Source organism: Podarcis erhardii, assembly GCF_964252035.2.
Source record: "Podarcis erhardii genome assembly, chromosome: 18".
Taxonomy (NCBI): domain Eukaryota; kingdom Metazoa; phylum Chordata; class Lepidosauria; order Squamata; family Lacertidae; genus Podarcis; species Podarcis erhardii.
The window spans coordinates 1,482,640-1,607,040 of NC_138516.1; the positions used below are offsets into that span (position 1 = coordinate 1,482,640).

General features: G+C 48.6%; 5 protein-coding genes across 7 annotated transcripts; 1 reads left to right on the top strand and 4 right to left on the bottom strand.

The window, feature by feature from the left end:
* Positions 1 to 41,824: 41,824 nt before the first annotated feature.
* Positions 41,825 to 83,338, bottom strand: WDR18 (WD repeat domain 18). The gene is made up of 10 exons (XM_081846314.1): positions 83,088 to 83,338; positions 78,396 to 78,506; positions 68,079 to 68,212; positions 65,554 to 65,695; positions 63,226 to 63,369; positions 61,853 to 61,917; positions 61,364 to 61,488; positions 52,854 to 53,020; positions 43,534 to 43,602; positions 41,825 to 42,093 (listed from the first exon to the last, which is right to left on the bottom strand). The coding sequence occupies exons 1-10, from the start codon at positions 83,313 to 83,315 to the stop codon at positions 41,962 to 41,964; spliced, it is 1,317 nt and encodes a 438-aa protein (XP_081702440.1). The 5' UTR covers positions 83,316 to 83,338; the 3' UTR covers positions 41,825 to 41,961.
* A 1,098-nt stretch (positions 83,339 to 84,436) lies between these two features.
* Positions 84,437 to 92,508, bottom strand: KXD1 (KxDL motif containing 1). Its single transcript, XM_081846489.1, has 5 exons — positions 92,491 to 92,508; positions 91,264 to 91,377; positions 88,996 to 89,148; positions 87,909 to 87,955; positions 84,437 to 86,834 (listed from the first exon to the last, which is right to left on the bottom strand). The coding sequence occupies exons 2-5, from the start codon at positions 91,356 to 91,358 to the stop codon at positions 86,608 to 86,610; spliced, it is 522 nt and encodes a 173-aa protein (XP_081702615.1). The 5' UTR covers positions 91,359 to 91,377; positions 92,491 to 92,508; the 3' UTR covers positions 84,437 to 86,607.
* A 324-nt stretch (positions 92,509 to 92,832) lies between these two features.
* Positions 92,833 to 114,740, top strand: FKBP8 (FKBP prolyl isomerase 8). 3 transcript variants are annotated; one of them, XM_081846322.1, is made up of 10 exons: positions 92,833 to 92,887; positions 96,864 to 96,938; positions 102,570 to 102,882; positions 103,629 to 103,798; positions 106,167 to 106,255; positions 106,973 to 107,190; positions 108,608 to 108,780; positions 109,879 to 109,956; positions 111,769 to 111,900; positions 113,489 to 114,740. In XM_081846322.1, the coding sequence occupies exons 3-10, from the start codon at positions 102,591 to 102,593 to the stop codon at positions 113,573 to 113,575; spliced, it is 1,239 nt and encodes a 412-aa protein (XP_081702448.1). In that variant the 5' UTR covers positions 92,833 to 92,887; positions 96,864 to 96,938; positions 102,570 to 102,590; the 3' UTR covers positions 113,576 to 114,740. The 3 variants fall into 3 exon arrangements, with proteins under 3 accessions (XP_081702448.1, XP_081702447.1, XP_081702449.1); XM_081846321.1 differs by lacking the exon at positions 92,833 to 92,887 and adding an exon at positions 96,537 to 96,619; XM_081846323.1 differs by lacking the exons at positions 92,833 to 92,887; positions 111,769 to 111,900; positions 113,489 to 114,740 and adding an exon at positions 96,537 to 96,619 and having other exon boundaries at positions 109,879 to 110,058.
* Positions 114,741 to 116,422: 1,682 nt separating this feature from the next.
* Positions 116,423 to 117,875, bottom strand: LOC309333029 (heat shock protein Hsp-16.1/Hsp-16.11-like). The gene has a single exon (XM_081846473.1). The coding sequence runs from the start codon at positions 117,321 to 117,323 to the stop codon at positions 116,700 to 116,702; it is 624 nt and encodes a 207-aa protein (XP_081702599.1). The 5' UTR covers positions 117,324 to 117,875; the 3' UTR covers positions 116,423 to 116,699.
* A 2,000-nt stretch (positions 117,876 to 119,875) lies between these two features.
* On the bottom strand, positions 119,876 to 121,018 carry LOC309333121 (heat shock protein beta-11-like). Its single transcript, XM_081846543.1, has one exon. It carries the CDS (start codon positions 120,711 to 120,713, stop codon positions 120,204 to 120,206), a length of 510 nt encoding a protein of 169 aa, XP_081702669.1. The 5' UTR covers positions 120,714 to 121,018; the 3' UTR covers positions 119,876 to 120,203.
* Positions 121,019 to 124,401: the final 3,383 nt, after the last annotated feature.

The following is a 124,401-nucleotide window of genomic DNA, read 5'->3' on the forward strand; positions in this document are numbered from 1 at the left end:
TGATTTAACCACACCTTTGAGACTCCTGAGAGTCCCATGGACTGCAAGAAGATGAAACCTCTCTATTCTGAAGGAAATGGAGCCCTGAGTGGTCACTGGAAGGACAGATCCTGAAGCTGAGGCTCCAATACTTTGGCCACCTCATGAGAAGAGAAGACTCCCTGGAAAAGACCCTGATGCTGGGAAAGATGGAGGGCGCAAGGAGAAGGGGATGACAGAGGACAAGATGGTTGGACAATGCTCTCGAAGCTACCAGCATGAGTCTGACCAAACTGCGGGAGGCAGTGGAAGACAGGAGTGCCTGGCGTGCTCTGGTCCAGGGGGTCACGAAGAGTCGGACATGACTAAACAACTAAACAACAATTGTGTCTTACACAGAGGGAAAGCAAATCCCACAACAAACAGGTCAAGACCCAAACAGTCTATCTCTGAATTCCAGGCCCAGGGGACGTATGAAGTGGGGAGGGCTGTGCCTTAACTGGGACCCCGGAGAAGGCCAGCCGGTCAAACGGCCAGGGATGAGAAGCGCAGACACGCGTGCGGAGCGCCAGCCACAAAAGGCTTTTACTGCTCTCCTCCTTTTCAGCGGCCTATTGATGAATGCCGTCCCCATTCACTTCTCTCCTGTTTTATTTGGAGATCAATTCGCTTACGGCGGTAATTGTGTTTTCAACCTGCGTTACCCTTCGCTGTCACGGAAGCCCTTCATGGACCACTAGGGGATTTTGGCAAGGTGGCGAAATATTAAAATGCCGTTAGAGTCCGGGAGCTGTGCGAAAGCACCACCTCCTCACCCGGCCTTCCCCATCTCAGTTCTCTGTCTCCCTTTTTTCTCTCACCTTACTGAATCTTTCAGCCTCCTTGCCTGTGGACTCCCTTAGCCGCCCTACCAGATTATGGTGATGATGATGATATTTATACCCTGCCAATCTGACTGGGTTTCCCAAGCCACTCTTACAACACATATAAAAACATACAAATATTTCTGTTTGGCCGCACCCACAAATCCTGTCCTCCTTCGTGTGGCTCTCCGTGAGGTTTTAATCCCAGCCAAACTGACGCCATCCCCTTCCCTCACAGAAACCGGACAGCCTACGTTTGTGAGGTCACAGCCACTGGGCTGATTGGTGCTAGAAGCTTCCCCGCCACCTAAGGAAAATACAACATATTCATAATAATTAATATCCATTGGATATTAATCATGTTTAGCCTAGAAAAGAGGAAACTGAGAGGAGCTATGAGAGCCATCTTATCTCAAGCAAGGGCTGTCACAGGGAAGAGGGAGCAAGCTTGTTTTCTCCTGCTCTGGAGGGTAGGACTCGAACCCATGGCTTTAAGATTCCAACTAAACCTCAGGAAGAACTTTCTGACATGAACGGCTGTTCTACAGCGGAAGGACTCCCTCAGGAGAAGGTGGACTCCTTCCTTGGAGATCTTTAAGCAGAGGTTGGGTGTCCATCTGTCCTGGGTGCTTTAGTTGAGATTCGTGCATTACGGGGGGGGGGTTGGACTAGATGGCCATTGGTGGTCCCTTTCAACTCTACAATTCTATGATTCCACTGTTCAGAGAGGGGGAAACAGAAACAGACTCTGAGTGCCATAAATAGCTTGACTGTATTAATAATATTTTATATATATATATAATATATATGATAACACTTCCAATGTTCCGTGTACTAGTTGACGGTTACAACAGGCCTGCAAGGTAGGCTAATGTTCCCATATTTCAGATGGCAAAACTGTGGAGGCAAAGCAGAGTCACCAGGGTTAGAAAAACCCTGGACCAACGTGAATTGCCAAAGTGAAATATAAACTGGGGGAATTCCTCACCAACACACTCCACCGTCCCTCCTTTCTCAGCTTCAGGTCCACACCCTCCAACATTTCTCTGATAAAAAAGGGACACCCTATTCAATAATAATACGTAATAATAATACCCTTCCCATCTTGTTGGGTTGCCCCAGCCACTCTGGGCAGCTTCCAACGTATATAAAAACACAACAAAACATTAAACTTTGTAAAGCTTCCCTCTACAGGGCTGCCTTCAGGTATCTTCTAAAGGTTGTCCAGTTCCTTACTGGAGGGTTGCAGAATTTCCTGGACATACCCAGAATACTGCCGTCAGAAGCAGTGTTCGGGCGGAAATTAGCAAAATGTCTGAAATTATGGCAACCCATGTCAGCAGTGCCGTTTTTGGCAATTTTACTTTTTTGAAAAGCTCAAAACATCCTATTTATCTCCTTGTTTTGGTGGTCACATAACTCTATATCCTCTGATGAAAAGTGGGACATTCTGAGATCAAATCACTTCTGTAAATCCAGAACTGTCCCTGGACAATAGGGACGATTAGAGGGTCTGCAAGTTTCTAGATCTCGGGGCAACGAAGGCGATAGGTGAGAGCCGTGGGAGATGGAAAAGTGCGCAAGACCTCCTTGCAAAGAAATTTGTGCCATATTCCGCAGAATAAGACAGGTTTTGTGGATGCTCTTAAGATGCTCCGGTTTGTTTGCAGGGCTGCGAAACTCTGGGGTTTTTGTGATGCAGAATTATTGCGGGTTTCCCTCCCTCTTGTTTTCGGTTGATGCTGTCCTCCTTGTTGGAGCATTGTACGTAACAGCCCCGGAACGTGCTCTGCATGGCTAAAAGTCATAAGCCCCAATTGAGAACCTTGAATAGCCTGACTCCATTTAGCTTTATCAGTAATGGAAGAAAGAGAGAGAGAGAAAGAGAAGCCGCCTCTTGCTAATTTTACAATTTCCTTGTAGCGCTTTGGAAAAGCCGGGCAACTCGGATTTCCTCACCGCTCCTCCAAAGCAGACGTCAAAACACACGGAAGGTTTTTTTGCACAGTGCAATTCAGTGTCAGTCGCGGCTGCCCCTTGCTCTTTTCCGAGCCAGATTCCTGCAAGTACGTTGAATCATTGACTCCACCTCAAGGAATAACCTAGGACTGGTCCGGTTTCTTTCTTTCTTTTTAAATGAATAATAGAATCAAAGAATTATAGAGTTGGAAGGGACCCCGAGGGTCATCTAGTCCAACCCCCGCAATGCAGGAAACTCAGCTAAAGCATCCATGACAGAGGGCCGTCCAACCTCTGCTTAAAAGCCTCCAAGGAGGGAGAGTCCACAGCCGCCCACTGTGGAACAGCTCTTACTGTCAGAAAGTTTTTCCAAATGTTTAGTCAGAATCTCCTTTCTTGTAACTTGAAGCTATGGGTTCGAGTCCTACCCTCCAGAGCAGGAGAAAACAAGCTTGCTCCCTCTTCCATGTGACAGCCCTTGAGATATTTGAAGATGGCTATCATATACTGTGGGACGCGGGTGGCGCTGTGGGTTAAACCACAGAGCCTAGAGCTTGCCGATCAGAAGGTTGGCGGTTCGAATCCCCGTGATGGGGTGAGCTCCCGTTGCTCCGGTCCCTGCTCCTGCCAACCTAGCAGTTCGAAAGCACTCCTAAGTGCAAGTAGATAAATAGGTACCGCTCCGGCGGGAAGGTAAACAGTGTTTCTGTGCGCTGCTCTGGTTTGCCAGAAGCAGCTTGGTCATGTTGGCCACATGACCCGGAAGCTGTACGCCGGCTCCCTCGGCCAGTAAAGCGGGACGAGCGCAGCAGCCCCAGAGTCGTTCACGACTGGACCTAATGGTCCTTTACCTTTTCCTTTACCTTTATCATATACTGTAAATAATATTCTTTGGTCTCGTCTTCCTTCTGACAATCTCTGCTTCTGCCCACACAACAACCCTGCGGGCTAGGATAGGCTGGTGAACGAGTGCTTGCCCAAGCGGCAAGTGGGCAGAATTGCTCCTCTTGTGGTCCAGTCCCACTGGGAGGCTTCTTTTGGGGGGCATCCAGTCAGCCATTGTGAGAGCAGGACGCTGGATTAGATGGCCCCCCCTTCAGCCTGCCCGACTTTGAAAAGGCGTTAGACAAATCCTTGGTTTTTTGCCCAATTTTTAAAATCTTTACCTATAAATTCCAGATTCTGAATTTGTTATGCGTTTCTCTTTAAGACTTGACTTCCCATATTTCCCTCCATGCTGTTCTTAATCCCATCCTATTTGCATACTTCATTCTAAGACAAATTGCCTTTCAGATATTATCAATCTTCTAGCGCTGCTCATATTTCAAATTCTGCTCGCAAATCCACCTGGTTATGATATTTTTTCAGATATTCCAAAAAGGACTTCCGTCCCTCCATGAACAGTCTGTCATGCTGATTTCTTATTTTTGCTGTTCATTTTGCCAGCTCCACAGAGTCCATTAGCTTTAAAATCCATTCGTCTGGCATTAGGCAAATCTGTGGAGGGGAGGGGTCTGTCGCTAGCTACTAGTCCTGATGGCTGCCTTAGAATCTGAGGCACCGACTCTGAGTTCCTGCTGTTGGGGAGAGTTTTCAGTTGCACTCAGGTCCTGTTTAGATGGGTCTGGTTGTCCAACAAGAAAACAGGATGCTGGACTTAGATCAGGGGCGAAACTAGGCTTTATTTCACCCAGGTCAAAGACCCAGTATGGCACCCCCTACTCACAGTTGCACACACCCACACCCAGGCAGGGTGGCCCCACCAGCTACAGTCCTGGTTTGGAGAAACCCTCTTTGGTGTTATCAATTTAGCAGCCAGACGCTTCCCTGCTTCTTATCCGATTACTGAATGGAGCCTCCATGGAGAGAGCCAGTCTATCTTAAAACGCAGCAGAACCAGAACTGGAGAAGGCTGTTGCCCTCAGATCGTGGTGTGGGGTTTCCCATTTTGGGCAACTGCTGGGAGGACAGGATGCTGGGCCCCCTTCGGCCTGACCCAGCTGCGGGGTCCTCTTAGGTCAAAAGAGGCCTCGTTCTCCTGCCCCCAATCCTGGGCATGCCAAGCGATGCTCCCGGGACATTGTGCATGCAAACTGAGTGCTGAGCCTCAGAAAAGACAGTTGCACAGGGGTTAACCCCCCCCCAAAAAAAACCTAGGACTTTTTTCAATTGAAAAATGCCCACGCCCACACAGATACCCCCTCCCTCTCCGCCATCAGACCCACGTCCCTACCTATGCGCACTGGGCGTGTGACAACAGGTGGCGCCCAGCAGCAGCGCTGGCACGGAGCGATGGGCTGTGCCAATGCGCCAAACGTCCGTCACCCACCCACCCACTCACCCGGGATATTGCAGCCTGCATGCCCACAGCCAGCCAGCCAGCCAAATCTCTTCGGCAGATTCAGGGGGGTTAATGCGGCAGGATTGTGGGGGCACCGGCTCCCTGCCCGCCCTGGCTCCATTACGGATTCCAGAGATCTCTATTGTCGTGGCATTAATGCTGGCAGCGAAAAAGCCTTTTGGTTTCTATAGGTATTGAATGGGACTTGCGAAAGCTAGACCGTTTGGAGAGCTCTCTTTTTAGTAACCAGAGCTAAGCCCTCCTGTTATTATCACTCTCCGCCGCTTTCCCTCAGTCATGCATCGATGTGCGTGTGACCAGAATTCAAAAATCTAAGCCCCAGACTTCATTTCAGGGAGCTGGGGGAGAGGGGGGGATGTTTTCAAGAGAGTGCTTGCAGAAAGTCTTAAGGAGATCACTGTTCCCGGGAAGATGGGACTTTCAGAGAGGCTCAAACAAGCATCTTGGAATGCGTTTCTTAAAACAAACAAAAAAACCAAGCCCAGAAAGGATAAAACCAGCTTCTTTTTTCCAGCGCGGGGAGCTTCTGAAATGTCTCCTTGGATTTTGCAGCGCTGATCTGCAGAGCCTTGGGGTCTAGGTGGCATCAAGCAGGGCCGGATTTAGATGAAGAGTGGCCCTCGGCTACTCCACTTGTGAGGCCCCTCCCCCACCCTCACAACTAGAAGAAAATGGACGAGTGTTATAAACAAAATTGAGTGAAACCAAGGATGGTGACGTGTATTTAAAATTCTACAATTCACAATTTCTCCTCTAAAGGACATAAGATGATACAGTCATACCTCGGGTTAAATGTGCTTCAGGTTGAGTGTTTTCAGGTTACACTCTGCGGCGACCTGGAAGTAATGGAGTACGTTAACTTCCGGGTTTCGACACTCGCGCAGACGCTCAAAATGACGTCACGCGCATGCGCGGAAGCGGCAAAACATGACCCGCTCGTGCGCAGGCGCGCTGTCACGTCTTGGGTCCTGTTTGGGATGCGAACGGGGCTCCGGAATGGATCCTGAGGTACCACTGTATTGTTAAATACCATGGTGATTTTAAAAAATGCATAAAATTAACAATGAAAAACTTTTGCAATAACTGAACTTTGTAAACCTTTTGTGGCCTAGGCACAGGGCCGTCTTAAGCATATCCGGCACCACGGTGCAAAGATCTCTCTGCTCCCGCCCCGTTTCCCAGAGTTGTTGACCTTTCCCCAAGCCTCTGCGGGGTTCACTCTTCTCCCGCAGAGGCCCACCCGCCAGCCATATGGTTGACAGGGCACAGCTGGCAGGCGTGCAGGGAAAGGGGAGGCCGCTGGCAAAACCACGCAGCTCCCCCACTCGCTGGGGTGCCCCTGAGAGGCCAGCGCCCTGGTGCAATGTGCCAGTAAGCCCAATAGGAAAGACAGCTCTGCCCAGGGAGGCCTGGAACTAGTTCCCATGTCTTGTTCCTCTCTAAGGAATCAGGTTCAGCCTTCATGGCATTTAACCATGGCTCAGCATCCTCCGAGGTTAAACTCTGGACCTCTTCGAAGCTTGAAGGTTCCCAAAACTTCTCTGAGTTACTAACAACAGCTGTATCTGCTTTGACTGTTTTAGCAAACTCTTCAGCATACCTTTTGGGTGGATTACCCTGTGTGGCCCTTTCAGATCTGCGTACTATACGCATGTCTTCCATGCTGGGCAAGCCAGGTCACCCTCTTATATACCTGCTGGGATTGACAAGGCATCTGACCCTCACCTGAATCTCATACCTCTCCTGTAGCTGCCTCTGATTAGTCATCATTTAACTCTTGGGGAAAATAATTAGCATCACACGTCATGTGCATGGAAGTTGCCAAACCAATTAACCAACGAGAAGGATTACTGTTAATAGGACCAGTTTGGTATTGCTAGATAGTTTTGATGAACTGCAAAAGCCTTTTTAGTTTGCTTTCTGTTGCCATCCTGGAACCTTTCTTTATTAGTGCCACTTTGTTTTGTACGATTCCTTGCAAATGAAGGAAAACAACTTTTCTGCTTGTATATGTTGATAACATAATTTTGGTTACTGAGGAAAAACAAGATTATATGAAAACAAGATTGGGTGCAGGTCTGGCCAGGACATCGGCATCCTGACTGTGACAAAGGTGACCTGTGTGCGTGCTTGCTTAACAGCTGTTGGGAACTTCAAGGTCCCTGCTCTCCCTTCTTATGGTTTTTGTACTGGACCTGGAGACTCCAATAGAGAGCATTCCATGTCAAGAAGGAGGGCAAGTGGGCACTCTATCAAATGACAGGGCAGGAGTTACATGGAGCAAGGCCTTTTCACTGGTGGTGCCTATTGTATGCTTTGCTCTTCCCAGACCTGCTCTCTTTTGGCCTGTATTTTGGAGCTTTATAAATTAGGAATACTTTGGAAGAACTGGTTGATAAATCTTATCAGTTGCTGACGTATGAGCGGATTTTATTTGCTGCTATTCTGTGCTTCTGGTGCACCAGGGTTTACACCAGTGTACGTAATAGAGTTGGCCAGGATGCCAGAAGGGATAAAATGTATGAGCTTTCTCCATTATCTGCACAGCAGTGGGTGTTCAGTCAACAGTGCAAAGGCTGAGCTGAAGCATTCCCTGCTGGTTACCTGCTTTCAGCAATAGGGGTCGCTGTTTGGTAGTACCCAATTCGTTAGCTATCAGATTCTAGAACTCCCTACTGGTGGCTCTTAGGTAATTCACAAAATACAGAGTCCATTCATAAAACACAGTGTTCATTCATAAAGCAGTAACATAAATCTCCATTGCTACATATTGGGTGTATATTTCAGCGGTTGAACATACAAGTTTATGGCCACGCTGTGGTGTAGTGCCTATGCAACTGTGAATAAAAGGTGGCTGGGCTCATTGTCTCGAGGTTTGGGAGGGAAGAGGTGACAAACTGATTTCCAATAAGTGCCCCCTCTTTATTTCCATAACAAGTCATTGAGTCTGTACTCTGAATGGTGACACCAGGGACCTAGAAGCTGCAGGGCTTGTCAGTCCAACTCCTGCACAGTCTTATCAGGGCAGACCTTAAGGCAGTTGGAACAATTGAGCCAAATTGGGCCCTGTGGGCCACTCCTAAGGGGGTCCCTGCACCAGGGCAATCTAGATGGATTTTATTTATATCTATAAGATTTTGCAGACCTTGGCTGTGAACTGGGGCCCTACAAAAAAAAATTAAAAAAAATTCAAGTTGCACCCCACTGCTTCAAATTGTGCCCCACTGGCTAGACCTAATAGTTGCTCGGCCTGAGTTGCCCTGCCCTTGCATGAAGTATTGGGTTTACAATTTTGGGAGAGGGGAGACTGCAGCACTGGGGAGCAGTAGGGCTGGCAAGGCCCCCTAGATTTAGGGAGCTAGGCTTCAGCCTACTTAGCCTATATATAAATCTGGCACTGGGATCAACACTCTGTGTGGTGTAGTGGTTAGGAGCGGTAGACCCGTAATCTGGTGAACCGGGTTCGATTCCCCGTTCCTCCACATGCAGCTGCTGGGTGACCTTGGGCCAGTCACACTTCTCTGAAGTCTCACAGAGTGTTTGTTGTGGGGGAGGAAGGGAAAGGAGGTTGTGAGCCGCTTTGAGGCTCCTTAGGGTAGTGATAAAGCGGGAAATCAAATCCAAACTCTTCTTCTTCTGGGTTCTTGGCATCTCTCCTGTGGTTTTTTAGCTTTGTACAGGCTCGTGAGCTGTCGGACGCCGATTTCCTCCAGTTAAGGACTTCAGAAGAGGCTGCTGCATCAGGCTGAAGGAGCCTGCTGTGGCAACCATAACCCAGGCTTAAGGTTCCATTTGGCAATTAGCTCATATATCTGAGTTTCTAACACTGTGAGCTAGATAGGCCATTGGTCTGAGTTATCAAAATTAGCCAGGCTCTAGGTACATTTTGAAGAAGAAGAAGAGTTTGGATTTGATATCCCGCTTTATCACTACCCGAAGGAGTCTCAAAGTGGCTAGCATTCTCCTTTCCCTTCCTCCCCCACAACAAGCACTCTGTGAGGTGAGTGGGGCTGAGAGAATTCAGAGAAGTGTGACTGGCCCAAGGTCACCCAGCAGCTGCAGGTGGAGGAGCGGGGACGCGAACCCGGTTCCCCAGATTACGAGACTACTGCTCTTAACCACTACACCACACTGGCTCTCAGCACCTGGCTATCAGCGTCTGGCGACCAAGCGAAGATTCCTGGGTGCCAGGGTGGTGCCTGACATCTCCACCATATGGAGGTGCATGCCTGGGGATCCTTGGACCTGGACTGTTTTCACACACTAACACCACATCCTGTAGAATTCTATCCGTTATATTTTATCTGTACAATGAGAGCGAATTTCAGAACCAAAATGCTTTTTCTGTGCAGCCTTAGCAGGAGCAGTGAACAAGGTTATAGCGAATTGTTGTCACTTGTCTACACTTACCCCAATTGACTGCCCTGCTAACAGTTGGGAAGAATATTCCTACGTTATGAATGGTCCATATATTGTCACCATTAAGAAAAGCAGGTCAAATAGCCCAATATATATGTGGACTGTCCCTGGATCAAGTGACTTTCCTTATTTTAAGTTCTCAAAGCTCTTAACCCAGCTCAAGGTTGTCCTCTAAACTAGCCAGATGTTTAACTGAGAATCAACCAGAGTCAGTCGATCATTTGGAAAATAAGACATTAGAGCCATCTTGCCCCAGAATGGCAACGAGACATTCTGCTTTGGCAACTGCAACCTTGGCTTAAGGAGCCATTTGGCACCTAGCTTGTATATCTGAGTTTCTAACACTGGTTTGACTGGGCATATGGCAGCTTCTTCTGTTCCTATACTGGAAATGAGCGAGGTGCTGGCCCAATATCACTCAGTGAACCTCAAGGCTAAAGGGTGGTGGGTGGACCCTCCAAGTGTTTGCAATTTTCCAGGGACAGTCCCTGATATACAGAAGCTGTCCTGGTTTATGATTTGATCCCAGAATTTCCCACTTTTCCTTAGGACGTGCCTATGTTCATTGGATAAATGTTGGAGAGTATGGAGTTTTGTTGAAGGAGGTGAGGACAGGTGACCCCACCTAGGCCCGAAGTCACCCCCCCCCAACCAGGCCTCAAAACTGTCCAAAATTCCCTTTCTCTCTTCTAAAAACCCAAAACAGCTTTTCTCTGCTCTTCTCTGCTTTTCTCACAAGATGCGTAGGAAAAATGTTATTCTTTTATCAGTACAAGAAGGCTTCAAAAGGCCAATGAATAGGCTCTGTTCAGAGCAAGCCTGAGAACTGACTTTTATCTCATTCAGTTGCAACATCTTGGACATGCTGAACCGTGAGACTCCTCGACCCCCTTGGCTTCTCACACCCCCCCCCCTTTCCAAGACAGAAGCTTTCTGTTCATGCTCATAGGAACTCATGGGGCAGGACTCCTGAGGGAGGAGAAAGGGGAGGGAACTGGAAGGGGAATATATACTCTGTGCAAATGACTGTGAACCCGTGCTTGTTTGTGAATCTATCACACTTGCTCCTTCTACCAGTTCATGGATGGTAGAGATAAAGCTTTTTCTCCAAAACTATTCCTTGAGTGTCTGTTGACTCCCACTCCCTTTCCCGGACGCAATATTTTTTCCCACCCGAGGATAAAGCCTCATAAGACTACAATGTGACCCCTGAACCAAGGAGCTACATATAGGGAAGTTTATTACAGTAATGTTTTGTTATGTTGTTATATATGTTGGAAGCTGCCCAGAGTGACTGGGGCAACCCAGTCAGATGGGCAGGGTATAATAATAATAATAATGGACATCTCTATTTTTATTGGAGAAATATTGGAGGGTATGGATTTGAATCCTGGTCTCCCAGGTCTCAGTCTAACCACTTTGCTATTCAAGGACCAGGTACAGAATGAGACCTGCTTCCCTTTTTATCTTATCAGTTCCAAAACTCCATCTCCACCTGGACTTCCGGAGGCGGCGCCACCGGCAATGGCGGATTCCCTCTAACTTAGAGGGAGAAAGCCCCGCAGAAATCGGGTCCTACCGCTACAGCGAAGCGGGGACCCTTTCGAAAACCGCAGGCGGGTGAAGCCTGCGACCGTGGGACTCGGCGGGCACCTTTTGCGCCCCCCCCCCGATTGGCAAAGGAACCCTGCAAAGGGCTTCGGAACGGGACGGGGTCTTGGCGCGGTGCTGAGAGTCAATCGCTACTTCTGCGGAGCGAAGCTGCACAGCTGATGCCGGAGAGCGCTGTCCTCTTTCCTGTGACAATTCGACCTTTAAACAACAACCCGTGAGTAGGACAATTGAAAGATTGGGAGATCAAAGGAATCGCTCCTTTGATCAAAGGAACAAATTTGAATTTGGCACTGAAGCGGGAAGATGTAAGCAGGAAGTCCGCCTTCCGCTTTTTGTAAATAGACTGAAGCAAAGATCTTGAAAGCTAAATAGCCTGGAAAATTGATTCTAAGATTGAAATTTCCTGCATCTATAACCACCAAACCCCCCCTTGACAGCAGGAGAAAAGGGGGGAAGAATTTTTGACCTCTTAATCCTGCAGAGAGAGCGAAAGAATATAAGCTTCCATTGTCCCAAACCTGGGGACGGGACGTCAGGACAGAAATTATTGGAGATGTCCATTAATTGAAAACGGAAACACCTTTGACAGATAGAAACAAAAGAGAAACAAAATAATTCTAATGCTGCCTTCTGCTTGCTTGTTTTTATTGTATTGTAAGCAGAGGTTTGACAACCATATGTCAGGAGTGCTCTGATGATGTTTCCTGCTTGGCAGGGGGTTGGACTCGATGGCCCTTGTGGTCTCTTCCAACTCTATGATTCTATGATTCTATGTAAGGAAACAAAGTATTTGAAAATCGAAAGTAAATTTTCCTTTGTTGGATACATTTTAAAGATGGACGTTAAATAGATACTGTGTCCCCTAGAGGGAGCTTGCCAGCGTGTTTGCTGTAACTCACAGGGAAGATATAACAGCTGTGAAAATTAGACTGTGGGACCAGCTATTTGACCTTGAACAGAAATGAATAGGGAGGAAGTTTTACTTTCTGCCCTTGGCAAAATAAATGCTGTGCTGCAGCAGTTGGATGAGAAAGTGACTTTGATGAATGAAAAGTTGGATTTTATATCTGCTGCAGCACCAGCAGGAAACGAAGTTAAAGAAATCATGCAACAGCCAATCCAGGAAACTGGTTTAATGGGGCAAGTCTAAGGGCAGATGAAGATGGAAGAGGTTGCGATTGCACCTCAAAAGATACAGAGACTTAAAATCCCACATGACCAAAAGTTGCAACATTGGAAGATTGAACTTGGAGAATATTTGCAAGACTCTGGAGTTAAGGAAGTTCTTAGCTCTGGTGGGACTGTGAAACAAGCTGATGATTATTTCTGGAACAACTACCTTTTGGATTATAAATCAAACATAGGGGAGTGGATCAGAGGGGAATGGGACAACCTGATGAAAGAAAATGGAGAATACTACTATATGGAATTCCCCAGAGACTCACTCCCCAAGGAGAAAGGGAAGAAATTACGCAAGAACCCAACAAGGGACAAGGATGTGTGCAAGTACAAACAGGAACTAGAAAACTCGCAGAGGGGGCATAGAAGGGACTTGAGAGCCTCAGATATTAGAACACCAGATTGATGGACAGGATATAATGGTGAAAGGACTGACATTACCCGAAACCAGGAAGAAGGGACGTTGGATAAAATCAGAATGAGAATTTCTTCTTATATATTTTTTTTAATTTTTGGAATTAGTGCAACACTAATGAAATACTAGAATGTGCTGGAAAGGAATTAATTGGCTTTAGCAGAAAAGTTTAAAGGAGTTAATTTTAAATATGGTTTAAATGTAAAATTTTTGAATGTTAATGATGTTGAAATGAAATGAAGTGGTTTTAGTAACAAGGTAAAATAAGAATTTGCAAGAATGGATTGATATTAGACGAAAATTTGAAGATATAATATGTATGAATTTGCTGAACCAATTTTTAAATGGAATACAAAAAAGGGAGGTGTGAGGAAGTCAGGAAAATAAGTAAATGAATGTTAAGAAATTAAAAAGAGGGATTTTTATTTTTTATTTTTCTTCTTTTTTTTCTAGTTATATTAAATTTTGGTTTTTGCATTTTTATTGTGCTTTTTGTGTTTATCGTTTTGTAACTCTTTTTTCTTGTTAAAAATCTAATAAAATATCATTTAAAAAAAAACTCCATCTCCACCTGGTCCTCAGGCCACACCCTTTCTCTAGCCACACCCAATCCTCCCAGGCCACGCCCACTCTTCACAGGCCACGCCCCACCAGCCCTGCCTCACAGCTTCTTGAGGGTTTTGGTCTGGCTGGTATTGTGTCTTTGGACCCTTGCAATGCCTCTTCCTTGCCTGGCTAGAGGGGGGCTCAGCCTACCATCCAAAAGCAAACAATTTGCATTTGTGGCTCCTCCCACTCTCACTTCTGGCCCCGCCCCCCAAGTTGCCTGGAACGGATTGTAGACCTTGGAATGGATAATGTTTGCCAGTCCGATTTACAATGAACAAGAGTGCGTTGAAACTCTCCCTTTAACAGTTGACGGCTTAATAAAAACTCGTTAAGGATTAATTAAGTTTTCTACGTTAATTTGCTCAGTTTGCCAGCAGTGGTTGGGACTTTGCAGAGTCTCCCCAAACCAATTACTAGGGACAATTAGTACTGCGAGATCAAGTGTGACCTTCCCAAACAGGTAGTTTCTAATTACAGTGATATCTAATTACAGCAACTCTCATTCTCCATCAAACCCTCCTGGATCCCTGTTCTCTTCTTGTTCACTCCACACCGACCCTTCAAAAACATGAGACTTATGGTTTTGTTACATATGATTTTATTTTGAAGTTGTCTGTTTATTTTGGAGTTGTTTGTTGTAAAGAATGTATATTATGTGAATAAAACAATAAAGGATTAAAAAAAAGAAGCATTTCCTTTCCCTCGGCAGATCCACACACCTAACGCTGAAGGTGTGCGCCTTCCTGCAAAGAATCCTGGGAACGATAGTTTCCCCCACCCACTCCTGCAGCGCCCAGAAGCCTTTGCAAACTACGCTTCCCAGGATTCTTCAGATGTGCCTTAAGTGTATGGTGCAAATCTCAGAAGGCAATGGATGACCAGCAACCCCAAATCAGGGAAGATAGCCATCTTCAGATATCTCAAGGGCTGTCACAGGGAAGATGGAGCAAGCTGTTTCCTCCTGCTCTGGAGGGTAGGACTCGAACCCGTGACTTTCAAGTTACAAGAAAGGAAATTCTGACTAAACATCAGGAATAACTTTCTGACAGAGCTTTTCAATGGTGAACGGTCTCCCTTGGGAGGCTGTGAACTCTCCTTCCTTGAAGATTTTTAAGCAGAGGTTGGGTGGCCATCTGTCATGGATGCTTTAGCTGAGATTCCTGCATTGCAGCGGGTTGGACTAGATGACCCTTGGGGACCCCTTTCAGCATGACAATTCAATGATTCTATGATTCTTCCCAGAACTACAACAGACTGATCCCCCATTTTCCTCTTTAAAAAAATATTTTCCTTTTTAAGGGGGGCACTGCTGTTGCAGCCACCTTTTGCTCATATTTTTACTTTTTAAATCCCAATTCCCTCCACCCCTTTCTTAAAATAATAATAATAATAAAATAAATCTTTTCTTCTCCTCCTTAAAAACACGTCCCCCCCCATTTCCCCCTCCTTTCTCCTTTTTAAATATTTTGTTTTCTAAGGGGGGTACTGCCACTACAGCCACCTCTTACTCGTATTTTTGCTTTCTAAACCTTAATTCCCTCCCACCCTTAAAAAAAAAATCTCTTAAAAACCGGCTGATGACCGTGTAAGCCCCAGCCGAACGGATGGCTGCCCTTTCCCTCAAGGAAACGGGTCTGCTGAAGAACAATAGTTCATGTATTAACTATTGGGTCACTGAAGAACAATAGTTCATGTATTAAATCTATAACCAACTCTCCCTCCCAAAGGGGCCCAGGGCAGCATTTTTTAACAACCATGTGAGGTTTTCTGTTAGCATTATTCATAAAGGTTTTTATTTTATCTCTTTAATAACCCGCCCCCTTCCTGTTTTTTGTCACATTTACAAATGAAATAAGAGCCACAGGTTTGCTACTCAGCCCCGAGGGACCCGCGAAAAAGTGAGCAGCGTGTTGTAATAGAAATAAAAGTAGAATTTAATAAAAATGTAGGAAAAGAAATGGCCCAGTCCGAGCCAATGGGAGGTGAGAGCTTTTAAAGAAAAACTTCCCCTAGAAATTAGATGCATGGAACTAAGACAGCGAAGGCTATCGCTAGCCTGCCAGGAGGCCTAGAGAGGATGAAGGCCAAATTGGTGTTAGAATTCCTGCTCCATGATTGCAGTCATGGGATGGTTCTCTATCACATGACGGTGTATGTTTTGACTCCACAGAGTGGGAAGTGATGGAGACAGGATGTTTGTGTTCCTGTGTTCCGTGAAGTGGGACTGTTGTCTTTTGTTCTTTTTCTCTTTGCTGTCTGATGCTAGAGAGAGAGGGAGCCATGTTGCAGTGCTCCGTGTGTGTTTATATGTAAATAAAGTAAAGGTAAAGGTACCCCTGCCCGTACGGGCCAGTCTTGACAGACTCTAGGGTTGTGCGCTCATCTCACTCTAGAGGCCGGGAGCCAGCGATGTCCGCAGACACTTCCGGGTCACGTGGCCAGCGTGACGAAGCTGCTCTGGCGAACTGGCACCAGAGCAGCACACGGAAACGCCGTTTACCTTCCCGCTATAAAGCGGTACCTATTTATCTACTTGCACTTAAGGGTGCTTTCAAACTGCTAGGTGGGCAGGAGCTGGGACCGAACGACAGGAGCTCACCCCGCTGCAGGGATTCGAACCACCGACCATGCAATCAGCAAGTCCTAGGCGCTGAGGTTTTACCCACAGCGCCACCCGCGTCCCACATGTAAAGTAGATTAGCCAAAATGCTGAGTTGCTGAGGTGTGTCACGCAAGCTGCGAAGAATCTGCAGATTCCCTAAGTGTGCCAGTGTCTGTTGGCATCGGTCGCTGTGATGTTCGGGCTGAAGAAAGCTTTTGAAGCTCCCGAACGATCGACCAGGAGGGAGGGAACATGCCAGTCGGGCATGTGTCTCTGCCAGGGTCCTACTTGAGTGTAGGCTGAACTCTGACAATTGGCCCCACCCACTTTTCCTTCCAGTCCCACCAACCACTGCCACGCGGCCCCCGGAAACTCGCCAAGAAAAGACTGCGGTCCCCAGGCTTGGGATAAAAATCATTTCGTTTGAAACAAGGACCCAAATTGACCTTTCCCCCTAAGCTTGTGGCATGTTCTAATTTTTGCAAATTCAGTTGACTGAGGAAAAAGTTTATACCAAACCAGTGGTGTAGCGTGGGTTGCAGGTGCCCAGGGCAGGCAAGCCAGCCACCAATGCTTGGTGACCCACCAACCCCACAGCCAAGCAGGGCTGTGTTGTGCCACCCGCCTGCTTGCACAGGGGGGAGCCCTTGGCAGGTAAATGCCCCCAATGCCCACAGAGAGGAACATGGGGCTGGATCAGCCAGGGTCGCCCCTTGCCCACCTCCCTCAATCCGTGCCCACTCACCATGGGCCGGGGCTTCTCCTGCTGCCATCTGGGAGCACAGTTCCCTCAGCAAAGAGGGAACAATTCCCCTGTTCCCTGTCCCTAACAGTGCCAGGGCGGCGAGGCCAGGCTGGGCTCCGGGGAGCAGAGACCCTTGGCGGCAGGTAGGCAGGGACAGGTCCCGCCAGGGCGCACCTGGACAGTGGTGGCAGCCCCTGACAAACTGCTCTGCTCAGCTGCCTTTGCCGTGGTGAGGATCCCCGCATGGGGCGCCTGGTTGTTTCCCCCTCTGAATATTGTGCCCAAGGCCTCGGCCCCCCTACCCCACCACGCTATGCCACTGTATCAAACCGAAAGCCCTATTTAGCAAAACAAAACCAGACAGTTTGCCTTCCAATAAATAATAGAGGTGCCACTTGAAGGATGAGGCTTCCGAGACAAGCGCATTCCTCGTTCGTCTCGTATTAGCTCATTTATCCACATCTCTCATTTTGAAAACCTTCGTACGCTGTGCTTTATGAGACAGCAGAGTCGCGCTTTCTCCATAACTGGCCATGACAATTGCTTGGCGGCTAATAAATGGATAATTAACTATCTTTCATAGAAGGTGGTGTTATTGGGTTTTTTTTGCTGTTGTTCTTGTTTTCTTATCTATTTTGTGCTTTTATCTTGCATGGGGAGGGGTAGCACCTCTCATGGGCGTCATGTGTGCTCCTTCTGGGGTTGTTTGTCCACAACACTACAGCCAGTGTGGTGTAGCGGTTAAGAGCCGTAGACTCGTAATCTGGTGATCTGGATTCATGTCTCCGCTCCTCCACATTCAGCTGCTGGGTGACCTTGGGCCAGTCACACTTCTCTGAAGTCTCTCAGCCCCACTCACCTCACAGAGTGTTTGTTGTGGGGGAGGAAGGGAAAGGAGAATGTTAGCCGCTTTGAGACTCCTTTGGGTAGTGATAAAGCGGGATATCAAATCCAAACTACTACTACTCCTACTCCTACTCTTCTTCTTCCTCTTCCTCTTCCTCTTCCTCTTCCTCCTCCTCCTCCTCCTCCTCCTCCTCCTCTTCCTCTTCCTCTTCTTTGGTCCCCACCTGCACTCCACTCTCACCTGCGGCTCCTAGAAGCTGCCAGCAGATGACAGCGGCCACAATCCTGGGAACGGTTTTGACTGGCCGGCTAAACCAGCTGAGGGGAGCCGATGGGTCTCAACCCCTCTGCGAGTTAGGGGCTTTCTCTGCATGCGAAGACAGGCTGCATGCAAAGATGAAGTGGGCGGGACAGGTCCAACAGTCAAGAAAGCGATTTCTGCCTGAGCTGTAGAGGAGCTGGTCCACCTGGGAAGGAAGCCCATCCAGGAGAAGGAAACTCTGACCCTAAACCTCCGCTGCCTTGCAGGATATCTTCAGGAGGAAAAAAGGCTCAGGAATAAGCCCTACGCAAATCCAGAGTGGAGTCCCTAAGGCGGTTGGATGGCGCCTTGCAAGCCTCCTTCCGGCAACTCCTGCAGCCAAGCTGGTGCCAAATGTTTTTTTCTGCTTTTCTTTGGACCCCGTCAGTGAGGCCGAGAGGGGGGTCTTGTCACCTGGGCAGCCCAGGACCCCCAGACACACTGCCCAGGCTTGGGTCCCGGGGAGGTCACTTCTATTGTCTCTCGAGACAGATGGATGCCAACAAATGGCCATGTAATCTCACTGTATACAAGTTGTACAAGTGACAATAAAGTATTTCAATTCAATTCAATGTTGTCTGGGGTCTTATGGGAGTTTATGGAGGAGAGCCAATGGCATCACTGTCGGCAGAGCCATTTCTCTCTCCCTAACTAAACTCCCAGCAACTTTGCAAGAGGCAGAAATCCAACTGGTGCAGCTGTGGGAACTGCCTTCCAGGCAGTTTTAAACAGTGCAGTTTTTAAAGGTGGTGGAAGAGAAGGTGAAATCCCTGCATGAGAGTCAACTAGCACTTTATATAAAGGATAATTGTCTCCCCTTTGGAAGAAAGATTGTCTCTTTCCCCTCAACAAGGGATCGATAAAACATCTCACAAACTGTTATCTATTTAAGTCCGGACTCCTATAAAAGAAAAAGGAATCGGAGAGTTTAAAAAGCTTTATTCCTATGACAATAATAAAATAGTACATTCCCAAAATAACATCTACTGGCCTCTTTGGTGCTTATTGATTTGGTATGGAAACATCTTAATTTGAAGACTCACCACCCCATGCAGACCCAGAATCTATTCTGAGCGCAGCCTCTGGCCTGCAGCGGGTGATATGGCGAGGAGGGAACCTCTGAGCATGTGCAAAGGGTCTTTCCCATTGCAAGACCCTGCAGTCAAGATGTCCCATCTCCCCACATAGATGAGGTTATAAAATGGGCACTCTGGTTGCTCAGCTGTTGCAAATGACAGCCATTTTCAGGTACCTAAAGTGTCTGGACCTCAAATCAAGACACTGTGGCAGGACCCCCCCCCCCCATCATTCAGTTTGTACAAACTTCACACACACTCACACACAACATACACTACGCTTCTGTTATAAATTCATAGAAAATCAACCATACATCGGATTTGCACTGTTCCACTTTTATTTTACTCCATGAAGGAAGGACTACAAAATGGGGAAGGTTTGATACAGGGCACCCATAATCCCTTCACCATCCCAGCACATCCACAGGAGCCCTGCCCAGTTGCTATGCCAACCCTGATGGTCCTAGACAGAAGACCATCAAGATCACAAAGAACTTGCATATGGGAGTGGATTCAGCACGGACTGGAACAAAGGACAATGATCAGCTCTTCCTTCTGGGGGCAGGAAACTGTAAACTCCCCTCTGTCACCTGGAAAGTACTCATGGGGAGGGGGAAAGGGGGAACCAGCCAGGTGACAGGACACTCAGGTTACCACCACAACTCCTCCCTCAACCCCTCCTTTCTGTGATGTATGTATGATGTTTCTGGGGGTGGTCTTGATCTACAGGATGGGAATTTCAAAAGTCTTTATAACACCTGGCACACCATTTTTGTGGGTCCCTCCTCTCTCCTGCAAGTGAGGGGAGCACCCTGTTGCAACAGTTCAATAAAGGCCAAGCCTACAGGCTGCTGTTTTGCTCCAAGTTATCCTGGTTGGTGTCTTTGTTTTTGTCCAAGGGAGCCCTCTGATTTTTCCATTAACACTCATACAACAAAAAAATAATATTTAGAACTTACTGGACTCCATTATGCTTGTTTATGAAAGGAGTATTCTAAGACATCAAGCTGCTGGAGATATGACAGAGATAACACTACTCTAAAGCAGACATTTGTGCAATCTCCCACATCCAGTGACGTAGCGTGGGGGGTGCAGGGGGGGCCGGCCGCACCGGCCGCAACATCTGGAGGGGGCGCGCTCGCCGCCTCCGGAGTCGCCGAAGAGCCTTGGGCGCAGGCTGTAGCAGAGCCCCATGTCTCGCGGAACCGACGAGCTGTGCGCACGTCCGGGCTGAAGGCGTCCGGCAGGCAGCGGCTCTCAGCGCTCACCGTGGTCCCCGCGCGTCAGGGCCGCGGAGGGCGCGCCAGGCAACCCCTCCTGCTTGGCAGGGGGTTGGACTCGATGGCCCTTGTGGTCTCTTCCAACTCTATGATTCTATGATTCTATGATCCTCACAGCCCCGCCGCCGCCGCTGCTGCTACAGCTGCTGGGCCATGTTGCATTTTCCTCGCCTCTCTGCCCTCCTCCTCCCTCCGGGCAAGCGGCGTCATTTGGGCGGCAGCGCCAGCGGCAACTCGCCTCAGATCACCTGACATGGACCCACCGCCGCCGCCGTGGCTACCTTACCGTAAATACCCCAGCCCAGGCAGCAGCAAGAAGAAGCTGGCAGCAGCGGCAGATTAGGGGTTAGGGGCGCAAATTACTTGCCTTGCCCCAGGTTAGGGGGCACAAATTACTTGCCTTGCCCCGGGTGCTGACAACCCACGCTACGCCGCTGCCCACATCGAAAAATTTCTGGCAGATGGTAAGGGAGACGATCAACACAGCTCTACGGAACAATCTTACATTTGCAAAGGAAAAGATGTGAATTATATACCCAATATATGAAACCTAAGAAGGGGACAATACTCTCCACACTCTTATTACAGCAAAAAGACAGGTATTGATGAACTGGAAAAATTAAAACGCATCTCCCTTCAACGGTTAGATTGAAGATATGTACAAGCTTGCTTCGCATGAACAAGTTGCACAGAAACGTAGGCTTGCCAGGGACAAGTTCAGCAATATTTGGAATTCATTTTTATAAATTCTGTATTAGGTTACGGTCTGGTTAACTACAATAACATTTTTATTTTTATTTGGTAATGTCTATAGTTTTTTCACAGAATCACTGACTTGTAGAGTTGGGAGGGAGAACGGGGGTCATGTAGTCCAGCCCCTGCAATGCAGAAATCTCCCACCCAATGTGGGAGCCTGATGTAAAAACTGGGGCTGCCCAGCTCCCCATGGGACTCTGAGTCCCCTAAGTCCATGATCAGTCAGAGAAGAATGGGTGGAGGCATTTAGTTAGTTAGTTAGTTAGTTTTATTGCGGCAAAAGCCAGGATGGAGGCAGGATCCAGTGGAAGGCAAGGAGGGAGAGACCCTGAACAAAAGTGTGCAAGAACCTTTAAAGACTTTTGACGTTGCCCAACCCCCTTAGCCAAAGCCCATCACACATACATCATCGGAGGCGATCTACAGCAGAAATCTTGTCTGCCAGGATACCTGATAATGGTCACTGATTGCATTACCTGGGCAACCTGGCCATTCTTTTGCGATAGTTTGTGATGGTTCCTGAGTCCAGGTAACAGCCTCACCCTATTCATACACAAATACACCCCTTAAAACAGGATTTGTAAGCGAAAAGACCATGGGGAGGCTTTCCCCATTCGCCTCCCTTACCACGAAGGAATATTTGAGGTCACTGGGAGAGTCACAATGGCTTCAGGATTGCTCTCCTGTACTATTTCAGACACATGGTTTATATACAGGTGTTTAGATATGTGTGCATTTATGAATATTTATTCTATATTGGAGACCTTAAAATTCTTATAACAACGTGAACCTACAAGCCTGAGAAGCCTAAGTGACATTTTGTTGTTGTTCTGTTTAATTTTCTACCCGGGTACTATTTCCTTACATTTTCCCCTTCCTTTTTTGTGTCTTATCTTACTCTGTGCACTTGTAATCATGTGCTTTTCATCTTTCAATAAAGAATTAATAATAATAATAATAATAATAATAATAATAATAATAATAATAATAATTTTTATTTATACCCCGCCCTCCTGTGCCAGAGCCGGGCTCAGGGCGGCTCACAACAGTAAAAAACCAATTTAAAATACAGGTTAAAATGCAATTTATATATTTAAAAAGTACAGCTGGAGGCATGGTCCCTCCAGAGGAGAGGGCCTGGACTAATGGATCCAAATGGCAAGAAAGGAAGGAGTTTGGGGTTTCGGGAAGAACTTTCCCGAAGAGCTGGTCCCTCAGTTAGATGTCTGTCTGTATGTCAGGGATTCCCTAGGGGCGTGGCCTAAGGAGAGGGGCGTGGCCAAAGAGAGAGCCAGACAGAGAAATTGGGAGGGACACACCTGGCCTGGTTCTGCGGTTTATTCCCACATCATTTGACCAACCATTGCTGCTGTCTTCTTCTCACGTTATCTCTCCCTGTGTAAGTTTGAGCAGTTTTTAAAACATAGGGGCAAGAATCGCAGGGGGTTGGACTAGATGACCATCGGGGTCCCTTCCAACTCAACAATTCTGTGAATTCCCCCTCCCTTTTCCTTTAATCAGTTTTTTTCCATTTTGAAAGAACTGCAAGAGAAAGATAGCAGGTCTTCCAGAAACTCTGCAACAGCTGTGCAGAGGTAATCAGGTAATCTATTTCCCCCGCTTTTAGATTTACAGAGGCTTTAAAAAAAATGGCGTGGGAAATCGGAAGGGGTGAAGAGACGGTCTCTGCCAGCTGTGCGGAATAAGTCAAAACCTTGCCAGCAAAATAAAGAAATTTAATCACATTTGTTCTTTTTGTTTTTTGGCATTTTCACACTGTCCTCTCCCCCCCCCCCCCCGTTCAAATCAGATCCAAGCCAGGGTTGGTATTCGATGCTAATCCTACTCAGAGTAGACTCTATGGAAGTTAATAGGCATGACTTAGCTTGGGTTCATTCATTTCACCGGGTCTAACTCTGAGTAGGGTTTGGGCACAGTGATTGCAACAAGGTCACCCAGGATTTGAACCCGGTCTCCCATGTCCTCGTCTGGCACTGTGACCACTATACCAGCTTGCCTTGAGGTCACGGGGACAAGCAGCAACTACTGCTGCCATCTTTGTGACATTCCTGTCCGTCAATGACTGTGGGTTGCATCCAAATCTTAGTCCTACCCAGAGTAGACCCCTTGAAATTGGGGGGCAGCGTGGTTTGAGTGTCTGACTAAGATCTGGGAGACGAGGGTTCAAATCCCCACTTGGCCATGAAGCTCACTATTCCTGCATTGCAAGGGGTCAGACTAGATGGCCCTCGGGGGTCCCTTCCAACTCTACAATTCTATGGTTCTACCTCAGTCCAACCTACCTCAGAGTGTTGTGGGGATGAAACAAGGAGGGAGGAAACTCTGTGAGCCCCCTTGATCTCTAAGGAAGGCAGGATATAAATACGGTAAACGGATTGACGTTAATAACTTAGGTGCAGTCTTTGAAATAGGTCTACTCTAACTGAGCTGCATATGCCCCTCCAATGGATCTATTTGAAGGAATCTGCGCTCCTTTTACAGGGGTTGTTGAAATTGCAAAATCTTGTTTTAATCTCAGCTGGCCCCAAACAGCAGCTCCCTCCATAAAACCAAAAACCAATTATGATAATAACCACCACTTTAAAAAGTGGTGGTTTTTTATAAAATGAATCATAATTGCCAAATGTCCCTGGCCCAAAAATATCGATCACCCCGCAGGCAAATGTAATGAGCTGCAATGAGCTGGTGGATTCCGAACCTTCTCCTTGCAGCCCAGTTCTGCCCACGTCTTCAGCTTTGGATACATGGGAAAAAATGCTCTCCCATTTTTTAAAACCAGGAAGGGGGAGAAGTCAGGCGACGACCAATACCCCCCCTCCCAAATCGAAGGCTTGTTAAGGGAACAGACTGGAGAAGGGAACCAAAGCAAACAAAATTAATTTTTTATAGTGGCAAACATAAGGTTCTGCACTTAGGCGGGAATAATCGGGCGCAAAAATATTGGACAGAGAACACCTGGCTTGCCAGTTATACATATGAAAAGGACCTGGGGGTCTTGGTGGACCACAAGATGAACAGTGTGTCAACCGTGTGATGCAGGAGCAAAAAAAGAGCGAACGCTATTCTAGGCGGCATCCACAGAAGTCTAGCGTCCAGGTCAAGGGAAATAAGAGTCGCACTCTCTTCTGCCTTGGTCAGACCACACCTAGAATCATAGAATCATAGAATCATAGAGTTGGAAGAGACCATCATCCAAGTCGTTGATAAAGATGTTGAATAAGACCGGGCCCAAGACAGAACCCTGTGGCACCCCACTAGTCACTCTTCTCCAGGATGAAGAGGAACCATTGATGAGCACCCTTTGGGTTCGGTGCCGTGTCCAATTCTGGGCACTGCAATTTAAGAAGGATGTTGACAAGCTGGAAGATGTGGAATCACAGAATCGTAGAATTGTAGAGTTGGAAGGGACCCCCCGAAGGTCATCTAGTTCAACCCCCTACAATGCAGGGATCTCAGCTAAAACATCCAGGACAGATGGCCACCCAACCTCTGCTTAAAAACCTCCAAGGAAGGAGAGTCCACTACTTCTCAAGGGAGTTCATTCCACTGTTGAACAGCTCTTGGCAACAGAAAGTTCTTCCTGATGTTTATTTGGAATCTTTTTTCATGTAACTGGAAGCTATCGGTTCGAGGTCTACCCTCCAGAGCAGAAGAAAACAAGTTTTCTTGATCCTCTATGTGATAGCCCTTGAGATATTTGAAGATGGCTCTCATATCTCCTCTCAGTCTCCTCTTTTCCAGGCCAAACAGTTGGCTAAGCAGTTGGCTCCTGACCTCTCTTGCCCTGACCTAGCCACTGTGATCCACGCAACAGTCACCTCCAGACTTGATTACTGTAACTCACTCTACGTGGGGCTGCCCTTGCGACTGATCCAGAAACTCCAGCGGGTGCAGAATGTCGCGGCGAGACTCCTTACGGGGTCCTCGCCGCGGGATCACATTCACCTGGTGCTGTACCAGCTGCACTGGCTCCCGGTGGAGTACAGGATCAGGTTCAAGGTGCTGGTTTTAACCTTTAAAGCCCTATACAGCCTAGGACCCTCGTACCTACGGGACCACCTCTCCTGGTATGTCCCACAGAGGACCTTACAGTCTTCCAAACAAAAACATCTTGGAGGTCCCAGGCCACAGGGAGGTTAGGCTGGCCTCAACCAGAGCCCGGGCTTTTTCGGCTGTGGCCCCAATCTGGTGGAATGCTCTGTCACAAGAGACTAGGGCCATGCGGGACTTGACATCTTTCCACAGGGCCTGCAAGACAGCTGTTCCACCAGGTCTTTGGCCAAGGCACAATCCTTTGGTAATCCTCACAGAACTCTAGCCCCAATGGTTGCCATTAATTTGATTTTGAATTGATTTTAGAATGAATTTTAACTAATTGATTGTGCTAATGCAATTCTTGGTTGCATCAACAGAAGTCTAGTGTCCAGATCATGGGAAATCATAGTCCCACTCTGTTCTGCCTTGGTCAGACCACACCTGGAAGACTGTGACCAATTCTGGGGACCACAATTTAATAAGAATGTTGACTAGCTGGAAGGTGTACAGAGGAGGGAGACCAAGATGATTAAGGGTCTGGAAACCAAGCCTGATGAGGAACAGTTGAAGGAGCTGGGGGCATTTAGCCTGGAAAAGAAGAGACTGAGAGGAGATAGGATAACTATCTTCAACTTCCTTAGAAAGGTGGTGGACTCTCCTCCACTGGAGGATTTTAAGCAGATGGCATCAAGAATTTTTCAGATGTGATTCCTGCATTGCAGCGGGCTGGACTAGATGACCCCCAGGGTCCCTTCCAACATCACAGTTCTATGATTCTTATTTTCTTCCCTGCAGGCTAAACACTAGATTTCCTGAGACAGAAGGAGGTGGTGTGATATGAGTTAACTGTTTTGCAGGAGGAGGAGGTTTGCGGGGGTGGGGAACCCTGAACATCTTTCATCTCTGCTTTGTACAGATGCAGATAGACGAGTTGTACAGCACCCTGCAAAGTCACCAGAGTGAAAGATGGGCTGACTCAACAGGTCATTTTTCTCCATCTCTCTCTCTCTCTCTCTCTCTCTCTCTCTCTCTCTCCTTCTGCTGAACTATTAGCCTTTTAAATCATCTTGATTGCTTGCCATTTCTGAGATGGTCATTGCTTTTCCCCCTGCCGAACGGGAGGCTGAATTTCGATGGAATATCTTCCTCTTGCTTTCTCTCAAGGAATCAGGAGATGGAGAATCTGTTCCACTGTTGAACAGTTCTGAGAGACAATGGAGTGTGCCTCCGGGGGTGAAGCCCAACTGCTGCATTTGCAGCACCAAAGTCACCTCCTTGGGGTGCAAGCCTGGGCAGTGTGCCTGGAGGTCCTGGGCTGCCCAGATGACAAGACCCCCCTCTTGGCCTCTCTGAGGGGGTCCAAAGGAAATCAGAGCAAGATGGTGGACACCAGCTGGGCTGCAGGAGTTGCTGGAAGGAGGCAGACAAGACGCCATCCAACTGCCTTAGGGACTCCACTCCAGATTTGTGTAGGTTTTACTCCAGAGGTCAGCAAACCTTTTCAGCAGGGGGCCGGTCCAATGTCCCTCAGACATTGTGGGGGCCAGACTATATTTATTGGGGGGGGGGGTTGAACAAATTCCTATGCCCCACAAATAACCCAGAGATGCATTTTAAATAAAAGGACACATTGTACTCCTGCAAAAACACGCTGATTCCCGGACCGTCCATGGGCCAGATTGAGAAGGCGATTGGGCCAGATCCAGCCCCCGGGCTTTAGTTGGCCTACCCATGCTTTACTTCTTAGCCTTTTCTTCTCCCAAAGATGTCCTGCAAGGCAGCAGAAGTTTAGGGTCAGAGTTTTCCTTCTAAATAATAATAATAATAATAATAATAATAATAATAATAATAATAATAATTTATTTATACCCCGCCCATCTGGCTGGGTTTCCCCAGCCACTCTGGGCAGCTTCCAACCGAATATTAAAATACAATAATCTAGTAAACATTAAAAGCTTCCCTAAACAGGGCTGCCTTCAGATGTCTTCTAAAAGATAGGAGATTAGTCCCATCTGCCCCTCACTTCCCTCTACAGCTCACACAGAAATCACCTTCTTGACCGTTGGACCCTGTCTTGGTCTCGTCTGCTCTGTCCACCAGAGCCTGTCTTCACATGCAGGAGAAGCCCCTAACTCACTGAGGATTTGAGACCTATCAGCTCCCCTCACCTGGTTCAGCCGGCCAGTCAAAGCCATGCCCCGGGATTGTGGCCGCTGTCGCCTGCTGGCAGCTTCTAGGAGCCACAGGTGAGAGTTGAGTGCAGGTGGGGACCAAAGGTGGACAAACGACCCCAAAAGGAGCCTGCCGACAGTCCCATAATTGTATGAAATATAGAATCCTAGATTCAGGTCGAAGTGTATATGTGAAGCTTGACACCCCGTGTCACCCCGTCTCTGACTGTGGCCCCCCAGGGGCTGGTCTGTGTTTGAATGAGTGACCTCTGCCAGCCCCCACTTGCCTGCTTTCTGGCTTACAGACAGGGAGAAGGGAGGTGCCCTTCCTGTCATTGGGGCTGGGCGAGATCTGGTTTTCAACATTGTGATGTATCAGCAGTTAAACGTCACAATATACGGTGGTACCTTGGGTTACAGACGCTTCAGGTTACAGACTCCACTAACCCAGAAATAGTACCTCAGGTTAAGAACTTTGTTTCAGGATGAGAACAGAAATCGCGCAGTAGCGGCAGCAGGAGACCCCATTAACTAAAGTGGTGCCTCAGGTTAAGAACAGTTTCAGGTTAAGAACGGACCTCCAAAATGAATTAGGTTCTTAACCCAAGGTACCACTGTATTGCTCTGGGAGCCAGTGTGGTGTAGTGGTTAAGAGCGGTAGTCTCGTAATCTGGGGAACCGGGTTCGAGTCTTTGCTCCTCCACATGCAGCTGCTGGGTGACCTTGGGCCAGTCACACTTCTCTGAAGTCTCTCAGCCCCACTCACCTCACAGAGTGTTTGTTGGGGGGGAGGAAGGGAGAGGAGAATGTTAGCTGCTTTGAGACTCCTTAAAGGGAGTGAAAAGCGGGATATCAAATCCAAACTCTTCTTCTTCTTCACTTTGATGTGCTTTTGAACTGCTAGGTGGGCAGGAGCAGGGACCGAGCAACGAGAGCTCACCCCGTCACGGGGATTCAAACCGGCGACCTTCCAATCAGCAAGCCCTAGGCTCTGTGGTTTAGACCACAGCGCCACCCGCATCCCCTTGAGACTCCTTAGGGTAGTGATAAAGTGGGATATCAAATCCAAACTACTCTTCTTCTTCTTCTTCTTCTTCTTCTTCTTCTTCTTCTTCTTCTTCTTCTTCACGATGTCTGAAATAAGGATGGAGTCAGGTAGAGGCATTGGCTGGCTCCACGGTTTCTCCTGCTCCATCGTGATTTTGCACAACACACACACACACACATCGTGATATATTGCCAGGTCAAAAATTGTGAACCTGATATCATGATAAGGACTTCAAACCGGTTTTTGCATGATGTATTGATATATTGCCCAGTCCTGTCATCTTCCTCCTCCTCCTCAGTCTCAAGTCTTCCCCCTTGTAGAAGTCAGCAGGGAGGAGAAGGAACAGAAGGAGGAGGTTGGAGCCCAAGTGGTTTGGCTCTGCCCATCACTTCCTCTGGCTCTGCCCAATTCTGGGTCTCCTCTGCCTTCTGCCCCACCGGTCTCATTTGGCAGCAGAAATGGTTGGGAACCTGTGACCTGTGTTCAGAGTGCATCTATTTTGACTGCCTCTCAAATTATTCTTTTACTCAGAGTAGACCCTTTGATATCAGTGGGCCTAAATTAACCATGCCCCCTTTTATTTCAATTAGTCTCCTCTGAGTATGACTAATAATGGATACAGTCCGCTCTAACCAGGCTGTCCTGGACAGATCGATCTGCTCACATCGATTTTGTCTAATCCCACCTCCTTCTAATAAGATCATTTTTAACAAGATCAAGTCTTTCTCAGTGGAGAGGAGATATATATAAAATATCAATTGGTATCTGGATGAATTCAAAATTGTTTCTAATATGTGCGATTCTTACATTCTACTGCAGAATACTTGGAGATGTAGGAAGAGTTTCGTAAATGAAATGGATAAAAATAAATAATGGTAATAAGCAATAATAATTGACAATTATACCTAGCTGAGCTAGGGCTTGTTTTCCACAACGAATCATTGAATTGTAGGCTCATCTAGTCCTACCCCCTTCAAGGCAGGAATCTCAAGGGAACCACCCACGACAGACTCCGTCTTTGGCGGGTCAATCCTCTTGCATCCATCTTGTCTCATCCCACCTCTTAAGATTTGAGGATTCTTCCCAAGCGAAAGAAAACAGCAGCATCTTCGGATGAACGGAGTGACCATCTCTCCTCCGTCAGCAAAACTTAGCCAAGCATCTTCACTTTGCACTTTTGGGTCAGCAGCGGATGATTGACGGGGCAGAAGGAGAATAAATAGGACAGGGGAAGGAAGCTAAGGTTCTCCCCCAACATTTAATTCCTGCCCAGGGACAGCATGACTGACAGTATGAGATCTGCCAGGGAGATCTCCCGCCAGGCGTGCAAACCGGAGAGGAGGTGGCGTCTCTGCTTGGTGCGCCGCAGAGATGGAAGTGCCCCTCCCTGCCGTGTGGTCAAGGGCACAGAAATGCGGGATGCTGCTGTTCTCCAATCTTTCCAGAAGAGCTACTCGCCTGTGGTGAGTGGGTGAACAGCTAAAGGCGCACTATTGCGTTATGAGAAAGAACACTGTTCCTTTTCCCTTATGGGGCACCCAAGAGCCCATATTGTAGATTCTCTTTCGGTAGGAGAAAATAATAGAGACCATTAGGTCCAGTCGTGGCCGACTCTGAGGTTGCTCATCTTGCTTTATTGGCCGATGGAGCCGGTGTACAGCTTCCGGGTCATGTGGCCACCATGACTAAGTCGCTGCTGGCAAACCAGAGCAGCTCACGGAAACGCTGTTTACCTTCCCGCCAGAGCTGTACCTATTTATCTACTTGCACTTTGACGTGCTTTCAAACTGCTAGGTTGGCAGAAGCAGGGACTGAAGAACAGGAGCTCACCCCGTCGCAGGGATTCGAACCGCCGACCTTCTGATCAGCAAGTCCTGGGCTCTGTGGTTTAACCCACAGCGCTACCCATTTCCCTAAGCAGCCAGTAAGCCTGATTAAAGCTGTTGCAACGGGGGACGACGACCCCGAGACATGCGTGCAAACCCTTATATAGACATTTTTAATTGCCCACCCTGGAGTCCAAGACCATACAATACATCACAGAAGGGGTGTGGCCCAAGACCACCCCGTTAATACATCAGAAAAGGGGCAGAAATTGGGGTCTGTTGTTTCTTCCTGTCTGCCAGGTTACCTATTTGGATTACCTGGCCACTCTCTTGTTATGATAACTACTCAATTCCTGAATCCAGGTCACAGGTCACAGGCTCACACCCTATGCATATCTTAAATGTGCCCTTAAAACAGGATTTGTGAAAGAGACAATGGGGAGAGTTCCCATTTCCTTCAACCTTGCAGAGAAATATTTGAGGGCATTTTGGGAGAGAGAAAATGGTTTCAGGACTTTTCTGTGGGTTTCAGACATGTGGTTTACATACTTGTATGTGTTTGCTTGGTACATTTATGAACATCTATTTTATATCTGGGATGCAGGTGGTGCTGTGGGTTAAACCACAGAGCCTAGGACTTGCCGATCAGAAGGTCGGCGGTTCGAATCCCCGCAACAGGGTGAGCTCCCGTTGCTCAGTCCCTGCTCCTGCCAACCTAGCAGTTCAAAAGCACAAAGTACAAGTAGATAAATAGGTACCGCTCCGGCGGGAAGGTAAACGGCGTTTCTGTGTGCTGCTCTGGTTCTCCAGAAGTGGCTTAGTCATGCTGGCCACATGACCCGGAAGCTGTACGCCGGCTCCCTTGGCCAATAAAGCGAGATGAGCGCCGCAACCCCAGAGTCGTCCGCGACTGGACCTAATGGTCAGGGGTCCCTTTACCTTTACCTATTATATATATATATATATATATATATATATATATATATATATATATAAGACCTTTATAAAACTCTTATAGCAACCCAAGGGGTGCCCTCCTGTTCTCAGTGTGGCCCCCAAATGCCCCCAAAGAGCAGCTGGCAAGCAGGACCTCGTTGCAGATATTAAATACTGCGAAGCTTGAAGCAACTGGAAGCATAAGAACTGGCTCCTTTGGAAATGAAGCCTTGTCCAGACCCCTGAAAATATTATTCAGACTTTTACGGGCAGAACTTTCTTCAAAACATCGGAAATATCCATACAATATCTTGTGCTGTGCAGCACAGGCTGAGCATCTTACAAAATATGAAATAATCCAAACAGACCTATAAGCAAAGGCCTCTCTTTCTCTCTCCAGGCTGTTTTCCTTCCAGAGAGCCATTTCCATGCCTTGTTTTCCCTATGGCTTTCAGAGAGACATCTCCCCTTGCATCTTCAACCCATTCATTTTGGGAGGCCAAGAGGACTCAAAAGCAACTCCTTTCAAAATGGAGATGGCGACCCAATACCTCTTGAGTGATCCCAGCTTTGCAAACCCTCACATGTTAGCTACCTGTTAGTTAATCATTAATAATAATAATAAATTTTTATTTATATCCTGCCCTTCCTGGTTCAGAAAACCGGACTCAGGGCGGCTAACAACAAATTCAAAACACTTACCGTATTTTTCACTCTATAAGACGCACCAGACCACAAGACGCACCTAGTTTTTGGAGGAGGGAAACAAGAAAAAAAATATTCTGAATCTCAGAAGCCAGAACAGCAAGAGGGATCGCTGTGCAGTGAAAGCAGAAATCCCTCTTGCTGTTCTGGCTTCTGGGATAGCTGCGCAGCCTGCATTCACTCCATAAGACGCACACACATTTCCCCTTACTTTTTAGGAGGGAAAAAGTGAGTCTTATAGAGCAAAAAAATACGGTAATTGATGCAACAGAAAAGAGCATAAAATGCAGTATAAAATGTGAATAACAATAAATTCAGAATTCAAAAATCAATTTAGGGGGAAAATCCATCCAATAAACATTAGATGATCACCAGGGCTAGTTGGCTGAATTGGTCCTACTTGGGGCAGCGAGGAGACCAGGGGAGAATTAGCTGTGGGATCCCAGAGCAGGTGATCTTCTTAAAAAGGGGAGAGGGAGGGAAGGAAGGGGAATAAAAGATCAGGCTAAGTTCAAATTGAAAGCCAGGTGGAATAGCTCTGTCTTACAGGTTTAAGTTAATTTAAGTTAATCTTTGTTGCTGACCTTTAAAGCCCTAAACGGCCTCTGTCCTGTATACCTGAAGGAGCGTCTCCACCCCCATCATTCAGCCTGGACGCTGAGGTCCAGCTCCGAGGGCCTTCTGGTGGTTCCCTCATTGCGAGAAGCAAAGCTACAGGGAACCAGGCAGAGGGCCTTCTCGGTAGTGGCGCCCGCCCTGTGGAACGCCCTCCCACCAGATGTCAAGGCAATAAACTTTTACTTTTAAAAGACACCTGAAGGCGGCCCTATTTAGGGAAGTTTTTAATGTCTGGCGCTGCATTGTTTTTGATATTTGGTTGGAAGCTGCCAAGAGTGGCTGGGGAGATCCCGTCAGATGGGCGGGGTATAAATAATATATTATTATTATTATTATTATTATTATTATTATTATTATTATTACAGTTAACTTAAGTTACATCTTAGAGTTAACTCAGCAAGAGCTCAGAGTCCTTTAGGAAAACTCTTGTGGTCCCCTCCCCCCCCCCCCCCCCCGGTGTGAGCAGCACACATGGAGCCATTTTCCATTTTGAACCTTTGTTAATACATTCCTCATTTCTGTGCAAATTAAACCATTATGCTGAACAGACCTGAGCACACCAGTCTGTGCTGATCCTGAACTTGTACGGAAGGAAGTGTACTGGATAGCTCAGTGGGTTAGAGCCGGGTGCAGGTAACGCCAAGGTTACGGGTTGGATCCCCCAGTGGAACGGCGGCATATTCCTGCTTTGCAGCGGGTTGGACTAGATGGTCCTCAGGCTCCCTTCCAAGTCTATGATTCTATGAGTCCAGGTCAAGTAGGGTTGCCATATTTGACAAAGGAAAAGCCAGGATCCCACAAAAATTGCTGAGCTTTTTTTAGAACACCAAAAAAGTGATTTTTTGATTTTTTGATTGCCTAAGATCTAGGACAAAGTGATACCTTTTATAAATCCCCCCTGGACGTCAATTCCACCTTTGAAATCCCAGTAAAGTCAGGGAAAATCCAGAAGTATGGCAGCCCTAAAGTCAAGGGAAGTCTAATCCCACTCCCTTCTGCCTTGGTCAGACCACATCTGGAGTCCTGTTTCCAATTCTGGGCACCACAATTTAAGAAGGACATTGACAAGCTGGAAGGTGTGCAGAGGAGGGAAACCAAGATGATCAAGGGTCTGGAAACCAAGCCTGATGAGGAACGGTTGAAGGAGCTGGGGAAGTGTAGCCTGGAAAAGAGGAGATATGAGAGCCATCTTGAAATAGCTCAAGGGCTGCCACATAAAAGAGGGAGCCAGCTTGTTTTCTCCTGCTCCGGAGGGCAGGACTCGAACCCATGACTTCAAGTTACAGGAAAGGAGATTCCGACTAAACATCAGGAAGAGCTTTCTGACAGTGAGAGCTGTCCAGCAGTGGAATGGTCTCCTTCGGGAGGTGGTAGCCTCTCCCTCCATGGAGATTTTAAAGCAGAAGTTGAATGCACATGCACATGGATGCTTGAGTTGCAGTTCCTGCTTGGCAGTGGGTTGGACTAGATGACCCTTGGGGTCCCCTCCAACTCTACTATTATACTGTGATAAGAATTTTAAAGTCTTAAATATATTATAAATGTTCATAAATGTACCAACTAAGCATGTACATAGATCAGCACAGGAAAACCGGCCTGAAAAAGATTCCACCTAAACATTAGGAAGAACTTCCTGACAGTAAGAGCTGTTTGACAGTGGAATTTGCTGCCAAGGAGTGTGGTGGAGTCTCCTTCTTTGGAGGTCTTTAAGCAGAGGCTTGACAACCATATGTCAGGAGTGCTCTGATGGTGTTTCCTGCTTGGCAGGGGGTTGGACTCCATGGCCCTTGTGGTCTCTTCCACCTCTATGATTCTATGATTCTATGATTCTATGAAACCATTTTTGATTCCCAAACTGACCAAATGTTTTCTCTGCAAAGGAAAATGGAAAAGCCTCCCCATTGTCTTTTCCTTCACAAATCCTGTATTAAGGGTATGTCTGTGTTTGAATAGGGCGAGCCTATGACCTGGCTCAGGAAATAAGTATTTGTCATTACAAAAGACTGGCCAGGCTTCCCAGGGTATCCAGTCAAGTGAGCATTGATAGGTAACCTGTCAGACAGGAGATAAAGAATGCACTCAGATTTCTGTTGTAGACCGCCTTTTCTGTGATGTACATATGATGTATGGGGTGGTGGTCTTGGGTTACACCCCTTCTGTGATGTATGTATGATATATGGAGGGGTGGTCTGGAGCTCCAGGGCAGGGAATTTAAAATTTCTATATTTTGTTCTGGATTCCTCCTCCTTTCCTGCGTGTGAGGAGAGCACCCTGTTGCAATAGATCCACAAAGATCAGGCTTCCTAGCTGCTTTGCTTCTCAATATTCACTGCTTGGCCTCTGTTATTTTCTCCTACCAATAGGGAACCTACGTAAGGACTCTATATGGGCTCTTGGATACCCCATAAGGGGAAAAAAGGGAGATTTTTGTTTACAAAAGTGCAGGTTGATCCAGACGGCCTACCCAAAAGGTATCTGCAGAATTTGCACATTGGCAGCAAGTCAGCCTTGGTGAGATCCCTCCAAGCTCTTAGGATTCTATGAGCACATACAACCTTGGCTGTGGGATCCTCTCACCCCGCCGCTCCCCACATCCAAGAGAATTGCCGAAAGGTCTTCTGCTTATGTAAACAAATCAATGCAAGGAGCAGAAATCGACTGCCGTTTGGAGAATTAACGTGCCCAGCGAGACGATGAGCTTCTTTCAATTTAGCCTTTTATCTGTAAAGTGCTCCCCAGACACCAAGGTGGGAATGGATGTGTCTTAGCTGGAAAGAGAGATGTGGGAGCCAGTGGCCCTCTCTGGATGTTCTCAGACTCCACTTCCAGCAGCCCTGGCCAGCCAGCAGGACCAATGGTTAGGGTTGGGAGATGGAATCTAGCAGCATCTTTAAGAGGGCTTGTTCCTCATCCCTGATCAGAGGAGAAACTTTCCAGAGGTGGAGTCATGCCTCTGTTCAGAAAAGGCTTCCCTCCTGAAAGCAAAAAAGGCCTCTTCTCAGATCAGGGGAGCTAGAATCATAGAACGGTAAGAGTTGGAATGGGGCACCCAAGGGTCATCCAGTCCAACCCCCTGCAATGGAGGGATCTCAGCTAAAGCATCCAGGACAGATGGCCACCCAGCCTCTGCTTAAAAGCCTCCAGGAAAGGAGAGTCTGTCACCTGCCAAGGGAGCCTGCTTCAACGGCTCTTACTGCCAGAAAGTTTTTTTCCTGAAGTTTAGCTGGAATCTCCTTTCTTGTAACTTGAAGCCATGGGTTCGAGTCCTGCCCTTCACGGCAGGAGAAAACAAGCTGGCTCCCTCTTCTGTGTGACAGCCCTTGAGATATTTGAAGATGGCAATTGGTCTCTTCTATTCCAGGCTAAACATCCCCAGTTTCTTCAAGCGTTCCTCATCAGGCTTGGTTTCCAGACCCTTGGTCATCTTGGGCCCACATCCCAGCTTGTCAACCTCCTTCTTAAAGGATTGAACCTGCAGCCTTTGGCACGATCAGCACCATGCTGTAACCAACTGAGCTATTCAAGAAGGACGAAGAACAGCTTCTTTGCAAGGCTGAGAAGGCAGCAGTTTTGGCGACCGAATCCAGTGGGAGGGGAAAGGAGGAAGATCGTCTTCTTGGAAGAATAGCAGAGAGGGAGAGTTTTCCTTAACACACACACAAAAAAACCATATATTAGCAACAAGGCCAAATAAGCAATTAAGCAAATTCCCAGGATGGATAGTTTATCTGCTCAACGGCCGACAGTTAATTAACTAGATCGATGGCCAAGGCAGGTGCACGAGATACAAAGCAGGCAGGCCTGTTCCCCAAACCCCTATTTGAAAGGCCGTTGGGGGTTGGGGGGAGATGGTGTCCCAGAGGCCAGGTTTCATCTAGAATCAGAGGGGAGATGGAAGACCCACAAGTGACCTGGCAGGACACCCCCACCGTTGGCAAGGACCATTCCAACCCCACGGCTGGCAAGCCAATTTTTCATTTCTGGTGCCCTGACAGGCTAAAGTGAGATAGATGAGGCACCTTATTCCCGAGAAGAGAAAAGGATGGAGATTGCCATTTTGGGGTGTGGGCGGCAGCACATGGCCAGCCACCCTGATCTAATAGTGCTGTTGCCTCCTGCCCCCCAAAATGCGCAGAGGCTTGGGAGACAGCGTGGCACAGTGGTTAGAGTATTTGGCTCGGGGGAGAGACCAGGGTTCAAATCCTTCCACTTGGGCCAGTCACCACCTCTTGGCATAACCGACCTCACAGGGTTGTTGTGGGGATCAAAAGAAGGAGGGAAAAGCATGTACATCACCTTGAGCTCCCTGGATAAAAAGGGGGTATATGAACGCAATAAATGAACTGTAGGAGATATTCAAATATTCATAATAATAATAATAATAATAATAAAATTTTATTTACGTATATCCTGCTCTTCCCAGCCAAAGCTGGGCTGAGTGGCTAAAACAGTAAAAATAGCAGTTTACATAAAATCACAGTCAATTACAGTGGTACCTCGGGATCGAACAGGATCCGTTCCAGAGCCCCATTCACATCCTGAATAGAATGTAAGACGCGACTGCGCATCTGCGCATGCGCAGGTCGCATTTCGCCACTTCCGCACATGCGTATAACGTCATTTTGACCGTCTGTGCATGTGCAAGCGGTGAAACCCGGAGGTAACGCACTCCGTTACTTCCGGGTCGCTGCGAAGCGCAACCCGAAAATACTTACCCTGAAGCGTATTTATCCCGAGGTATGACTGTAATTGAAATACATTCTAAAATCAGTTCAGATTCAAATTAATGGCAACCATTGGGCTAGAGTTCTGTGAGGATTACCAAAGGAGGGGGTCAGACTGTGCCCTGTCTTGCAGGCCCTGTGGAAAGATGTCAAGTCCTGCAGGGCCCTAGTCTCTTGTGACAGAGCGTTCCACCAAGTCGGGGCCAGTACTGAAAAGGCCCTGGCTTTAGTTGAGGCCAGCCTAACCTCCCTGTGGCCCGGGACTTCCAAGATGTTTTTGTTTGAAGACCGTAAGGTCCTCTGTGGGACATACCAGGAGAGGCGGTCCCATAGGTACCTACCGTACATCAGCTGCAGCTGCAGGGCTCAGGAGTCAGTATCTGAGACCCTCCAAGTGTCCCTATTTTCCAGGTACTGATCCGGATTTACAGAAGCCGTCCCGGTTTCTGATTTGACTCCAGTAATGTCCCGCTTTCCCTTAGGACGTTCCTATTTTCATTGGAGAAATGTTGGAGGGTGTGGCATCGCTGCCTCCGACCGTGGAGGCAAAAGCATCGCCGTCATGGCTAGTGGCCAATAATAGTCTTACTAGACACAAATTTGTCCATCAGGATGTCAGAAGTGGCTGGATCAGACCCCCAAGGGGGCCCACCCTGCACCTTGTCTTCGCAGTGGCCAAGCAACAGCATTATCTCCTTTCCTGCAATTTCCAGCAACTGCTATTTGAAAGCATCACTGCCTCCGTAGCTTGAATAGTTCGCTTGTTTTTTTTTTTAATAAAAAAAAGATCAGTCCGGGGTGCTCTGGGGACAGTGGAAGAAACCCATCTGGCTGACGGGCCCCGTTAAAAACTCTTTAATTTGCGAGGTCGGGAACAGATCAAAATATGCATTCCTCCTGAAAACATAAAACAACCCTCAGCTCCTTGTTGGAATGAGGGGAGCAGGCATTGATTAAGCTAAAAGCACTATTATCTAAGCCTACTGGCATGTGAGATGGGCAGTCGGTCCAGACACTCTGGGTTATTAAGCCACACTTTAAATCAAAATGGGTTCCCCCCACATTTGGGAATAGCCTGCTGGGTCTCCCGCTCCTGCTTCAAGAGGGAAAATACTTTAAAAAGAGAAGAAAGAACTTAAGGAGAGCCAACAGCCTATCCTGTTCCTACATTGGCAAAATACCAGGAAGAAGGTAGGAATCCAGATAGACTGCCTCTGACCTGGAGGTTCCACAAGGACAGAAGAAGAACCTGATAGCTGAATCAGGCTAACAGCCCATCTAGTCCAGCATCGTCTTCTCACACTGGCCAACCAGGGGCCCCAGAGATATTCCCGCAAGCAGGATTCAAGCCCTCTCCCCTTTTCTGGTTTCCAGAAACTGGTATTCAGAAGCTCTGTGTGTGGATTGACTGATGAATTCAGACTCTTGCAAAAGATGCTCTTAATCTCAGGGTCGTGGGTTCGAGCCCCAAGTTGGGCAAAAGATTCTTGCATTGCAGGGGGTTGGACTAGATGACCCCCATGGCCCCTTCCGACATTACAGTTCTATAAAAAGGTAAAGGGACCCCTGACCGTTACGTCCAGTCGTGGCCGACTCTGGGGTTGCGGCGCTCATCTCGCTTTATTGGCCGAGGGAGCCAACGTACAGCTTCCAGGTCATGTGGCCAGCAGGACTAAGCCACTTCTGGCGAACCAGAGCAGCGCACGGAAACGCCGTTTACCTTCCCGCTGGAGCAGTACCTATTTATCTACTTGCACTTTGACGTGCTTTCGAACTGCTAGGTTGGCAGGAGCTGGGACTGAGCAACGGGAACTCACCCCGTCGCGGGGATTTGAACTGCCAACCTTCTGATCGGCAAGTCCTAGGCTCTGTGGTTTAACCCACAGTGTCACCCGTGTCCCTACAGTTCTATAATTCTATTTTAAACCCATCCACATTAGTGGCCACCCCTGCCCCTTGTAATGGCTGGTTCTCCTTCTGGGGTAGACTGTGTTGGGACATGGAGGCTCCATTAAAAACACAATCATGGGTTATAGCAGGCAATATTATCATTATTGCTTAAATTTGTATACCACCCTATAACCATAGACCTGAGGGTGGTTCACAACATAAAATCATGATATAAAAAACAGAAAATACACACACACACACACAAAATAAGAGCAGAAAGGAACAAGCAATCTCCCCTTCCATAACACATTTAAATCAATCAAAGGCCTGGCTAAAAAGGAACATTTTTGCCTGGCGCCTAAAGGTGCATAATGAAGGCTCCAGGTGAACCTCCCTGGGGAGAACATTCCCTAGACAGGGAGCCACTGCAGAGAAGGCCCTGCTTGCCACCCTCCGGACCTCTCACGGAAGCAGCACACGGAAAAGGGCCTCAGAGGATGATAAACTGTTTCTCCCTCCTCCCATAGAATCGTTGGAAGGGATTTCAGGGTCATCTAGTCCAACCCACTGCAATGCAAATCTTTTACCCCATGAACCCATGATTAAGAGCATATTTTGCTCTTAATGTGTATCCCCCATGTTAAAGTTGCCTTAAGCAAGTAGCAATCCCACCTCCTGGCAGCGAGTTCCACAGAGTAACGGTTTGTGAATAGGTCTTTTGCCTTCACCCCCCACCCCCCACCATTTCCTCTAGGGGTGCACTGGAGTTGCAAATGACTGGGCCACCACTGAATCAATTTCGTCCCTTCCATAGAATTAGCTTCAACTGGATTTTGTATTATGTGTGCCATTAATCGCTGGCGCTTTGAATTTCATTGCGCCGTTCTCTTAGTGTGCCATGCAAACTGCGGTTGCATTTTCCAGGGCAGCGGGCACTGGGGATGAGCTTATGGAACCAAGGGGGATGGCGGCCACCCGGAGAAAAGTCCAGGAACAGCTGGCTTAGAGGCTGAACAGCCGGATATAAAAATGGCAGCCTCTGCCTGGCGCTGCTGCAGAAACAACGGGGTCTTCAGGGAGGGATGACAACCAGAAAGTGATCTCTGCATCCCAAGGCGCCTATTTGCTTGAGGAGGAAGCTGCTGGTCCCACCCTGCACTCAGAGAAGCAAAGGCCCCTCCAGGAAGCCAGGATGAGAGCACTCAGCTCCAGGGGCCGAGAGACGAGATCGAATGGGACGTGCACAAGCTGCTCCCGTTGTGCAGCAGGGAAAGAGGCACCCAAGATCTGCAGATCAGCTTGCGAAGCCACATCTTCCTTGGAGGTTTCCAAGCAAAGGTTGGGTGGCCCTCTGTCATGGAGGCCTTAGCTGAGATTCCTGCATTGCAGATGAGACTGCTGGGGGCCCTTTCAATCTACAATTCTAGGATTCTGTGTACGCCCCCTGCAAAGACCCGGAGGCAAGCAGGGAATTCTCTCTGCAGAGAAGTGCCAACGGCCACCAACCATGGCTGTTTGCCCTCTGCCGAAGGAGGAAGCAAATGCCTCTAAAGGCCAGTTGGGTCTGCTGGTGGGCTCCACAGAAGAGGTATCAGGGCAACAGATGCATTCAGGGATAGGCTGCCCCTGAATCTGGAGGTTCCATTTAGCTGTGATGACTAAGGGCAAAGGGAGCCTTCAGCATTCGGCTTCTTTGAATGTCCTCGAGTTCTAGTGTTGTGAGGGGGAAAAACCCTTTCTCTAGTCAACTTTCTCCATGCGTAATTTTATATGCTACAATCCCATTGCCTCTTAAGTCGCTTTCTCTCTAAACACTCCACCAAAATGCAATTTCAGTAAACAGTCCTTTATTTTAAAAAAGTACAAAATGAAAAAACAAAACAAGAAATAAAAGGAAAAGGATTTGTCAGAGGTATTTCTTTTAAAGGAAGTAAAATTAAGAAAGGCAAGGGTTGTAGGGGGAGAGAGAGGACAGGAAGGAGAAGCAGATTCGCCAGAGTACAAAAAAAAGCAGCTTGGGATATGGAGCTGCGTGTCCTGACCAACAAGAGGGTTAAGGATACGATCTGGCGCACCGTGCATGACGGAGCTGCGTGAATTTTAGTGGTTCAGTTCAGTGGCAGGAAGGTCTAATTTGCGCAGGCTCAATAGAATGTCAATAAATAAATCTCTCCCTACATGGAAAAAAGGCATGGGGGGGGTGCATAACCCCTGAATGGCTAGCTTTCATAAAGCAGGGAGCGCTTGGGAGATTTGTGCACGTTTTTAATGAGGGGAGAGAACCGTTGAGAAGCACAACTCACCCGGAGAGGTTTACCCAGCCCAGAATCCAATGCCTCATTTCTGCAGCCTGCGGAACGATGAAACACAAGACTCTCCCCTCTCCCCCACTCTGTCGCTCTCAAAAACACCGTGTTAAAAGGAATTGAGGCCTCTTTGCTGATAACGGCTTTGGACCGTTCTCCTCCTGGACTGACAGCGACCAGGAGATCTGCCTGCCGGTTAGGGAGTGCCAGAACGGCTGGTGAACCCCCAAAAGCCGCCTGCATGCCCCCTCCCCAAAGGCAGCAGGCGTACTACTGATCATCAATCCCTGGTGGCAAAGGCAGCGGCGGAGCAGCAACAGGTCATATGGCGCGGCCCATTATCCTTTGCAAAACGAGAGGGATGTGGAACGGGCCCGTTGGTTTGTTTGAGGAAGAGGAGCAGGAAGGGGGAACGGCCATGTCTCCTTGCAACGTCCTGTTGGAACCATCCTGACTTACACCATATCTGCCCCCCCTCCAATTTCTGGATGTGTGAAGTCCGGTCCTGCCAGTGGGCAAAGCTATGAACAGCGTTCCTGCCCCTCTGACCAGGGAAGACGTTTTGGCACCCAGGTGCTGTGTGTGGCTGCCGCCAGATTCTTGTCCCAAGGGGGGGGCAGCACTCTGCTGCCACCAGGCTGGGCTCGGAGGAGCAGGTCTCTCCCCCCCGCCCCCGCTATTTGCTCTGCTTCATGATGAGGCGGCTGGAGAAGTCGAAGAGGCCTTTGTTGATCTTGCGCAAGGTGCCCACCTCTTCCTCCAGTTGAGTCACTTGGATTTTCAGCTGTTCCTGGTTGCCCATCAAGTTCTGCAAGGGAAAAAGAGGGTTAAAAACTAAATGGGGAGTGGAACCAGGGCGGGGGGAGAAGCGGAGGAAGGATCAGAGTACAGTGGTACCTTGCAAGACGAAATTAATTCGTTCTGCGAGTTTTTTCGTCTTGCGATTTTTTTCGTCTTGCGAAGCACGGATTTTGGAAAAGCTTCAAAAATCACCAAGGTCTTCAAAAACCTCAAAAAAGGCTACCACACCGCGTGCTATGAGTTGCTCCTCGAAGTCAAGTCGCAACTGCACCCCCTGAATGCACGGTTTTAAGAAAAAGGAAACAAACTTGCAAGACAAAGGAAACAAACTTGCAAGACGTTTTCGTCTTGCGAAGCAAGCCCATAGGGAAATCCGTCTTGCGAAGCAACTCAAAAAACGAAAAACTCTTTCGTCTTGCGAGTTTTTCGTCTTACAAGGCATTCGTCTTGCGAGGTACCACTGTATTGGCTCAGGGCACTGCCTTTGCCCGTCCTGGGACCCTGAACTCAGTGGCAAAGGCGGCGGATGGTGTGAGGGCCACAGTGACCTCCATCCCTGGTAAAAGGTGGAGAAAACCTGTCTCCCACCAGGCAGAATTTGAGGAATGGTTCTATTCAGAAGAGGCACTCCATCCTGGGACGGCGAAACCCACATTCATCCAGAGGGCATTGCAATTCCACGAGCTTCTGCCAACACAGCTTTTGCCCATGCAAACCCTTAAGATAGCTGCATCCAATATGGAAGTGGTGACTCTCTTCCCCTGCCAGAGGTTTGCCTGACCCTTTCCCCCCCCCCCCCCGGTTTTTAAGATGAGAGAGATGAAGTCGCTTTGGAGAGTTGCTTTGGGGTCGACACAACCAGTCTGACAGTGGAACCGTCTCCCTCGGGAGGCTGTGGCCTCTCCTTCCTTGGAGGTTTAAAGCAGAGGTTGGGTGGCCATCTATCAGGGATGCTTTAGCTGAGGTTCCAGCATTGCAGGGGGTTGGACTAGATGACCCTTGGGGGTCCCTTCCAACGCTTAAGATTCGATGGTTCCCCTCACTGCTTCCACCAGAGGCCCAATCTGATTTTTCACGGTTCTTTTTTCAAAAAGCACGTCTTGCCGCCTGGCATTAGGCTTTTATTTCTCAAGGTTTTTATTTTTCAATTTCAGCTTTTCAAGGGGAGCAAAGTGAAGGATTACCTGCCGCAGTGCACAGTGTAGGAATCGCTGGCCTACTGTTAAAAAACAATACCAAAACTTTACTGCAAAGCAAAATGTTAATGGTATTTTAGTGCGCCTTATACACCTGCTTTGTTTTTATTGTCTGTGTACGCAAATGGCACGATGGTTGACTTAGCTAGCAATAAATCTGATTTGGTCAAGAGAAAATAAAGTCTGCAATGTGTCAAGATCAAGCCTCTCAAAACTCAAAATTTGCCTGTTGTAGGGATAGAGAGCCTCACCTTTTCTCTTGTCGCACACATCTGCGAGTACAGCCGCTCTTTTTTCTCCAGGTTGCTCTCTCCGGATCCCTGTGGGAGACAGAAGAACAGAGGGCTCAAGATACAAGCCAAGGATATTTTTGAAAATGCCATTGTGTAGACATATTGTCAAAAGAACCAGTCTTATAGATGGTCTGAGCAGCTCAAACAGTAATTGCAACCCAATTGGAAACAGCTGACAAATCATACATAGGGCGTTGGGTACCCACCGCTCTGGAAAATGGGAGGAAATTGTGCGTAATTTGAGATTTTGACCAGAACTCCCACACACTTTTTGTATGATTTGGCATTCCTTTATTACATACACAGAGAGAAGGACCATCATTTTCGAGACCCAAGCCTGGCAAATCTGGCACGGAATTGCAGAGTTGGAAGGGACCCTGAGGATCATCTAGTCCCACCCCCTGCAATGCAGGAATTTGCAGCTGTCCCTTGCGGGGATTGAACCTGCAACCCTGGCCTTGTCAGCACCATGCTCCAACCAACAGAGCTACCCAGGCTGTCCCCACTAGACTTGATAACCAGGTAATGCCTATATCCTATACGGTGGATGCTCGGGTTGCAAACGTGATCCGTGCGGGAGGCATGTTTGCAACCAGCAGCGTTTGCAACCCGCAGTGCCGTGTCTGTGCACGCGCAGGTTGTGATTCACACTTCTGCGCATGTGGCAAAACCCAGAAGTAACCCGTTCCGGTACTTCTGAGTTCGGCGCGGTGCGCAACCCAAAAACACACAACGTGAAGCGTCTGTAACACGAGGTATGACTGTACTCATAGACTTCTGTTATTTCAACCAATGTGCAACTGTACCCGTTCTATAGCTTTGTTTTCCATGTTTAATTTTTTATCTGTTGTTATGTTCTTATTGCTATATCAAACACACACACACACACACACACACACACACACACACACACACTACAGCATGAAATAAAAAAATCCTTAACCCCCACCCAGAGGATACAAGAAACTGCTTTACACAAAACTAAGCATATAGCCCTCATGGTTCCTACACAGCTATTTTAAATACATACGAGTCAGACTGTTGGGGCCACCTAGCTCAATATTCCCAGCACGGGCTGGCAGTAGCTCTCCAGGGAGATGCTGGGGATTGAGCCTAGAACTGAGGTATGTCCCAGGTTTCTGCTTCGGTTGAGCCAAAGGCAAACTGTCGGCTTAAGAGCCACACCCTAGGAGCATAAGCTGTATTCCAGCATAATGGCGGGGAGGGAAGCCAAAGAATTTCAAGTGCTCCCCGATAAAGAGTTTCCGCAGCGCTTAAGGAAGAAGCTAAAGGGATAATCTCTCACAAAGAGATCTGGAGAAGCTCTGCCAGCCTTGGAATTCTTTTAAAGGAAGAGGATCACACTGCACCAACAGTGATAACAGGGGACAAAACGATTGCTTGAGAGGCTTTTTTTTTTGAGAAGGCATCCATCAGAGAGAGAGAGAGGACTGATACGATCAGGGGGCCGGCCATGAGAGAGGAGTGACAAGGCAGGCCGCTGGAGGGAGCAAGGTTTGAACATGCCTTTCGACAGGAGGGAGCAGCAGTAAATCACACCGAGCGACTTGCAGTCAAGTCTTTATTAGCAAAAACAGGATCTGCACAGGCGTGCCAGGTCCAATGAACACAGCAAAGAATCCCTGGTAGGTCTTGCCCCCATGATGCAGTTGATGAGATTGAAAGTCCCTGCCTCCCCACAGCTGTCTAAGTCCCCCTCCTCTCCAGGGTTTTCCCCAAGCAATCGGAGACTGGGCCTGCATGCAGCCAATCTCTCCTCTGCCCTTTTCATGCCTCTCCTGGTTCTGGGAGACCAGCAGGGAGGGGAGCTTTTTGCAGCAGGAGGGGGAGACAACTGTGACTCTTTACCAGCCAGACTTCCCCTCTGCCTCCTGGCTTCCCTCTTCTCCTGCTTCAGTTTCTGCCTCCAATTCTTGACTTCCCTCTGTCACAGACTCTCCCTGCATGCTAAGCCCTGTTACCTCTCCAGCTTCTGACATCTCCTCCCCCCTCTGACCACTCACTCTTGTCCCACCACCACTGCCTGGGCTCTGAGCCTTCCTTCCTTGGGGTTCCCCCAGTTGGGACCCCCTCATTCCTCTGCCCCCAACCAGTCCCAGACACCTTTGCGCTTCGAGGCAGCTTTGCCATTTGGCATGCCAGAGCTGAGCACTCTGTGCCCAGAAAGCCATTTTGGGACTCTGTGCTGCTGCACGTTGAAAGAGAAGCATCGGAGTTGGGGGGCAGGGACCCCTGGGGGCAGGGACCAAGGAGCGTCGCCCTCTGGCTCACAGGAGCATCCCCAAGCAACAAACAGAAGAAGAAATTACTAGCTACGCAAGGCCTTTCACTACCCAGCCTGACCACACAGGGCTCCTTTCCTGACCACACCTCAACAACCTCAGTATTGTCCACACAGGCTGGCAGCGGCTCACCAAGGTTTCAGGCCCCACCTGGCCATGACATTAGTGGGGAACTGGACCAGGGACCTTCTGAAGGCCAAGCAGGTGGTCTGTCAGCGAGCCGTGGTCCTTTCCTTCCAAATACAGTGGTGCCCCGCAAGACGAACGCCTCGCAAGACGGAAAACCCGCTAGACAAAAGGGTTTTCCGTTTTGGAGGCGCTTCGCAAAACGAATTTCCCTATGGGCTTGCTTCGCAAGACGAAAATGTATTGCGAGTTCCTGCGGGGTTTTTTCCCTCCCCCCCCCTTTTCCTAAGCCCTAAGCCGCTTATCAGCTGATCCGCTGATAAGCCGCTTATCAGCTGATCTGCTAAAAGCCGCTAAACCGCTAATAGTGCTAATCTGCTAAGCTGTCAATGGGCTTGCTTCGCAAGACGAAAAAACCACTAGACGAAGAGCCTCACGGAACGGATTAATTTCGTCTTGCGAGGCACCACTGTAATGCAAGATTCTGGTCCTCATGATTCCAAGCAAAGAGCTGATCTAACTAGGAAGGTGCCTTATACGGAGCTAAACCATCAAGCTGTCTAGCTCAGCCGTCTCTGGAGATTCAAACTTGGGACCTTCAGCGTGCAAGGCAGCTGCTCTGCTGCTCTGCCGCCTTGCAGAAGTGCCTGAAAACCTGCCTCCCGTCAAAAGTGGGAAAGGGAAAACCTCCCCCCCCACCACCACCTCGAGCCTCAGCAGCAGCTCATCGTGAACTCCAGACACGCAGCCCGAGACTCTCTGTTCTAATTTCGGAGCAGACACGCAGCCGATAATGGGAGATAGAGGAGATCTTTATCCTGCGCGCAGGACGGAGGGGATCCGCAGAGCCCAGCTCTGGCACTCTCATTCCAGCCTCCCCCCTATCATCTCTAGATTATTACTGTCTGCAAAAGGAAGACATTATGTTATTGGGGTTTCTCTCCCTCTCTCAACGCACACAAAACACACAGCGAGAGGACCTTCACAGCAATCTCTCTATTTTATTTTATAGCAAGGGACCAGCGTCCTTTTTCAAAGGTTACAGAAACTCTTGCTTCTCTCTCTCTGCCCCTCTAGGTCCTTCTTCACCTTCAAGGACATAATAAAGGTCAGGCCAGTGGCCCATCTAGTCACAGAATCATAGAGTTGTAGAGTTGTAAGGGACTGTGAGGGTCATCCAGCCCAACCCCCTGAAAGGTTTTTTTCTGCTGCTCCAGAGAAGCAGACACGGAGCAATGGTTCCAAACTACAAGAAAGAAGATTCCACCTAAACATTAGGAAGAACTTCCTGACAGTAAGAGCTGTTCGACAGTGGAATTTGCTGCCAAGGAGTGTGGTGGAGTCTCCTTCTTTGGAGGTCTTTAAGCAGAGGCTTGACAACCATATGTCAGGAGTGCTCTGATGGTGTTTCCTGCTTGGCAGGGGGTTGGACTCGATGGCCCTTGTGGTCTCTTCCAACTCGATGATTCTATGATTCTAATGCAGGAATCTCTGCTCAAGCGTCCATGACAGAGGACCATCCAACCTCTGCTTAAAAACCTCCAAGGAAGGAGAGTCCACCATCTCCCAAGGGAGACCCTTCCACTGCTGAACAGCTCTTCCATGTGCCAGTCCTTTAGATATGTGAAGCTGGCTCTCATATCTCCTCTGTCTCCTCTTTTCCAGACTAAACATACCTACCTCCTTCAACCATTCCTCACAAAGTTTGCTTCAGCAGCCTGTTCTCACAGCGGCCGACCAGATGACCCAATGGGAAGCCCAGTGAAAGATCCTCCTGGGGCCTGGGGGTTGGCAACTTCAGCCCCAGACCTCAAGATGATGTGGCTATCAGTCACTCCCCCCCCCACTTGCCCCAGACACCTGCCCATGTTGTCTTGAGATTTTCATTAAAGCTTTCCATACTGCAACAAGATAGGCGCTTCAAAAAATACAAGTGGAATCCATAGAATGTGGAGTCCTTTCTTAAGTCCACCTGCCCAGGCTGCCTTGGGTGAGGTGGGTGGCAAACATGGGAGGGTCTTTTCAGCTGTTCCCCCTACTTGTGGGGGACATGATCTCTCTCTCTCTCTCTCTCTCTCTCTCTCTCTCTCTCTCTCGCCTGGTCTGACACCAAATGGTAATAGTGATTTCATTAATTATACCCCACCCATCTGGCTGGGTTGCCCCAACCACTCTGAGCGGCTCTCAACAAAATATTAAAAACACAACAAAACATCATCCGTTTAAAACTTCCCTGCCTTCGTGTCTTTCTGATGCCAAGCAGATACGTTTCTCATTTTCCCAGCTTTTCAACCTCTGATTTATTTATTTTCTGTCAACGCTGGGTTCTGCTTTTTATTGAACTGCCCTGCTTTTTTTATTGCTGTTTTACGGTCTGTGGTAAAACCGCCCTGGAAAATGTTTCCGTCAGAGGGTGGTATTAAAAAAAAAGCAGCTATGTTTTAAAACAAACCGGGGACAAAAACACAGCCTCAAAAACGAGCGAAAGAACCCTCAATTCAGGAGCGACAAGCGAGATGGTTCTGCACAACTATGCCATTGGCTTTTCAGAATGCAACCAACGGCTCAAAAAATGCTGCATCAGAAGCAGTTAGCCCCACGAGCAGAAGCAGTGATGCTTCTGAACTCCAGGAGCTTGTGTCCTGCTTTCTGGTTTCCCATAAGCACCTGGTCGGCCACTGTGAGAAAAGGATGCTGGAATTAAGGGCTCTCCTTTCATGGGTTCTTACGGATGGCTCTGAAAAGAGAACTGACCAAAATTAATCCTACTAGCTACAATGGCTATGTTCTCCCTCCACTATCACACTCAGGTCCTCTTCCCAGAAGAAGGATATGGTCTGCAGGGTTAGAAACTCAGATACACAAGCCAGGCACTAAATGGCTCCTTGAACCAAGGTTGCAGTTGCCAAAACAGAATGTCTAGATGCCATTTGGGGGCAAGGCGCGGTTCTTAAGTCTTATTTTTCAAATGAGGGACTGACTCTGATTGATTCTCAGCAAAACATCTGGCTAGTTCAGGGGCAACCTTGGGTTCAGTGGCAGAGCTAGCCATTCCGGCACATGTCGTGCACCTGGGGGAGGCATGATCCTTCGGCGGGGGGCCCATCGCGGCGCGGTGGCGCAATCCACCCAGGGGGGATTTTGTCATCTGCCTCTGGGATCACACCCGGGGCAGACCACCCCCACCACACACCCCTTCCTATGCCCCTGGCTGGGTTAAGAGCTTTGAGAAAGCAAAGAAGAAAAGTCACTTGATCCAGGGACAGTCTACATATGTATCGGCCCATTCTGACCTCTTTTTCTTCCTAGTGACACAGACCATTCATAACATAGGCATTCACAACCAGGGCAGTGGGGGGAGCGAAGACAAGTGACAACAATCCACTATAACGTTGCTCACTGCTCCTGCTCAGGCTGCACTGAAAAAGCATTTTGGCTGCTGAAATTCATCCTGATTATGCAGATAAAATACAACAGACAGAATTCTACAGGATGGCGTATTAGTGTGTGAAAACAGTCGAGGTCCAAGGATGCCCAGGCACGCACCTCCAGATGGTGGAGATGTCAGGCGACACCCAGGAATCTTCACTTGGTCACAAGTGGCTGATAGCCAGGTGCAAAATGCACCTGGAGCCGGACTAATTTCAAAGACTGCTGGTTGGATACTGTGAGAAACAGAATGCTGGACTAGATGGGCCCTGACTGGCCTGACCCTGCAGGACTCTTCTTATGTGTTCTCACAGGTTTTCAGTCTCCCACCCTCCCCCAAGCAGTCATGAGGGCTAGAATCTTGTTCTGCTGTCAGGATTCTGCCAGACTCCTCAAGGGAGCTGAAGTTTCCCAAACCAACCCAACCTGAACAACCCCCTTTCCTGGTTCGGAAACATCCTTCCTTTTGCTGGGTGAACAAGAGACATCGCGCCTTGGAGGTTTGGGGCCGCTGTCAACGTTGCAGAGGAAAGGAGTAGGGCTGACAGCAGACGCTCCTGGGAATCTGTTACAGGAACGCTAGATGTGATACCTGGCGAGAGCCTTGGGGTGGGCGGCCGGACACTTTGCCCGCCGCAGCTCAAGGAAACTCAGAAGAAGAAAAGGACAAGCCGTGTGGTGCCAGGGGAGAGGAGCAGGCATGAGGCCTCCCTTTGCAAGGAGCTAATCCATCAAAGAAGACGGCCCCATCAGTCTCGCAGGTGGAGAGAGGAAAATGACAGGCAGGAGAGATAACACATCAAAGCACCCTTTGTGTTTTGGGGGGAGAGGAGACAGGCAGGAGAGGAGAAAATGCCTCCGCAGTGAGCGATGGTTAACAGGCAAGGCGGATGAAACGCCGGCTTCCCTCCTTCTCCCTCTCCTTGGAGCGGCTGCGAGAGGGCATCGGACGCAACCCCTTGCTGGGAAAACGAAATGCATTCCTGGCAAAGGGGCGTTGGCGGGTTTGAGTGGGGAGGCTGAGATTTTATGACGTTGTGGGGGACATGAGAGCAAAGCTACCTCCCGTTTCTCTGCAGTCAGGCAGACAGGTGTCCCCGGAAAGCTCGCCAGCAGGTAGCGGGACCCTCTCCCTGCCCCCTCTCCACCTCTAGTGTCCCTGAAGTCATGTGGTCTCCACTCAAAGCCACCTGCATGAACCCAAGAGAAGAGTCCCAGGCAGAAAGGAGAAGCTCCTGGATCGGAGCAGAGGCCCAGCTATTGTGAAATCCAAGTCTCAAAGAGGGAAGGAGGGATGCTCAGTTGACTCTGCTGCCCTTTGCTTATCCTCAGCTGTCATTCTACCGGACGGCAGTCAAGGGAGAGAAAGGAGGCAGGGCCTGTCCGGCAGCACCAAGAGGGCCCCACTGGAAGGTCTCTGTCATCAAGGCAGGGCAGAAGGAATCGGGCAGTCCTTGAGGCACTTCAGATCTAAGCTGCTGACACAAGGAAGGCCCGGTTGGAAGATTCCAAGACAGATAAAACAAAACCCTTCGTTAAACTGCAGAGGTCCTTCCCACAGGAAGCGGTGATGGCCAGCAAGCCAGATGGCTTAAAAGTGAATTGGACAAATGCATGGTGGAGGAATGGGCTACCAAGGGGTACGAGCCAGGATGGTTACGCTCAGCCTCCACGGTCAGAGGCAGCAATGCTTCTGAATCTCAGATGCTGGAAACGACAGGAAGGAAGAGGGCTCTTGTGCTCGGATCTTGCTGGTGGGCTTCCCTTTGGCGCAACTGTCTGGCCACTGTGGGGACAGGAGGCTGAGCTGGCCGGGATCTTGCTGACCTCCCCAGCACTGGAAGTTAATTTATGCGTTACGGCCGACCTCATCCCTCGAGATGCCAAGGTGCGGTGGAGACGTTCCAGCCTATTACTGCCTCAGTGCCCAACAACAGGATTATAATACACTCCCTCTCTCTCTCCTGCCAACCTGTTCCTTTCCCTGAGGGATAATTGTACCAGAACATTCAGCCCTGCCTCTCTCAGATCTGCATCGCCTCCTCCAGCAGGGAACAGCCACCTGCTCCCGCTTGCATCAGAAGGGGAAGGAGGCTTGGCACACAGGCATGCAGAGCTCAGAGGTGTGTTCCCTTCGCCCACCACGCCTGGGTCCCACTTCCGTCCCTTCTCTCTCCCCCTCTCCTGCTATAAAACATGTCTTTATTTGGTCTGCTGTGTAATCAGAGAAAGCAATTACAAACTGCAAGAGAAAGACAAACTCAGCCCTGTAGACCCCCATCGTTCAGCCCAGACACAGAGGTCCAGCTCTGAGGGTGGTTCCCTTACTGCGAGAAGTGAGGTGAGAGGGAACCAGGCAGAGGGCCTTCTCAGTGGTGGCGCCCTCCCTGTGTTACGACCTCCCAGCAGCTGTCAAGGAGACAAATAACTATAGTGGTACCTCGGGTTAAGAACTTAATTCGTTCTGGATGTCCATTCTTAACCTGAAACTGTTCTTAACCTGAGGTACCACTTTAGCTAATGGGGCCTCTCATCCTGAAGCAAAGTTCTTAACCAGAGGTACTATTTCTGGGTTAGCGGAGTCTGTAACCTGAAGCGTCTGTAACCTGAAGCGTATGTAACCCGAGGTACCACTGTATACAACTTTTAGAAGACATCTGAAGGCAACCCTATATGTGGAAGTTTTTTGTGTTTTTTATGTTTTTATATGTGTTGGAAGCCACTGAGAGTGGCTGGGGCAACCCAGCCAGATGGGCTGCATATTATTATTATTATTATTATCATCATCATCATCATCATCATGATCATTACTACCACTATTATTACGATTACTATTATTATTAAATGCAAGCAAGACAGAAGTCCTTTTGAGCCCCCTGCCTTGCTGGGGGTGAGGGACAAGGCCCCCTCCACGTGCCAGTTCTGGCATGGGCTTGCGAGATCTCCCAGGACTGTCCGAGTTCCTGCAAGATCTCCCGCGAGCATCTCTAGCCAAGAATCATGGGCAATCGCCCTCTCTGAAGATTGAGCTGTGAGAGTGGAAGAGCAATGAATCTTCTTTTTGTTTCATTTCCCCCCCTTCGTACATTCTTCTAGTTCAGACACGTCCCGCTCTCTATTCTCCACCTGGGCAGCCAAGAGACCTTATTCATAACTTTGACCCGTGCATCGCAGGACTAGACGATCCCTTGGGTCCCTTCCAACTCTACGATTCTGCGACTGTGCCTTTCCGACCGAGGATCGAACACTGGGAAATAGCCTCAAATCTATCGGTCTTAGTGAGACCTTTATACCAGTGGACCTGGGGCGTTAAGCATTCTGCCATCCTTTTGCCCACCATCCTCAAGAGCGAAGGGGGATTTCTAGCTTGGTGGTCACTTGGTCCATGTTTGCTGGGGAAGCAGCCGAAGACCCCCCTACCTTCTGATGCATTCCCAGGCACAGCATCATCCCCTCGCTGGCAGGGCTCCCCGCGTTCTCCATGGTGTAGAGGTGGCGGCTGAACTTGGGCAGGGGGACGCGGGGCTTGCTCTCCGGGTTTAGCATGTTGGCTGGAGCCAGGGTGATGAAGGCGTTGGTGATGGGACCTGCAGGAGCAAATTGGAGGGAGAGATTGAGCGGCAAGGTATGCTTATGGCAGGGCTAAGAAGCATGTGGGATGCCGTTTGAGGGGCTAATCATAGAAATTGGAGAGTTTGGAAGAGGCCCCCAAGGGCCTCTCGAGCACGGAGCTTGTGGACCCTCCCCTGAAAACGAAGCAAGACGCTAGTCCTCATGGTTCTTGATAAGTCAAAAGCAGCCTTATGCTGAGTCAGGACACCAAGCCATCCATCTCAGGACTGTGACTGCCAGCAGCTCTTTGGACTTTCCAGTCCCAGCCTTTCTGCACACAGAGCATGCACCTTTCTATTTAGGAGACAGGCCCCACAGACCAGTAAGGTTTCTAGTCCTCAGTGATTTAAAGGGGTAATTCAACAGAGGCACAGGAAGACTGCCTTAGACGAAGCTAGACTTTGGGTTCATTTCGCCCAAGATTGTCTGCCACAGTGGTTCTCAAGCCTTTTCCAGCTTGGCTCATCAACTCGCCCCGTGTACTCACTACTCTGCACCACAAAAAGCATTATTCAGAGCAGCGGCTTGCCAGGCGCACTAAGGGAGATGATGACACGATAAAATTCAAAACAACGGCAATTAATTGCCCGTTCACTCAAAGCCCAATTAAAAATTGTTCAATTAATTCAACAAAGCTGACAAACTTGATCCAGGGAGATGCCAGCTTTCCAGAGCCTGTCATTTACAGGGGGCCCCTGCTGCCCCCTAGCAGCCCCCACTTAGGTATTCGCCCCACCCAGGGGGCAGTACTATTCTCTTTGGGAACCACTGGTCTACACTGGCTGTCAGAAGCTCTCAAGGGCCTCAGGCAGGGTGTATTTTCCAAGCCCTGCCTGGGGGAATAATGGACGGGACCCCTGGGGGTCCTCTAGTCCAACCCCTTGCAGTGAAAGCATCACAGCTGAAGCATCCATGATGGGTGGCCATCCAACCTCTGCTTAAAAACCTCTGAGGAATCACATCTCCTCTCCACCATCTTTTGGTGGTTCTGCTCTACAGAATCCAAGGCATGTGTGTGTCTGCGTTCCTCCTCGCTGTCGGCTCCCCCGCCACCTCTCCAAGCTTCTCCTCCAATTAGCTAGGAAGGCATCTGGAGGCGATCGGAGGGAACTGTTTGGAGACCTCCCCGGGGGCGACCAGGCGCAGCCCCAAGCATCGCGGCCTCTCCGTCCTCTGCCGAGCGAGCCATCCATCACCCAGGCCCCGGTGCGCTCACAAGTTGTCTCGCGGTAATGATCTATCGCACACATCCACTCAGCAGAGTTAATGAGCGCTTTAATTACCGCATTTACCCACACGGGCTGCCGTCAGGCTCCCGACGCCTCCTTGCCACAACCTCAGCTCACCCCTCTGCACTCACAAATTGTTGCATCCATCGCCCTGGCAAACTAAGTGGAGGAAGAAGACTTCGGAAGCAAGAGGAGAGGGCCAGGAATGGCCTGCTGGGTGGGTCAGACAGGGTCCTCAGCTCATTGCTCACCAAGCCAGGCGTTACTCAGTATATATACACACAGTACATCCAGCAAGTTCTTCCTCCTTCCCAACCCATTTGAGAGCAACACCCGTTGGAAACAGCAGCCGGAATAACAAAATTTGAATCCCTTGCTTGCAGCTGCCAAAGGCTCAAGGCTGGTCTTTTGACTCTTCAGATCTATTTCCAGCAGTGTCCCTGTGAGCTTTCTCTGCATCCACCCCCCCGCCCACCAAACCTGGTTTTGCCTTTAGAGTTTGCATGCAAAACCAGTCGGACCTCCGCAACTGGAGCTCTCAGGAGCTTTTGGTTAAGTGTGCCCCCCGCCGCCACCCCCATTTGCAAGGCGCTGGGGCAGAACAGGGTGCCACGCCCATCCATTTCCCAGTGGCAGGGAGGCAGGTCAAAGAGGATTCGTCCATAAATAACTTCTTAAGAGCTCAGATGAGCCTCTGGTTCTATTTATTGATTGCATTTCTGCCCTGTGCGTGGTTCTCCTCCCCCCCCCATTTTATCCTCGCAACAGCCCTGTGAGGTAGGTTGGCCTGAGAGAGGCTAGCTTCCAAGGCCACCCAAGCAAGCTTCATGGCTCAGTGGGGGGAATCGAACCCTGGCCTTTCTCCCAGGTCTTAGTCCTGATGCTCTAACCACAATGGCTCCCCCAACTGAGTGTCAGAAAGATAGTAAGTTCTGCCTCGGACTGGCCTGCGGCCCACTGGTACTGATGGAGGAGAAGGCATCGAATCACGCATTTCTTAGAGAAAGCAGAGAGCAGCTTTCCTCCTGCTGCCATAACATTATAGCTTGTAGAAATCAAATGAAGCCAGAAGATTCAGTGCAGGTAAAAGAAAATCCTTCTTCATCAAGGGAAGTTATGGTACCACTCTTTTCTGCCTTGGTCAGACCACACCTGGAGTACTGTGTCTGATTCTGGGCACCACAATTTAAGAAGGATGTTGACAAGCTGGAAGGTGTGCAGAGGAGGGAAACCAAGATGATGAAGGGTATGGAAACCAAGCCTTATGAAGAACAGTTGAAGGAGTTAGGTATGTTTCGTCTGGAGAAGAGGAGACTGAGAGAAGATAGGAGAACTATTTTTAAATATCTCAAGGGCTGTCCCATGGAAGAGGGAGCCAGCTTGTTTTCTCTTGCTCTGGAGGGCAGGACTCGAACCCATGGCTTCAAGTTACAAGAAAGGAGATTCCAACTAAACACCAGGAAGAACTTTCTGACAGTGAGAGCTGTTCGACAGTGGAATGAAATCCCTCAGGAGGTTGGTGGTCTGGATGGCCGAAGGGTCTGATCTGAAACAAGGCATGTGCTGATGGGAAATCTCTCTCTGCGGAGAGAGGACGGGTTGTTGTGAAGTGTGAAAAGCATATTTCACCCTGTCCGCTTCTGGCACTCCTGTTGAATCTCTGCATGAGTCACTGCCTTGGGCTTGCATCCTAGGGAGTGGAACGGCACCTCGCACAGGAAACGGATTGTGGGTTCATTCTCTGCCCATGTTCCCTGTGCAAATGACTACTGCACTCCCAAGGCAGCAAACCCAGGGCAACAACTCATGCAGAGGGGCAACAGGAGCCCCCTGCTTCACTACTACTACTACTACATTCGCGTGACCAAAGAATCCTGCAGCAACCCGTGCCATTATGTGGCGGGATTAACTGGGTCCTGCCAAGGTGAGGCTGGAGCAGAGACTCACGCAGAGAAGCGGCAGGCATGCTCACAGGAGACTGTCGCTATTTCACTTGCTCATTTCTCGTGGCACAGCTCCCGGCTCAGCCATTATTGACCCAAGTGCTGCTCCTAAAGCCGGCGAGTGCTTAAAACCAGCTGCAGCTCGTTACAAAACGAAGGATGGCCTCTCCTCCCGCCACCCTGGAGCTCAGTGGAAGTGCCGGACACGGAATGTTATTAAATTACCCAAGTTTGAGCGGCGCTCCAAAGCCTCGTTATTAGGGCTGTCTCGCCGCTTGCACCACACAGAGGATTTACTGGCTTCTGAGCCCTGAAAAGAGATCAGTTTTGAAGGGATGGAGCAGATGCGAAGAGAGGCAGGCGGCGCTGTGAAGCAGAGCAGGCACCCTGGCTCAGGGTTTAGCGGGTGGGGAGGAGGGAAGCTCCGAGGCCGATGTTGAAAGGGGAGGGTTTAGAAGAAAGGAGAGACGTGTCGGGAACTGAGCTGCCAGCGGCAGCGCCTTATCAAGTGTTCTGCGCAGCCGAGATAAAGGATGTTAATGCCTCCCCCGGGGCACCGATAACGGCAGAGAGAGTTGCCAGCGTCTGGACAGGATTCTTTTCGGAGAAGGGAGAAAAGTAATTAGATATCTGGAGGGGAGGAGGGAGGGACGAACAACGCCGTTATATAAAGGACACGGAGAAAGGGGCTCTTTGCCCTGTTGCGAAGGGGGGAGCAGTTCAAAACTAGTTTGGGGACATTCTCTGTCCTACCTGGAGACTGGACCTGGGACCTCGTGCATGCAGAGCAGGGCTAGGGCCCTTCCGCTAAAAGTAAGATTCTAGTCCTCATGTTTCTGAATAATGGGCTGGCTGAATAACAACGGAAGAAGCTGCCTTATGCAGAGCCAGGCCGTTGGGCCTATTCAACCTCAGCATTCATAGAACTGTAGAGTTGGAAGGGACCCTGAGTGTCATCTAGTCCAACCCCCTGCAATGCAGGAATTTCAGGCCAAGGATCCATGGGCAGATAGATGGCTATCCAACCTCTGCTTAAAAACCGCCCAGGAAGGAGACTCCACCACCTTCCGAGGGAGACTGTCAAGCAGCTCTCACCGTTATAAAGTTTTTCCTGATGTTTAGACAGAATCTCATTTCTTGTAACTTGAAGCCTTTGGTTCAAGTCCTACCCTCTGGAGCAGGAGAAAACCAGCTTGTTCCCTCTTCCATGGGACAGCCCTTGAGATATTTGAACATGATTACAATGGTACCTTGGGTTACATATGCTTCAGGTTGCATATGCTTCAGGTTACAGACTCCGCAAACCCAGAAATAGTGCTTTAGGTTAAGAACTTTGCTTCAGGATGAGAACAGAAATCGTGCTACGGCGGCACGGCAGCAGCAGGAGGCCCCATTAGCTAAAGTGGTGCTTCAGGTTAAGAACAGTTTCAGGTTAAGAACGGACCTCTGGAATGAATTAAGTACTTAACCCGAGGTACCACTGTATCACTGTATTACCCACGGGACGCGGGTGGCGCTGTGGGTAAAACCTCAGCGCCTAGGACTTGCCGATCGCATGGTCGGCGGTTCGAATCCCCGTGGCGGGGTGCGCTCCCGTCGTTCGGTCCCAGCTCCTGCCCACCTAGCAGTTCGAAAGCACCCCCGGGTGAAAGTAGATAAATAGGGACCGCTTACCAGCGGGAAGGTAAACGGCGTTTCCGTGTGCTGCGCTGGCTCGCCAGAGCAGCGATGTCACGCTGGCCACGTGACCCGGAAGTGTCTCCGGACAGCGCTGGCCCCTGGCCTCTTAAGTGAGATGGGCGCACAACCCTAGAGTCTGGCAAGACTGGCCCGTACGGGCAGGGGTACCTTTACCTTTACCTTACCACTGTATCATATCTTCTCTCAGCTCCTTCAAGCGCTCCTCCTAAGGCTTAGTTTCCAGACCCTTCATCAGTCTACACACAGACTGGATAGCAGTGGCTCTCCAGGGGTTCAGGCAGAGGATGCTACCAGTCCTGCCTGCAAACTGGACCTGGGACCTTCTGCGTGCCCAGCAGAGGCTCTGCCACAGAGCCATGGCCCTGGGTGGCACCCAACTGCATCATGCCAGGCACAATCAGTAGCAGGTCTCTGGGCTCCAGTCCACTGCACTGCTCCTGAAGGAGCATCTCCACCTCCATCATTCTATCCGGACACTGAGGTCCAGCGCCAAGGGTCTTGCGGCAGTTCCCTCACTGCGAGAAGCCAAGTTACAGGGAACCAGGCAGGGCCTTTTTGGAAGTGGCACCTGCCCTGTGGAACGCCCTCCCACCAGATGTCAAAGAGAACAACTACCAGACTTTTAGACGATATCTGAAGGCAGCCCTTTTTAAGGAACTTTTAATGTTTGATGCATTACTTTATTTTAATATTGTGTTGGAAGCCGCCCAGAGTGGCTGGGGAAACCCAACCAGATGGGCGGGGTATGAATGAATGAATGAATGAATGAATGAATATTATCATCATCATCATCATTACTTCTTTGCCCAGGGAGAGACCTGGGTGGCTGAGTAAGTTTTCTGGGGCATCAGGCATGTTCAGCCTGGAGAAGAGAAGGCCGAGGGATGGCATTAAGTGAGTGTTCCGGTTTTCAAGCTGTTCAACAGCGGAACGGTCTCCTCGGAAGGTGTTTGGCTCTCCTTCCTCAGAGGTTTTAAAACAGGTTGGACTGGTTCCCTGCCAGGGATTCTTGTGAATCCTGTGGCGACGGGATGCTGGACTCCATGTGCCACTGGGCTGATCCTGTGAGGTCCTTATGTTCCTTCCAGCTCTACAATTCTATGATTCCATAACTGGGACCCCAAGGGCACCCACTGGCACACAACACTTGCTTAGAGGGTCAAGGGGACAGGCAGCCACAGCATGGAGGAGCAGCCCTGGAGTCAGGACACACAGAGTGGCCAGATGGGTGGGGTATAAATAACAAATTATTTATTTATTTATTTATTTATTTATTTATTTATTTTTATTATTATTATTATTATTATTATTATTATTATTATTATTACCACCACCACCACCACCTGCCCACACTGGCTGACACATGGCCATCGGCCGGTGCCTGGAATACTAACCACCCATGCCAGTTTTCCAAATGTTGCTGCACCACAAAAGGTCTGCAAAACCCGGCAGTTTTATCTCCCAATCCCCTTTCCTAATAAAACTTGTGTGAAAATGATTTGCCTCTCCTCTCCAGGAAGGAGTGGGTGGACAAGGGCTGCCTCCCCATTGGCCGACGCCAAACCAACACTCCCCATGCCAGCTGCATTGTTATAGCCTGGCACTTTTTTCTACCCAGGATTAGGGGGAAGAGGGCGCAGGCACCAAGCGCGGCTCAGCACATTGAGAAATTTACGATCCTCAAGTCAGATCGTGAGGTTTTTAAGATTCAGCCATGCAGGCTTTATGGCTCCTTTTCTCTTTGCCAACGCAAGGCTTTGAGCATCGCTTCAAAACAAAGCAGGGCACATGCCAAACACACGCACACAACCAGCCAGGGCTAAGAGGATTTTGCAAATTGTGCTGTGTTCTTGGGGGTGGGGAAGAGAAGAGTTTTGCCCCTAGACAAAGAGAAATAGCTAAAATTAAGATTACATAAAGATGACTCGATATGAGGAAATGGTGGCTCGGATAACAACACGGACACCACTTCTCCTGTTCAGGGAGAAGAATTCCAGAAGAAAGGAACCCATAACGGTTTGCTGAGAATGCCTAAAAACTCTGCTCTGGAGTAGAAAGTTCAGCAGCCTGGTATAAACAAAATATTTTGGGTATCTGAGCTGGGAAAGGCACCTCCCAGGAAAGGGACTCTGATCCTGAAACTCCAGGAGAGATTCTGCTAGATGGACCACAGGTCTGATTTGGCATAAGGCAAAGTCGTCCATTCCGATTTCAGCTATTTGCTTGCAAGCATGAGGACTAGCAGGGTGGCTCACTTTTACTTCCAGCATCTCCAGGCAGGGCTGGGGAAAGAAACTTGAGGTTTTAGTGTGGCCACTGCAGCCCTCTGGAATCCTGGTTACTAGCTGAAATCAGAGCATCTTAACATTCAGCTAGATAGCAGAAGAGGATGCGGGTGGCGCTGTGGGCTAAACCACTGAGCCTCTTGGGCTTGCCGATCAGAAGGTTGGTGGTTCAAATCCCCGCAACGACGGGGTGAGCTCCTGTTGCTCGGTCTCAGCTCCTGCCAATCTAACAGTTCGAAAGCATGTCAAAGTGCAAGTAGATAAATAGGTACTGCTCTGGCGGGAAGGTAAATGGCGTTTCCATGTGCTGCTCTGGTTTCATGCTGGCCACATGACCTGAAAAAACTGTCTGCGGACAAACGCCAGCTCCCTCGGCCAGTAAAGTGAGATGAGCGCCACAACCCCAAAGTCATTTGCAACTGGACTTAACTGTCAGGGGTCCTTTACCTTTACCTTTCTTACTCTGGGTAAAACTTGAGCTGGACGCAAGCTATTGTGCTTTGCTTAACTGAGCTTGCAATTCCCTGCCTTTTCTGCATTTCATCTGATCTTATGTACTGCACTGGTAGCTTTTCGCCCAAGAGAGTTTGATAAACCTGCAAAACAAATATGCAGAACTGGCAAAACTAACAGGAAAATTAAGAGACTCTAACGGTGTGTGTTTTATGGAAGAATGGATGCCTTTTTCGGACTATTTAAAGAAATATTATAGCATGATGAACTTGCGCATAGGATTTGAGCTATGAGCAATAGAAGGATTTGGGCTATAATACTGTGGTTGTGATTTGATAGGCAGAAGAGAAGGAGCAGCAGAAAGGGAGATGCAACAACTCCGTGGAAAATGGGGCGGGAAGTCGAGAAAAGACGAAACTGTGTTTTGATTGTATAAGTTGAAGATGTTGAAACTTAAAAAATATAATTATAAAAAACAAATGAACGAACGGACTGTAGGGAACCTGCCTCACACAGAGACTCACCTTGGTCCACTTAGCTCAGGGCTGCCTGTGCTACTTGGGAGCAAGGTCTGTCCCGGGCCCCAGGTGGGAGTTCTGCTCAGGAGATGAAGGAGAGGGTTCAAACCTGGGACCTTCTGCATGCAAGGCAGGGGCTGCGCTGCAACCCTTTGTGGAGGTGCATATAGGCCCACAGCACTTGCGTACCTTTGTAATTCACCGTGCGCAGACACTGCTTGCTCTGGATGTCCCACAGCCGGACGGTTTCGTCATGCGAGCCGGACAGGAGCAGGCTTCCGTCGGTGGAGACGGAGAGACACGTCACTTGGTTCCTGGAGGGAAGAGAAAGGGCCTCCAGGTTGTGTCTTGAGCGTAACTGAAGTCATCCCCATTGATAGAGAAAGGGGCTGAGCATGATGCAGGGTGCACCCGCAACCCAAATGTCTGGCCCCTCCCCACCAAAGCCCCTTAGAATCTAAGGTTTATGTTGGGACGGGCAGCCCTCAGACCTGTGTGTTTCGCGTACCTTCTCCTGAGTGCTGGGGCCTGGCTGGAATTCCGCCCATCCGATCAAATGAAATAATTGTGGATTTGGAAGGGACCCAGAGGGTAATCCAATCAAACCAAAAATCACCGCATGTAGGTAAAAAAAAATGTCCCTTTGTTGCTCTACCCCACCTTTGCCGCAGCACTCACCGATGGCCTTTGAAGATCTTGGCAGACTCCCTTTCTGTCTGGAAGCCCCTCTCCCTTTGCACGGGCTGAGAGAAAGAGGAGGGGGAAGTTACAAACTATATTTTGAAGCACTGCCAGGAAAAGTGGGTAGGTGGGAACCAGGAAGCTGCCTTAGGTACTTGGTTGGGGCTGCTGGTTCACACAGCCAGGAACTCAGTTCCGGCCCCTCTCAGGTGGGCAACATGGCCATTCTAAGAGAACAAGGGAGGCGTTGGTGGTCAGTTCCAGCTCCTCTTTTTCTCAAAAAATAGCATTGCATGCAGCCCAGATTTTTCTGCTCCAGAAGTGGCAAATCTCCAACCCGCCCCACCATTAGACAAGTGTTTTTTAGTGATGTTCAGTGACTGGCAGGTGGGCAGACCCACCCACCTGTCAATCACTGAACGTCACTAAAAAACACTAAGAGTGGACTGTCCGCACCCTTACTGTGGCAAAAAGACTGGTACTGATGAACCGGAAAAATAACAATGCAGCTCGCTTTAATGATTGAAGGTATGTACACCTTTGCTACACATGAACAAGTTGTGTACAAACGTAGACTTGCCATGGACAAATTCAACAATATTTGGAATTCATTTTTATAAATACCTGTTAGATTAAGGTCTAATTAACTACAGTATCAAATTTCCCCGCCTTTTTTTTTTTGTAATGTACACAATATTCCCCCCCCCCCGTTTTTTTCCCCACATTGGTACTATTTGTTTCTTCTCTTTTTTGTGTGTCTTATCTTACTCAGTGCGCTTGTAATTTTGTACTTTTTTAAAATAAATAATATAATACAAACAAAATCTCTTAACCTGGCCAACACCTGACTTCCCATGTAGCTCACTGGCACTTCAAGGTAGGGCTGGGAGAAACTCCTGCATGTCCCGGAGAGCTGCTGCCAGTCAGTGTTGACAGTATGAAGCAACACAGAACATACATACTTTGGTTCAGTGTGTAAGGCAGGCGGGTTCCTTTGTTAAGTGCTACATTTCACTTTTCATTTGTGTACTGCCTTTCCATATTACAGTGCACAAGGCGGTCTAGAGCAACACAATAACACCCCCCCACAAAAAAAACCCCACACCTTATATTAATCTGATCCAATACAGAAAATTGTAATAAAACATAACTTTAAAAAGGAACGACTTATTTCGAATAAAGTAACATTCAGTAATGTATTAGAATATACTAAATAGTGCACAATAACATTAACATGCAAAACATCAGCAAATAATTATTAAACAGAAATTTGCTCTTAACAGTTACAATAAATAATTACTAAACTGCGATCAATAAAAATAACTGCAAAGTCACAATGCATAAAATGCCATGTGTGGAACTGGACCTACCCAGGCGCAGAGGTCGACTTGGAAGATGGAGCCGTCCATGCCACCACAGAACATGTGGTATTCTGTGAGGTCGAGGGTCACTGACAGGATGCCCACATCGAAGACGACAGAGAGCAGGAGGTCACCAGAGGAGATCTCCCAAAGCTGGAAGAGAGGAGAAGAGGAGCCATACAGATAGCTCAATTGATACAGCACGAGACCCCTTAATCTCCTTGTCGTGGGTTCGAGCCCCATGTTGGGCAAAAGACTCCTATGTTGCAGGGGGTTGGGCTAGATGACCCTTGTGGCCCCTTCCAACTCTACAATTCTATGGATTTATTTAGGACCAATCAGCCAAGGGTGTACAAAGGTGGGCCAGGAATCCCTGCAGCTCAAGAAGGAACGGCAGTGGAACACGACAGAGGGGCTTGGGAATGGATAGGCAAACTCTTGCAAGTGAACATGAGATAAAACCAGGGGAGGGGATAACATTTGTTGTCCCATCCTTCCTGACCCTATGACAGAGGGCGGGAAGCTTCTATCTACAAGAGACATTCCCTCCTGAGAGATCAGATCAGGGATGGAGAAGATCTGTGGCCCCCACAAAAGTTGCTGGGCTCCAACTCCCATCTTTCTGAGAAGGAGGGGCAGGTGTCAGGCAGGAGGGGAAGCTGCAGGGGTCCCCCGCAGGATCAAACCCCTCCTGCCCTCTCCTCCCATGCTCCCCAGTATGTTTAATTTTAAAGGAACCTGTTATTTATTTGTTGCAATTCTATCCCTCCTCTCTCTCCAAGGATCCCAAGGTGGCGTGCCTGGTTCTCCTGTTCCCCATATAATCCCCACAACGAACTAGCAAGGCTGAGAGGCCGTGGCTGTCACAGGGCCACTGACGGCCGTCGCCATGAACTTTTGGGCTGACTTGGCTGAATAATGTTCAGGCCACAAGAGATGTGTAGCAAAGAATGATGTCGCCGGTAAATGAATTATTATAGCTGATGCAGGCAAAACGTACAAGAGGGAGGTGTCAGCAGTCTTGGAGGAAGCCCTAATGTTCGAAGACATATACACACACAAACACGCACACAAATCTTTATAGAAAAAACTCCCGGAAAACAGAAGAATACCAAGCGCTCCATACTACATTTTCTTGCTGCTCCCGTTGGCAACTGTACAAAATGTAGCCGTGTGCATGTTTGTTTGTGTGTGTGTGTGTGTGTGTGTGTGTGTATGAGGCTGTGTACAGCACTCCACAACCTGAGAACCACCTGCCCTAAATCAATTTGGAGGTGGGAGTTTAACACCCAATTAGAGAGTCAGTGCGGGGCGCAGTGGTTAAGAGTGTCGGACTAGGACCTGGGAGATCAGGATTCAAATCCCCACTCAGTCATGGAACTCCCTGAGTCAGTCACAGCCTCTTAACCTACCTCACAGGGTTGTTGCAGGGGTTAACCAAGAAGGGGGGGTGGTGAACAATGGACTCCTTGGATGAAAAACTGGGAGATGAATGCAACAAATAAGCTCTTCTGCTGACCTGCTGGAGAAAGCTGGAGGGGCCAGCCAGAGACAGGTGTCAGTCGCCAAACTGGCATCCAGAGATCTCCATGTGGTTGCAATTGGACCATGCAAGTCACAAAACGCACCTGGCTAATTTCTAACATTGGGGCTTCCCATTGGGCCATCTGGCTGGCCACTGTGGGGGAAAGACGCTGGACTAGAAGGGCTTGATCCAGCTGCCGCAGGGCTTCCTTGCAACGCTTCTGCCCTGCTGTCAGGACTGGAGTCAGATGCAGGTCAGCATGAAAGGCGAGGGCTCCATGGTCAGTGAAGTTAACATATTATTCAAGGAAACGGCATACAACTTAGCAACCCTTCCCAGGTGTTCTTGCCCCCATGGAGCCGTTGCCAGGACTGAAGGTCCACCTTAAGGCTCCTCCTCTCCCAGATGTTTCCCAAGCAGTCTCAAGCTGTATCTGCCACACCCCTAGCCTCTGTTTTGCCTTCCTTGTTATTCCGCGTGTTCTTGGAGAGAGCTTGTTGCAGCCAGAGAGGGAGACCCCCTGGTTCTTCTGCGGCCACTTGACTCCCCTCCTCTGCTTCAGCCGGGAGTCTGAACTGCTCCCTGTCACAGACTCCTCCTGCTCACGAAACCCTCTTGCCTTTTCAGTATCCAACACCACCTCCTAATCTTCCCCCTCTTCAGTGTCCCACTACCAAACCCTGAGCTTTCCTCCTCCAGGATTTCCCTTGGGGGTTTCCTGGCTGGCACCTCCCCCCACGCCTCCCCGTGCAGCCAGTCCCTGTTACCTGAGGAGCGGCACTCCGCTCCCCTGGCCTGCTGGCCTCCCTTACCTTGGCCGTCTGATCTAGGGAGGCTGTGGCAGCACGGGCCATGGGACCACCCATGCCGCAGCAGAGGTCCGTGATGGGAAGGCTGTGTCTCGACCACACATGGCGGGGCTCTGGGCTCTGGGAGGTCTCGGCCTGCAGCACGCTGGGGAAAGGGGGAAGGAAGAGGCCTCAGCACACAGCAAGCGGGGCAAGGAAAGCGGGGGTCCCAGGAAACGCGCATGGCGGGTGTGAGGGAATGTGGCTCAGTTCCGGATGCATTTGTCCAAATAAAAGCAATGGAGCGTCTGGAGTTGGCTCTCTTCAAGCTTTTCAAGGGAGACAGTGTTGATTTTCTTATAGTCTGGACTCCCTGACGTTTGTATATCTAATGCATCTCTTTGTTGGAGATATAATACGTACAATGCTTCTTTGAAACATGCTTCTGCTATGTCGTACACTTACTAAGTTTTGGGAGAAAGTGCTGGACTATATAAACAACACCATACGGAAAAACTCAAGATTTTCAGGGGTGAATATGCTCTTGAACCCATTGTATGGAAACTGACAACAGGACAGCGAAAATGGATTCTACGCACCCTAATGTTGGCCAAGAGATGAAGAATGGAGGTACGATTCCCCTTAATCAATGGCTTGACAACATAGGAACAGCTTATAGACGCAGACTTTCTTTGCATAAATACAATGATATTCGGAACTTGCACAGAATCTATTAGGCTACTGAGAATTAAACGTGCATTAGGATAATAAGAATAAACACCTTTTTTCTTTTTCATTCACATCCACTTTTTCTTTCTTTCTTTTCGCCGTTGCCCCACCCACTTTCCGCCTCTGGCCCCCAGAGTGCTGCCTGGAAGACAACGCGGCCCCTTCCCCAACATGATGATGTTTTGTAGCTCCTGAAACTGAAGAGGTTAACGGCTGTGAGATGGGGGACGGACGGACGGACTGCTGTCCTCAGAGCACCCTCTGCCATTGGATGGCCGTTGACAAACGGTGGAGAGCAAAGGAGGCTGGGAACAGCGGCTGCAGGATCCAACCATGGGAGCCTCCCCTCCGGCTGGCTGTCCTTGCAGCCTCAATGGCCAAAGCAATTAAGGAAGAGATGCTGCCTGTCAAAAGCTCTGCTGGCCCAGGGGGTCAGGGACGTGCTGGCATCTCCATGCCAACTGCTGCTTCGGTGTGGAGGGAGCCAGCAAACAACGTTGGCACAGTGTGCAAAGTTGGGGGGGGGAAGAGTCAGAGGCTTCCATAGTGCCATTATTTCTGTCAAAGGGGGCCCAAAGCAGCCTGGTTAACAGGAATTGAGTGCCTGCTTGCAATAGGAGGCAAACAGAAGAAGGCTTGGCATCCTGGCAGCTCCTGTGCTACAAAACCTAAATTGTTTCAGGAGGAGGCGGCTGCCCACAGGGTCCCTGCATGAGTTGCTGTTCCACCCTCGCCTCCTTCTGATCAACCACTGGTCTGTGTGATGGGCTCGACCGCCATCATCCCACAACCCTGCCCCAGAAACCGCCTGCCGTGACTCTGCAAGACCTGCGGCTCTGGGGCTGCATCAAAGCCAGCCATGGTGGGAAGCTTTGGAAAAACGAGCCTTCATGTTAAGAAGAGACTCAGCCAGAGACAGACAGGAGTGGGCCAAAAGGTTGTGGAAGAGGAAACCTCTGCAAACGGAACAAGCAAGGTCAGTGAAGACTTTTGCCTCTTAGAATCGTCTGATCACAGAGCTGGGAGGGAGCCCAAGGGTCAACTAGTCCAACCTCTAGGTTAGAAGGGATATAAAAGGAGAAGGAAAAAAACCTTGGAGAGCTGCTGCCAGTTTGTGTATGCAACACTGAACTTAATAATAATAATAATAATAATAATAGTAATTTATTATTTATACCCCACCCATCGGGCTGGGTTTCCCCATCCACTCTGGGCGGCTTCCAACAAAACACAATAACAAGATGGATCATAGAATTGTAGAGTAGGTAGATGGCTATTGTATCAAACCCCCACAGCCTGAGGAGGAACGGTTGAAGGAGCTGGGAATGCTGAGCCTGGAAAAGAGGGGACTGAGAGCAGACGGGAGAGCCATCTTCCAATATCTCAAGCAAAGGCTGTCCCGTGGAAGAGGGAACAAGCTTGTTTTCTCCTGCTCAGGAAGATAGGACTTGAACCCATGGCTTAGAGTTACAAGAAAGGAGATTCCGACAGCATCAGGAAGATGCTGAAACTAAGAGCTATTCGACAGAACGGCCTCCCTCGGGAGGTTGTGGACTCTCCTTCTTTGGAGTTTTAAAGCAAAGGTTGGAGGGCCATCTGTCATGGATGTTTGAGCTGAGATTCCTGCAATGCAGGAGGGGTTGGACTAGATGACCCTTGGGGTTCCTTCCAACTCCACCATTCTGTGGTCTCTCACTCGCCTCCTTCCCAGGCTGAACATACCAAGCTCCTTCAACAGTTCCTCATCAGGCTTTGCTTCCAGACTCAGGATCATCTCAGTCACCCTCCTCGGCACACCTTCCAGCTTGTCCATCTCTTACCTGTACAGGTTCCACACTATCACAAGGCTGTCCTTTGCTCCGGAGAGGAAGTGGCTGCTGTCGTCTGTGAAGGCCACACAGGAAAGATCCTGGTAGTGTTGGTTCAGAATGGCAAGCAGGTTCCCGCTAGACACCTGGGGCAGAGAAGCGACCCCAACATATTTGGGAGGTGGGGAAGAGAAGAGAAAATCAGGAGAGATTAGGAATCGAATGACACCCTGGACCTGATTTACCAAGGGAGACTGTAAATGAAATATCAGAGTTCAACACCTAATACCCACTTCTGACACCGGGTAGATATTGTACCCCAGTATTTCCCTAACAAGACCACCTGCAAGCGCAGGACTAGCAGAGTTTCCCAAAGCTCGGTTTCCAGCTGTTTTTTTGACTATAATTTCCATCATCCCTCACCACTGGTCCTGCTAGCTCGGGATGATGGGAGTTGTAGTCCAAAAACAGCTGGAAACCAGGGTTTGGAAAACCCTGATCTGCAGTGATTCAAAATGCCTCTCCAGGGATGCAGGTGGGGGTATTCCAGCTCTGCCTGGATACAGCACTGAGGATTAAGCCTGGGACCTTCTGAATGGGAAAAGCAGGTACTCTGCTGCTGAGCTATGCCCCTTCCTCTAAAAAGAAAGCAAGACTCCGGTCCGTGTGAAGGCTCATTTCATAGGAACGCAGGAAACGGACTTTTTAGAGAATCAGATGCTGGTTCACCTAGCTGGTACTGTCAGCACTGGCTGGCAGCGGTTCTCCAGGGTTTCAGACTCAGGGGTCTTTCACAGCCCAACAGAGAAAGACCCTGGGAGCTTCTGCATGCAAAGCAGTCCTTCCCCTAAACTCAAGAAATTAGTAAATGGTAGGGTTTTTATTAATTGGGATGTGGAGGGAGAAATACAAGCTGCAGCGGAATTCCTGGACTAGCCTACGCAAAAGGACCTGGCCACGCTAGGGCCACTTAGGAACAAATAGAGGGCCATTGAGGATAACTGTCCTCCCTCCTTGCCCTGAGACTGGGGGTTTGGAAGGCTGCAGGATAACTGGGTGTGAAGTGGCAGGAAAAGAGAGGGGTTTTAAGCAAGGTGTGCTGAGAAGAAAGGGAGAGAAGGATGGGATCTATCTTGGGCAGGCTGGCTGAAGGCTGGCTGGGAGAGATGCCTTGGAGTCCAGGGCTGCACAAGCCCCTCTTGAAATGACCATGCTGTAAGATCGGGGCTCCCTCCAGGCAGACTGAAGGTGTAAACAGGGGAATAAACCATATTTCTTAAAGGTATGGCAGTCTCCGCCGTGTCTCAATTCTCCAAAGGACCACAGACCCTGGGTGGGTGCCTGGAACTCCCAGTCTTACAGTGGGTGGGGGTGGCACCTGACTTTTGAAACAATAGGATTCTGGTCCTCATTGTTCTGATTTAGATAGGAACCCACAAAGCTATACCAAATTACACTGTCAGACCTTCATGCTTAGGACGATCTACAGTGAATCATAGAATCATAGAGTTGGAAGAGACCACAAGGGCCATCGAGTCCAACCCCCTGCAAAGCAGGAAACACCATCAGAGCACTCCTGACATATGGTTGTCAAGCCTCTGCTTAAAGACCTCCAAAGAAGGAGACTCCACCACACTCCTTGGCAGCAAATTCCACTGTCGAACAGCTCTTACTGTCAGGAAGTTCTTCCTAATGTTTAGGTGGAATCTTCTTTCTTGTAGTTTGGATCCGTTGCTCCGTGTCCGCTTCTCTGGAGCAGCAGAAAACAACCTTTCTCCCTCCTCTATGTGACATCCTTTTGTATATTTGAACATGGCTATCATATCACCCCTTAACCTCCTCTTTTCTGGCGTTTCAGGCTGGGGCTTGTGTGTATGATATTCCAAGCCCTACCTGGAAATGCTCAACAGCTAATCTAGGCACAAAGGCAGGAAGCAGCAAAATGTTAAATGATTCTAGTCCTCATGACTAGACAGACATTCAAAGGACTGATTTAAACAGGAAACCCAGGAAGCTGCCTAATGCTGAGTCAGGCTGCTGGCCCAGATCATAAGAAAGGCGTTTCCAGATGAAGGACTGCAAGGGAAGAGAGACTTTGTGTTGGCCACCAGGCAATGGCATTTCCACCTGCCCTGACCTCCAGCCCTGGGAGCCTTTCCCAGAACATGACTTTGAGAACAGTAGAAGCAGCCAGGAAGAGAGGAGTTCCTATATTTAAACCAATTTTATACGTTGTGTGTCCTTGTTTTTCAATTTGATCCTTTTACATGGCTTTGTATGTTTTGTTTTGTTTTGTTTTATGCACTGTGACTTGCCATTGTTTACCGGTATATTGATTATAGTTGAGTAATTCTTTATTGCAAACTCCTTAAAGCCTAGATAGCTCAATTGGTTATGATAACGCCAAGGTCGCAGTTTCGATCCCTGTATGGGACAGCTGCATATTTCTGCATTGCAGGGGGCTGGACTAATGATGAGTCCCTACGATGCTATGATTATTTGCTATTTTAATTTTACTGCTTACTATTTTATTCTAATGGATTACTGAATATTGCTTTATTTGATAGAAGTTGTTTATTATGACTTCTTTTTGTCTTGGATCAGATTCTTATTAGAATCTGTGCGATCTTTGCTGTGTATTTTGTTGTCCCTTCAGCTCATAAACCGCCCTGTGTACAGTAATACAGAAAAGCGGTATACAAAAAGTGAAATGAAACCGTCCATCTAGCTTAATATTGTGTACACTGACTGGCAGAGGCTCTGCAGGGCTTCAGGCAAGGAGTCTTCTGCAGCGCTACCTGAAGATGCCCCATGGGAACGAACCCGGGTCTTTTTGCATGCAAAGCAGGTGCCCAGCATGTTATTCCCAGGCACGCATATTCAAGGCTGCAGCCCAGTTGTCTACCTCTATATCCTCCTGTCTGATGACACAGTGACAAGGCAGGAGGCGTCAAGACCATGACAGAGACAGGAGCCTCGTAGCCTCGGGGCTGCTGCTTGGGTGAACCTGTAAGGAAGTCACAAGCCACCGCCGCCTGGCGTATTATTAGCCGCATCGCGGAATGATTTGCATTACAATAAGCGGACAGTTATCAGCCCTCTGGGAGTATCGCTTGAGCTGCTGATCTGGTTGGAGCGATGCCAAGGCCGCTCTCCTCTTCCAGAACCAGCACCCAAGGGATACCTGTCTGACCCCCTCCACTGTCAGCTTCTCAAAAGCCGGGCTGGAGAAAGTCATTTATCTCCAGCTGCCTTTAACTAAGAGGCCAAACTTTTAAGCTCTGTATTGTTACTGGGTTCAAATCCTCGGTTTTTGATTCCTTGTAATGCGGTTCAGTTAAACACAGATGTGATGCTGGCCTTTGGACTGCTGTTTCCACTTGCTTTGATTTTTAAAAATTTGAATCCTGGTCTGTGTCTTAAAGGAAGCTACTCTGTGAAGGGTTTGAGTCTAAAGGCACACCAGAAATCTTTAAAAGAAATGTATTTTGATAGCCGCCCCGCCCCAAATTGGTTACTGGACATGGGATAGGGTTTCTTGTGTGCCATGGGGAAGGCGACTTTTCTGCCCTGAACTTTTCTGCACCCCTATTTGAATTCAAAGCCGGATAGACAGCATAATAACTATAAGGCTGGAAAATAAGGTTACAGAAAAACAGAAACACAGGATTTGGTTCCTGGGAGTTCAAGGAAGGAGTTCTGTATAGAGCTTGTGAGCACTTCATCTCAGGAACCAAGAGGAGGGCCTGAGAGATCTATTTTTTTGTTTCTCTATGTGCTGGAAGCTGCCTAGAGTGGATGGGGTGTAAGTAATAAAATTATTAATTATTCCTCCCTCCAGCTGCCCAATTGCTCACCTGCATAGACACTGCTGCTCGCCCTAGGCTACCAGGGTGCAAATCCTTCCACACTCAGCCTTGAAGCTCAGTGGGTGTGACCTCGCGAGCCAGTTGCAGTTCCCCAGACTAACGCCACCTTGCAGGATTGTGACAAGGAAGAAATGGCAGGAGGCAGAGTACCAGGTAGGCTCCCTTGAGCTTCATGCCATTGCCTTTCCTCTCAATGGTCACCTGGGGAGAAGCCGTTCCACTAGACTACTTCAGAGGGAGAGAGATAGGAAGCACCAGGCACTTCCTGCCCCTGAATTGTGCTGGCTGATAGTTACAGAAACCAGTGCCTGAGTCTGGATTTTCCTCTTCCCTCCCCATTCCTTTCCCCTTGTGTGCTATGCCTTTGTAAGCCTGCAAGCACCAGCGGCTGTACTGTATGAAAGCCATTCTGGGAGCATTTTGGGGTACAGTCTTAGCCAGGCTGATCATCAGCACCTGCCAATATTGACGCACCAAGCAGACGAGTCAGTTGATGCGAGGCTGTTCTGGGAGGGGCTCACTGGCAGATGGTCTTAGCCAGGCTGGAGAAGCCAGGGGGCATTTTGATATCTTGCCAGCCAGGTGGAAAGGCTCTGCTGACGGAGGCAGAGGTGGGACGGAGGAGCTGATCCAGACTTGTTACAACTCGTGGAAGAGGAGGGGGCTGCCACGCTTCCCTGCTCTGATGCAGCCGGGCGGAAGGGCTGCTGACGGAGGCGGTTCTGAGGAACGTGGCAGGTTTCGGAGACCATGGTTGCTGGGGTGCCGGCAGCAGGTGAAGGGTCACTGCCTGCCCCTGGGCCCTGCTTGCACAGAAGCATCTAGCTGGCCATGGAGGAAAAAGGGAATGCAAGAGCAGGTTGGGGGTGTGGAAGAAGAAAGGCAGGCAGGCTCCTTGCGTCCACACCCCCACCAGCAAAGTTTGTATAAAGATAAAAGAAACGACTTCTTCACGCAGCACAGAGTATGGAACCCCCTCCCACAGAAAGCAGTGCTGACCACCAACTTGAGACGAGGGCAGGGCGATATATGGCCCAAAACCGTTTTGAAGTCCATATCATGATACCAATTTCATAGTTTTTGACCAGGCAATACATCAGGAATCATGATGTGTTAGGGCTGGGCAATATATCGTCCAAAACCATTTTGAAGTCCATATCATGATATTGGTTTCATAATTTTTGACCTGGTAATTTATGGCGAATCATGGTGTGTGTGTGTGTGTGTGTGTGTGTAATAGAGAGATACAAAAATCTCAATGCAGGGAAAACTGTGAAGCCAGCCAGTGCCTCTGCATAGCTACATCCTTATTTCAGACATTGTGACATATTGCTATGTCGTGATATTAAAAAGGTAAAGGGACCCTTGACCATTAGGTCTAGTCGCGGACGACTCTGGGGTTGCAGCACTCATCTCACTTTATTGGCCGAGGGAGCCGGCGTACAGCTTCCGGGTCATGTGGCCAGCATGACTAAGCCACTTCTGGCAAACCAGAGCAGCGCACGGAAACGCCATTTACCTTCCCGCCGGAGCAGTACCTATTTATCTACTTGCACTTTGATGTGCTTTTGAACTGCTAGGTTGGCAGGAGCAGGGACCGAGCAACGGGAGCTCACCCCATTGCGGGGATTCGAACCGCCGACCTTCTGATCAGTAAGTCCTAGGCACTGTGGTTTAACCCACAGCTCCACCCGCGTCCCTTATCGTGATATTATCTGGTTACAAATAGCGATGTTCAAAACCAGGTATCGCCCAGCCCCAACTTGAACTCGGCAAATTTAAGGAGGGGAGGGCTATCAGCGGCTACTAGCCATGATGGCTCTGCCTTCGCAGTTGGAGGCAGCAATGCATCTGAATCCCAGTTGCTGGAAACCGCAAGAGGGCAAAGGGCTCTTGCACCCAGCTTGCAGGTTTCCCCACTGAGGCCTCTGTTTGGCCGCTGTGAGAACAGGATGTTGGTCTAGATGTGACAATGGCCCGATCCAGCAAGCAAGCTCTACTTATGTATTTGAAGTCACCCAAAAAGGAAACTCAAATTTGATTCCATTACGGCTTTAAACTGTCCAAGACGCCACCCGGGAAGAATGGCAGATGAAGGTGATGGACTACATAGAACTGGCGGAAATGACTGGCAGAATCCGAGACCAGGGAGAAGAGTCGGTGGAAGAAGATTGGAAGAAATTTAAAGCTTATTTACAGAAACATTGTAAAATTAAGGAATGTTAGAAGGAGGCTGGAATGAAGTTATGTGGCTTTAGCGGAAATGTTATAAAGGACTAAGTAAAAATAGACTGTTAATGGATGAAAGGAGGGAAGGTAAAGCTACATTATATTAAGATAAATTAAAGGATAAAAATTGGGAAAGATGGAAAGGATTTGCTGAAACAGCTAACCAAACTAGAATACAAAAAAGGGAGGTGTGAGGTCAAGGAAACAAGCAAATGAAAGATAAGTTATGGGAAGGTTCGTTGTGTTTTTTAATTGTTTCTATTTTTCTGTTTTCTGTTTTTAATATTATTATTTTTTCCTTATTGTGATGTGTTGTCCAGATTTTGCTTAACTTGGTGTTTTCCCTTTTTCTTTTTGTAACCTTTAAAACTTTAATAAATATTATTTTTTAAAAAATAATAATAAACTGTCCAAGATGGATCTAATTATTTTACAGAGCTGCCAATATGGCTATTAAGCCACCCACCACTTTCCCTCCCCACCGCCACCAAAAAGCATAAATGTGACACCTTCTGGGCTTGATGGGTGGCTGTCCTTTTGCTTCCTTCACCCCAGGGTGAAGGGTTACTGCAAGCAAGCCTCTTGGGCTGCTGCGGACAACCTCAAAAGGAGAAACTTTTAAGGGGGAAAAGAGACTCCGTCAGCAGTTCCACAAGGCTCATCTTTTGCAATATTCATCCTGCTCCTCACCACCTTGCTCAAACGTGCAGAAGAAATTGGGGCAGGGACAGGATACTGGGTTGTGAGGCAAGGAAGGAGAAGAAACTGCAGCTAAGTGGAGCATAAGGACCCAAAGGTTGTATTTTTGGGAGCAGCGCTGGAGGGCAGCCAGGAGAAATGGGTACGCTGCCAGATATCTGCTCAGGCTATATGTGCTCTACCTAGTGCTGCTACCTGCCGCTTCTTCTCCCTCTCTCGTGGCCGTAGGATGAAGCTGAATGTTGGAAGCAGAGCTCCCTCCATAGGCTCTGCTGTGACAGGCCAGCTCCATCAGGCCCCCTCTCCATATCCCCTCAGCTTCTTTATTATTACTGTTAATACACTGGAGAAGCCAGTACAGTAATACTTCGGGTTACGGACAGCCGAAACCCAGAAGTACCGGACAGGTTACTTCCGGGTTTCAGTGGTCGCACATGTGCAGAAGCGCTGAATCGCAGACACGCCACTGCGGGTTGCGAACGTGCATCCTACACAGATCACGTTTGCAACCCGAGCGGCCACTGTATAAGTTGCATTTTCAGCTGAATCTGGGGGAAACCACTCGAAGCATCCATTGTGTTGAGCTATTTAAATTGCTTTTGTTTGACATGTTCAATGGAAACAGCTAAAAGTCTGTAAATTTTGATAATAAACCTGATTTGCAATGGGGGTTGAATAATTTCAATGGCAACTGTAGGAAGAAGAGCTCCCTCCATCAGATCTGCTGCCACAGGCCAGCTCCATTGGGTCTCCTCTCCCCTCAACCGTCATCTGGGGGCAGCCTCAAGTGGGAAAGATAGAAAGCAGGGCTCCCTGCATCAGCTTTGCTGGAAGCCCAGCTCCAACAGGCACCTCCTGCTCCCGAACTGTGCCAGCTGATCGTTACAGGAACAACTCTTTAGAAACTGGTGCCTGAGTTTCTATTTTCCTCTTCCCTCCCAGTCCCTCTTCCCTTGTGTGTCGTGTTTTCTTTAGGACTGTAAGTCTGTAGGGAAGGTCTGTTTCATTTTGACTGTATGCAAGCTGCTCTGGGAGACCTTTTGGTTGAAGAGCAGGGTAAAGCTGCTCTAACTAAATAAAATAATTATTTACACGGGGAGGTACAGGCAGAAGGAAGGACTTCTTGGCACGGTGCATTTTTAAACTGTGGAATTCGCTCCAGTAGGAGGGTGTGACGGCCATCAATTCTACGACTGCTTTAGAAGAGGATTAGAGGTGGCTATCGCTGGCCACTTGCCACAACGGTTATATTTTACACTGTGATTTTATAATGTGAACCACCCCGAGACCTGCAGGTATAGGGCGGTATACTAATTTATTTATTCTTCTTCTTCTTCATCATCATCATCTAGGTCTGCTGTTAGAGGCAGTAAATGCCTCTGAACGCCGGTTTCTTGGAATTGCAGGAGGGAAGAGATCCTGCTGCATTCAAGACCTGTTTGAGGGCTTCCCTTTGGGGCATCTTTTTGGCAATGGACTGGGGGAGGGGGTGCGCTCCCTTGGACTGACCCAGCCCAAGGGCCCTCCTGATGGTCTCTTCTTGCATAACACCTGGCTGGAGATCTTTAAAAGAAAAGGAACAAAACTAACTAATTTGGGCCAGATTGAAGAACTCACTTTCCCAGCCTTGCTCCTTGCCTAGGAAACAGGATTAGCATCGAGGACAGGCGAGGAGACAAAGTCAGCTCCTGCCCCCTTGTGGCAAGGTCTCATTCTGCACATCAATAATGCTTCCAAATATCTTTTCTTTCAGGTATGGTGGCAAAACCTGAACAGCTTATACTATTAATTTTATTATTTGCACCCCACCCATTGGGAGTGGGATGCCCCAGCCATTCTAGGTGGTATCCAACATATATAAAAACCTAATAAAATACTACACGTTTCCCGATACAGGGCTGCCTTCATATGTCTTCTAAAGGTTATCTGGGTACTCCTCTCCTTGACATCTGATGGGAGGTCATTCCACAGGGTGGGTGCCACTAGCAAGAAGGCCCTCTGCCTGCACCTAGTTTGCTATTTGCATTGAGGAGGAAGGAATACAGCAGCCCATCTCCCACTGCTGCGTTCTGCCTCTTTGCTAGTGGCACTGTATCCGTAAGGTAACCTCCCTACTGGACAATAATACTGGACAATAACAATAACAAAGGTAGGATGGCCATCTGTCATGGATGCTTGAGCTGAGGTTCCTGCAGTGCAGGGGGTTGGACTAGATGACCCTTGGGGTCCCTTCCAACTCTACCATTCTATGATTCTATACTGAAGTGGCTTCTACAAGGCTGAAGCATTAAGGACCAAGCATGCAGAAGGTCCCGGGACCAATCCCTGACATCCCCAGGTAGGGTTGGGAAAAACTCATTACTTAAAACCCAAACTAAGCTTAGGCATCAGGCACATTTTGCACCTGGATATCGACCACTTGCAACCAAGTGAAGATGCATGGGTGGCAGGATGGTACCTGACATCTCCACCATCTGGAGGCCTTTGCCTGGAGATCCTTGGATCTGGACTGTTTTCACACACCAACACCCCATCCTGTAGAATTCTATCCGCTATATTTTGTCTGCACAATCGGAATGAATTTCAGGAACTAAAATGCTTTTTCTGTGCAGCCTGAGCAGGAGTGGTGAACAGCGTTACAGTGAATTGTTGTTGCTTGCCTTCGCTCCCCCCCCACCAGCCCTGCTGCTACGTTATGAATGGTCTGAGTCACCATTAAGAAAATGAGTTCGGAATAGGCCAGTATATATGTGGACTGTCCCTGGGTCAAGTGACTTTCCTTCTTTCAATTTCTCAAAGCTCTTAACCTGGCTCAAGGTTGTCATCTGAACTAATGTTTAATTAAGGGGAGAGTGCTTTTGTGACCTGGTTCTACCTGCAGGACCGCCTCTCCTGGCATGCCCCACGGAGGACCTTAAGGTCCACAAATAACAACACTTTGGAGGTCCCGAGCCTCAAGGAGGTTAGATTGGTTTCAACTAGGGCCAGGGCCTTTTCAGCACTGGCCCCGATGTAGTGGAACGCTCTGTCACAAGAGACTATGGCCCTGCGGGACTTGACATCTTTCCGCAGGACTTGCAAGACAGAGCCTTTGGTTTGGACTCGGTCTGACCCATGTTTCCCTCCCCTTATGATTTATCAGCTACTTCAAAATGAGGCTGCATTTTAAATTGCATTTTAACCTGTATTTTAAATTGGTTTTCTTCTTCTTTTTCTTTCCCCCCTCTCTTTCCCCCCTATTATATTTTTACTGTGATTTTATTGGTGTTAGCTGCCCTGAGCCAGGCTCTGGCCGGGGAGGGTGGGGTATAAATAAAATTTATATTATTATTATTGGTTTTCCTCCTGCCACCTGGGTAGCCACTGTGACGACAGGATGCAGGACTAGATGGGCCATTGGCCAGATTCCACAGGTTCTCCTTGTGTTCTTATGAGGTTCTCCAATCCTGCTGAAGGCCACCAGTTCCTCCCACCCCACCCCTGAGTGGTCAAGAGAGATCACCCACCCACCCACGTTTGCCACCTTCCTTACCTCCCAGAGGTAGATGCTTTCGGCGATACCTGCCAAGATGTAGAGACCGTTGGGAGCTGCAGCCAAGCAAGACACCAAGCCTGGGCAGATTATCTTCTGCTGGAGCTGATCCTATGCAAAACAACAACAAACCTCTGGTTACGTGAAACGTATTCAATAAACACATATTCAATAAATACTATTCATTGTACAGAATTGTAGATTTCTACAGAAGTAGCTCATAAAGTTCAACGAAAAAAGTAGAAGACCCAGTGGATCAATTCATTCTCTAATCAGTTTATGCATAAGGTCCATATATATGAAAGTGTTTATTCCACCTGTCTGTTCATAGAGTCCAACAATCCACATTCGTGGACCTTATGCATAAACTGAAATCTACAATTCTATACAACGAATAGCATATATTACTTTTTCAAATGTTCAGCCGGTTATGTCTTGTGTGTTTATTGGAGCTCATCCTAGGGACAAATAGGGGCAGTGGAGGGAAAGAGTATTATTTATTTGTTACTTATTAAAATATTTCTGTACTGCCCCACACATCAATCTCTGGGCAGTGTACCACAATAAAAACACACACACACACCCTAATACCACAATAAAAGCATGGGGAAATTCAGGACAGATAAAACAAAGTGCTTCTTCAACGCAGCACATAGTTGAACTGTGGAACTCGCTCCCACAAGAGGGTGGGACAGCCACCAACTTGGTTAGCTTTAAGGGACAAATGAACGAATTCATGGTGGAGAGGTCTATCAATGGCTATTCACTGTGACAATATGCTCTGCCTCCACAGCCAGGGGCAGCAATGGTTCTGAATACCAGTTGCTGGAAACCACAGCAGGAGAGAGGGTTCTTGTGCTCAAGTTCTACTTCATAAGATCACAGAACCATAGAGTTGAAAGGGACCCCAGGGATCCTCTAGTCCAGTGTTTCCCAACCTTGTTTTTGGACTACAACTCCCATCATCCCTTGCTAGCAAGACCAATGGTCAGGGATGATGGGAATTGTAGTCCTACAGCAGCTGGAGACCCAAGGTTGGGAAACACTGCTCTAGTCCAACCCCAGGCAATGCAGGAATATGCAGCTGCCCCATTGAACCTGCAACCTTGGTGTTATCAGCACCATGCTCTAACCAACTGAGCTATCCAGTTGGGTTTTCTTGTTTTCCAAAGGCATCTGCTTGGATACAGTGAGAATGCTGGATGCTGGACAAGATTGGCCTGATTCTCCAGGCTTCTTATGTCAGTGAGTAGATTAATCATTAAAAAATTTAAAAACCCATATTGGAATGGAAAGCTGATCAGATGCTGAAAATGGATGCACCAAGAGAGTACTGTGGTACCTCGGGTTACATACGCTTCAGGTTACAGACTCCGCTAACCCAGAAATAGTACCTCAGGTTAAGAACTTTGCTTCAGGATGAGAACAGAAATCCTGTGGCGGTGGTGCAGTGATAGGCCCCATTATCTAAAGTGGTACCTCAGGTTAAGAACAATTTCAGGTTAAGAACGGACCTCTGGAACAAATTAAGTTCTTAACCCGAGGTACCACTGTACCCACTTGTGGATAGCTCAGTCAGTAGAGCATGAGGCTCTTAATCTCAGGGTCGTGGGTTTGAGCTCCATGTTGGGCAAGAGATTCCTGCATTGCAGGGGGTTGGACTAGGTGAGCCTGGTGGTCCCTTCCAACTTTACAATTCTAGGATTCTATCCTACATAGTGGAGCAGGGTCTGCAAAATGTGGTCTGCAAGCTTCATTTGGAGGGTCTGCAGCATTTCTGTGAAGACTTGATCTGGTGGAAGTCTTTTGTGTGACTGGGGGAGATACCTGTCCCTACCTGTTCCCCAGTGTGGGGCTGCATACACGTTGCAGTTTACTACAGAGCAGGTGCCCCTCTTAAAACAACCTAGATCTGAGTTTGATCGCTGAAATAAGATGCCTTTGTGTGCACCCCCAGTCAGGAGTTTAAGCTACTGGGAGATGTGGCTGAACACTTCTTTTTTTAAAGTGAGTTGGGATTTCAGTTCTAATCCATTACAGTATTGGGGAAAATGCTTAAAAACTCTGGCAGACCACAGTTGAGAGGAGGAGGAGGAGGCTTAAGACGATAAGAGGGCTGGAAAGAAAGCAAATGAACTGTGTTGTAGCAAAGAGGGATATCAAGCTATCCAGGACAGAAGGGCTGGAGAGGAACTGCAACCCAGACAGGCATAATAGGCTTGGCTTTTATCTTTCAGCTGGAGTGACATAATGCGAGTGGAAAGACGGTTGGAAATTCTGCAGCAGCTAGAGTGAAAGATTACCCGGTTCTGAGGGTCTAACGGTTTAAAGCCCTAGCACACAGAAGAACCACAGCCAAGCTATGCTCTGTGTTACTTCTGCATGCAGATTACAATTAACCTGGGTGGCTTTAAAAGTAGACTGGGCAAACTGGCACTCCAGCCAGAATGGCCAATCTCTGCTTCCCTGATCGGAGGCAGTAATGTTTCTGAATACCAGCTGCTGTAAACCACAGGAGGGGAGAGTTGCTACTCTTGCACTGGGGCCCAGGCTTCCCATTGGGGCATCTGGTTGGCCACTGTGAGACCAGAATGATGGACTAGCTGGCAGGTTCTTCTTACATTCTCTCTCAGCTCCCCTCCATCTGCAATGCTGGGTTAACAGTACAGGGCTACCTTGCAGGGCTGTTGTAAGCCTTATAATGCAATGCACGCAAAGCCCAAGATAAACAAACTGTATCATTATCAAAAGTTTTCTATTTACAGTGGTGCCTCGCAAAACGAAATTAATCCATTCCGCGAGTCTCTTCGTCTAGCGGTTTTTTCGTCTTGCGAAGCAAGCCCATTGACGGCTTAGCGGCTTTTAGCAGCTTAGCGGATCAGCTGATAAGCGGCTTAGCGGCTTAGAAAAAGGGGGGGAAGGGGGGGGAACCGCAGGAACTCGCAATACATTTTCGTCTTGCGAAGCAAGCCCATAGGGAAATTTGTTTTGCAAAGCGCCTCCAAAACAGAAAACCCTTTCGTCTAGCGGGTTTCCCGTCTTGCGAGGCATTCGTCTTGCGGGGCACCACTGTATTATGAGGAGGGGGTGGTGTTTCTGAAGGGTGCTGGTCTCCCACAGCTTTTCAGGCTGTTGTGGAGGAGAGCCTTGTTTCCCCACCCAGAATGTATTGGAATACAACTCCCAGCATCCCTGAACATGGGCCATGCTGGATACTGCAGCAGGCGAGAGCTGGAGGTCCGAAAAGCAGCTGGCTATGGGCCACTTGCGATCAAGTGAAGATGTCTGGGTGCCATGATGGTGCTGGAGATCTCTTCCATCTGGGGATCGTTGCATTGGGACAGCTTTCACACACTAATATCCCATCCTGTCAAATTCTATCCGTTATATTTTATCTGCACAATAAGGGTGAATTTCAGGAACCAAAATGTGTTGAGCAGTAGCAGTGAACATCGTTATAGTGAATGGTTGTCACTTGTCAGTTCCCCTACTGCCCTGCTCATTTGAGAAGAATATTCCTACGTTATGAATAGCCCATGTCACTATTAAGAAAAAGGGGTCGGAATAGGTCAATATACAGTGGTACCTCAGGTTACATACACTTCAGGTTACATATGCTTCAGGTTACAGACTCCGCTAACCCAGAAATAGTGCTTCAGGTTAAGAACTTTGCTTCAGGATGAGAACAGAAATCGTGCTCTGGTGGTGCGGCGGCAGCAGGAGGCCCCATTAGCTAAAGTGGTGCTTCAGGTTAAGAACAGTTTCAGGTTAAGTATGGACCTCCGGAACGACGTAAGTACTTAACCCGAGGTACCACTGTATATGTAGACTGCCCCTGGGTCAAGTGACTTTTCTTCTTCATGTTCTCAAAGCTCTTAACTGAGCTCAAGGTTGTCCTCTGACCTAGCCAGATGAGAATCAATCACAGTCAGTCCATCCTTTGGAAAACAAGACTCAGTCTAGAGCAGGGGTGCCCCTACTTTTTTCAAAGAGGGCCAGATTTGATGAAGTGAACATGTGTGAGGGCCGACCGAAGTTACTGAGCTTTTTTTTTTTTTACAATTTTACCCCAAAGTTGTTGAGCTTTCTTTAGGATTGAAGCTGATGAGCTTTCTTTAGGATTTTACCAGGACATATACAGTGGTACCTCGGGTTAAGTACTTAATTCTTTCTGGAGATCCGTACTTAACCTGAAACTGTTCTTAACCTGAAGCACCACTTTAGCTAATGGGGCCTTCCTGCTGCTGCTGGAGCACGATTTCTGTTCTCATCCTGAAGCAAAGTTCTTAACCTGAAGCACTATTTCTGGTCAAAACAAAATAAAAAAATTCCTTCCAGTAGCACCTTAAAGACCAACTGAGTTAGTTCTAGGTATGAGCTTTCGTGTGCATGCACACTTCTTCAGATACCAACCCACTATTTCTGGGTTAGCGGAGTGTGTAACCTGAAGCGTCTGTAACCTGAAGCGTCTGTAACTCGAGGTACCACTGTATTACCATGGGGGGGGGGGCGGATTAGGCCCCCGAAACAGACTTTAGACATGCCTGGTCAAGGAATCTGGGGGGGGGGTTGATGTCTAGAGTTGGGGTTTCCATGGGAACCCCATGGGGGGGTCACTCCCGGGGGCGTGGCTTCCTGAGGATGCGCACGCACGCGCAGCCCCCTTTGTCCCCCCCCCCGCGGTCCTCCTACCTTCCTCTGGAGCTCCCAGGCGCCCACGCAGGCCTTGCCCAGCTGCGCCCCGAGCAGGTGCTCCCCGCCCAGCAGCGCCATCCCTCGAGCCGCGCAGCTGAACCCGCGGTATCCGGCCACCGAGGCCCCGGAGCCCACTTCCCACACCGAGCAGCCGCCTCCGGACGACGAGGCCGCCTCAGCCGCCGACACCAGCGCCACCTCCACGGGGCCGCCGGCAGCCGCCATCTTGGGCCGTCACGCCTCCTCCCCGCGCGCATGCGCGGCCGCAGGAGGGAATCTTCGCCTACTAAAGACACGCCTCCTCCGGCTCCAGGCCCCGCCCCTTGATTGCCGGAAGTGACGAACAAAACAATAGAGGCGGAGAACCATAGAGTTTGCCCTTAAGGACTACAGCTCCCAGAAGCCCTCAGCCCCTAATGGTCAGGGATGGGAGCCGTACAGCGTTTCCCAACCTTGGGCCCCCAAGCTCTTTTTTTTGGACTACAACTCCCCTCATTCCTAGCTACCAAGGGGTGATAGGAATTGTGGTCTGGAAGCAGCTGGAGACCCCTGGCCTAATGGATCTGGGTGGGTCTCTGGAACTCCCTGCCTCTTGAGATCCAGCAGGCGCCTTCACAAAATCAAAAAATTTGAATGGACCTCCCACATTATTCTGGCTGAGTTGTTATTAATAAAAATGCTATCATCGTCTTGATTATGGCAGTATCGTTGTATTTTGTATTAAGCATATGAATATGCGTACTACTGTTTTTTAAGCATCAAGTGGCACTTTCCACAAGCTTGTTCTAGTTTTCGGAAGGATGCCACTAATTCCTAAAAGGCGGGTCGGGAAGATGTTGGCTGAACTCCCAGCTCAGCTCCAGCAGCCAGCATGGTCAGCAGTCAGATACGATGATTTCTGGAAGCCCAGTATCATCTGAAAGACCACACCTCTCCCATCCTTGCTCTAAGAAGTAGGATTCCCTTATTCCATGTGAGAGATTGAGGGATGCCTCTATTTAGAGATGAGGAATGGTGAAAGGCGGTATCCCTCCAGATATCATCGAAGGAATGCCTCTCTCTTCTCAGACCAGGGATGGGGATCCAAATATTGTTGGAAATCAAATTCCCACAAGCAACAGCCAGCACAGCCAGGGGGTCACAAATCCTTCATTTGTGTGCTAAAACCCTATTATTGTGGTGATCTTGTAGTTGTCTGTCTCAAGAGGCAATGGAGTGTGCCTCTGGGGGCAAAGTCAAATCGCTGCGTGAGCAGCACCAAAATGACCTCCCTGGCTGAAAAAGCTTCCATGCCCCATGAAAGCCAATCAATAAAAACAACAAATACAGCTCACAAACACCAGATCTAGCAATTAATGCAACTCTTTTATTGGTTATTACCTCATTAATCTCTGTAAACTTGTAGCAGTACAAAAATATTATTCTTTGAATTACAATGCATTTCAGGAGTTTTTATTATTATTTACGGTGGAGAAAGGAAGCAGCTTGCCCCAACCTTTACTCAACAAATCTAGCCATTACCCGAGTTCCGGCGAAGGGAACCATAATACAGACCGTTGTGTGGGATGGGCGCTTAAAAAATGAACACTAGAGACACAGACACTTGTCAGTAAAACAGTAACTGAAGGTGTCATGGGGGGGGGGCAGGGATCAGGGTTAAACCCAATAAAATTCTACTCAAGAATAGACCCACTGAAATCAATGGATGTGACTACCGATTTCAGTGGGTCAGTGCTGAGTAGGTCGAATGTTGAGCACAACCCAGTACTGGGATGCAACTGAACACTTAGGGTAGCTCAACAGCTTTTAACTTTTCTGCCCTCTTCTAAATTTGTTTTTGGGATTCCTCCCAACCCACTCGATTTGGGGGGCAGGCAGGCAATTAGAGGAGGCGGGGAAGTTTCGCTGGACAGGTAAAAGCTGTTGTGCTGGCATTAACTGTTTACACTGGATACCTCTAGGAAAAAGTACAGGATGATTATAACAGATGTTAAGAAGAGGGTGGAAGCAGTGGGCAACCTCTCCTTAAGATGGGCAGCACATAGTGGGCTAGGAGAGCTGAAACTAATGCCAATATATTTTGTACCTGGCAACCAACGCACCCCTTGGGCTTCGGATGGAACATGGGTAGACAAGTCTGAAAACCCCTGGATGCAAATTTCCATAACCCCTAGCAGCTGTGTTGACTCATTTACCAGAAGAAATGTAATCAGAGTCAACTCTGGAAGTGTACACTCAATTCTGACGAAACTAAGAGTCCTGATGTATATTTTGCTCCAGGAGACTTTATTTGATCAGAATCAAGTCTACACTTCTAGAGTTAATGGTAAAGACGTTACTTCTGGTCAATGAGCCACCATAGCAGTTATAAATCTGAAACCCAAGGGGCGCTTTGGTTGCCAGGCGCAAAAAAAATTCCAGCTCTTCGTCGCCACTAACAAGGCAAGCACATACACTCTCTTGTGTCAGATATAAGGTGCATCACTGGATGACGGAAAAAGTAGCGCAGGACATACTTTTAAAGGGGAGTTAAGAGGAAGCTGCGATGGAGGCTGCTGTGTGCTCCAACCCTCACGGAGTCAGCAAGAGAACCAGGAGAGGGGAGCAGATCTGAACTTCTTTGGAACAGGGCACAATGCAGCTATCACCACAGGCCCATGCATGAACAGAGTGCGTGCAGGAAACACGGCTCAAAGAACGAGGAGCGCCCTGAGTGGTGGAGGAACTGAGCTCCGCTATCGACACTCGTGCCCGGCAAAATGGAATCGGGGATGAACCCCAAGTTGTTTCTTCTCACTAGGAACGCTACCACCACCACTGTAAAAAATGTCCTTGTGTGGATTCAGGGTATATAGGCTGCATTGAAGAAAGCTCCTCTTGGGGCAGACCCCTTGAAATTCATGGCCCCACGTTCATGTTGATTCATTTCAAGCAATTCTCTGAAGAAATTTGGATAGAACCGAGTGCTTCTTGCATGTTATTCTGTTTACAGGGTAGCACATGAACCAGCTGGCAGCCGTTGCAGGGACGAACGGCTGGCCACTTCCCCGAAAGCTGCACATTTGGGGCTGATAGCATCCCTGTTAGAGAACAATCTTTTGAGCACATGCAAGTTTGTGTGTGTCTTAAGCATGGTTATACTGTTGGCTGGGAGGCTGGAGGTAGCCCTCAGTGAACACGCCCAATCGTGCAATTGGGCAGACACACACCCCAGTGCAGTGTATTCCCCACCCCCAAAAAAGTGAACTAGCTGCTCACCATTTTGCATATTTGGCATAAAAATCACAGATCAGTACTGCGGGGGAAGACGGCGGTTCATGCAAGAAAAGCCACTTTTGCCCAGGCTCGCCTCTCTCTCCCCGACGCAAAGAAACAGCTGGCCAAAACACAGAAAATACAGGTTGGTGTGTTTTTGTTTTTTTAAAAAAGAAGGGGGTCGCCAGTTTGCAAGTCCAGAAGCAAGCAGGGGTCGAGACGGCGCATCAGTTCGCCCCACGCGAGAGCTTCACTGCAGAGACTAGTCTGTCTCATTGTCGTCGTCTGTGATGCTCTGCCCATTCACCGCCGGCGAGTCGTACGGCCCCTGGGAAAGGTCCTCAAAGTCGTGACTGGTGGCAGGGGAGATGATGTCCGGGCTGGTGTCACAGGACTCCGTGCTCTGCTCCGAGGTAGCAATGGTGGTGGCGGTGCTTTTGGGGATCGGGTCAAAGTCGTCGTCTTCCAGGATGGGAGATTCGTGGATATCTAGGGATCAGAACAGTAATGAGGCAGGCTGACAGACGGAACGGGTAAGAGGGTGGCTAAAAAGCACATGCCGCCTTCGCCCACGGAACGAAGCATTAGGCGTGTTACCTGGAAGGCAGAAAGGTGGTCTAGCCTATGGGACCATTGTGAAGACTGTTACAGTTAATGCAGGTGAAAAGGGTTTTGAGTGCACAGGAAAATAATCGTCGCTGGGCTTGGGGGTTTTGAAACATGTGCAAAGTGAACTTTTAGGAGAGGCTTACAAGAGTTGTAAAGACAATAAAACATGCTGTGTTCAGTTCTGGACACCAAAATTTGAGAAGGATGCTGACAAGCTGGTAGGTATGCAGAGGAGGGTGACAGAGATGATGACGGGTCTGGAAAGCAAGCCTGGTTAGGAGCGCTTGAAGAGGAGACTGAGAGGAGATAGGAGAGCCATCTTCAAATATCTTAAGGGCTGTCACATGGAAGATGGAACAAGCTTGTTTTCCCCTGCTCTGGAGGGTAGGACTCGAACCCATGGTTTCAAGTTACAACAAAGGAGATTCTGACTAAACATCAGAAAAAACTTTATGATAGTAAGAGCTGTTCGACAGTGGACCAGTCTCCCTTGGCAGGTTGTGGACTCTCCTTCCTTGAGGTTTGTAAGCAGAGGCTGGGTGGCATCTGTCATGGATGCCTGAACTGAGATTCCTGTATTGGACTACATGACTCTAGGGGTCCCTTCCAACTCTACAATTCTGTGATTCTATACATTTACCTTACACTTGTTTACACAGCATTGCATTTGATGTTTTACTGCTCATTCACACAGCCTGGAGAGCAAAATGCACACTATTTCCTAGGAAATATGACTGGTTGGTGTTGTGTTTTTTTTAAGGAAATGGTTTTTAAAAAGTGCTGTGCTGTTTTACAATATGTATTTTAAAAGGTCTGTTTCTATAGTGTTTATAGTTTAATTTCTATGCTTTTTTTAACCTTCTGCATTCGTGTCACTGGTGTAAGCTGCCTTGTCTCACTCTGGGGAATAGGTGGGATATAAATATAATGACAATTAATAATAATAATACTCACTACTAAATGCCTCTGGATACTGTTTCGCGAGCTTCCCTTTAAGCGTCCTGTATGAGACACAAACATGATAATCTGTCAGGTATTATTTAGCTAGGATTCCTCTGTTGTTTGGGGTTGGACTAGATGTTTGGGTACCTTCCAACTCCACAATTCTATAGTTCTTTGAACTAAAGCATGCCATTAATGCCACAAAAGTAGATTATCCATTTGTTAGGGATTTTATTGCGGCCATTGGCCCATAACGAAAACAATACATCCAAATTTATCCATAAACAATACAATTTAAACAGTTCCAAGTTAAAACACAATTTTACTTCAGTTAAGTAAACACTATACACAATAAGCTCCCTCTATGTAAACCGCAATTCAAATCCATCAGATTTTTGGGGGTATGCGTCTTGGTTCTGGCACTTATTAATGGTTCTTAAGTTTAGCTAAGCTGTCAGAGTCATACAGTGCTCCATTTCTCCTCTTTTGAAATAAAACATTAATCAGGTATCTAGTGACTGCAAGGGATCTACTTGTATCTTCGTTGTTTAATAAGTATATTATTTGGGCTTCCTGAGGTCCGTCAGCAATTCTCTATAAATATGGGGCCAGAAACTTGGACCGTGAAGCCGAATGTAATGGACAACAGAAGATTATATGATATAACGATTCTATAGATCCACTTTTACAGTCGCAGAGGAGTGAGATTCTACAAAAGTAGAATAAAATGAGAAGCCAAAAATACAAGGGTGTGTGTGTCAGAATAATTTCCAGACCTCCCCCCTCTCTGTTTTATCCCCCAAAAACCTGTGAGGAAGGCTCGGCTGAAAAACAGGCTGCCCAGTGAGCCTTTTGGCTGAGGCAGGATCTGAACCCTGATCTCCCACATCTTACAGTCTGACACCAGGGGTGGCTAACCTGTAAACCTGCAAGTGTTACTAAGCCACATCTCCAATCACCCATTGGTGCTGTATCCAATAGCAAGGAATGATGGGAGTTGTAGTTTAGTAAGATCTGGAAGGCCGCAGATTCTATACAACAGCATTACCTGCTCCGTGGACAAGATGGGAAGAATGCCCTAGTGGTCGGCCAGCCTCACCTGATTCTCCGGAAGATGCTGTCCAGATCTTTCTTCATCTCCACTAAGGTCCGGGTGTGGTGCAGGAACTGCTCGCTCATCTGTTGCATGCGGACGCCAGACAGGTTATTGAAGTTGAGCAGCATCTCGTTGGTTTTCTCAAATCGGTCCAGCCTGGGCAACAAAGACAAGCTGTTGGCTTGGGTTGGCTCAAGAGGCAGGTTTAAGATTACCAGGATTAAGGAATGTTTTGGGAGCTGCAAGCAAGCATGAAGAACGTGCAGTGTTCTAGACTTACCAAGTTTTGGGAGAAAGTGCTGGATCGTATAACTGACTGCAGAAAAAGTTAAATCTTTCAGCAGAGAATATTGTTTTGATTTATATACCTATTGTATGGAAATGGAATTCTACACACCCTAATGGTGCCCAAGAGACTGATACTGATGAACTGGAAGAATAAAGATATGATAAGCTTTAATCAATGGATTGACAATATGACAACACTTGGAATGAGTTTGTACAGAATGTAGCAGGCTATTAACATCTATACAGTGGTACTTCGGGTTAAGTACTTAATTTGTTCCGGAGGTCCGTTCTTAACCTGAAAATGTTCTTAAACTGAAGCACCACTTTAGCTAATGGGGCCTCCTGCTGCTGCTGCGCCGCCGGAGCACAATTTCTGTTCTCATCCTGAAGCAAAGTTCTTAACCTGAGGTACTGGGTTAGCGGAGTCTGTAACCTGAAGTGTATGTAACCTGAGGCACCACTATATAGGTATTAAGATAACACTATATCAATTTATGTATGGGAGTACATTACTTTGCATTTTCTTTCTTTATTATATAAATCTTTGTTTCCCCCCTCGCTTCCCCCTTTTTTCCTTTGTATCTTTATAATTGCAATTTATTTATTTCTATTTCTATTTTATTTTGTTATATTTTATTTGCTAATTCTTTCAATAAAAAATATTAATGGAAAAACATGATAATAAAAAGCATGAAGAACGTAAGGGGAGCCTGGCCAAAGGGGGCCCACTGAGCCCAGCCCACTGGCCAACAGATGTCCCAAATGGGAAGCCTGCAATCAGGACCCAAGGGCAACACCAACTCTCCCCACTGACAATTGCCAGTAAATGCATTCCATGGGCATTTACTGTCTCCAACGTTGGAGAGAAAGGACAGCCATAGTGACTGGTAGTCACTGGTGGCCTTATCCTCCTTCAGTTTGGACCAGTCCTCTTAATAATAATAATAATAATAATAATAAATTTTATTTATACCCCGCCCTCCCCAGCCAAGACGGCTGGGGAGTACTCAGGGCGGCTAACACCAGGTATAAAAACAATCGATTAAAAATGCAGCCTCATTTCAGTAGAAACTCAAAGCAAAAACTTTTGGGGGGATGAAAATGCCAAATCTTCACCAAGGCCAACTATCCAGACTGGTCCGACGTGAGCCAGAAAAAAGCCAGGGAAGTCCCCAAATAGGAGTTCCATCAGAGAAGGAGAAAGGAAAAAGGAAAGAGGTTGAGGGGATCGAGTTGATTCCAAGCCAAAGACCAGGCAGAACAACTCTGTCTTACAGGCCCTGCGGAAAGAAATCAGATCCCGCAGGGCCCTGGTCTCATGAGACAGAGCGTTCCACCAGCCAGGGCCAGTGTTGAAATGCCCCTGGTTCTGATTGAGGCTAATCTGACTTCCTGGGACCTCTAGGGCATTGCTATTTATGGACCTTAAAGTCCTCCGCGGGGCCTTCCAAATAGGTGACCACCACTGCCTGCTGCGGGAGTGACTTCCAAAGTTCAGTGCTCCTCTCCAGTGAATGCTGAGAGCCATGGAAGGGTAAGGCAAGAAGATGGAGACATGGAGCAGGAGTTTTGAAGGAGAGCACCATGCCCACCATGTTTTTAGCTTGGAAATGGAGAAAGAAGGTGAATGAAGTGAAAGAAACGGGAATGTTTAGCTTGGAAAAGAAGAGACTGAGAGGAGATACAGCAGCCACCTTCAAATATCTGAAGGGTTGTCACATGGAAGATGGAGCAAGCTTTTATTCTAGTGCTCAAGAGGGTGAGGAACAAACTCCCTTGTTGGTGGTGAACTCTTCTTCCTTGGAGGTTTTCAAACAGAGATTCCTGTCCAGGTTTCTTTAGCTGTGATCCCTGCATTGCAGGGGGTTAGATGACCCTTAGGGGACCCTTTCAACTCTACAATTCCATGATTCTATGAAGAGAAAGAAACACTACCAAGGTGGGAAAGTCCAGTGCTGCAAAATAAGAACAGGGGCCACTCACATGTTCTTTTGAGCCAGGATGATGGCGTTCACATCCTCCGAGTTGACCATGCCAAGGACCCGGCTGCAGAAGACGGCTGAGGCCGTGGGCTCCATCTTAACGTGGGGCTTGTACCTGAGGAGAAGAAGGAAGAGGTCAGGGTGGAAAGAAGGAAGAGGGAGAACATTGAGGAAGTGATTCAGGGAAGCTACAAGGATCTAGCAGGCAAGGCGCAGACCAGAAGAGCATCTGCACGAGATGTAAGGTAAAGGGTCTCATCTCGCTTTATTGTCCGAAGAAGCCGGCGTACAGCTTCCGGGTCATGTGGCCAGCAGGACTAAGCCGCTTCTGGCGAACCAGAGCAGCGCACGGAAACGCCGTTTACCTTCCCGCCAAAGCGGTACCTGTTTATCTACTTGCACTTTGACGTGCTTTTGAACTGCTCGGTTAGCAGGAGCAGGGACCGAGCAACGGGGGCTCACCCTGTTACAGGGATTTGAACCGCCGACCTTCTGATCGGCAAGCCCTAGGCTCTGTGGTTTAACCTACAGTGCCACCCGAGCGAGAGGAGACAGGCGCTAATCTACAAGGAATGGGGATGTTATCTGAAGTAAGTGAACCAAGCTGTGAGCAGGAGCAGAAGAGACCAAGCAGCCCTGCCCTTCCTGGGTGGCAAGATCAAAAAAGGAAGTGTAAACTGTCTTTTTTCTTGTTGAAAAGTAAGCAAGTCCCTTCCCCACAATTAAAAGTCCCTTGTGATCTGAGAAGCACTTTTGCCCCACCAGGCAAAGCCCCTTCCCCATAACAGGAGCCAAGGAAGCTTCCCAACTGACCTCCTCCTTCAAAGCTCCTGCAACGTGACCCTCCCCAATAACAGACAAGCCCCGCCCACTCCAACCACAAGGTCCCTCCTACAACAAGCCCCTCCCAGATAAAGAGAAAACCACGCCCACCCATGCAAGGAGGCCCCGCCCACAAGCTCCCAACAGCAGAGCCCCGTCGACCAAAGACCCCGCCCACAAACTCCTCCCCAATAAGCCCCACCCATTGAAACCAGAAGCCCCGCCCACAACAAACCTCCCAGAGCAGAGAAGGCCCCGCCCACCAAAGACAAAGGCTCCACCCACCTAATGCAGAGGGCCCCGCCCACAAGCCCCCCCCAGCTTAGTCCCCCCCCTCACAAGAACAGCTCCTGCCCCCGGGAAGGGAAGGCGCCCCCCCTCCCAGGAGGCCCCGCCCCCGGCCTACCTGAGGGGCCTCGCCAGTTCCGGTGAGGGCGGGGGCCCCTCGCTCCGCGCCGCCGCCGCCCCCGCCGAGGGCCGCCTCCTGCCCCGGACAGGCGCGCGCACGGAGCCCAGCTTGCTCGCCCGCTGGCTCACTTCCGGGTTGGGGCGTGGCCCCACGCACGGCGCGACCTCGCCGTCCCCTTGCGTGCGTGCGTGCGTGCGTGCGTATGGAACCCGGCCCGTTTCCTTGGCAACGCGGGGCCTACTTCCGCGCTTAGCCCAGCGCGGCTCCTCCTCCGTCTCGATTGGGGAACTCCGCTGGCCACGCCCCCTTGCCCGCCCTAGGCCACGCCCCTGAGCGTCTGGCTCGGAGCGGGTGCCCCTGAGCATGTGCAGAGTGCATCTCCACAGACAGCAAAGTAGGCTCTAGATTTAAGATCTATAACGAAGTAAATGTAATAAATTATAATTTAAGGGAGGGGGAGAACCCCGGGGTTCTGGGCATGTGCAGAGTTTATCTCCTATTAAGAAAATATAAATAAAAAATTCACATTTACATCCTGCCCATCTGGCTGGGTTGCGCCAGGCACTCTGGGCAACTTCCAACACATATATTAACAACATGGAAAACGAATTAGGTAAAGCTTGACACCCTTCTCCGAGTTTCTGAGCATGTGCAGAGTGTGTTTCTCCCTACACAGCAAGATGGGAATATGCTGGCCCCCCCGGGTTTCTGGGTATGTGCAGAGTGCATCCCTGGACTCTGGACCCTAGTTACAATCTGCTCCCAGTTGGGTTTCTGGGCGTGTGCAGAGGTTTCATTTCTCCTTAAACAAGATGGTCGCGCCTTCCCCCCTGGGGTTTCTGGCCACATGTAGAGGTGTTACTCCAGAGGCAACAAAGGTAGGCATATGTTGGCTCACCAGGGTTTCTGGGCACGTGCAGAGCGTAGATCTTGACAGACTACAAGGTAAGCACAGGTTGGCTTAGCCTACCTGGCAGTGGCGCATGGCCTGAGGCTGAAATGTGCTTTTGGGGTGCAGTTTTCATTCTACTGCCTGTTTCACGCTGCCTTGTGGCTGCATCATAGATTTGTAGAACAGCAGCTTTATTCTCAATTTATTTGCTAATGATCCCTAGCATGGAATTTGCCTCTTTCATGGCTGCCACATACAGTACTGGGTTTAACATCTTCATGTGAGCGAACTAGTATGAACCCAGTGTTACATTCCTGGTCAGTTATTGCCAGTTAAGACCCAAGGAGCATATATGTAAAATTTAAATTTTACATATGCATCCCTTTACATTTGCATTGCACCCCTAACAATTTAGTTTAATTTGCAAACTTGGCCACGTCAGAGCTCATTCTGTGACTGCCAAACTTGGCAAAAGCTGATTTATTGCACACTTAATGCAATTAAATGCCAGCTATTGCAATTTCCCCTCTCCTTGGCTCTTTTATTTTTGAGAAATCAAAGGTGGAGGGGTGCGTGGGACAAATACTTGGCCGAGAGAGAAATACTTGGCTGAATGGTTAATATATAACCTGACTCTTGTGTTAGGCAATCCAGGTGAGTCTTTTAAGGACACTGGAAGTTAATCCTTTTCCCCATCCAGCATTTTCCCACAAGGTGTGGGAAGTTGGGAGAGTTGCCTGCTGAGGTTTACTCTGCAGGCAGGTAGACTGCCGCTGGAGGTGGAGCTTCTGTTGAGTGTGGAGGGGATCTAAAACAAGAATTTCCTCGGTTATAAGCTGATTTGAGCCAGTTAAATGTTTTCAGGAAGCTCCTGTACCTGGGACAAGTACCTGCCTGCTGTTTATCCCACATCTGGTAGTCAGAGATAGACTTCCTCTGTATAGGGAGGTTCCCTCTCTCTCTCATGGCTAGGTGCAAACGAAATGAAACAGATACGGAACCTGTGGCCATCCTCATTGTTGCTGGATTCTGGACCCCCATCACTGGTGATGGCAAAGACATGGCATTACAGGGGCAGGACTAGATGATGCTTAGGGTGCCCTCTGATGACATTTCCATGAATCTGGATAATAATAATAATAATAATAATAATAATAATAATAATAATAATAATTTATTTATACCCCGCCCATCTGGCTGGGCCTCCCCAGCCACTCTGGGCGGCTTCCATAGAAAGCAAAAATACAGTAAAATATCACACGTTAAAAACTTCACTGAACACTTCTTCCTCATCCCCTGATAAACATCTTAATATTAGAATATTAAACATTCCTATGAGTTGCTAGGGACATGGGTGGCACTGTGGTCTAAACCACAGAGCCTAGGGCTTGCTGATCGGAAGGTCGCCGGTTCAAATCCCCGTGACGGAGTGAGCTCCCGTCGCTCAGTCCCTTCTCCTGCCAACCTAGCAGTTCGAAAGCACGTCAAAGTGCAAGTACAGTCATACGCTTTGGGTTGCGCACCACGTCAAACCCGGAAGTACCGGAACTGGTTACTTGCGCTTGCGCGTGTACAGAAGCACTAAATCGCACTTTGCGCATGTGCAGAAGCGCCGAATCGCGACCCGTGCGTGCACACAACTCTACGTGTTGTGAACGCTACGGGTTGCAAACGTGCTTCCAGCATGGATCACGTTTGCAACCCGAGCGTCCACTGTAGATAAATAGGTACCATTCTGGCGGGGAGGTAAATGGCGTTTCCGTGTGCTGCTCTTGTTTGACCTGGAAGCTGTATGCCGGCTCCCTCGGCCAGTAAAGCGAGATGAGCGCCGCAACCCCAGAGTCAGTCACAACTGGACCTAATGGTCAGGGGTCCCTTTACCTTTACCTTTTTATGAGTTGCTGGACTGTGTATCTATAACATATGTAACGGGGAGAGAAGAATAATGAATAGTGTCCTATTTTAATAGCTAAATGTTGGGACAGATCTTATTCTTAATATGCCCTGGGGCCCCCCAGGGCTTGGACCCTGTACCTATTGGCCAGCTGCTGGTTACACAGGAGCAAGCTGAATTATGACTGTGATCCTTACCTGGGAGTAAGTTCTATTGGATGCAATAGGACTTATTTATTATCTTCACAATGTCCCTATGAGGTACGTTGGGCGGAGAGGCAATGACTGGCCTCGGGTCACACAATGACCTTCATGGCCAAGTGGGGGGTTCAACCCTGGCCTCCTAGTGCTCTAATCACTACACCACATTACCCGTCAGAAGAGCCCATGTAGCCTATTAGTCCAGGATCCTGTTCTCACAGCGGCCAGCCAATGGGAAGCCCACAAGCAGGACTCACAGATTCACAGAACTGTAGAGTTGGAAGGGCCCACGAGGGTCATCCAGTCCAACCCCCTGCAATGCAGGAATCTTTTTGCCCAACGTGGGGCTCGAACCCACAACCCTGGGATTGAGCCTCATGCTCTACCAACTGAGCTATCCCAGGTTCCAAGAGGAATCCAAGCACAAAAGCTTCCAGCAAGCAGCATTCAGAAGCATTGCTGTCATGAGGACTAGAAACCTGAGTAAATGTACAGAGAATTACTCAGACAGTTGAATGTGCTTGCTGGACTGCTATAGGTGGCTATAGCAGTGTAATTTGAAATGAAGGCCAATGCCTTTATTTTGATATTAATCTGTACCCAGAGTCCTTAAATTTATTTACTGTATTTATTTTTGCCCTTTGCATCCTATTCCTCATTTTATTATCACACTTCAATAGTCTGCCCTCTCTTCAGAAGCAGCCCAAGGGGGCATGCAGACATCTCTCCCTCCCTCTTTCCACCCTAACAACGACCCTGCGAGGTTGGGTTCTGGACACCCTTTTGCTAGGAGCAAGCCCTGCACAAAAACATGGAAAAGGACCAAACTGAGAAACAAGGACGCACAACTTCTAAAATTATTTTTAAAAATAAATTCATTTTTTTAAAAACTAAATAATGCAATACAATAAAATTTAAAAATAATTTTGCAGTCAGGCTGTTTACGAATTTCAGGAAGCAAAATACAGTAAATCAGATCTGCGTGGGAAATATTTTCCCTCCCTTTCCCTTTAAGAGGGAGGGGGCAGGCTTTGACTGGCAGCCCCATTAGCCAGTAGCATTGACTTCCTGTTGTCAGCTGAGCCAGTGGTGGGGGAATTGAGGTGGGGGTTGGTGGGAGAGGAATCATTCCTGGACCAGGTGAGTGCCTTGCAAGCAATACATTGGGGGGGGGGAGAAGAGGGGAGGGCAGGAATGTGGGGGGAGTTCTTAACAGTGGGGAAGGCAGAGATTGCACCCATGCAATGGGGAAAGGGGGTGCTGGTGGTTGCCTGGACTTTGCAACCTGGGTGGGGGGGGTGTTTGTGTGTTTGCAATCCTTTCTGCGTTAGCTGCCTTCCCCTCTCTCTCCCCCGCCCCCCTAAAATTTTATCTTGTTTTGCAGGTCGTGCATGTGGCGCCTTTCGAATCCGGGACTCGAGGGCTCGAACTTCACGCAGCTCTTGGGAAGCCCATAGCGGTAAGCCCAGGACCCCGGATTTGCCATTTGCTCCTCTGCCTGGCTGCCAAGTTTTAGGCAGGGTGGGGGAGGGATTGGAGGAAGCGCCTGGGGATTAAGGCCTAAACCTTGGAGCCCGGCCAGGGGGAGCCTGGGCCCATGTGGGGTGGGTGGTGTTTCAGAGGCTAGGCCACATCACGTAGCCCTGCTTTGAAATCCAACACAAATCTTCTCTCCGTTTCCCCCGTGTTGCTGTGATAAGCTTCCTAGTCTTCAAGATCTCGTGCGTTGGGTGTGGGTGTGCGCCCTCGACTCACTTTTGTGGCCTAGAAATACACATTATTATTATTATTATTATTATTATTATTATTACTAATTTCATTTATCCCGGCCTCACCAGCCCTTGCTACCTCTCTGCGTGTGGGCTGAGGTGAGGCACGAAAATATGTCCTGGGTTGCAGCCGTCTTTGCCTGCCTGCCTGTATCAGAATGCTTTAATTTTAATTATAATCCTGAGATGGCATGCTAAAATGGAATTGTGGTTATTATTATTATTATAATTATTAGATAGATAATTTATGACGGTCAAAGACCAGCTCGCATAACACAATAAAAACAGCATTCATAAAGAGAAAATATACAATTGGAGCAGATTGCAGCAATAGCTCATGAGTTAAAATTGAGATATATACATATACCTGTACAACTGAGATTTGGACTTCCATAAAAATTGACCCTGGGGCACCCCAAAGGGCAACTTCAGCATTTCCATAGTAAGCTATTTTATTCTAGAGGATGATCTGTGCCTACAAATCTGGGTGCAGAATCTGACTACCAGGTAGGTCATCTTATTATTATTATTACATTTGCCCGAATGGTCAGATCAGAGCACAAATAAATTACAACAACCCTTCAAAGTGTTGCAGCAGGCGGGGCCCAGGGAAGGGTGCCAGGGGTTTGGCTCAGAAAGAAACAGAGGGCGTCTTGGATAAGGATATCTGCTTAGGGAGTTCAGCAGAGGCGAAATTCGAATCTGCCCTGGCTTTCTGCTTTCCCCCTTGCATGCACACAGAATCATAGAGTTGGAAGCGATCGCTAGGGCCATCTAGTCCAACGCCCTGCAATGCAGGGATCTTTTGCCCAAGATGGGTCTCGAACCCACGACCCTAAGATGAAGGGTCTTGTGCATAATATTACTCTGATATTGTTCTGTACCATCTCTTGAGCCCCGAGCATTCCTTCTGCAAAGGGCAAAATTGCAGGCAGACTTGCTCGAAGGTGGGAGGCTTTATCTTCTTAAAAACCTTTTAGCAAAGGAATGCAGAAAGCTGCCTTGACACTGTGTCCCTGGAGCTCAGCATTGCCTGCACTGGCTGGCAGCGGCTCTCCAGGGCTTCTGGCAGGGCACATTCCCAGATCTTCCTGGGGATCCCATTAGGGATTGAACCAGCAGCCTTTTGCATGTGACGCAGGCGTTTCGCAACCAAGCCCTTCCCTCGGGGAGTTCCACAGGTTAATGACATGTTGCACAGACACTGGCTGCTTCCTGTTGTTTGTGCTGCGAATCTGCTGACCGTGAGTTGTTTGTTCCCTTCCCTGTCCTGGTGGAGCCTGAGAAAGGGGTCAGCCTGGGGTGCCCCGGGGTCTGTCTGCTGGGGAGAGGATGGGTGCTTGTGAGTGTAGAAGGCATGTGAATTTCTGAAGGTTCAGGGAGACTTCGCCCCCAAAATAGGCTCCTCTAGGAACAGAACCGATGAACAAACTCATCATTACTTAGATTTAGAAGACATCTAGATTTGTTTTATTATGTTTTTGCATATGTTGGAAGCCACCCAGAGTGCCCGGGGCAACCTAGTCAAATCGGCGGGGTACAAATAATGAAATTATTCCTGTTATTATCCTTATTAGGAAGGCATGTGAATTTCTGAAGGTTTGGGGAGTTTTGTCCATGAAAAGCTTCTCCAGCAACAAAGTCTATGAATAAGCAAATTTCCTTATTATTATTTATTGTTGTTGTTATGGGAAAGTGGGATTGATTTGTTTGTTTATTTCTCTGAGGAGCTCAAGATATTGTATGTGGTCCCCCTGCTCCTCATTTCATCAACACAACAGCCCTACAAAGTAGGTTGGCTTGAGAGACAGTGACTGCACCCCCCCAAGGTCACCCAAGGTTCATGGCTGGGATTTGAACCCAGGCCCCAGTCCGGCACTCTATCCGCTACACTTCCCAGTGTTAGTATTAATATTATTACTTTTCTGCAGAGAGAGAGAGAGAAAGGAAATAATAGAAAAGTGAATATAGAGCTATATTATATAGTATATGTCTCCAGCTAAGGGAGCTATTCAAGCCTATTGGTCTAGGTTAGTCACACCCAGCAACTTCAATGGGTTTATGCCGATTGCTGTGACTAACATTGAATACAGCTCATCACCACTGTTTTAAAAAAGGACATTTCCAATGTACAGTGGTGCCTCGCAAGACGAAATTAATCCGTTCCGCGAGTCTCTTCGTCTTGCGGTTTTTTTGCCTTGCGAAGCAACCCTATTAGCGGCTTAGCGGCTATTAAAGGCTTAGCGGCTAAGCGGCTATTAGTGGCTTAGAAAAAGGGGGGGGAAAGGGAAAAAACTCACAAGACTCGCAAGACGTTTTCGTCTTGCAAAGCAAGCCCATAGGGAAATTCGTCTTGCGAAGCACCTCAAAAGACGGAAAACTCTTTCGTCTAGCGGGTTTTCGTCTTGTGAGGAATTCGTCTTGCGGGGCACCACTGTAGGTCATATTCTGAGCAGATCCATTACAGTGGTGCCTCGCAAGACGAAATTAATCCGTTCCGCGAGTCTCTTCGTCTTGCGGTTTTTTCGTCTTGCGAAGCACGGCTATTAGCGGCTTAGCAGCTATTAGCGGCTTAGCAGCTATTAGCGGCTTAGCGGCTTTAAGAAAAAGGAAACAAACTCGCAAGAATTTGCAAGACGTTTCGTCTTGCGAAGCAAGCCCATAGGGAAATTCGTCTTGTGGAACGACTCAAAAAACGGAAAACTCTTTTATCTAGCGAGTTTTTCGTCTTGCGAGGTACCACTGTATTGAGATCCATGGGCATAGCTAGCGCAGGTCCGTTAATTTCCAAGGGGTCTACTCCTGAAAAACTCAGCTGGGAACGACCCATTCTGTTTATTCTTAAGGTAATGTTTTCTGACCCTGCAGAGAGGCAAGTGCCATACTGGCGGTGATTGATCTCTGCACTGCTGGGGGTTGGGGTACATGACCCTTGGGGTCCCTTCCAGCCCTGCAGTTCTGTGATGAAGCCGCAGTAAAGATTTGGCAGCTGTCTGCCTGCAAACCCTCAGCTTGGTCCCCAAACTGGCTTAGCGGACCTTCGCCCTGGTGGGTTTCTCTCTTGTGGCCTAGCCTACCTCGCAGGGATCGGCGCAAGAATGAAAATTCTGATGATTCTGATGATGTGTTATGGGCATGAGGATAGGGAGTGCAGGGATTATTGGTTTTTTCTTGTTTTTGTAACATAAACGGCCTCGGTCCAGTATACCTGAAGGAGCGTCTCCACCCCCATCGGTCTACCTGGACACTGAGGTCCAGTTCCGAGGGCCTTCTGGCAGTTCCCTCACTGCGAAAAGCCAAGTTACAAGGAACAGGCAGAGGGCCTTCTCGGTAGTGGCACCCGCCCTGTGGAACACCCTCCCACCAGATATCAAAGAGAACAACAACTACCAGACTTTTAGAAGACATCTGAAGGCAGCCCTGTTTAGGGAAGCTTTTATTGTTTAATAGGTTATTGTATTTTAATATTCTGTTGGAAGCTGCCCAGAGTGGCTGGAGAAACCCAGCCAGATGGGTGGGGTATAAATAATAAATTATTATTATTATTATTATTAGTAGTAGTAGTAGTATTACAGTGGTACCTCAGGTTAAGTACTTAATTCTTTCCGGAGGTCCGTACTTAACCTGAAACTGTTCTTAACCTGAAGCACCACTTTAGCTAATGGGGTCTCCCGCTGCTGGGAGATTCGCACCAATCTCGTCCTAACAGCTGGCAGGTGGTCTTGTCAAAATAGGAGCTGAATTGTAAGCTAGGAAGTCCCCAGTTATCATGGCTGCCTTCTGATGTGGGCTAGAACCTGCTAGAGAGTGCAGGGCTCGAATCGTTGCTGAGACAAGAAGTGTGAGCTTGTGGGGCTGGTCTCCTCTTTCTGCCAGACCTACCTTGCAAGGTTGTTGTTGTTGGGGCTTAAAATTAAGAATTGGGATAGCCAAGTATGCCACATTGAGCTCCTTGCACAGAGGAGGAGGGCGGCTGAGATGGAAACAGAACCTTATTAGGAATGGGGTGTTTGGCCTGGAAAAAAGGAGACTGAGAGGGGATAAGATCATAGAAAGGTCCCCCAAAGGTCATCAAATCCAACGCCCCCTGCAATGCAGGGAATGGCCATCTTCCAGTATCTCAAGGGCTGTGAAATGGAAGAGGGAACAAGCTTGTTTTCTCCTGTTTCGGGAGGGCAGGACTCGAACCCGTGGCTTTAAGCCGCAAGAAAGGACATTCTGACTAAATATCGGAAAGCGGAGGTTGGTGACCATCTGTCCTGGACGCTTTAGTTGCGATTCCTGTATTGCAGGGGGTTGGACTGGGTGACCCTCGGGGACCCCCTTCCAGCTCTTCAGTTTCTGTGATTCTATGATTCTTGGAGGGATACAGGGAGAAAGGTGGACTGAGACCTGTGGGTATAGGGTGGTGTACAAATTAAGTAAGTAAATAAATAAGTTAATGCCGTACCTGAAAAAATAAGAGACCCAAACCTTTCTTCATAGGGGTTTCACAGCATCATTCCCTTCCCTTGATTCCCTCTCCCCATTTTATTTTATTTTTTAGAATTTTTTAAAATAAAACTTCTGTTTTACATTTTAATAATAATAAATAAAAAAAATTATTTATACCCTGCCCTCCCCGGCCAGAGCCGGGCTCAGGGCGGCTAACACCAGTAAAATTACAGTAAAATCACAATAGGAAAAAAACCCCAATTTAAAATACAGGTTAAAATGCCATTTAAAATGCAGCCTCATTTTAAAATAGCTGATAAATCAAAACCATAAGGGGAGGGAAACATAAGGGTCAGACTGAGTTCAAACCAAAGGCCAGGCAGAACAGCTCTGTCTTGCAGGCCCTGCGGAAAGATGTCAAGTCCCGCAGGGTCCTAGTCTCTTGGGACAGAGCGTTCCACCAAGTCGGGGCCAGTACTGAAAAGGCCCTGGCCCTAGTTGAGACCAGTCTAATCACCTTGCGACTTGGGACCTCCAGAATGTTGTCATTTGTGGACATTAAGGTCCTCTGCGGGGCATACCAGGAGAGACGGTCCCGTAGGTACGTGGGTCCTAATATTCACTTAACCATCCTTAAAATATCAGTGACTTCCCTTCCTCTCTTTCCACGGTTCATTTTGCACAACATAAATACCTGCATATTTTATATAAACTAAACCGTTCAGTATTCCGTTATTACAGCCATCAAAACTTATTTACACTGTTGAGTTTGTCTTAATGCTGCCCACGTTTTCAAATAAACACAATTTCCCTCCATATATTCAATAAACATTCCCCAATCTTCTTTAAACGTATGTTCTTCTTCCCTCCTCTTTTTCGTTTTCCAGCTGCCCTGATCCGCCGCCGCCATGGCTTCCGGGGGAGAAGGTCTGGACGACATTTCTCCGGACTGGGCAGGGGCCAGCCTGGTGGACCTGACCTCTCCCGAGCTGGCGAAATCCAACACCTCCACGCTGGACAGCGGGGAGGATTTTGAAGTCCTGGATAACGACGAGGAGGAAGAGGAAGGGCGAGACGAGGACCTGAGCGGCCTCCCTCCGCTGGAGGACGTGCCCAGAAACGACGGCCGAGAGACGGCCGCCTCGCAGCCCCCTGCTCCAGAAGACGCGGAGGAGACCCCCGAGTGGGTGGATGTGTTAGGTGAGGACACCTTGCCTTTGGACAGCGCCTTCAGCAAAAGCTGTGGCAGGCAGAAGTTCCACCGGTGCAGCTGGGATTGGCTTCTCCTCAGGCCCACCTCTATTTCTCCCTTCTGGAGAAATTCTATGATTCTCCCACTTCTCCTTTCACTTCTACTTTTTCCTCGTTGTCCCCTTCCCCCCATGTCAAAATTCATTGCAAAGGATGCAGGTGTTAGGATCACAAGATAAAATACAAAATACATGAGAAAAATAAAAAATCCCCCTCTCTGCCTTTATATGTGTGATTAAATGACACAATATATGACAGACATGTGATAAAGGGTCTTTTTAGTTTTTTCTCTGCTCTTTTTCCTCTCTTTTGTAAGGATCATGAGTATTTTGTTTTATATTTTCTTTTTCTTTATTATGCTTCTCTCTTAATATATTGATTTTTATTACAAATGAGTTTGGATTTTAGGGCTTCATATGTTAAAAATCTTCCATAAAGTTGTTGAAAAAAATCAGGAAGAGCAAAACTTGCTTCTCTGATAAAAAATACAGATTTCTGGTATCTGTTTCACATTCAGTTATACATCTGCAAAAAATATACACAGAAGGTCCCATCAATTGCCATTTCCCCTCATTCATAAACCCAACGCCTTGTTGCTGACCCAGTGAGGAACACCAAATATCATCCCAATTAATTAAAGTGGATACAAAATTCTTTCTGCTCTCCTTCATGTTTCTCTCGGTTCTTCCCTGCAGGGAGCGGTTTGCTGAAAAAGAAAGTCATCGTCGCAGGTCAGGGACCGGAGACCCGGCCGGTTAAGAGCCAGGATGTCACCGTCCGCCTTAAGACCATGCTGCAGGGCGGCACGGTGGTCGAGGAGAACCCCAGCCTCACCTTCACGCTGGGGGACTGCGATGTCATCCAGGTGCGTAAAACTCTCTTTTGGGTTGTGAATACCAGTTGTGAGGGAACCAGCTTCTGAATACCTGTGATGGCCTGGGAATCTGATTCAAAGGCTGAACTGGAGGAATGCCAGCCTGCACAGGAGTCCCCGCCTCCAGGGCCGGCTGAGCTGGGGCAGGGCCCTCACCTGTGCCAGATCCTCAGGAGCAGGCACCAGGTGAATCCTCTCTGGCTCTGGAGGTGATCGAGGACCCATTGCCTGCAGGTGCGCCTCTCCCAGCCCTGTCAGGGGAAGGTGAGTCTCCCCCTGGGTCCAGTAACCCTCCAGCCTCTCCTGAGCTGCAGAGGCTCAGGGCAGAGAGGCAGAGGGAACTGGTTTCTCCCAGGGGGAGTGCTCGCCTTTTGGCCAGGAGAGGCGGGTCACCTGTGGGCTGGGACCACCCCTGGCCTCAGATGTCTTTCCGGAGTTCCCGACCACGCCCGGCTTTTGCTTCGAACCCAGCTTCCCCCTTGGTGGACAGTGTCCAGACCCTTGGCCCAGGACTGGACTTTGACCACGCCTCACTGTAACCCCCCCCCCCCGGGACCAGCACAATACCAGTTGTGAGGGAACTGCACCTGGTTGGTCTCAGCTTGAACCAGTTTGATTCCAGAGCAGGAGAAAACAAGCTGGCTCCCTCTTCCATGGGACAGCCCTTGAGATGTTGGAAGATGGCTCTCCTATCTCCTCTTCTCCAGGCTAAACATACCCAGCTCCCTCAACCGTTCCTCATCAGGCTTGGTCTCCAGGCCCTTGGTCATCTCATTCTCCCTCCTCTGCACATACTTCAGGCATCTCAATGTCCTCCTTAAATTGTGGCTCCCAGAACTGGACACGGTGTTCCAGGTGGGGTCTGACCAAGGCAGAACAGACCCGGATTGTGCCTTCCCTTGACCTGGACCCTGGACTTCTGTGGATGCAGCCTAGAATAACATGAGACTTTTTTTGGTGCTGCATCACATGGTTGACTCACGTTACGCTAGGGGTCTACTTAGAGCCCTTGTATTTACGGGACCACCTCTCCTGGTCTGCCCCGCAGAGGACCTTATGAATAACCATAGTTTAGAGGTCCCGGGCCCTAAGGAAGTCAGACTATCCTCCACCAGGGCCAGGGCCTTCTCAGTGATGGCTCCGACCTGGTGGAATGCTCTGTCCCATGAGATCAGGGCCCTGCAGGATTTAACCTCCTTCTGTCGGTCCTGTAAGATAGAGCTATTCCGCCTGGCTTTCAATTTGAACTTAGCCTGATCTTTCATTCTCCTTCCTTCCCTCCCCCTCCCCTTTTTATGAAGATTCCCCGCTCTGGAATCCCACAGCTAATTCTCCCCTGGTCTCCTCGCTGGCCCAAATAGGACTAATTTAGCCAGCTAGCCCTGGTTATCATCTAATGTTTATTGGATGGATTTCCCCGCTAAATTAATTTTTTAATTCTGAATTTATTGTTATTCATGCTTTATACTGTATTTTATGCTGTTTTTTGTTGCATCAATTAAGTGTTTCAAATTTGTTGTTAGCCGCCCTGAGCCCGTTTTTTGAACCTGGAAGGGCGGGGTATAAATAAAATTTTACTATTATTATTTATTATTGATCTTTTTCACATGTACAACTTACTGACAAGCCAGGTGTGCCCCATCCTGTGTTGCTGCAGCTCTAAGATGTTCTCACAATCTTCTTATGACAGCTGAATGGAGCCCCTACCTCCGGGTGACAGATCCTGGGGAGCCGCAGGCAGAGGGGGCTATTGCCCTCCGATCCTGTCCTCAGGCTGCCTTATAATAATAATAATTTATTCTTTGTACCCCGCCCATCTGGCTGGGTTTCCCCAGCCACTCTGGGCGGCTTCCACAAAGACCAAAAATACACTAATGTGTCATACATTAAAAACTTCCCTGAACAGGGCTGCCTTAAGATGTCTTCTGAATGTCAGGTAGTTGTTCATCTCTTTGACATCTGATGGGAGGGCATTCCACAGGGCGGGTGCCACTACCGAGAAGGCCCTCTGCCTGGTTCCCTGTAGCTTTGCTTCTCGCAATGAGGGAACCGCCAGAAGGCCCTCGGTGCTGGACCTCAGCGTCCGGGCAGAATGATGGAGGTGGAGACGCTCCTTCAGGTATACTGGACCAAGGCCATTTAAGGCTTTAAAGGTCAGCACCAACATTTTGAATTGTTCTATCCTCTTGGCCACAGTGAGAACCAGATGTAGGACTAGATGAGCCCCCCCCCCCTTTTCCTGCTAGCTGAAATGGCTGTGTTCTCCCTCAGAGTACCAGCTGCCAGGAATCTTACTTCTGGCCTGGGAGGGGTCTCCTTCCGTCCCAACAGTTGCTGGAGTCATTTTCTCCCCCTGCAGGCCCTGGACCTATGCATACAGCTAATGGAAATGGGAGAGACGGCACTCATCATCTCAGACGCAAAGTACTGCTTCGGCCGGCAAGGGAGGTAGGTGGGGGGGGCGCGAGGGATCCCTTCCCCCAGAGGGCTGACGGCAGATTCAGTCCCCGAGGAAAGAGGATCCGCTGAAACCTAAGGAAATCCTTTTGCTTGTCCAGAATCTCCCACTCCACTCCTTCCTAGGATGACCCTGTAGGATTCAAGTGTAATGAGTGTCCTATGTAAACCGGATAAGAATAATAATTTTATTATTTATAGTCCTCCCATCTGACTGGGTTTCTCCAGCCACCAAACATTAAAAACTTCCCAATACCGGGCTGCCTTCAAATGTCTTCTAAAAGTTAGATAGTTCAAATGTCTTCTAAAAGTTAGATAAAAGTCGATCAATGTTGTTGTAAAATTAATGTTAAGTTGTGTTGTTTATGTAGTAAAAGTTAGATAGCTGTTTATCTCCTTGACATCTGCAGGGAGGGCATTCCGCAGGGCGGGCACCACCACCGAGAAGGCCCTCTGCCCAATTCTCTGTAGCCTCACTTTTCACAGTTGCGGAACCACCAGAAGGCCCTCATAGCTGGATCTCAGTGCCTGGGCTGGACGATGGGGGTGGAGACACTCCTTCAGGATCTTTGGGGTGCCTCACCTGCAGTCTTGCTGTCCTCTGTCGGAGTCAGGGTCCTGGGCTGGGTGGACTTTGGCTCTGATCCCGTAGGGCAATGCCCATGCTTTTTATGAATGGGGTATTTTTTCCTCGGCCTTTCCAACCAGGAGTCCGGACATCCCCCCTGACTCATCTCTGGAACTTGAAGTGGAGCTTCTATCGGCCCAAGATGCCCCCGACCTGGAACTCCTAAGTGGGAAGGAGAAGATTGAGCTGGCAAACCGGAAGAGGGAGCGTGGGAACTTCCACTACCAGCGGGCAGACTACGTTCTGGCTATCAACTCCTACGACATTGCGCTGAAGATTATCGGCTCCAGTTCAAAAGGTGCCTGGTCCTCCATGGCGGATGGGGGTGGGGTGGGGCTAACAGGCACTCTTGCTAAATATAGGAGGATGAGCAGCTTTGAGCCCCAGTTTTCAAGAGAGTTTATTAACTTCTTGAGCTGCCTTGTACCCTGAAAGTTCAGTATCAAAAGCAACAACAATTTGATAAAAGATATCTCCGTATACACATAAAAACGCAATGCTGTCGTCACGCAGCACTCATGGCAGGATTTGTAGTTACTCATCACAGTCCTGGACTTGCGTGGAGGCAGGGTGCAGTCGGCGAGCATCATTCAGCCCAGACACAGAGATCCAGCTCCGAGGGCCTGTGGAGCGCCCTCCCGTCAGATGTCATGGCGGTCGCACATGCGCAGAAGCGCTAAATAACACTTTGCGCATGCGCAGAAGTGCTGATTTGCAACCCACGCGTGCGCAGAAGTGCCGCTACGGGTTGCGGACGTGCATCCCACACAGATCACGTTTGCAACCCGAGTGTCTACTGTACACGACTTTTAGAAGACCTCTGAAGGCAGCCTTGTATCAGGAAGTTTTTAATGTTTGAAGTTTGACTGTGTTTTAATTTGTTGGAAGACGCCTGAGTGACTGGAGAAACCCAATCAGATGGGCTGCATAATAATAACAATAATAATAATAATAATAATAATAATAATAATAATAATAATACTACAGTCATACCTCGGGTTAAATATGCTTCAGGTTGAGCGTTTTCAGGTTGCGCTCCACGGTGACCTGGAAGTAACGGAACGGGTTTCGCCGCTTGCGCAGACGCTCAAAATGACGTCGCGCACATGCGCAGAAGCGGTGAATCGCGACCCGCACAGACGCGGGTTGCGTTCTACTCAGGATGCGAATGGGGCTCCGGAATGGATCCCGTTCGCATCCAGAGGTACCACTGTAGTAATAACAATAATAATAATAAAAATAATAAAAAATAAGGAATGGAGAGACAGAGAGACAGCGCAAAGTGGGCAGGGGCAGCAGACCCTACACTACTTATTCCATCTTCTGCTCTCTTCCTAGACACTTTGGATGAGTAGGGTTTTATTTTATACTTTTACAGCTGGGGCGGCAGAGGGGGAGATTTAGGTTGCGGGGGGGGGGGTCTGCATTCCCTTGCAAGACAGAAGCAGGGGAATGGTGCTTAATGGCAGAATGTGCTCCCTTGAGAGGGGGCGGTCTCCCCTTCCTTGGAGGTTTTTCCGCAGAGGTTGGAGGGCCACCTGCCAGGGGGTTGAGCTGGGTGACCCTCAAGGTCCCTTCCAGCTCTACAGATTCTTTGGAGGTCCACTGGTCTCCCATTCCCAGGAAGAGCCCTCGTTTTGCCATTTCGAACCCGCACCCCTGTCCAAGCCGCAACCCCGCCCCCTTTCTAGTAACCCCCCCTTCCCCCCCTGCAGTGGACTTTACCCAGGAGGAGGAGGAGGAGTTAGTGGACGTCAAGATGAAGTGCCTGAACAATTTAGCCGCCTCTCAGCTCAAGTTGGACCACTACGATGCGGCCCTGCGATCCTGCAACCAAGTCCTGGAACAGCAGCCGGACAACATCAAAGCCCTTTTTCGGAAGGGGAAGGTAGGGGTTGTCTTTCAGGGGGTGGGGAAGGGGAAGGATAGAGGGTCCAGGTGGCTCCTTGTTTCACCCTCGCAACAGCCCTAGGTGTGGCCGAGACACAGGGAGTGGTCCAGGGGCACCTGGTGGACTTGCATAGGTATGGTTGGATTTGAACCCCAGGCCTCCGGAAGGTGCATGGATGCCCCCCCCCGGGATGCTGGCAGTGTGGTGCAGTGGTTAGAGTGCCTGGAAGCCTGGGTTTCAATTCCTCCACTCAGCCATGGAAGGGTTGCAGCGTATGGGGCCTTTTTCTTCAGCTGTTTTTGGACTCCAACTCCCAACAGTGTGACGCGGCAGCTAAAAAAGCCAATGCAATTCTGGGCTGCGTCAATAGGAGTATAGCATCTAGATCAAGGGAAGTAATAGTGCCACTGTATTCTGCTCTGGTCAGACCTCACCTGGAGTACTGTGTCCAGTTCTGGGCACCACAGTTCAAGAAGGACACTGACAAACTGGAACGTGTCCAGAGGAGGGCAACCAAAATGGTCAAAGGCCTGGAAACGATGCCTTATGAGGAACGGCTAAGGGAGCTGGGCATGTTTAGCCTGGAGAAGAGGAGGTTAAGGGGTGATATGATGGCCATGTTCAAATATATAAAAGGATGTCACATAGAGGAGGGAGAAAGGTTGTTTTCTGCTGCTCCAGAGAAGCGGACACAGAGCAATGGTTCCAAACTACAAGAAAAAAGATTCCACCTAAACATTAGGAAGAACTTCCTGACAGTAAGAGCTGTTTGACAGTGGAATTTGCTGCCAAGGAGTGTGGTGGAGTCTCCTTCTTTGGAGGTCTTTAAGCAGAGGCTTGACAACCATATGTCAGGAGTGCTCTGATGGTGTTTCCTGCTTGGCAGGGGGTTGGACTCAATGGCCCTTGTGGTCTCTTCCAACTCTAGGATTCTATGATTCTATGATCTTTCATAGCCAGCAGGACCAGTGGCCAGGAATGATGGGAATTGTAGTCCAGAAACAGTTGGCTTTTCTTATGTCCTTGAAAATGGCGGAGCTTAGAAACCTGCAAAACGATCCACTGTAAACACTGGTTTCGTCTATGCTCTCCTAGGTCCTGGCACAGCAAGGCGAATACAGGGACGCCATCCCCATCTTGAAAGCTGCCTTGAAGCTGGAGCCATCGAATAAGGTAAGGCCCAGAGCATCATACTTCTGGAAGGGGCCAGAGGGTCATCTAGCCCAACCCCCTGCAATGCGGAAATTGGTCAGAATCTGACCCTCTGCAGGATCTTGAACCAGGTGGTTGTCAACAGCTGGTTAGTTAGTTAGTTAGTTTGATTTATTACGGCCATTGGCCCATATCTAAAACAATACATCAAAATTTATCCATAAACAATACAATTTAAACAGTTCCAAGTTAAAACACCCATATAAAACCAATTTTACTTCAATTAAGTAAACACTATACACAATAAGCTCCCTCTATGTAAACCGCAATTCAAATCCCTCAGATTTTGGGGGATATGCATCTTAGTTCTGGCACTTATTGATGGTTCTTAAGTTTAGCTAAGCTGTCAGAGTCATACAGTGATCCATTTCTCCTCTTTTGAAATAAGACATTAATCAGGTATCTAGCGACTGCAAGGGATCTACTTGTGTCTTCGTCGTTTAATAAATATATTATTTGGGCTTCCTGAGGTCTGTCAGCAATTCTCGATAAATATGGGGCCAGAAACTTGGACCGTGAAGCCGAATGTAATGGACAACAGAAGATTATATGATATAACGATTCTATAGATCCACTTTTACAGTCACAGAGGAGTGAGATCTGTCCATGTCAACGGCTGGTAGCCAGAGGCGTATGTCGCCGCTGCCCCCAGATGTGGCTTTCTTCTGGCTTAGATGGCTGATAGAATCCTGGTACCCTTTGAGGGCATCCAGTCCAACCCGGCGCCTGAAGCTGGTTGCCCAGATCCCCGCCCAGCAAGGGAGAGAGTCCACCAGCACGTTAGGTCATTGCAAACACTCTGTTGCCCTGCATTAAATTAAGCTGAGAGCCAGGTATGGTGGAGTTGAGGGCCACAGGTTCCCCCAGGAAGCGTGGCAAAGCCCAACCGGGGTTTAGGCTCAGGTGAGGAAACTCTGAGGTTGCTCTAGCAAAGGGCAGGTGGCAGCTGAGTCCTTATATATAATAGATGCAACAGGTGTAACCCAAGTTTTAGGGCTCACCTGTCCTGCAAGAGTCTGAGTCCAGCAATCTCTAGCAGAATCCAGCATTTGCGATGCTCTTATTACGTTCTGTCATGTTCTTATAATTTCTTGCACGGTTTCCAGCTGTTTTTGGACTACAGTGCCCATCATCCCAGAGCACTGGTCCTGGTAGCTATGGATGATGGGACTTGTAGTCAAAAAAAAGCAAAAAAACAAAACTGGAGACCCAAATATATCCATGGCTAGTAAAACTTTCCTCTTCAACCAGGCCTTGGGCTGATTAACATCCTATACCCTTTTAAATGTTTGTGGGAGGGGAGTTAATGGGTCGTCCCCCTCCCCGTTCTTATTTTTATTATGCATTTTGTGTTTTTATCTGGTGTTTTTATGCTGTGAATTGCCCTGACATCTATGGATGAAGGGTGGTATACAAATTACATTACTTTTTAAAATTAGTTTTCAATGTCTTATTGATATTCTTCAAATGGTTTTTTTTTTTTTTTGGTGTAGATTGGTCTATGTATTTTAGTCATTTTTTTTTTCAAAAACACTTAATTGAACCGCTCAACTTTTTTTAAAAAAAAATCGAGTGTGGTATAGTTTTTCTATAAGCCAAACATTGGCCAAGGCATCTGAATGGAGCCTCCACGTTCCACAACAGTCTATCCCTTGAAACAACATATAAACCCAGAGAGGCTCGTCTACGGACCCTTTTGGTCTGATTCAGGAAGGCTCCCTCTCCTGCTTCCTCAAAAATACGTCTTCCTTCTTTCCCTGCGCCCCCCACCAGACCATCCACACGGAGCTCTCGAAGCTGGCGAAGAAGCATGCCGACCAGAAGTGCGTGGAGACAGAGATGTACCGAAAGATGCTGGGCAACCCCAGCGGACCCACCGCCAAGTGCAAAGACAAGTCATCGCGGGTAGGTCACACGACCACTGAGCTGGATGGGTTCCCGTGGGTCATCTAGTCCAACCCCCTGCAAGTGCAGGAATCTGTGTGCGCGTGCAGGCCGGCATCCGTCTGTCTCGGGAGACAACGGAGAGGTGCGCCTCTGGGGGTGAGGGAGGTCAAGCCGCTGGACGATTGAGGTCCAGCTCCGAGGGCCTTCTGGCTGTTCCCTCGCTGCGAGAAGCCAGGTTACAGGGAACCAGGCAGAGGGCCTTCTCGGTGGTGGCGCCCGCCCTGTGGAACGCCCTCCCACCAGATGTCAAAGAGAAGAACAACTACCAGACTTTTAGAAGACATCTGAAGGCAGCCCTGTTTAGGGAAGCTTTTAATGTTTAATAGGTTATTGTATGTTAATATTCCATTGGAAGCAGCCCAGAGTGGCTGGAGAAACCCAGCCAGATGGGTGGGGTATAAATAATAAATTATTATTATTATTATTATTATTATTATTATTATTATTATTATGCTGCGGCTGCAGAGACCCAGGTGGGAGAGACGTGTTTTCTTGCAGGCAGGGCAGAGGAAGATGCCTGGTTGTGCAGCTGTAGATGTAGCAGGGAGTTCCTTCTCTCTTCGCTCCTCCCAGCGGTCATTCCTCCTCTGGTCAGGAGAAAACTGTTGGCAAGAGCTGTTCAACAGCGGAACAGTCTCCCTCTGGAACTTGCAAAGTCTCCTTCCTTGGAGGTTTTTAATCAGAACTGGGATGGCCGTCTGCCAGAGATTCTTTAGCTGCGTGACACTCCAGCAATGCAAGGGGTTGGATCTGGTCTTCATTTTAGAATTGCTAACACCTTACCTTGGTGGTATTTTTTGGGATTTTTAACATAATTCTTTGACATCTCTCATTTTTAATATTGCTTTTAACTTCATGTTGAATAGTATGCTTTTCTTCTTTCTTCTCTACTAGTCATTGACTGAAATATTTATATAAGAAATAGAATATAATAATAGTAATAATAATAGCCGTAATAACGTAATACAATAACAGTACAGTGGACACTCGGGTTGCGAACGTGATCTGTGCGGGAGGCACGTTCGCAACCCACAGCGCCACGTCTGCGCATGCGCAGGTTGCAATTCGGCGCTTCTGCGCATGTGCAAAGCACGACTTAGTGCTTCTGCGCATGCGCGAGCTCCGAAACCTGGAAGTAACCTGTTCCAGTACTTCTGGGTTTGGCACAGTGCACAACCTGGAAACGCGCAACAGTGCATACAGTGGTGCCTCGCAAGACGAAATTAATCAGTTCCGCGAGTCTCTTCGTCTTGCGAAGCACAGCTATTAGCGGCTTAGCGGCTTTAAGAAAAAGGAAACAAACTCGCAAGACGTTTGTCTTGCGAAGCAAGCCCATAGGGAAATTCGTCTTGTGGAACGACTCAAAAAACGGAAAACTATTTCGTCTAGCGAGTTTTTCGTCTTGCGAGGCATTCGTCTTGCGGGGCACCACTGTATGACTGTATAATAATAGTAATAATAATAGCAGTAATAACGATCAGTGTTAATACGATAATTGTAATGCAATAACAGTAATTGTAATGACAATACAATCTCTCTTTCCCAGTCCATTCCGTGGAAGTGGCTCTTTGGCGCAACAGCCGTGGCGCTGGGGGGCGTGGCCTTGTCGGTTGTCATCGCAGCCAGGAACTAGCGCCATCTGCTGGCAGGGACGGCGAGGAGCCCAAGCGGAAAACCAGCCCCTCTTTCCTCCATCCCTTCTCCCCACCACGGCACCCTTATCCCACCCCCACTCCTGCCCTCCTCGACAGACGCATACGCAGCTCTGGACTGTAGGGTGGCAGCTGGGGTGGGGGGCGGGGCTTAGCTCCTCCCCTCCCCAGAGGCTCCGCCCACCTCCCTCTTAGTTGCGAGATGCAACAGACCCCTTTGCAGTGGGGCCGGTGGGGGAACCGGAGGGATCCCTGGGGGGCAGGGTGGTGGTGGTGGGGAGGTTCGGCACCATCTCTCTGACTGCAGAGACTGGAATTCGCAGGATCTCAAAGGGACCCGGACTTGTGGGTATCTTTTTGCGGTGGGGGGGGGGGACGGGACACACGGATTTCACTGGAAGTTCTGCTCAATTCTTTTTCTTTTTCGAGTGCCCCTTCGCCCCCCCCCCCTTTCGGTGGTTCTTGGTTTCTGTCGGGAGGCATGTGGCGGGCAGAGCTTGTGCAGCCAAGTGTTTATGCGGGGGGTCTTTTAGGGTCCTGTGCAGAAGAGGGGGAGCTGGTGGGTTTCTGCGGAGGAGGCGGGGTACAGAAACGGACCTCCGCAGCGAGACAGGGTCAGGTGGGTTGTCTCTTCGCTTTGGTCCGGCCGCGAGGAACCGTGGGGACTGTTTAGGGCTGTGCAGGGAACCGTGGGAGCTGTAGCCGTACTGATTCCGACCCACAAAGTGAGCACCATGGAAACTCAGCACACTTTTGGGGGCCGTGCGGCAGGTTGAGGGGGGAGAAGAGAGAGGAGATGAGGACGGGTGGGTGTTTACCCCCAAATCCCCTCCTCCGGAGGCCGAACAAAGGGGTAGAGGCCCCCTTTTGAATCCCCCCTTCTGAATTCGCGCCATGTCTCCTTTCCACCCATCCCTGAGCCTTTCTGGCACCAGCCTTAGGACGGCATTCTTGGGTCGTTCCCCCCCCTCCCCCCCCCAGCACCCACTGGTCTGGCCTTCCCCAGGACATGTCCTGCCCCCGGCCCAGGCAGGACGCTCTCGTTTATTAATTATTATCATTATTTTGACCGCTGTCAGGTTTTAAACTGTGAATACCACCACTGCCCCACAAATTATCTAATAAAGAAAATCTGTCAGCAGCGGACCACAAGATTCTGATGCAGTTTTTATTTTATATTTTTGAGGGGAGGGCATTAGGTAAAAGCTTTGGGTTAGCGAAGAATAAATATGGAGCCTGATGGAGGAGGGCAGCTGTGTATTAAAACTGGGGGAGCACAACCTGCTGGGAAAGTGGCCCCCGAGGACTGTCTGTGTGGCCCCCAGAAACCTTCCCCGATAATGTAGTTTCAACTACATTTTGTTTCTGGATGTGTCGCCTCTGTAACAAAGGCTGCTGCACCAACAGGCAAGCATTGATGTGTTTTCAAATGGTTCAGTTTAAGGGTGCTGCCGTGGCTTGAAATTCTGAGTTCTAGCTGTTCAGGTAGACTGTTCCTGGCTCCTGCTCTTTGCAGTAAATCAGCTCAGAAGCTCCCCCCCCCAAAAAAAAACATTTTTAAAGCAACACGTGCACATCTTTGTTCAGATCTGTTGCCAACAATTCCTAAGTGCATGCAATGTATTAGTGCAACCATCTAAAAAAAAAGAAAGTCCTTTTTGGGAAAATTTGGGGGCTCCCAGAGGTCTGCTTGCTCCAGCTTTCACCCTCCCACTAGGGCTGCCCAGATGCCTCTCTAGCGGCCCCAGGCCTTCCTTCCTGTTTGCCTCCCAGCAATCTGGCATTTGTAGGTAGACTGTTGCTAAAGATGGAGGCTCTCCTTCATGATAGCTAATGGCTATCTCTCGGCCTGTTTTGCATCCTGATTCCCACTGTGATGATGAATATATACGGTATATATATAATTTGTCTCCAGCCACTCTGGGCAGCTTCCAACAATTAAAAATACATTAAAACATCAGTCATTAAAAACTTCCCTAAACAGGGCTGCCTTCAGATGTCTTCTGAACGTCAGATCGTTGTTTTTTATTAAATGATTATTCACAATTCTGTAATCAAACAATTGCAAATATTCTTTACACCAAATTGCAAATGTTCTTTACACACATACAACTACCTATGATTCTAAGAAATTGATTCTCTGAAACATTTTAACATTTAACATTAAGGCATCTGAAGCATCTAATGTTTGGGCTCCTACTGCAAGGCCAGGGTGATTTTACAGACGGGATCTATTCTGTAAAACTACAAGTAGAAGGTGCAGGGTTTGGCTTGACTTTGGAAAGTAAAACTAGGCTGTTTAATGATGATCCAGTAAACCCACAAATAAGATTGTTCCCTTCTGTCCTAAAAAATTGGCTGGAGGCTCAGCCACGCATGGTTATAAATCACCGACGAGGCCGTAAATCCGTCTCATCCAACCACGAAACTGTTAGCTAAATGTGCTTGGCTGTGGTTGGCTGCAACTGCAAGGCCACAGAACCGCTGCAGGGGGCACTCCAAAATTTGCCTGGCCGTCTGCCCTTTCTAAGCCTCCCAGCAAACCGATAACTTCGGTTTCCATCTTGAAATCCTGCCAAATTGAATCCTGCCTTCAGGGTACTGGCGGAGGAGGAGGAGCATGCCATTGGGAGAGTTGTGCCTCCTACGTTAGTCATGCTCAAAGCAGACCCACCGAATAGAGCACAAGAACTCTTAGTCTCAGGGTCTTGGGTTCGAGCCCCACATGGGGCAAAATTTTAATTCATTGCAGGGGGTTGGACTAGATGACCCTCATGGTCCCTTCCAACTCTACAGTTCTATGAAAGCATGCAAAAACACAACCAATGTGCAAAAATAAAACACCATTTTTATTGTGGATGAGGAACAGAAGCGTAAATCAGTGTGGCGATTAACGTGGAAAAATAAGACTCACAATTTTTAATTGCACACAAGGAAAGGAAGCATACATCGCTTTTGAAGGCGATGAATAAATTGGAAATATTAGTCAAGGCAGTCAAAAGGTCAGCTGGAATTCCGGCAGACGCTCTTTTGAATGGGGAGCCGAACTAAGATGTCGCACTAATTCCCGCAGCAGCCGCTGCGGGCCCAAAACGTCCACACTTTTCAAGCCTCCTGCGGCTTCTCCGGGTCCTTCTCTGCGCTGGCTCCCGGAACCTGCTGATCGGCCGCCTTCACGTCGATGGGGATGGTTTTTGCCTCAGCCAGGCGGGGGGCCTCGATGCACAGCTGCCCGTCGGATGCCAGGGAGCACGTCACGGCCTGGAGGTCCACGTCGTCGGGGAGTAGAGTCTCGCGGTGGACCTCGTGGTGTTCCCTCACGCAGCCGCCCTCCTCGCTTGTGTCCTCACGCAGCCGCTTGGCGGTCACCCTCAGCTTCCTGCCGTCCAGCTGCACAGCCACGTCCTCCGGCGCAAAGCCAGCCACGTCCACCGAGAGGCGAAACTTTCCGCCGGCCTCGCCGTCCCGAGCCACGCTCTCCTCCAGCGAGGCTTCCCGCAGGAACTTCTGCAGCGGTGAGGCCTGGAAGAAGGCCCTGCTCATCGCCTCCATTTCCACGAACTGCCTCTCCATGTCGGCTGCGACCCGGTCGACGAGGCTTTGCCCGGCTGCCGGCCAGAGGGCCTCGCCAGCCGATTGCGGCCCACTGAGCCAGACGGGGCCAAAGCCATGCAGCGGCCAGCGGCACACGGGCAGCATGCGGAGCAGGTAGCGGGAATAGCTCGCCATGGTGGTGCCGCAGTCAAACTGCCGGGGAAGAGATGATCTTGCAAGCTGAGCTCCTTCGGTTCCGTCTGGCCAAAGAGCTGGGGAAGAGATGATCTTGCAAGCAGAGCTCCTTCGGCTGTGCTTCCTTTCTGTCTGGCTAAACAGCCGGGGAAGAGATGATCTTGCAAGCAGAGCTCCTTCGGCTGATGATCTAGCAAGCAGAGCTCCTTCGGCTGTGCTTCCTTTCAGTCTGTCCGAAGAACCGGGGAAGAGATGATCTAGCAAGCAGACCTGCTTCGTCTGTGGTTCCTTTCCGTCTGGCTGACTCCGAGTGCGCTCGGGCTTTTTATCTGCCGGCCAGCCCCTTGGCACGAGTCCCGAGACTGACGCAACGCGTTGTAAGAGGCCTTTCCGGGCGGACCTGGAACCGAGGAGGCCCTTCCAGAGACGTCGAGACGCAGCCGAGAGGAAGGCTTTGGCAGCAGTCCAGAAATGACGCCACAGTTTGCAAGAGGATTTGCTAGCCAGTGTCGTGCCGAGAAGCCCCAGGGAAGGCACAGAACTGGCAAAATTACGTAGCAGCAAAATTCGGATGATGAGTGTTTTTATGGAAGAATGGATGCCTTTTTCGGACCGTTTAAAGAAATATTACTGTACAACGAAGAATGAGCAACAGGGGGAATTGGATTGTAATATTGTGGTTGTGATTTGATTTGATAGAATAGAGCGTTTGCAGAAGGAGAGAAGCAACAACTCAGTGGAAAACAGGGTGGGAAGTCGAGAAAAAGAAGAATTGTGTTTTGACTGTACAGTATATGTTAAAAAATGTTGAAAGTTAGTAAAATATAATTGAAAGAGAGAGAGAAAGGTGCAGGGCTCAGCTAGGCTCCCCCACCCTGCAAAAAAAGTGCCCTGGGGTGTTGGAAGGGCGCCAGAAGCAGCCCCCCCCCCCAAGCTGCTGCATGGAAAACAGGAAATCCACAGATCCTTCTGGAAGACTCTAGATTCTAGTAAAGAAATCCCTCCCCCTTTTGTTTCGGTCACAGTAATCTGAGAAGAAAAGGCTGCCTGTTCTTGTGAAGGGGGGTGCCAGACAGACTGGATACTGCTGGCAAGACCTGCCTTCCAAACCTGAGCTCTGCCTTTGTCATAGAATCTACCCCCCGCAATGCAGGAATAGGCAGGGGTCACACACAGCCCCCTCCCAGGTGCCAACCACGTTTTCTTCCTACCAGCCCTGCGAGGGTGGCCAGGCTGAGAAGCAGCACCGAGTTAAGTTCTCTCACCTAGATTCCCACATCCATCCATCCCTCCTTTACTGTCTCCTGAAGGAACAGCACAGTCCTGCTTTGGCTAGGCAAAGGGAAGTTATGGGAGAGCTGAGAAAGGGAATTTATATTTAAAAAGCTCATCCACTTCCTCACTTCCTGCCTCAACCCCTTCTGCTTCAAGTCTCACAATTTGGGTGAAAGGTGTTGAGAGAGGGACGGCACCATCGGTTTCTTGCAACTCCTTGCATCAGCTCCCAGTCCAGGCCCAAGATAGAAAGAGGAAGAAGCAAGGATATTTTTTTCTGCCACTCAAAATTCCCCCAGGTGTTGGCGCTCCTAAAACATTTCAAGCCCATGAAAACCGGGGAATGGAATTTAATGCACACACTTCGAATTGCTAAGGGGCAGTGTCGATGTGGGTGTATCTTTAATTTCTACCTCTCACAAGTCAGACCCTGGGACACTGACCAGTCCGGACAGGTCCAAATCTACATCTGAACCACCTCAGAATAATAACAGTAACAATAACAATAATAACATTATTATTATTATTATTATTATTATTATTATTATTATTATTTATTATTAGACTGGTTTGCCCCAGCCATTCTGGGTGGCTTCCAACACTTATAAAAACATAATCAAACATTAAAAACTTCCCTGAACAGGGCTGCCTTCAGATGTCTTCTAAAAGTCAAATAGTTGTTTATCTCCTTGACAATTTGTTGGGATCAATCATACAGAAACTAGAGGGTACCCCACCAAAATTCCACCTTGCCCAAATCTTGCAGGATAAGGATACTCATACGACCCTGAAAGTGGCAAGGTTCCTGGTCGCTGTCCTTACCCAAAAGCGACGCCAAGGAGCACTACAAGCTAACTAAGGCGTAGTATGCCATTCTATCTTATAGTATTTTATTGTTATAGTGGTGTTTTAGCGGCTGTTTTCCCCACGTGCACAAGTTGTTATTTATGTGTCGTTTTTACCTGTATGGGCCTATGGCCGTAAATAAAATTACTACTACTACTCCTTGACATCTGATGGGAGGAAGGGCGCCACCACCGAGAAGGCCCTCTGCATAAATGCACAATACCAAATTCTGCAGTTGTAATAAATTTTCACTCCCTGCCTCTTGACGTTGGGCCGGTGCCGTCACAATATTATTTTCGGCGACTGCTAAAAACATTTTTGTTTAGGGCAAAGCCTGTCTAGACAAATAGAATATGGACCTGGGCCTTACGATGGTCAATTGTAATCGTATTTCAGATGGTTTTAAATAAGCACACCATAATGCATAAATAGTATTGCATATAAATATTTATTATTATTATTACTGAATAGGACATCTCTATTTTCATTGGAGAAATGTTCAAGGGTATGATATCTGAACATAAAACACAGCATTGAAACATGAGTTATGAACAAGGACAAAAAACCAAAAAAAATCCTTCACCCTGACCTGCAGGCTTCTGCTTTTGTTCATAGAGACGCCTGTTTTCCAGCGTTATATCTGCAAATTGACTGACCACCACAAAGGGAATTGTTATAGTGAAAAGCATTCCTAGGCAGAAAAGCCCTGCTCCAGAGTCCCAAGTCCACCCAGAGTCTCCGCCGCGCCTCGCTTTCCCCTCAGCCTTTGGTCCGGCGGCCTTCCGTGGTGGAGGCGGCTTCCTGGCCACTGCCTGGCGCTCGGCCGACCTCGATGGGCACCGTCCTGGCGGGCGGCCCGGCGGCCTCGATGCGCAGCTGGCCCTCTCTGGAGATGGAGCAGCTGAGCTGCTGGCGGTCCACGCTGCCCGGGACGTCCCACTCGCGGCGGAAGAGCTCGTAGCGGAAAGGTCCTCCGGGGGTCTGCGTGGCCTTCCTGCCGGTCAGCACCAGCTTCTGGCCCACCAGCTTGACCACCAGCTCCCGGGGGTCAAAGCCCGCCATGTCTTGGGTCACTGCAAAGGGGGCCTCTTCTGGCCCCCGGGACGCTTCCTCGTGGCCCCGGAGCGGCCAGTTGCTCCAGTTGCCCAGCAGCTCCCACAGCGAATCCATCTCCCGTTCCAGGTCCTCAAAGAGCGAGCGGGTGGGGGGCCACAGAGCCCGGCTGAGCAGGGGGCTCCGGGGGGCCGCCAGGTGCAGTCGGCACAGCATCTTTGCCTCAGGGATGCTTTGAGGGTCTTCTCGCTTTTCGGCTGTGGTCCTACACAAGCGGCTCTGTTCTGCTCTCTCTTCGAGAGCCGGAGACCTTTTATTGGGGTCCCAGGCGTCCGGTGCTCTCCTCGCCCCCAAAAAGGACTTGGTGCAAAGGGAGGGGGCTGTTAGTCAGACCCCCAAAAGGGCTCAGTGAGGCAAGGGACCCACTGCTGTCATCCCTCTGCTCTCAGTGCTGAGGAGAGTTTATAATTAGGGACCAGCTTCCATGCACAGCTAGGCCAAAATAGAAATCGACAGCCATCTGAGTCACTGGGAAGACAGCTGTGACTTAAACCCTGAAGGACACGTCAGTCAAGATCCGAGGCCTGGAAACCCCCCAACATTCAGATGCTTAGTGGATGTGTGCATGCTTAATCCGTACCCTCCGACACCTCTCCAATGAAAATACGGATGTCCCATTCCATCACCATAATAATTTTATTATTTATACCCCACCCATCTGACTGGGTTGCTGAATGCCTGTCAGTTTTGATAATAAACCTGGTTTGCAATGGGGGCTGAATAATTTTGATTGCATCTGTATAAAACCTTAATAAAACATGAAACATTAAAAAATAAATTCCCTATTCAGGGGTGCCTTCAGATGTCTTCTAAAGGTTGTATATAGTCACTTACCTCCTCGGCTTGGGGGTTGCATAACTCCAGACCATGGCTGTCAACGTTTTCCCTTTTTTAAGGGAAATTCCCTTATTCTGAATAGGATTCCTCACAAGAAAAGGGAAATGTTGACAGCTATGCTCCAGACCCTCCAACATTTCTCCAGTGAAAATAAGGATGTCCTAAGCAAAAGCAGGACATTCTGGGATCAAATCAGAAACTGTCCTCCTTTATTTCTCTCCCAGCATTGCTGAAGTACCACATAGAATCATACAATTGTTGAGTTGGAAGGGGCTCCATGGGTCATCCAGCCCAACCCCAAATGAGGGGCTCGAACCCACAACCCTGACATTTAAGGCTCCCATGCTCTACCGACTGAGCCGTCCTAGACGTGTTATGCCACTCTAGAGCATCAGACCAGGACCAGGGTGACCCAAGTTCAAATCCTGCGGTCATCTGCTGCCTCCCAGCCTGGTCTACCTCACAGGCTTGTTTTGAGGATCACCACAAATGGCGGGTGCTGCTGGAGTTAGCAAAACTGACAGATTTAATAAGGCATAAGTCAAAAATTTTAATTCAGAAACAATGGAAATGTTTAAATGATTATTTATACAAGCAGGGCTCAAATACGAATGTTTGGTTGTGTCTAGAGTAACCTTGCGAAGAATACAGAGAATATAAAGATTTGATGGATTATGAAAGAATCTGAGGAAGGGAAATGACTGAAGAACAGATGTAAATGCAAGACAACTAAGAGAAATGTGGCGAATGCGGTGGAAGTCTTTTATAATATTTTAACTATATTGCAGCATTTGAAGCAAGAATTTGGTAATATTCCAGGTTATGAAAAGTATTTTTTCCTTTTTTTTCTTTATATCTTTTCTTTTTTCCTTTTATTTCTTTTTATTTTTATTAGTTTTCATTTTGGAAAACATGTATATAAGTGTGTTTACAGTGTTATGTAAACACTTTTTCTTTGTTTAATTTCTATTTTTTGAAAAAAATAATTAAAAAAAATAATTTAAAATGGCGGGTGCTGCCAAATTGCAACGATGAACCGAGACGGGAGGATGGATCTGTGACCTGGAACCAGAGCTATGGGAACACACTGCGCACATAGTTTATCCCGTTAGGAGGTTTCTATTTATATGCATCCGTAGTAAACATCGCAAGGATGCCAAGCCCCCATGCCTCTTGAAATAGACACTGACCCCTCATGAGTCACCCAGATTCCTCCTTTCCACCCACCAACTAGCAAGAAATATTTCCTGCAGCAGCTGTCAGGTCCATTCCTTCCACATCATATGAAAACATCACTTTAAAAATGCCGAACAGGCCAGAACGTTGCAGAAGCTGAGAAAAGTCTGGGTGCAGGATGAAGTCAAAGGGGACCCATCTAGGAGCACCCATTCCTTATTTATTTACATTATTATTCTCCTTCCTGGGACGCGGGTGGTGTTGTGGGTTAAAACCACAGAGCCTAGGACTTGCCGATCAGAAGGTCGGCGGTACGAATCCCCGCGACGGGATGAGCTCCCATTGTTCAGTCTCTGCTCCTGCCCACCTAGCAGTTCGAAAGCACATAAAAGTGCAAGTAGATAAATAGGTACCACTCCAGCGGAAAGGTAAACGGCGTTTCCGTGCGCTGCTCTGGTTCGCCAGAAGTGGCTTAGTCATGCTGGCCACATGACCTGGAAGCTGTATGCTGGCTCCCTTGGCCAGTAAAGCGAGATGAGCGCCACAATCCCAGAGTCGGTCACGACTGGACCTAATGTTCAGGGGTCCCTTTACCTTTACCTATTCTCCTTCCACATGGAAAAGGTTCAGAACAGGGCAACCCAAAATGACCAAGGGGGTGAAGAGGCTTCCATATGGGGAAAGGGTGCAGATTTTTTTTTAGTTTAGAGAGAAGGAGAGGAAGAGGCCACACAATCAGTTTATAAAAATTATGCCTGGGTTGGAGAAAGTGGAGGGCAAGAAGTCTCTCTCATAACACTAGAATGTTGGGAGAGTAAAGGCAGAAAAAAGAAAGTACATTTCTGGTTGAACTTTGGAACTCCTAGCCACAGGAGACAGTGATCTAGGTCACCAACCTAGTAAAGGTAAAAGGACCCCTGACCACTAGGTCCAGTCGCGGACGACTCTGGGGTTGCGGCGCTCATCTCGCTTTATTGGCCAAGGGAGCCAAGGTACTGCTGTACTTGGATTCAAAAGAAAGTAAGTTAAAACAACTGCTAAAATCTGCTGGATGGAGCCAGACAGGGGATGAGGGCAGGTGAGTCCAAAATCATAGAATCATAGAATCATAGAGTTGGAAGAGACCCCAAGGGCCACCGAGTCCAACCCCCTGCCAAGCAGGAAACACCATCAGAGCACTCCTGACATATGGCTGTCAAGCCTCTGCTTAAAGACCTCCAAAGAAGGAGACTCCACCACACTCCTGGGCAGCAAATTCCACTGTCGAACAGCTCTTACTGTCAGGAAGTTCTTCCTAATGTTTAGGTGGAATCTTCTTTCTTGTAGTTTGGAACCATTGCTCCGTGTCCTCTTCTCTGGCTCTGAATGAAATGAAATCCTGGCTCTGCCCAGGCCTGGAAAGCATGGAGGACAGGTAGGCGTGGACAAGGTCCTGAGAAGGTCCTGTGTTGGATGCCCAATGGCTTGTCCAGGCAGGGATGGGAGAGACCCATCTCTGAAATGCTGGAGTGCTGCTGCCAGCCAATTCTATGTCGCGGGGATTCGTACCGCCGACCTTCTGATCGGCAAGTCCTAGGCTCTGTGGTTTTAAGAGTTCAATATTGAACTCTTTAGAAGGCATCTTCCTCTGTTCCAGAAAGTGGTGGTGGGGATGAGTGTTCAGACACCTGGGCTCTCACTTGTGGGGTGCCTCAGGGTACAGTCCTCTCCCCCATGCTTTTTAACATCTACATGCTGCTGCTGGGAGAGATCATGAGGGGGTTGGGGCTGGGTGTCCATCAATATGCAGATGACACCCAGCTCTACCTCTTCTTTAAATCAGAACCAGTGA

Bases quoted from the DNA above. Each gene is read 5' to 3' on its own strand.
- WDR18 (XM_081846314.1), bottom strand. From the start codon at position 83,315: ATGGCGGCTGCCGGCGGCCCCGTGGAGGTGGCGCTGGTGTCGGCGGCT. The intron at 61,918-63,225 runs GTAGGTCCAGTT...TCTTTCTCTCAG, and splicing joins AAGTCGACCTCTGCGCCTGG to CCCGTGCAAAGGGAGAGGGG. The intron at 61,489-61,852 runs GTGAGTGCTGCG...TCTTCCCTCCAG, and splicing joins AAGATCTTCAAAGGCCATCG to GAACCAAGTGACGTGTCTCT.
- KXD1 (XM_081846489.1), bottom strand. From the start codon at position 91,358: ATGGAGCCCACGGCCTCAGCCGTCTTCTGCAGCCGGGTCCTTGGCATG. The intron at 89,149-91,263 runs GTGAGTGGCCCC...TTTGTTGCCCAG, and splicing joins ATCCTGGCTCAAAAGAACAT to GCTGGACCGATTTGAGAAAA. The intron at 87,956-88,995 runs GTGAGGCTGGCC...TGTCTCATACAG, and splicing joins AGCATCTTCCGGAGAATCAG to GACGCTTAAAGGGAAGCTCG.
- FKBP8 (XM_081846322.1), top strand. From the start codon at position 102,591: ATGGCTTCCGGGGGAGAAGGTCTGGACGACATTTCTCCGGACTGGGCA. The intron at 103,799-106,166 runs GTGCGTAAAACT...CTCCCCCTGCAG, and splicing joins GGGACTGCGATGTCATCCAG to GCCCTGGACCTATGCATACA. The intron at 106,256-106,972 runs GTAGGTGGGGGG...CTTTCCAACCAG, and splicing joins TGCTTCGGCCGGCAAGGGAG to GAGTCCGGACATCCCCCCTG.
- LOC309333029 (XM_081846473.1), bottom strand. From the start codon at position 117,323: ATGGCGAGCTATTCCCGCTACCTGCTCCGCATGCTGCCCGTGTGCCGC.
- LOC309333121 (XM_081846543.1), bottom strand. From the start codon at position 120,713: ATGCTGTGCCGACTGCACCTGGCGGCCCCCCGGAGCCCCCTGCTCAGC.